The sequence below is a fragment of the Peromyscus eremicus genome, chromosome 5 (assembly GCF_949786415.1).
Source record: "Peromyscus eremicus chromosome 5, PerEre_H2_v1, whole genome shotgun sequence".
Classification (NCBI taxonomy): Eukaryota; Metazoa; Chordata; class Mammalia; order Rodentia; family Cricetidae; genus Peromyscus; species Peromyscus eremicus.
In genome coordinates this window covers 53,022,311-53,166,489 of record NC_081420.1, presented here as the reverse complement: position 1 = coordinate 53,166,489, position 144,179 = coordinate 53,022,311, and the positions used below count along the sequence as shown (strand labels likewise).

The window sequence follows — 144,179 nt, the reverse complement described above, 5'->3', positions numbered from 1 at the left end:
AAAAGAGGAAACTCACTTAAATGGCCCAAAACACTTAGAAATGCTCACCAACCTGAGTCATCAGGGAAACTCTTTGAAATTTCATCTTACACCTATCAGAATGGCTAAGATCATCAAAACAAATGACAGCTCATGCTGGTGAGGATGTAGAGTTAAGGGAACACTCATTCATTGATTGTGAAAGTGTAAACTTGTACAGCCACTGTGTAAATCAGTGTGATGGTTCCTCAGCAAGAAGAGAATCAATCTACCTCAAGATCCAGCTATACCACTCTTGTACATATACCTAAAGGACCCTACTGTAGAGACAGTTGCTCAACCATGTTCATTGTTGCTCTTTTTTTTTTTTTTTTTTTTTTTTTTTTTTGGTTTTTTGACACAGGGTTTCTCTGTGTAGTTTTGGTGCTTATCCTGGATCTCACTCTATAGACCAGGCTGGCCTCGAACTCACAGAGATCCGCCTGGCTCTGCCTCCCAAGTGCTGGGATTAAAGGCATGCACCACCGCAGCCTGGTGCTGCTCTATTTATAATATCCAGAATTTGGAAACAACCTAGATGTCTTCCAACAGATGACTAGATAAATAAAATGTGGTATATATACACATAGAATATTACTCAGCTGTAATGAATGAATGAAAGAATGAATGAAATCATAAAATTTTCAGACAATTGAATGAAAGTAGAAAAAATTATCCTGAAAGAGGTAACTCAGACTGAGACAGATATGGTTTGTATTCATTTATATGTGTATTAGCTGTTAGGTCATTGATAAGCAAGCTACAGTTCATAGAACCACAGAGGTTATGTATAGAATAAGGGACTAAGGGGAGACAGATAGATCTCCCTAGGAAAGGGAAAGAAAAGAAAGTTATGGATGGGTAGGGGGCTGAAACAGGAGGATCAAGTGGGGAAGGGGAAGGAAGAGGGAAAAAAAGGAAGAAACAGCTAAAGTGAAGGGCCATTTAAGGGATGATATAGAAACATAATACAGGAGAAGCTTCCTAAAATATATAAATATATGAAGGTAATCTAAATGAAATCACCAAATAATGGGTGAGACAAAGCCCAAATGGCCATCTCTTGTCACCAAATAAAGCTTCCAGCACCAGGATTGGGTTATACTGAGTTGTTAGCTAAAAGGTTGCCAGGGTAATCCCCAAACAAGCTATTGCCAAGGCCATAGGTTGCTCTCCACAAGCTGATAGCATGGTGCTTTTGCTGAAGACAATAACTACACAACTCATTGAACACGGAGAAGTTGAGCCGGTGCCTACACAGAGCCTTAAACCACTACAGCAATAAAATGACTCTTAATGAAATTGTGCTATACTCACAGATACTGATACTTTCCTCAGCCATCATCATGAAAGCTTCCTTCTGCAGCATATGGAAACAGATACAGTGTCCCACAGCCAGACAATACATAGAAACTCAGAGATCTTGGAATATTCAGCCCTAAACAGGATGTTTCCATCAAATCCCTCCCCTTGGGTCTCAGGGAACTCTGCAGAAGTTAGGTGGAAAGAGTGTTAAGAGCCAGAAAGGATGTAGGACATTAGTGTGCAGCCATTACCATATCCATCAGCAGATCTTTCACACTCCAAGATTGAAAATATGGACACACTAAGCAATAGCCCCACCACATTCCTCCCCACAGTCCCTGGCAACTACTATTCTACTCTGCGTTATCCCAAGAGAATAAGAGCAAAGGCCAGAAATCACATCTGATCAGTGCAAATGCGAAGAATACCCCTGGATGATGCTGTTTAAAATGACATGTGTATGTCATGTGCATATTTTAAAAGAAATAAAATTAAATTAATGAGTGACACATAGATACGTGGATGTAGACACAGAAACAGTGCCAGCCCTTGAGGACTCCTACAGCTGTCAGGATGATGTCCCCAGGGAGTGCTGGGGTGTGATGCGTGGTTCTGAGATGACACTGTCCCTTGGGAGTCTCAAGTTCTCCAGCACTGAAACATAGGATGGGAACGACACTTGTCAGTGTATCATATATTCAGGGCTTTATGATTTGCTTGCTTCATATTGCATCCTAAAGGACAGGATTTAGACCTCTTCCTCCTGTCTCTTAACCAAACCCTTTCTCCTTCCATGTACACATATGCATACATGTGAATATGCATGTGCATGTATATTTAAATCTACAGTCCTCATATGAGATAAAATATTTGATATTTATTTTTCTGAGTCTGGTTTATTTCACTTCGCACAATTTCTCCTGTTCCTCCCATTTTCCTATAAGTGTCATGATTGATTTTAGGCATAAAATGTAGTTGTGTTTTTTTTTTGTTGTTGTTGTTTTAATACTCTTTGCTTTGGGGGTGCCACCACTCAGCTTCCAAATAAATACATGGATTCTTATTCTTACTTATGAATGCCCAGCCTTACCTTGGCTTATTTCTAACCAGATTTTCTTGACTTAAATTATCTGGTCTACCTTTTGCTTCTGGGCTTTTTACCTTTCTCAATTCTATGTACCCCTCTTTAGTTCTTATCTGTAGCTGGCTGTGTGGCTGGATGACTGGCCCCTGCTGTCCTCCTCTCCTTCTCCTCTTCTCATTACTTCTATTTATTCTCTCTGCCTGGCAGCCCTGCCTATCCCTCTCCTGCCTAGCTATTGGCTTTTCAACTCTTTATTAGACCAATCAGGTGTTTTAGACAAGCAAAGTAACACAGCTTTACAGACTTAAACAAATGCAACATAAAAGAATGTGACACATCTTTGCATCATTAAACAAATATTCCACAGCATAAACAAATGTAACACATCTTAAAATAGTATTCCAAAACATTTCCCCCTTTTGTCTACATAAAAATGAAAGGTTTTAACTTTAACATAGTAAAACTATACACAACAAAAAGAGTTACCAAGTAAGAATTTCATTTATAATATTCAATTTGTATTTAGCAAATTCAGAGAAAATACTCCATTATCTATCTTATCTTAGTAATTCTAAAGTTTTATACCTAATTTACTTTCTATCATATCTAAGGAAAACTATAACTCTCACTATTTAGTCTTTAACTCCATCAAAGTCCCCAAAAGGGTGTAATATTACCTAATAACAGAGACATCTGGTTGCCTAGACAGTCACCCAAAGTTCCTCTGCAATGTTGGAGTATTCATCTTCAGCCCTGCAGGACCAGCATATCAAGCAGACTTTTCAGTGAAGCAGGAAATTTGAAGGACTGCCCCACCATGTATTGGTAACATATGGGCCGAGCTGCAGCCAAGGGCCATGTCTGGGGCTGTGACCCTACCACAGCCAGGGTCAATGTTGATGTCTGTGTCCCATGTTACCACCAGGGGCAATGGGAGAGCAGGCCTAGTGGCCTGGGCACTGAAGAGCTGGTCCTGCTCCTCACCCACCACCTCAGCATAACGGCCCCGCCATCTGGGAGAACTAGCCCTAGTGGTATGGGTGCCAGAGAACTTCCCCCCCTCCCCCCACATTCTCTGTAGCAGCAACAGGAGAGCTGGCGCTGACCCTTACCTGGGTGGTCCTGGAGGAGGCCCAGACTGACAAACTCAGGTACCACCCCGGCCTACCTCCAGGTCTTTGAGTTGGCCCACCCCAACACTGACCCTATTGATGATCTGCTGGAGAACAGGAAGAGACTAGGACAGGTCTCTGGTCTCCATGATCCAATCTCTACAACTCGAGGCAACACCAGGATATATGGGAGGAGTTTCCATGAAAGTCCAGTATTGAAAGTATACTAGAAGCCAAAGGTCTTAATTCAGACCAACGACTCATTGCAGTGAACATTTGCAAGTAAAGCTGTTTGGGTTAAAGGGTACACTGGGTGACACACCATAGCTCCCAAGGTCACTATGGCAAATGAATATGTGATGGAGAGGTGAGAAAGATGGAGGAGTTAAGTGGGGTGGTTGTTGTTGTTGTTGTTTAATTATTTTTTAATTTTCTTTTGTGGGGAAAGGCTACAGGAGTGGAGGGTGGACATGGAAGGAGTGGGAAATAAAAAAATAAAAAGTGGGATTGGGGTGCATGATGTGAAATTCCCAAAGAATCAATTGAAAAAAATTGTCAACAAAAAAGGGGGAAGAAAGAGAGTTCGGTTTGCTTCCAGGTCACAGTGCATCACTGAGAGAAGCCAAGGCAGGAACCGAAGGCAGGAAACTGAAGGCAGACCTGCTTACTATTTCACACAGCATTACTTCCTATTGGAAACAAGCCCACAGCCAACCATGGAGGAATGCTGCTTGTTGGCTCCCTTGCAAGCTCCTGGTTGACTAGCTTTCTTCTAAAGCCCAGAACCACTTGTCTGGGGAATGACACCACCCACAGTGGATAGATGAACCCTCCTACAATCAAGAAAATCCCTAAGAGACATGCTCGCAAACAATCCCTCAATTGAGAGTCCCTTATCAGGTGACTCTCAGCTGACAAATAGACAATAAAAGCTAAAGAATAGTAGAGGGTAGATAGATGATGGAGGCAAACAAGAACAAAGTGTAATTGCATATGTATGAATACATATTTACATGGAAATGTCACAGTGAAAATCACTTCTTTATATACTATCCAAAAAAAAGTCTTTAGACTTTTCACACAGTATCCCTACAAATGTGGGAAGCTAAGTGTTTAGAACACAACACAGGGATCAGGAGAGTCCTAGAAAGCCAGGCAGGTGTATGCTATCACTGATCATTGTCTGTTATAGCCAAGGATGCACAGGGTCCAAAATCTTGCAGCCATTTCCTGGTAGGCCTTAACCTCAAGAGGCCAACACTATCCTAGGAGAAGTTAAAGTAGCTTAATTTTCAAAGGAATGCTGCCTTTGGCTTTGCTATGAAGACAGCCAGTCCAGGACTTTGAAATACAGAGAATGACAATGTACCAGGAGCCCATAAACATGTCAGAGAAAGACAGCTTAAATCCTTGCTTTATTACACTGGAGCTCACTGTGTGGAGCTGGGATGAAGGATGAGTCTGGGAGCTGGATTTTAAATGACCAAACTCGTGCTAATTTACATCACTTTTTGGCCTTAGCACTTGGCTCTGACATCGGGTTTTATTTCTATTCCACTAACCCCTCCCCAAAAGCCTTTTCTTTCGGAACACAAATAGACTTTTATGAGCTTTTGGGAAAGGAACAAGGGAAGAAAGGAGAGAGGTTAGGTGTCCCACTTCAGTTTGGCTTGGCTTTAGAAGGTCATTACTCATTGAAATTCAAAATAAGTCGTTAATCATCTGGAGAGTGGAGAAAAGAAGAATGACAACATTGGTTCTCTGACTCTGGGATGTTGACTTTGGCCCCTGGAATACTCCGTGGAGCCTTGCCACAAGAATTTGCTAAGTTCTCCATATGGAACCCACCTTCCCCTTCCAGCTACTGTTCCCACCTTCTGAATGTGAGGCCTACCTTCATCATTCCATCTCTACTCATTACATGGAGGGTCAGACGTTGGGCTGGGGTCCTTTGAATGAATCTGAAGTGTTTCAAGATCACCCAGCTTCACTTTTCTCAGTAGGAATCACTCATAGCTACTCTGTGTAACGTGTTGTGCTGGGAGTTAAAGTAATTGTACATGAAACAAGATCTATCATTCATCCATCCTCCACAAGTCACATGGTGAGTTACTGAGGCTTTGTAACTAGCCTGCAGCACTTTTTGTCTCTGGAGAGACACATCTTATTGGAATCCCTGCACCAAACTCTCCACATGCTTTCAAAATTAGATACAGTCCCAACTCACCTTTCCATCATCTTCTCCCATTAACCAGCATGTTCCTGGCAGGAGGGCAGATATCCTAGAGAGAGCCATTTGTGTCCATCCCTTTAGCTACCAAACTACTGAAATAATGAACTCTGAAGAATTGAGATTTTGCCAAGAATCTCATGCTGGGGGAAGGAAAAGTCTGAAGCCTGGAGCTTGCTTCCCAGAAAGAGAATTCCTACAGTTCTGACAACTTGTCAAACTAACTTGCAGCAGAGCCTGAAGCTAACAGTACTGGGTCAGTGATGGGCAAAACCACACCTTGACCAGGACTGCATAGTTGTGCATGTCTCTTGTTCTCCATTAACTTAAACCTCGTGTGAGAATCCCAAAGATGGACTTAGAGGTCACTAGATCTCTTGGTTTCTTTTCCCAGCTTGGCCACACTAAATAAATGTTCTTTTCTACTGTCCACATGCTCATCCATTAAATGGGTCTGTTGAGAACAGGTAGCCACAACTGCTTGCTAAGACTTCCAGAGTTCAGTCTCTGACCCTTACCACTCAGTAACTACTTCCCCCACCTTTGAGAGCTGATATCCACCTCCATCACTCAGTCTCTGTTATTTGCTTGAAGAGTCAGACAATTGACTGGGGTCCTTTGGATGAATTTGAAGTGTTTCAGGATCAGCCATCTTTGGTTTCCTCAGTCATCAGTGGAAATTATTCACAGCTACTCCATGTAATGTGTTGTACTGGGAGGTAAATGTAATTGTACGTAGAAACAACCTAGATATGACATTCATCCATCCTCCACAGTCATATGAAGAGTTACAAGGGCACTGTAACTATACTGAAGCAATTTTTGTCTTCAGAAAGATTCTTATTGTAATGCCACAGTCCAGTCATCCCGGAGTACTCTTCACAGCCTTGGAGATGTGCTTTTCTCTGTGTCTGGAAATACCCTTTCCTCTGACTTCATGGGATTTATTTTACACTTCAGCACATGATGTTTGTTTTCTGCTGCTGCATTGCAGGTCACTGCAAAGTTGGAAGTTGGTGGCCAGGCACAATGCAAGTGAGTCAGCTCACTTTTCCACATGCCCAGGCTCAGGGCTTACATAGTTTCACTGCTTAGGGAATCACAACCCAAAATCCAGTCCTGAGCCTACTTAAACTTGGGTGGAAATCAACTTTCAGGCCCATTGAAGAAGTGGCTGGGATGGTGAATTTTATCTGTCCAGTTTCCTAGGCTATCAGATGTCCAAGTATGTGATCTGAATCGTTCTGAATACTTCTATGACAGCATTATGTATCAAATTGCTTTTCAAATGTGGGAACTTTGGATAAAGCTGATTATCCTCCATGGTGTTGATGGACCTTAGCCATGCTGTGGAAGACTTTAAGAGAACAACCAAAGTAACATATATTTTAAAAAGAATGAATTCTTCATATAATGGCCTTTGAATTTCTTCTGAAATATTGGATTGTCTTGGTTCTAGAGAAGTTATTGTTTGGACTGCCATGCATGATTAGCTTTCCTCCATCTGTGGACTGCCTTTCGTCCCCTTTCCAAGATGGATGGATAGATAGATAGATAGATAGATAGATAGATAGATAGATAGATAGACAGATAGATGGATGATGGATAAATAGGTAGATGACTGAATGGACAAATGATAGACATAATAGATGTATAGATAAATACACAACTGATTTTGTTTCTCTGGAAAATCCATATCAATGCTTGGGCAGAACCCAGTTATATGAATTGTGGGACTGAGGTCTTTATTTTCTTACTTAGCTAAGGGACTAATCTCTCTTTACATGTGGCTTCCCACATCTTCCAATCTAGAAGTGACACCTTGAGGTCTTGTCCCTCTTAGGCTGTTCTAATTTCTCATGCCACCCACAAGAGAAAATTCTTTCATATATAGATTCACAACACAAACTCTTCAGCCTACAACATAACACAGTTGCAAGTGTGCTGTCCATCATATTCTCTTCCAGGAACCAGTACGGAAAACTATGGGGACAACTTTTGGAGTCCTCCTGCCTGCAGCCCCACCCCCACACTTTTCACCCTCTGAGAAGCATCTCTGTCTCTTCCTACACCCTGGGGTGACACTAGTTTTGTGAAGTACCCCCATGTCATTTCTCCTATGTGTTCTGCCCTCCCTCCTTCCTCAAGAAAGTCCCCAAGATGGTCCACAGCCCTGACACACAGCTGAACATACACAGGAAAATACCATTCTCAATCCTCCCGGGTCTTTACCTGGGCTCTTCACTATGCCGTGTCCTCTCCCTGGCCTGTGCTCTCTAGACCTCAGAGACTGCAGGCAGTTGCTCTTTTTACTTTTACAGGTGATGATGCCACATCTATCTCCCACAACACAGGATTCGATGTCTCCTGTGCCCTGGAGCACAGGAAGTATGGATGTCAATGAGAGATGGAAGCTGTTGCTGTGCAGACAGGAAGTGCTGTGTACCCAAGGCAGAGCACTCGTTTCGGCAGGAAGCATGAAGACAGCTGGGCCCTGGAGCTCTTGGGAGCATGATTTGTTTTCAAGGAAATAACTAGGAGAACAGAGCATGTAAGGGGAGGGGACAGGAACAGAGTAATTGATGGTACATGCATGGTGCTGGGTGTCTGTGCATGTATGAAAATGTTCTTTGGTGTTTCTCTGGCCTATGTATGTGTGTGTTTAGTTATGTGATTATATGTGTCTGTGTATGTGTACACATATCTGTTTCTCTGAGTCTGTGTTTGTGTGTGTGTGTGTGGTTCTGTGCATGTCTGTGTATGTGTTTCCATGTGCTTCTGTGTTTCTCTTGGTCTTTGTGGTTTTGTGCACGTGTCTGTGAACATGTTAGTGTGTGTGCTTGTGAGTTCGTTCATGTCCACAACTGGACAAGGGAATTTCAGTAATTCCTATACTTCGAGGAGTTCTTCATTCTGAAACATCTCCAGCTTCTCAGTGGGGATGTAGGACATCATAGTCCAGCTTGCTTGTACAATGCTTTCTTCCAGATAAAAGGCCTCATTAGTAAGAAACTTCTCAGACATCCTTAACACAGATTCTGCCGCTCTGCCTCACTCAGATGAATGAGGTCAGAAACTGGCAAAGTGACATCCTGGAGCTCCTGGGCTCCACATGAAAATATTTTCCAGTCTTCTGACCAGCTGTCACCTTCAAGCTGCCAAATCTCCATCACCTTAAGTTCCTCTCCCAGAAGGAGGGGCTTTCAGGACCAGAGGATCATTGACCAGGACACAGGCCCTGAGTCATCAGTGCTAACATGCTAAGTACAGCCCTCCTTTGTATACACAGGGAGATTTGAGCCCAGCTTCCAGCATGCTGTATTCTGGACACCCTGTAGCTGTCACAGGCATCACAGGAAAAGGCAACATGGACTTGTGACTCAACCCTGACAAGTTTGTTTGCTTTCAGGCCAGACCCATTTGTATTGGATAAATTCACACAGGAGCTCAGCTCCAGCTGAAGCAGCACTACTTGGGCTGATGAGGAGATCAGAGTCAGTCCTGAAAGGCAATAGTAAGGGAGAGATTCAGATATTCTCCTCTGTGAAATTTCCAACCTTCTGGAAGTCTCCCCTGCAACATGGGTGACTTGTTTATATCACTAACTGTGCTTTCAATTGCATCTGAATCTGTGGAATAAATCAGTACCCGTTCAATAATACTGTGAGTGTTTAATGCTTCATTTTCTGGTGGATCTGAGCAAGACCGAGGTCATCACAGGAAAGACCCCTTTGATGGTTTGTATCTTGTAAATTTCCCAAGGTGTCTGGGAGGTGGCTAGATCAGTAAATTGCTTGCTGGGTAAGCATTAGGATATGATTTTGAGCCTCAAGAACCTGTGTAAAAAAGCTGGGTGTGGTACATGAACTTGCAATGCCAGCCCTGAAGCAGTGGAGACAGGCAGATCACGGGACTTAGTGGCCAGCTCATCTAGCCAATTAGTGATCTCTAGGTTCAGTGAGAGACCCTGCTTCAAAAGCTGAGATGGAAAATGACAGAGGAGACACTCAAAGATGGCACGCACAGACATACACACATGAACACATACACACATGAACACATACACACATGAACACATACACACATGAACACATACACACATGAACACATACACAGAGAATAAATGAAGAAAGAAAGAAACAGAGAGACAGAGAGAGAGAGAGAGAGAAGGAGAGAAGGAGGGAAGGAGGGAAGGAAGGAAGGAAGGAAGGAAGGAAGGAAGGAAGGAAGGAAGGAAGGAGAAAGAGAAAGAAAGAAAGGAAGTCCCTCCAAGGCTCATGTGTTACAGGCTTAGTCCTTAGCAATTGGTGCTATTGGACTGGTGAGACTATTAGGAGGTGGTGCCTTTGGGCAGGAAGTTAGGTCACTGGGGGTGTGTCCTTCTTGCCTGTCTCTATATTCCCTGGCCATCATGAAGGGAACATCTTCCTCTGTCTCATGTTCCTACCATGATCTTCTGCCTCCGATACCAAAGCAGTGGGACCAAGAGACCACAGGATGAAATGTCCTAGGAGGCAAGATAAAGTTTTTATCTTTTAAGTTTATTTTCCTCAAGTATTTTGTCACAGCAATGGAAAGGTGATCTCTACAATATTGTGGAGTAAGATAATTCATGACAACAGATAGGGTGGCATGCAGTGTCCCAGAGTGGAGTGTGACCAGCTTCCACCCATCAGAGGTCAACAGGCTAATCTAAAAACATGCATGCGAGAAAAACAAAGGCCCATTGTTCACGTGTGAACCCCTCTGAACCACCCTTAGACAGTTTTCAAAGGCACACTGTTCTCAGACACCATTGGAAGGAAAGAATGTGGTCTGCCACCCAGGGCTAAGACATACAGAGACATTATGATGAGCCAACAATGAAAAAGAGAAAATGACAAATTTGTATTTCTCAGTGAAAGGTTGAATTGCTTCAACCTAAGTGGGATCAGTGTCTCATGCGTGCATCCCAGAGCTTGGAACTGTTCCTGGCACCTGACATGAAAAAATAGGCTACTCAGATCCTGCAAGCCACAGTCCAGACCCACAAGATGTGCAATGCTTGGGAGACACAGGGAGCAGTGGCTTCTGTGTCTTTGGAAGCTGTCCCATTTGCCGTCTACCGTTATGATAAAAAGCCATGACCAAACTCAGCCTGGGGAAGGAAAGGGTTTATTTGGATTACACTTCCACACTACAGTTCATCATTGAGGGAAATCAGGGCATGAACTCAGGCAGAGATCATGAAGGAATGCTGCTTACTGGCTTGTTCCCATGGTTTCTCAGCCCACTTTCTTATACATCCCAGGCCTACCTGCCCAGGGGTGACACCAGTTATAATAGGCTGAGCCCTTCCACATCAATCAGGAATCAAGAAAAGGCCCACACAGACAAGCCCACCGGCTATTTTGATGAAGGCAGTTTCCTCTTCCCTAGGTGACTCTTATTTGTGTCAAGATGACAAAGACGAACCAACACAGAAGCTAGACCTTAGGCCACTGGCCAGTGTACATCGTACGAGAAGATAGAGCTTCAGCTTGCATTATCAAGGCTCATACACTCACTATCGCTCAGCAAACTAAGTGTGCACCATGTAGCAGGCTCGGAGCCCTGGTTGTGTTCAGATCAGGGTTTTCATCTCCTGTCTTTGATGACAGCTCTGAAGTTATCTTTTATCTTTCCTCTATTACTGTAAAGATGGTCTTCATCCTTTGATCCCTGGGTTGTTTGATGATCCTACAGATCCTTTCTGAGCACTAAAACATCTAAATTAAAATACCAAAGAAAATAAGAAAGAAGGAAAAGAAATTATTGCATCAATAACCAAAAAACCAGTTGTCAGTTTAGCACAGTGGCACAGGCCTGTTATCTCAAACAGAATTCCAAGTTCAAGGCCAGCCTGGGCTACAGAGTGAATTGAACATGTACTGCACCAATGTCACCTTAGCTCTTTATATCTGTGGTACAGATAGCCCAAAGAAAAACTTAAAATGTTTTCTCTGACTGAAGCAACTTTAAAATATGCATGAAATTTGAAAGCCACAATCCAAGTCCAGAACCTGGAGCAAAGAGGCATGCCCTCCACATCCTGAATCTATCATTCTTTAGCCCTCTTCTGTTTCCCTGGTCTTGTGATCAATGTGTGACATCCCATCACCTTGCATTTCTTGGTCAAACTCTCCACACATTATTTTTTATACTCAATGAGAACTCATTTTAGGGAAGAAATCAATTTCTTCTATCTGTGGGAAATGGCTCAGACATAGAGAATCAGGGAACATACCACAATCTCAGCATCTTGTGCCTGTATTCATAACTGTCATGCAGCCAACTGCATCGTTGGAAGAAATAGCTTCAGAAAGATGACATATAATCTCCCATTTCTGTGACTTGCATCTGAATTGTGGGGGCTCAATACACTCTTATTTCAGAAGAAGCAAGTCAGAGACATTCCTTACATACTGATTGCAGACACAGAGAACACAAACAAGTACATACTAATAAAATTAAACCTGCTAGCTCAGAGAGGCAGAGAAAGCACCTGGCTGACCTTTCTCCTCTGCTGAATTCCCAGGAAGAGAGTCTCACCTACACCACCTCAAACGAAACTCCTCACACTGAATGTCCCTTCCTTCTACTTCCTGTGCATCTCTCTATCCATTCTTCTGACTCCCTCTTACTCTCTATGTTTTTTTCCTGTCACCCGGTTGCTTGCTCCACCTCCTAACCTATGGTTGACTTTATTTGATTCTGTTTACAATATTCAATCAGAAAGCTCTTGGATTAAAGGTGTGTGCTAGGGCTGAGCCACACCACAACTAGAAACAGGATTTTCCAGTAAATAACGGAATCTCAAGGTTCACAGTGTGATCAAATATCCTGCAACATCCACAGAAGATTACAATGGTGATATTTAGGATTGGGGAATGGTTTATAATGACACATGCCAGGCTGGGTTCATAGCAGAACACAGGAAGCTTTAACTGAAGCACTGTATTTAAAACCACAAGAAGGTGTGATTAAACAGACCCCTTCCTTAACATTCTCAGAGTGCATCTGTTGTATGGTTCCTCCAAATTATTCCATTCAGTCCTTCTCATAAAACTTGAGATGTAGCTGAAGCCAGTCTGGTCTGTAGAGTGAGTTCCAGGACAGGATCCAAAACTATGCAGAGAAACCCTGTCTTGAAACAAAACAAAACAAAAACAAAAACTTGAGATGTAAACTAAACTCACAAGACTCAGAAATCTACTGAAACTTAAGAGTCACAATGCTTTTTCCCAAAGTTCAGAAAGCAGTCACGGTTGCTGAGGAGAGAAGTCCGCTCCACTGGCCAAGCTGCTTGACAGTCATGCAATTAGCTCAAGGAACACAACTTTCCTGAGTCATCAGTCATCAGTCATGCTGTGTGGACTTTTCAGTGATGCACCTGCCTTTGAGTTATGCATGATTATGTAAGAAAACCTTCACCCATACTCCTGCAACTAACCCCAATAAATTTATTGGTTCACCACGATGGCCTTGGGTGGAATTGGTCTGTGGTCAGTGCCTTATCTGGGGTAATCAGACAGTTGTTCATGTCTCCTCAAGAAGTCACTGTGGGGGACCAGCCCCCACATTTATTTACCCCAGGGACTCTTGAGGAATGAGGAATAAGAGACTTAGTTTGAAATGAAGAGGAGAGAGAAAAAGATAGAAAATACAGGATAGACTCAGGAAGACCTGGATCCTAATTCATCAGGCCCCGACTGTCTCTGACCTAGGGTATTTAAAGGAATGCCAAGAGATGGAGCAAAGGACCTACCCCCAGCACAGCCAAGTGCAGACCATCTCAGACACCTGCACTTAGGCTCTTGGTCCAATTATTCTCTCTATTCAGACCTTCTGGGTAAAGCCACTAGGAACCTGAAAATGATCTCCCACAAGTCACATACCACATTGCATCTAATATCACAAGAACTGTGGTCAAAGAATCACACACAGAAGACATCCCATGCTCACATTAGCATATAAAGAGCCAGCTTCAAAACCCTAGCTGATGCATGTGGCAATCACAAATGCAGATTTACGATTGAGAAGAGATTTATTAAATATTTCTTCCAAAATATTTTTCCTTCTTTGTAAGCCTTCCTCAATAACCTCAGTCATCTTGGTTTGTACATTCCCAGTTTTTTCCCAAAGGTATTCTAGTATTTCCTTTTCCATTTTCATAATATTTTCAATAGATCACAAGCCCAGATTTGACAATGGTAAAGAACCAAGTTAATATCTGTCCTAAAGAGAGATGACTGAACTTTTCCTTGGCAAGGTTTTCAGAGCAAGGACCCACTGGAAGAATGCATGCCCACAGTTCTATTCAAGAGTGCTCTGTCCCTTGGTGAATTCACTGCTGCTTCCTTTTTTTAAGATTTATTTATTTATTATGTATACAATGTTCTGTCTCCATGTATCCCTGCAGGCCAAAAGAGGGCACCAGATCTCATTACAGATGGCTGTGAGCCACCATGTGGTTGCTGGGAATTGAACTCAGGACTTCTGGAACAACAGCGAGTGCTCTTAACCTCTAAGACATCTTTCCAGCCCCTCAGGTTCCCAACAGAGTGAAATGTTTGAACAAACATCTTTCGCGCCTTCTTGTTCTCTGGCCACCAGCAGGTAATGCTTCCCATTCTCCTGCTGCTGTTCTCTTCTCCTTACTCCCTGTGGGCTGGGATGACTGGTGAGAGCCGGTTGGTCAGAAAGCCAGGTCTCCTTCATTGTCTAGAGCTCCCACCAGAATCCCTGGGTTGTTTGTTTGGTTGGTTGGTTCGTTGGTTCGTTGGTAGGTTGGTTGGCTGGTTTTTTATAACAGAGAATGTGATTAAATCTATTTGACCCTCTTCTCAGAAAAATATGAATGTGCATAGCTAATTTTAAGAGGTTCCAAGTTCATTTACATTTGAACATTTCTTGAGATTTCCATCCTGAAACAATTTTCGTAAGCAAAGCTCAGCTCTACAACAAATTTATAAAAAGTTTTGTGTGATTTGAGTGAACTAGCGGTACAGGGCTGGCTACTACCTAGTAAATCTCCCTCACTCCTAACACTGGGATGTGGAGAGTGGTTTCGTTCTTTAGAGGAACGTCTGCGAGCAATGAACAATTATTAAAGTGTTGACTGCACTTGCTGGGGTATACTGCATCTAATCACAGAATTTTGTTATGACTTTGAATGGGTTTTTTGATGGGGCATGTTTGTTTTGTTTCTAGTTGAAACTGGATCTTTCTCTGTAGCCCAGGCTGACCTGGAATTCACAGTCCTCCTGCCTTAGCCTCCTATGCTTACAGTAACATATTATGGATTAAACATGTTGCTGTCCTGAGGAAGAGAGCATCCTGTTTCCTTTTTGCTAAATCTTATCTTCGTGCTCATGGCATTTAAGGCCTTCTATTCATACCCTTATGCTATACTAAGGTTGGGAAAGAAAAAGATTTGGGAGACAGGTACAGAATTTGAGTCATTAACTCAAGCTAGTGTTTCAGAAATTTAATCTGACCTAACAACCAGTGCTTTAATATGATGATACAATGTACTTTCCTGAATCATAGTGGAATTTATGAGTTGGTATGCTTTGAAAGATTGTAGCTTCTATTAATAACATTTATTTTTAATAAAAACTCAACAAAAATAGATCTATCTCAGAAATCTTCCTAGGCTATCATTTGCTACATTTGGTGTATTCATGTTCTTTTTATGGGGCAGGATAGACAGGAAAAATCCTGTTAGCAGAGATAAAATTAGAGGGCTAATCATTGGCCCTCCGGGGGGCCCTGTCCGTTAGCCCCCTGGGGAAGGTGTTTCTGATAGCTTGAAGGTGAAATGTCCCCCACAGGCTCATATATTTTAACCTCCCAATCCACATCTGGTGGGTCCATTTGGGAACCCTGGGGAGGTAGATCCTAGCCAGCAGGTGGAAGTCACTAGTAGCCATCCTTTGAAGGTGTGGTCCAGCCTTGCTCCAGGCTACTGCCTGCTTCCTATCTGCCTCTAAGATCACTATGACATGAGAAGCTCTGCCAGCCACTCCCACTGCCAAGGATGGAGCCACTCCTGCCTCCATGTTATCATCACTGAAATCCCACTGGAACCATGAGCCACGATAGACCCTTCTTCCCTTGCGTCACACCTAACTTGGTGTTCGCTCTGTGCTTGCTCTTGTTCATCACTCGGTGATGACAGTGATGACTTTGGCCGTTGCTGCTTCATCTTCTCCTGATCAAAGGTTTCCTGCTGCTGTGCTATTATGACTCAGAAGAAACATTCTCATGATTGTCCATAACTCGGAGTGAAAAACAAAGATTTCTAAGAAAAGAACAAATCTAAGTGTTGTATTTCTTTTATCTTTATGCTTTGCAAACTTTTGATTGGCTATTGTGGAAAGTAGGGTCTATCCTTATGATAGAAATTCAAGGTAGAAAAAAAATGCCTGAGAGAAACAGGCACAGTTTCTCATGGAAGCAGTGGGTTTGGCTGGCCTTGGGGTTCACTGCAGCTTTGAGACGCTCCTCATGGGGGTTGAGCATGTTTGCAGGCTTCTGTCTCTACTTGGTGATCATGCAATTGTCTCATGTCTGCAGGGAATCACTCCAGCTGTTTAACCGGATCCTCTAATGAGCAAAGCATTATGGCCTTCCCGATCTCATGGCAAATATGTTCAAAATTAACTCATAGGCTCCTTCCATTTCAGCTATTTCTTCCATAGATTGGACTCAAAGCTTGTCATGTCAAAGCTGAAGAGGAATTACAAAAAGGAGAGTATTCTACTTACAAAAGGGACATGGTGCATGCCTGTGTTGCTCTGACACGAGGCAGTGAGGGGAATAGTGTCTAACCCTTTTCCTGAGAGAAGGAGCCAGTTCCCAGTGACCTGTTACACCTGGGTTAGAAGAGCAGCCACCTGAGAAGTTCCAGGGTCTCCCTGAAGTCTCCCTGGGCAGCATGAGCTGGGTCTCTGCTGCCACCCAGTGTCCCACTGGTAGCCAGGTTCCAGAGAGGCCAGAGGCCGGAGGCCACAGGTAGTGAGAATTGTTTGACACTTAGCTGCTGGGGAGCTGCCAGTAGACAGCCATGGGATTAGACCACTGTGCTCTTGATCTGGCCTTCCTCCCTCAACATGCGTTCTCCTGGGTAAAACCCAGACAAAATGAGCAGGAAGCATGAGCATTGGCCCTGGTTTTCAGTGTTGTAACTCTTTCCCTCCCATGGGCACCTATGTATCCACTTCTAACAAGATAATACAACCGGTATATCGAACTCCCCAGGCACTTCAAGCCTCACTGTGTTCCAGTGTCCCTGTGCAGGTTTCAATGAGAATGTACACCCATAGTCAGAGTCTCCGGCATTTGAATGCTTACTCCCTAGTTGGTGACCCTGTCTGGGGAGGCTTAGGAGGTGTGGCCTTGAAGGAGGAAGTGCCTCACTGGAGGTGCTTCTCTCTCTGATTTGTGCTTGCAGTTCCAAAAGTGAGTCCCAGCTTGCTACTGTAACCACCATGCTGACCACTTCCATACCTTGATGGACTCTCCTACCCCTGTAACCATCAGCCAGAATAAATATTTTCTTCTATAAATTGCCCTGGTCATGGTGTTTTGTCGCAGTGATAGAGAAACAATAGAATTCCTAGTATTCTCTGTTGGTATAACTGAACAAAAGAACCCTGATGTTTACTGGGATGGTTTGGAATGACCACCTGAAAGAGGAGACTAGCTAGGAAGCCTTGCTGAGATGGGAATCACCTGCTCCTATTTCACTGAACCGAGAAAGCAAGAGGAAGTGACCTTGAAATAAGGGGGGTGTCATCAACACTTTCTTTGTGAAAGATCCACCTGGAAATTGATTCTCAGTTTGGCCTGATTTTTTGGGGGGGAGGGTGGGGGGGGCAACCTGTGAAGAAATTCAAGACACTTCTCTAAAGAGAGAGGAAGTTAATGGCAGGCAGGCCAGGACTGGGCTCTCCTCTGCCTTTCCTTCAAGACCAAGCTGTGGTAGCTACTCCAGCAGGCTATATACCCAGTGTGATGGATAAGGAGAGATGACTCTTCTGCATTCCCTCTGGTTGCAACTGTAGCAGCAGTCTTGGTTCTTGTGTTCCCAAGGGAAAAGAGTTCATATGTGGGCACATATAGAATGAGTGAGTAAAGTATTTCAAAGGTGAGAAAACCTAGCTAGGCAGTGGTGGCACACACCTTTAATCCCAGCACTCGGGAGGCAGAGGCAAGCGGATCTCTGAGTTTGAGGCTAGCCTGGTCTACAGAGTGAGTTCCAGGACAACCAGAGCTACACAGAGAAGCCCTGTCTGGAAAAAAAGCAAAAGAGGTGAGAAAGCCAAGGCGGGAGCAAGCAGGCACCCCCAGAGTGCCCAGCAGACCAAGCTGAATGTGGCACAGCTGCCTCTAGTATGTGGGCTTATAAACTTGTATGACCCTGGATGAGAAAGCAGTTGTGTGCATCTGTAATCCCATCAATCCTATAGCAAGATATCAGAGACAGGAAAATCACTCAGAAACTCAGACCAGCTAGCCTGAGTACACAGCACAGTGAGGACAAGAGAGACAGACCCTGCCTCAGCAAGATACAGGGCAATGCTTTGGGGTAATTTGGTGTCAAAGACACAATAAATGTGTAAATTTAATGAACAGATTCTTGGCAGACTGGACATTTTACAAAGTGGACATTCATTGAGCTAATTTTTAGTAGTTGGCTTCCAGTTTGATAGCTGATGTGGTGCCCAGGTAAGCAGTGTTCATTTCTCAGTGGCAACTCAAATGATTAGTTCAATGTGACAACTATGAGAAGCAGTGGAAATGAATATTGCAGATATTGTGCAACAGTTCACAGTGAATAAAGAGCTGGCAGGAAAGAGAATGGGTCACTGTCCAGAGGAGCCAAAGCAATCCTGGCCAGCTGTTAGTGACTTTACCCAGACAGAGGGGAAGAGAAGACTGTCGGGGAATCATCCAAAATTGGATGACATTCATAGTAGCCATCATTTATGAATATGTCATCCATATTCTGTGCTGAGCATTTTATGGGCATCTATTTATTAGTCTTCAGAAAGACCCTTGAGTTAGGAACTCGTATCACCATTCTGGTTTGGTAGGGTGGAATCGAAGTCACTAGAGTAAAGAGACTTAAGACAAATCTTACAATCCCAGTGATGCAACTGGATTCAAACCACACACTGAAGTTCCTGCAAAGAGGCTGAATTTGAGCTCACTGGCTATTTAATTCTCAGTGATTAAGAGTAGGGTGAGCTTAAGCAGAGATGAAGTGTTGTAAACCTAGAGGCCCAAGCTCTATTGGGATGCCTGGACTACTGTGGAAGCCTATTGTCATGGCCTCTGTCTTAATTTGCATTTCTGTGGTTGTAAGATGATATTTTATAGATGTATGTCTGCCTCTATTTAAATCTTGAGGCTGGCACAGGTAAAATAGAGGCTTGAAGGTTATAAGGATAACCAACTTCTTTGGGGTTGGATTTGAGGCCTGGTTCACATGAAGGAACTCAAGGCCTGGGACTGCAAAACTGGTCAAAAGTCCCTGAGTTGGGAGGTCAGGTTCTCAGGGGGAAACTACTATAGGTATTTTGCTAACTGACATGATGTCAAGCTCCTTTCTAAATATGTATGATTATACCAATGGATTAATGCAGCTCTCGACCTTAACCAAAGAAGCTTCTCTCTACAGTGGTCAGCAGTTAATGCGGAGACTCATAACTGGCCAAAGAGAGTAACAGTCTATTGAGTGTTCAGCCCTAAATGAGACATCTATATCACACACACACACACACACACACACACACACACACACACACAAACACACACACGCACACACACGCGCACACACACACACACACACACACACACACACACACACACGTACTTGAATGCACGCACACCCTAAAGCTCAGAGAACATCTCAGAAGAGGGGTGGAAAGAATATTAGTTTAGAAATGGGAATGTTATCCTAGTGAGGGTGTCTGTGTGGATTTTAGTAGAATGAGTGGTGTTTTAGTTACTCTTCTATTACAGTGACGAAATACCATGGCTTAGACAAATTATGGAACAAAGAGTTTATTCTGACGCACAGTTCCGGAGGGAGACGTGTCTCCCCATGGTGAGAAGGCATGGCAGCAAACTACAGCCGCAGGAAGCTGAGAGATCGCATCTTCAGCTGCAAACAAGGAGGAAGAACAGACCAGAAATGGAGCGAGGCTCGGTACAATCCAAGCCTGTCTCCAGTGTGTACTTCCTCCAACAAGGCTCTCCTATAACCTCCCCCAAACAGTGCCGTCAACTGGGGACCAAGAGTTCAAAAAAGTGAGCCTGTGGGAAATGGTTCTCATTCAAACCAGCACAGGCAGTCTTGTGCTAAAAGGATTGATTTCTACATTTAAAAATAAATATAGTTAAGTGAAGATGAGAAAATAGTAATAATGGGATGATGAAAATTCGAGTGTGTTGTTACAGATTCCACTTTCCATTTCAATAGGAATAAAAACCAGGAAATAAAAATTATAGAACTTCTTTTTTTTTTTTTTTTAAGATTTCTTTGTTATGTATACAGTGTTCTGCCTGCATGCCTGCCTGCAGACCAGAAGAGGGCACCAGATCTCATTCTAGATGACTGTGAGACACCATGTAGTTGCTGGGAATTGAACTCAGGACCTCTGAAGAGCAGCCAGTCTGCTCTTGACCTCCGAGTTTTTTGTGCTAATCCATAACGATGAACGAATTCATCATTAAAGGTTTTCTCATTTTTATTTTGTTGGAGAGTTCACAACTCTCCCAAATACCCAGCATAACATTTAAACTCATATACATTTAGGTGTTTGAGCTGGATTACAAAGTACAAATGGAACAATGGTCAGAGAAGAATGTTGCCTTCCTGACCCACCTGTAGCTTGGCCTATTAGGTCATTGGCACGCCCAGCCGGACTCCATGAGCCTCCTGCAGTGACAGGAGATAGCCAGCAGGGGGAGGTGTGGCTACCTCATCTGCCTACAGAGCATTTTGTTCACCAAAAGAGCTCAAACTCTGAGTTGACTGGTTGCAGATCTTCAAACTCTCTGAGTTGACCGGTTGAAGATCTTCTTCCAAAATGAACTGCAATTTGAGATGTTTCTTCTCAAAGGGTAATGATTAGAAAAAAAAAAAAAAACAGAGAAAATTAAGAAATTACAAGTTTAAACTTTGAGTTAGTAGATTTACTAGAAAAAAATAGAGCAATTTTGAATATTAAAGTTAACATCGAGACTCTCTGGGTGAAGGATTCTAAGAGATCAGTTACTATGAGGGAATTGTGATGTAGTCAAGACAGAAGTGAAACCAGGATGAAATTTGTTTATAAGTTGATTGAGTGTTCAGTCCTAAACAAGACCATACCAACCCCTCAAAAGCTTGGCGAGATAAAGAAAGAAAGAGGGTGGAAAGGATATAAGGCCTGGAGTACAGACAGGCTTTGAAATGCCTCTTTCTGGGCAGGACAGGGCCCTGTCAATCATGATCTCACAGCAGGTGTGGTTGCCTGTACTGGATCTGCACAAGAATGGGCCCATCAGCAGTCAGTCACCTATGGGGGTGGAGCCTAGGGAGCCACCCCCCCCCCCCTTCCAGCTGAACTATTGGCTAATGATAAATTCTGGGAGAAGCAGAGTCACTGGTGAGACCCAGACTCCAAAGACTACTTCCAAACTAATGGTCAAACAGATGGCCCAGGTTAAACCTAGTGGGTCACAGGCTTGCAGGAGAAAGGGAAGTTGATAAGGATGGAAGAAGGGAAGAGAGGGGTGGGATGAAAGCAATCAGAATGCACTGTCCATAAATTCAAAGAACAAATTCAATTTTAAAAGTACACACACATATGTTCAGGCTAGAGTTGTAGCTCAGTTGGTAGAATACCTGCCTGGGATGCAAGAGGGCCTGGGTTCAGTCCCCAGTAACACACAAACCAGGGAGGGGCTTGTCTGTCATCCCAGAGGCAGGAGGACCATGTGCTCAAGGTTATCCTCGGCTACATAGTGAGTTTAAGGCCAGCCAGGGGTACATGAGACCCTGTCTCACAATAAAACAAAACAGTGATATGGAAAATATATACAATAGAAATCCTAGCAGAGTATAATGGGAAGAAAATGCATGTTTGATCAAAATGTTTTGCTGTATCTTTATATACATTCACATAGAAAAAAAGTGGAAAGGGGTCAGCCAGATGGCTCACCAGGTAAAAGCATTCCCCTCTAGGCCTGATGGCCTGAGTTTTGAACCCTGGAGAGTGCATACGATGGAAGGAGAAGATCAATTTCTGCATATTATCTGGTGACCTCCACACATGTGCAATATAAAGTACACCCTGCCCCATAAAAAAATAAATATTGGAAAACCTAAAGAAAAATGTGGAAGTATAAACATATTGGCCAGGGATTGTCTCTGAGTAGTGAAAAAAAAAAATGAGGAATTGTGACTACTATAGGCTCCTCTCCAAAAGCATTCTAGAAATGAGTCTCTACTGGTGTGGCTTGAGAGATTTGTTTGTTTATTTAACCAATGATTGTAGCTAAGGGAATAAAATGTGACTCCAGATAAATGACATGACTAGAGAGTGTGGATGGCAGAGGAAAATAAGGAGATGGCCCAGTGTGAACAGTGAGAGGCCCTAATGAATGTCGTCAGGCCAAACCAACTCATGTCCACTCCAGACTCCTCATCCAGGACTTTCCTGCCAGAGACATGAGCGTTGTGCATTTATTTACATAATGCACAAAATCAAGTAATGCCACATGGCAGGAACTCATTGTTTAAAAACTCCCCTTCACTTCCCATTTATTTACAGTGACATTTCCTTTGCTTCGCTTATGCCTCTTAAAATGCCAACCCAGCTGTATAAAGTGGTTGTAAGTTTGAATCCCTGTCATGAAAGCAATTTTAGTAAAAATAAATAAGCCCTGTAAAGGATGTATTTACTCAAAAGCAGAATCAGTGCCAAGGAAACAGTAAGAAGGAAAAGATGGCCATCTAGTGGCTACATTGTTTCATGTCAATGTGAAAACATGAAGGATTTGGAAACACTGATTTAGCAGAGATTATTTTATCAGCCAAGAAGAAATACAATGACTACAAATTAAGCTTGGCATGATAGCACATGCATGTAATCCCAGCATTCAGGAGGCTGGAGGCAGGAGGATGAGTCTGTAGCTACCCCTGGCTACATAGTGAGTTTGTAGCTAGCTTTGGCTACATGCAACTGTGTCTCCCTACCTGCTTCCCTCCCAAGAATATATATGGTTTTCTTTTTTAATAAAAGTCACAGTCTATCTACAAATTCATCAGGGAAATAATCACACAAAGACTCTTCTCGTTTCCCTGTTATTAAGGAGTGACATTAAACCTGGCTCCTGTTTTAGTAACATGGAAGATTGTTAGTGGGATTAGTGAAATTTCTGTCACTGCTTTTCACAATTTGTAAAATATAAGTGTTTAATTCATATTCATATAACTCATTGATAATACTATTAAGAACTTAACATCCAGCCATGTGAACACAGATAAACTACGTAATATTAATTAGAGAAGCAGGTTTCCCAAATTTATCTCACACATAATATCATTTTGTAAGGTTAAAATCCAAGTAAAATAAGAAATTAAGTATGTTTTTTCTTTATTAAGAAACTTTTTATTCATTTTACATGCCAATCACGGATACCCCTCTCTTCCCTCCTTCCACTCCCACATAGCCCTTCCCCCCTACCCCCCATTCCTTTCTCCAAAAAGGTAAGGCCTCCCATGGGGAGTCAGCAAAGCCTGGTACATTCAACTGAGGCAGGACCAAGCCCCTCCCCCTGCATCAAGGCTATGCAAAGTGTCCCACCATAGGTAATGGGCTCCAAAAAGCCAGCTGACGCACCAGGCAGGGATAGATCCTGAGCCTACTGCCAGGGAGCCCCTTAAGTGGAAGAGCAATGAAAGAGATATCTTGAAAGAGGGAGACAATATGGAGAAAGAGAGAAACCTAGTGCTCGGGAAGTTCCCAGGAATCCACAGGATGATCCCAGCTTAGACTAGTAGCAATAGTGGAGAGGGTACCTAAGCTGGTTTACCCCTGTAATCAGATTGGTAAATACCCTAACTGTCATCATAGAGCTTTCATCCACTAACTGGTGGAAGCAGATGCAGAGATCCACAGCCAAGCACCAGGCTGAGCTCTAGGAGTCCAGTTGAAAACAGGAAAGAGGGATTCCATGAGCAAGGGGCATCAAGATCATAATGGGGAAACCTACAGAGACAATCGAACCAAGCTAGTGGGAACTCATGAACTTTAGACCAACAGCTGTGAAGCTTCTATGGGACTGGTCTAGGCCCTCTGCATAAGTGAAATATGTATGCTTTAACATTATATATACATGTAAAAATCACATATAAAATGGTAAAGAAGAGAATAATTATTACCAGATGTTGGGGCACAGACCAATAATCCCAGGTACTTGGAAGATTAAGACAGGAGATTCACCAAGTTAGGGATAACCTGGGCTACAGAATGGGTTGAAGCCTAGCCTGGGCAATATAGTAAGACCCTGTCTCAGTTTTTGAAATTTTAGATTTTTATTGAGAAAGAGAGAAGTGGGAATATAGCCTAGTGGTAGAATTCTTGCTTAGTGTACATGAAGCCACAGGAGCAGTAGAGAGAGGGGAAAAGATCTCAGATCAAAGAGGGGAAGGCTGTGGTTCACAGAATAAAGTTGTCGTTCTCAGATTTACAAACATAAATACATAAAACACATCCCCATGTCCTGTGAAGTGCATTTCTCTGTATGTTAACTAGATTTACAGCATAACATGAGAAACTCGCAGCCGGGACACGGGATAGGACACAGGATTTATTCTGTGCTGATATGCACAGGTTTTAAAGAAGAAATGCTTGTTGGTGAGCTTGTGTTTGTATTAATTACTCTTCTTGCTTTGACAGAAAGCCTGAAAAGAGCAACTTACAGAAGGAAGGGCTTGTTTTGAGTCAGTTTGAGGACACTGTCAATCATGGAGCCAAAACATGGTGATGGAAGTGAGGCAGCTGGTCACATTGCATCTGCATCTAAGGAGCAGTGAGAAAGGTACATTGGCACTCAGCTCATTTTCTTCCTTTTATTCAGTCTAGAACTCCAGCCCATGGGATGATGCCATCCATACTTAAAGTGTGCCCTCCCATCTCAAATAATCCAGGCTACAACCTCCCCTCACTGATGTGCCCAGAGGTTTGCCTACTAGCTGATTCTAGGTCCTGCCAAGTTGACAATTATTAGCCATCTATTACAGTAGAATTAACTCATGGAATAACAACTTAGGAAGGAAGAAGACTTTAGAGAGCTCTTTGGGCCTCTTTTACTTTATACAAAAGTGAACTGAAGCATAGGGAAATTCTATAACTTTGCCACAATTCTACCTTGCTCAGCAGTAGAAGAGCATGGAGTTGACCTCCTCACCTGTGCTTGCTGGAGTACACTCTGCTGCTACCTTCTAACTATAATTTAGAGTTGCAATTTTGTTCATGGCCTTGTATGACAATACTTTATAGATGTTCAAGTGACAGCAGCAAAAATACCTGCCAAAAATCTGAGGAAGAACAGTTTATTTGTGAAACAAGAAAGGAGATGGATATTATTTATGAGCCAGCCTTTCTTTACTGTTCTTTATTAATATTTTATTAGTATCCAGTTTTATTAGTGCTAGTCTCCTGTACTTGATTTGTATGTAATCTGCTAACTGTCAACATCTTAATAAGCACAAATATTAATTATTGAGCTATGAGAAAAGTCTCTTCAAAAAGAGGTAAAATAGCCTACCATATTTAGGATCACTGGGAAATAAAATAATAATCATCTCAAGCATAAGAATCATATACCACGTGATTAACATTAAGGTAGACCTACCATTTATATCTTTAAAAAGCATTAAGCTAACTATTTTGTTATTTTTAAATTGCCAAGGTTTCAGAGAGGGAATGATGAATTAACTATTTTTATTTGGAAAATCTTTCAACGCTTTTCATTCAGAATGAGGATGATGTAAGTCCTGTGTGTCAGCCATGATTCAGGACTGACCCTGAGGGTTAGTTCAATCTCCAGAGTGGACTGCAGTGAGTGGAGGGTCACTCATCACTCGGCAAGGTCAAGCGGGAAGGGGTCATTGTAAGCATGTACGTGAGGCAATGAACCTCAGAACATTAAAAATCATAGGAGGCTGAGCTTTTATGGACGTCAGCTGTATTCAGTATCAAAGACAGCTGTAAGGGGCCATAAAGAGAGACCCTGTAGCCTTGCTATGAAGGGAACTCACCCATTCTGTAGTCTGACACACACTTGTTCATTTCATTTAGTTGTTCTTTCTTTGATTTCCACTGTAAATGATTGGAGTGGGCTTACGATTAGCTCAGCCAATAACTGTTTTATTTGAAGTATGCTATGGGATGTCCTGTATGCTGTGAATATATGCTGCTATGATTGATTGATAAATAAAATGCTGATTGGCCAGTAGCCAGGCAGTAAGGATAGTGTAGGTGGGACAAGGAGAGAGGAGAATGCTGGGTGAAAGAAGGCTGAGTCAGGAGATGCTGCCAGCCACCACAATGAGTAGCAAGATAAAGTTACTGGTAAGCCACGAGCCACATGGCAAGGTATAGATTAATAGAAATAGGCTGAGTTTAAGTGTAAGAGCTAGACAGTGGTAGACCTGAGCTAATGGCTGAGCAGTTTAATTAATATGAGCTTCTGAGTGATTATTTTATAAGAGGTTGTGGGGTCCATGGGGCTGGGCAGGACTGGAGAAAACTCCAGCTGCAGAAGTACTTCTGCAGAGCCTATGGCATCAGATCAACTCACAGATTCAAGCCTAGGAACAGACTCTAAAGTGGCCCAGGGTTTCACACATTGTTGTTGACTGAGTATGGCGTCCCCAGCAGAGACTGAATGAATGGTGGCAATATTCTGGGGAGGGGCTGTGGATACAGCAGAGTCGGTGACTGATTGTCTGACATGTGCAATAATTTAAAGAAATATATTTTGAAACACGTTATAAAATACAAATGCAAAATTAAACTTTGTCAAATAGAAAAATACACTGACAAAAGCCACTTAATGAAAGAAGTATTTATTTTAGCTCATAGTTTGAGGCACAATCTATCATGGCAGGGAAACCTGGGCAACAGCAGTGAGAAGCAGCTGGCCATATTATGTCCACAGTCAGAAGAAGAAAGCAATGAATGCATGCATTTCTAGTGCTCAGCTTATACAACACTGTCAGGGAATAGTGTCACCCATAGTGGGTGGGTTTTCTTACCTTAATTAACATAATCTCACATGTGACCAGAAGTCTGCTGGGGATGTCTTTCTCTGTACTGTGAATGTGTTGCCCTGATTGATTGATAAATAAAATGCTAACTGGCCAGTAGCCAGGCAGGAAGTATAGTACAGGTAGGATAAGCAGAGAAGAGAATTCTGGGAAGTGGAAGGCTGAGTCAGGGAATGCTGCCAGCCACTGCCTCCATGAGAAGTAAGATGTAAAGTACCAGTAAGTCACAAGCCACACGGCAACTTATAGATTACTAGAAATGGGTTAATTTAAGATATAAGAACTAGATAGCAAGAAGCCTGCCATGGCCATATAGTTTATAAGTAATATAAGTTTCTGTGTGTTTACTTGGGTCTGAGTGGCTGCAGTCCCCGGAATGACTGGAGAAATCTCCAGCTACAGAAGTCTATTTCCATAATAGTTCCAGATTCCATCAGGTTGACAATTAACATTAATTAACCACAAGAGTGTTGCTTATTTGGTCTTTCACTCTGAACAACTGTAGAGCAATTGTATTATTCAATCAAAATGTCTTTGACATTTAAAAATAGTTATATAAGGGGAAGAAGGGGTGGCTCAGTGGTTAAGAGCACTGTCTGCTCTTTCAGAGGACCTGCATATAATTCCCAGAACCTACATAGTGTGTCTCACAACTCTACAACTCTAGTTCCATGGCATCCAATGCCTTCTTCAGACCTCTGCAGTCACCCATTGTATACATGGAGTACATACATACAATCAGGCAAAATCCCCATACACACAAAGTAATAAAATAAAAAAAAATTCAAAATTAAAAAAAACTATAATAAAACTTTAAAGTATGTTAAGTAAATAATTCACCTTGCCCAAAGAGAAGTCTTGCTTCTGCTCTTGGATGCTGGAAGATCTCCTTTCAGATCTTTGAAAGTCCTATGTGGCATGAGTGTCTTGGATAGCATAGTCTAGTTTTATAATATGTCATAGGGCTTTGTGTCAAGCAGGTAATGGTCTTCTACTAAATTCATGTTGAATCACAGTCCTTCAGGCAATAGGATAAAAAGATGTGGTTTGGGGGAGAAGATTATAACCCTCACAAATGGATCTGAAGTTGAAGGAAGCTGGTTCTTACTCTTCCATCCCTCTGCCTTAAAAGGAAAGAACATTCTTCCCTCCAATGAATGGAGCCACAAAGTGCCATCATGGAAGCAGAAACCAGCTCTCTCTGATGCTGAACCTGATGATGCCTTGATCGTGGATATCACAATCTTAATAAGAGATCAATTTATAGCCTTCTTCAACACAAAGGGACTTAGACATCTGGGGATGAAGGACAGCCAAGTAGGGAGTCAACCATATATAAGTGACCAGATTCCAATAAAAATCGCTGGACACAATGATCTAGAAGCATTTCTCTCTGGCAAGACTCCATGCATATTATCATACATCATCTCTGGGAAAAGTTAGGATTGTCCTTGACTGTAATGAGAGAGGCTAATCAGAAGCTCTGTCCATGGGATTCTCCACTCTCTACTTTCTCTGTCTCTTCCTATGGTTGGTTTAATATCTACCCTTCATCTGCAATAATCTGTAACTATGCAACAGTCATTTTCAGTGACTTCTGTGAGGCCTTCCAGTGAATAATCAAACATGAGGTGCCCTTAGGGATTTGCAAACTCAACAAAGTGTTGTCACCTTGTTGAACATTTTATCCTTTGAAAATTATCCTGTGCTGCACGAATTCCTAAATGGTCTTGTAATAATAATAATAAAAAACCCAGAAGCCTGATATTAGGGTAAATGCTGAAAGATTAGAGAGACAAAGGAACAAGCCACAGCCACCTTATACTTCTAGGACTCCTCAGCCTGAAAAGCTTCAGCTCCTGTCTCCTCATGCCTTATATACCTTTCTCCACCCAGCCATATCATTTCCTTCTTAGTGTTGGGATTAAAGGTGTGTGTGCCTCCCAAGTACTGGGATTAAATTGTGTGCTGCCTTTGCCTGGCTCTATTTCTTACCTAGACTGAGTCAGTCTCTTGTAATCCAGGGTGGCTTTGAACTCACAGAGATCCAGACAGATCTCTGCCTCCTGAGAGTTAGGATTAAAGGTGTGTGCCACCACTCCCTGGCATCTATGTTTAATCTAATGGCTTGTTCTGTTCTCTGATCTTCAAGTAAATTTTATTTGATACACAGTATATCACCACAATCCTAGGAATAATTTCAAACATTAGCTAAACAACTTGGTTTTGTGTATTCAAAAAGCTATCAAAGCACATTTCTGGAATTAACTTCCAGTTTATATCATTGAGGAACTAGTCAACATTTCAGCAGCCTTTGGGGAAAGGCTGAGAGTGCATTCTGCCTACTCCCATCAACTTCCTTGTAAGTCCTTTTCTCTGCATCACATGATTCCGTATGGAAGTCATCGCTGTGTTGTGATGCTGCCGTGTGTGTGTGTGTGTGTGTGTGTGTGTGTGTGTGTGTGTGTGTTATGACTATTGGAGGTGTGCTGATGCTGGCTTGAAAGCAACTTAATGTTAACTGCCTTCTCTAACTTTGAATTGGCCGTGGATGTCATTCACAGTGGGACCTCTTACATCAAACTGTAAATGTTGCATTTCATGGCTTCCAATTTCTTATCCCAGAGCCAACCACCAAACATTCAGCCACTCTGTACTCATACTTAATAATAATTCTATTTCCATATCTGTTTGCTGAGTTTGGTCTCAAGTGTGAGCATTCAGCTCAAATGTCCACCTAGTCTAGGATCCATTTTGGCACCTCCTCGGATCTCTGTATTTTTATCATCCCCGTTACATGCCTCATCTCACACTTTGTGAAAGAATGTATAGTCCTTGTCTTTCAGTAGAATCAAGAGAACTCACTGGGTGAGAGTCTCTTTCTAATGGCTGAGAAACCACTTGAAAAAGTTTCTCTTGTTGCACAGGAAGTCTGTTTATAAATGCACACTTCCAATACATCTGTGAGTACTTCCTAACTACTCAAGTATTTAAAACACCTCCTCAAAACCAGGATAAGTATTTGGTTGCATGAATCCTAAATGGTCTTATAATAAAAACCCAGAGCCAGATATCAGAGTAAAAGCTGAAAGATCAGAGAAGCAGAGCAAGCCACAGCCACCACCTCTTACCTCACTAACTCCTCAGCCTGACAGACCTGACAGAGCCTCTGCAAGAGAAAGAATTCCTGTCTCTTTCCCCCTTATATTCCTTTCTCTGCCCAGTCATATCACTTCCTGTTTCAGCCTTCCTCGTGCTGTGATTAAAGGTGTGTGATCCCAAGTGCTGGAATTAAAGGTGTGTGTTACCACTGCCTGGCTCTGTTTATCTTTTAGACTGTATAAATCTCATGTAGCCCAGTGTGGCCTTGAATTCAGAGAAATCCAGATAAATCTCTCCCTCTGCCTCCCAAGTGCTAGGATTAAAGTTGTGTGCCACCACTGCCTGACCTCTGTGGCTAACTCTGTGAGTGCTCTGTCCTCTGATCTTCAGGCAAGCTTTATTTATTAGATTATAAAAATATCAACACATTTTCCCCCTTTTGCCTAAAATAATAAAAGGAAATTGTAACTAATATAAGAAAAACTATATACAATAAGTACAATAACTATATACAATATACAGTCAAGAATTACATTAATAATGTACAGCCCATTAACAATTGACAAATTCAGAGAAAATACTCCATTATTTATCATATTTTAGTGAATCCAAACTGTTGTACCTAATTCACTTTCTATCCTAACTTGTATTACCAACACAAAACTATCTTTTGATGTCTTTCAAACTTAAACACTTTATACCTCTTTAGTGAGTTTCTTTTCTGAATTTGTTAACAAGGAAAACTAAATATAACTATCTAGTCTTCAATTCACTCAGACACCTGAGAAGGAAATAATATTACCTAAGTAAACAGGAAGTGCAGGCAAGCAACTTCCAAAAATGTGAGAAATGACAAAAACATCTGGCTGCCTGGACAGTCACCCAAGGTTCTTTTGCAATCTTGGGGCATCAATATTTGGCCTACAGGCCTTGCATATCTAACAGACTTTTCTGTGAAGCAGAATTTTCTAAAGGGCCTCCCTACCTTGTCTTGGCAAGGTTCAGCAGTCCTTTCCTTTGTGTCCTGCTTGCCCATTTCGACAGCATACTGTCAGCAGTTGAGGCAAGGGCACTTTCTTACTCAGTGGCTAACTTTTGCCACAAAGAAAGTAAGCTCAATATGGAGTTTTCTTCAATGCCTATCATCTTCTCTGGAGTAGATTGGTGCTGCCAGGAGCAGACATATCTCATTGTTATATATATAAAAGAATCTACGTTATTAAAACATCTTAAATGTCATATTCTGTAGATTTCTGTAAATGGTTGAAGATGACCTGTCTATCTAAAATATATTTATTTGACCTTGAAAACATACCTAACAGTATTTCATTTCTCTAGAAATACATTTGAAAAGACACAATGTACAGCTTATGAGTCAAAATGCCCTGAACTTGGGCATCTGTTTCAGACTTGGGTATGAAATCCAGTCCTCTGCCTGAGACCCATATGCCTGCTTTGGGAGGTGGATGGAGAGCTGGTGAATGAATATGCCGAAGTGGTTTTGTTCTTTGCTTGTCTTAATTTCTAATCCTAGTGGGATGGTGCTTTTTCAAAATATAGTAATTACTAGAAAAAATAAAATAAATTCAAATTTATAAAAATAAAGGAAAAATAATTTCCAGTATAAAAACCTTAACTTTTAGACCCAGAAAGACAAACAAGGTATGTACTCACTCATAAGTGGATATTAGATGAAAAGCAAAGGATAACCAGGCTACAAGCCAAAACCAACCCCAAAGAGGCTAGGTAACAAGGAGGACCCTAAGAGAGACATGCGTGGATCCCCCAAGAAGGGGAAATAGATAAGATCTCCTGAGTAAATTGGGAACATGGAGGTGGGAGGAGGTAAAGAAAGATGGCAAGAGAACATGAGGGACCGGGATGGTCGAGTTGGGGGAGGGACAGAGAGGGAGAGCAATGGAAAAGATATCTTGATTAGAGGGGGCCATTATAGAGTTAGGGAGAAACCTGGTGCCAGGAAAACTCCCAGGAATCCACAAGGATGACCCTAGCTAAGACTCCAAGCAATAGTGGAAAGGGGCCCTGAACTGACCTTCCTCTGTGATCAGATCAATGACTACCCTAATTGTCATCATAGAACCTTGATCCAGTAACTGATGGAAGCAGGTGCAGAGATCTACAGCTAAGCATGTGCTGAGCTCCCAGAGTTCAGTTGAAGAGAGAGAGGAGGGATTACATGAGCAAAAGGGTCAAGATCATGATGGGGAAACCCACAGAGACAGCTGACCTGAGCTAGTTGGAGCTCACTGACTCTGGAATGACAGCTGGGTATCCTGCATGGGACCGAACTAGGCCCTCTGAAAGTGGGTGACAGTTGTGTGGCTTGGGCAGTTTATGAGTCCACTGGTGGTGGAACCAAGATTTATCCCAATGCATGAACTGGCATTTTGGAGCCCATTCCCTATGGATGGATACATGGAAGAGGGGCTTGGTTCTGCCTCAATTTGATATGCCAGACTTTGTTGACTTCACATGGGAGGCCTTACCTTCTCTGAGAAATGGATGGGGGGTGTGGTGGGGGGAAAGTGGGGAGTGAGCAGAAGGAGGGGAGGGATAGGAAACTGTGGTTGGTATGTAAAATGGAAAAAACAAAGCAAAACAAAAAACTTTCATTTTTATCTTAGATTTAAAGAAAATGAATGGAGCCGGAGAGACGGCTCAATGATTAAGAGCACTTGCCGTTCTTGCAGATGACCCAGGTTCAGTTCCCAGCACCTACATGGCAGCCCACAATTATCTGTAACTCTAGTTCCAGGTGTTATAACACCCTCTTCTGGTCTCTGTGGAAACTACATGCACATGACACACATGCATACGTGCAGGCACTCATATACGTCAAAAAGAAGGAAAGGAAAAGAAAATGGAGTTTTGTTAAAATGCAATATGTTTTTATATTTTGCAGATTTTACTTCTGTGCACAGTTTACTCAGTTTCCCAGTTTATACAGTCTTACCTTCAGCACTCTAATTTCTTCTTCAGATTTCTTTATTGTAGATCTTACATAGCACAGATCCAGGCCACCTCTGCACAGTGACACAAATATAGTCTCATCCATGTGAGGCTTCCTGGATAGTTTGGAGTGCTCCTTTCATGAAGTTTGCATATTTATATTGCATATCATTAGAGGCCAGGTCTATTGAAAGAAAAGCAATCAAAAATTTTGAAATCCAGTTTCAACTCACAGAATGATGGATTAGTAACAAGCAATTGAATTTGGTGTTCAAATTAAGTGCATTTATCTCTAAGCCCAGTGCATAACTATTGAGCAGCTCAATGTCTACCATACAGTAAATGAACTCTTTTGGAATGAATTTAGAAGAACATTGCCCTTATGAAGCAATTAATTAGTTTACCAATTAGTTGATCCAAATCAATTACAATTATAACCAAGAAAATACATCCAGATTCATTCATGACATATTTATTTCCTTGAAATATTGGGCTTACATGTACCTCCTTACAACTTCCTAAGAACTCAGTACTAAAAGTGTCCCTCAAAACAAGGATAAGTATTCATTTCTCTAAAAAATACATTTGAAAAAAATATAACTTTAGAATTTCATTCATGAGTAAAAATATCTTGAACTTTAGGCATCTGTTTAAAAATCTAGTCCTCTACCTGGGTACCACATGCTTGCTTTTGGGATGGAAGGGGGCCTTGATGAATGAATATTCAAAAGTGGTTTGTAGAAATCACCCAGGAGCTACTTCTAAGTTAGTGCTTGACTAGTTTCTCTATCCTCTTTGAACTTGGGATTTCATATTTGACTTTAGGCCTTCTCACTTCCAAATCAGCCATCACCACACTCACATCTCCTTGAAGACCCTGCTTCTAACATAGGATTATTCTTCCTCTTATTACTTCACACTAGATGTAGAGGGATAAGAAGTTTGTGTCCTTGGCCTTATTCTTTGACAAAATTATGGGGCTCAAACTCAAAACATTCTTAGTGTTTCCTCAACAAGTTATTTCAACATTGTCAAGAAAGCAATGATTTAAACAAAAACAGTCTTGGTGTTGGTATGAATCTATTTCAATGATGTGTTTTCTAAGTCAACAAAAGACTCTTCTGAGAAGTAACAAAAACAGCTTTTCTCCCATCAGGCTTCATGTTCTGTAAGGATGATGTTGCCTGGGACGTGTTTTCACTAAAAGGACTCTGCACTAATTACTCTCTGTCTCACCCCACAAACAATAATGCATAAAACGATGCATAAGTGCCATCAGAGGTACTCCTTTCTTCCTCCACCCTCTTGCATGCACACAATTTTTCTCTTCATTACAGACAGATTTTGGGTTTCAAAGCTCCAAAGTTCAGTGTCTAATAATTAAGTTATCATATCATATTCACTTTTCTCTTTGTGTCTAGCGCATCAAAATTTCTCCTTTATATGAATAAGCTAGAATACTACAGATTTTTTTTCTGAAAATACCAACAACTTGCACATTTGCCCTGTACATTAAATAAAACTGGACAAAGAAGTTTGGAAGGAAACCTGCAAAAAAAAAAAAAGTATCAATTGGTAACGAAGAACTACCTCTTAAAAAATGTGTGTGTGTGTGTGTGTGTGTGTGTGTATGTGTGTGAGATGGGGACATGTATGTTCAATGGTGTGATAGTGGAGGTCACAGGACAACTCTTTCGGGGTTTTCTCCTTCCACCTTGTTGAGGCAGGGTCTCTCTTGTTTCTGCCATGCTGCATGCTCCAGAATAGCTGGCTAACCCGATTCCTGGGTATTCTCTTGTTTTCATGTACCACCTCAGCATAAGAGTTAATGGGATTACAGATACTCACCATCTTATGGGCATTTTATGTCATGGGGATCAAACTCAGCTGAGACATCTCCCTAACTCCCAAAGTCTCCCTAACTACCTTTTTTGGACTATTCTATTAACCTGACTATTTTTTTCTTTCTTTCTTTCTTTCTTTCTTTCTTTCTTTCTTTCTTTCTTTCTTCCTTCCTTCCTTCCTTCCTTTCTTTCTTTCTTCCTTTCTTTCTTTTTTTTTTTTTTTGTTCTTTTGAGACAGGGTTTCTCTGTGTAGCTTTGCGCCTTTCCTGGATCTTGCTCTGTAGACCAGGCTGGCCTCGAACTCACAGAGATCCGCCTGGCTCTGCCTCCCGAGTGCTGGGATTAAAGGTGTGCGCCACCACCGCCCGGCGACTATTTCATTTTTAAAAGCAACAATCCAACAAGACATTACTTTTGCTGCACTAACAAACCTCTAGCCTTCACCTCCTGAGAGCTACAGTTACAAGCATGCTACCCCAAGCCTAGATTCTAATATTTTATTATTAAAGCATCTTCTTGTATTTCATAAGAACGGGATTTTATTTTAGTCTTGAAGCACTGTAGTGGACAGAATAGTACCCAAATATGTCTGCATCCTAATCTCAAGAACCTATGATTATATAGTAAGGGCAAGCTAGATTGTAATGGTGGGGCTAGAAACACAGTTCAGTGGCACAGTACTTGTTTAGCATGTCCTAGGTCCTGGGTTTCATTTCCAGTACTGGAGAGAGGAGGAGGAGGAGGAGGAGGAGGAGGAGGAGGAGGAGGAGGAGGAGGAGGAGGAGGAGGAGGAAGAGGAGGAAGAGTAGGTGGAGAAGGGGAAGGAGGAGGAAGAAAAGGAGGATAGGAAGTGAGAAGGGAGAGGATGGGGATGTTTTAGATAGAATTAAGGTTGATGGTCTGAGATTTTTAAAATAAGCCTTGATGTGTTGGGTACTTAACTAGAATAAGGCACAGTGATCTGTGGAGGCAGAGCCAGGAGGATGTCTAGGGATTGCTGGTCTTCTAGTCTAGCCAAATCAGTGAGCTCCAGATTCAGTGAGAGACTCTGTCTCAACACATAAAGTAGGTAACAAGTGAGGAAGGCAGCATCAACCTCTAGACTCCACAAAGCACACAAATTCTCTCTCTCTCTTTCTCTCTCTCTCTCTCTCTCTCTCTCTCTCTCTCTCTCTCTCACACACACACACACACACACACACACACACACACACACACACACACACCCCAATATGGATATACATACACTATACATAAAGAGTAGATATCATGAACATATTTAGAAGCAGGAAGAAAATCTAATCAAGCAAACTAATTTGAATTTATTTTCATTTTCTCCCCTTTATTTAGACGGTCTCATTCAGTGTCTCAGGATGACTTCAAACTCACAATATTCTGCCTCTTGAGTGCTGGGCTAATATGGGTGTGTATGTATTACTGGCTCTAGCTCATATTAACTTTATTTGGAGCAGGTTTAGCAACTGGGTCTCATGTAGCCTAGGATGGCCTCAAACTCACCATGTAGTTGAGGCTGTCCTTAAATCCTGATCTTCCTGCCTCCACCTCTCAAGTTCAGAGACAATAGGTGTGTGCTGCCATGCTGTGTTGCTCCTAATTTAGATTTCTTTGTGGACAATATTTAATGGACAGAAAACAAAACTGGAAGGTGAACTTAATGTTGTCACCAACACTGCACATTTCTTTGTTATGTCATTCAGTCTCATGAAATTACAAAACCAAAGGAAACTAGTGAGCACAGGGTGCGTGTCAAAAACATATAAATATGAGGACACAGTTTTGGTAAGGAAGGTTTAAAAGGAAAGAAAGCACATTTCAGGTAAGAAACAATTTTATATAATAAAATAAGTTTTGGACTGAGATGAAATTGCTGGATTTTTCAAGATGAAAAAGAGGAGTGCAAAACCAGAAAGCTTAAGCATATTACAAAAGGTCACAAAAGGTTTGCAAAAGATAAAACTCAAAGATGTTCCATGTGTTGGGAGGGAGTAAACATTATTAAAATTCTTCAGGTCAAAATCCAGGTCACTGACATAAAACTAAAATCTGCCTTCTGTGAAAAACAATAAAGTTTGCTGAAGGTATTTATCTGCTCATGGTAATATTTGCAAGAACAGACCCAAAGAACAAAGATTTCAGATATTTTTTTCAAGGTAAGTATGTATGTTTTCTTCTAGATTTGTTAAAATTTTATCTACTTAAAAGTCTTAGCCAGGCGGCAGTGGCACATGCCTTTAATCCCAGGCCTCAGGAGGCAGAGGCAGGTCTCCAACTTTGAAGCCAGCCTGGTCTAGAAGGAGTTCCAGGGCAGTTAAGACTACACAGAGAAATTCCATCTCAAAAAAACGAAAACAAAACAAGAAACTGAGTCTTACTAAAACTGGGATTTATTCAAAATTCTGTTGGCTTTTATTTAAACTCTACTTAAATGTTACCCCCAAAAGTTAAACTAAAAATCCATTACTCCTTTTGTAAACTGATAAAACCTCTGTGTGTTTACCAACAAAAGCTTACAAGACAAATCCAAAAGAGATGAGCAAGCAAAAGGATAGTCAATATTTTGGCTTTCCTCTCCAAGTTCAGGCCAGACCCAAGGTGTAATGAGAACCCTCTACAATGGCCCTTCATCTCTAGTAAGACACCCATCCTCTTGCAGAGAGACTATGGATACTCCAGATGATGATCTCTAACCACCAAATGCCCCACAAAGGGTGCATCTCAAGCCAAAGTGTCTGCAGTGGGTTACTTCTGGGGCTATGCCAGAATCCTTGTGTCTCCTAGCTTCTGGTGGCTTGCTGGAAATTCTTGACATTCCCTGGCTTACAGAAACATCACTCTAATTGTTGTCTTTATTTTCACATTGTTTTCTTGTGAGTGTCTGTGTGTGTGTGTGTGTGTGTGTGTGTGTGTGTGTGTGTGTGTGTGTGTCTGCCTCTGTGTGTGTGTGTATGTGTGTGTATAACACACAGACACACCATAGAGGAGTAGAGCCTACGCCTAATGCCTTCTTTTGGGGACTGACTACCTGTCAAAAGCCTTTTCTCCCAGTGATATATTTGTGATCAGGATTCCCATACCTTCTGGTGGCATCATAAACACACCTCTAGAACCTCCAAAACTCACTTGATGATTCCCCTAGGTTACAACCTATATTGCTAAAAATAACTTGCTAACCTTGCTAAAATGATTTTCACTGTGATGTGGAACCTGCATTTTATAATATAGAAAATTGTAGTTCATGGTTTTCATTTCTACACTGCAATTGTTTTATTAATAATAGTCTAGCTTACACTCAAGTCTTAATATTAGGTCAAATGCTGCTCAGGGTAAGTATTTATTTACTGTATGTGTATCTAGGTTATCCTCAATGAGGTTGTGTCCTGTGGGAACATACTAGTAAGTGGTAATTACTGGATTTATATAGTATCTATTCCTTAGAGAGGGGGAAACACTATAATACCCCAGAGCCTCTGATTCCTGAGCATTCACAACAGGGTTAATAACACCCAGCTGTCTCCCTCAAGATCATAGAGTCAATGTGAAGCCTCATTAAGATGCATCACTTCAATCCTCCTTAGAAGAAAGGAATACAGTGTGTTTGTAGGCACCTGCAGCTTCCTATTCTCACCTGTGTCGAGGTTCATTTGGGTTCATCAACAAGAAGGGACTTTAGCTGCAGTCTGGGCTGCACTATGGGAAGTTTGGGCAGGTGGCCTGTGGCTTTTGAACACAGTGTATCACCTTCCATGTTTAAGCTGGAGCCTCTACATGTTTAAACAGGTTCTACCTATCTATTGGCATTCAGTCTTTACAAGAGTAGCTTAAGGAAAGCTTTGCATGTATGGGCCAATGGGCAAGAAGGAGTGAAAGCAAGAAGCAAGGCTTAAGAACCTGAGGTCTGAAGTGTCCTAACATTTTCCTAGTCCCATCCAAACACTTCCTAGGTGTAAGGAATCCCAAATGTCCCTTCCAATTCACAAGAGTGGACCTAGCCCACTGATTTCTTTAGGTCTCCTGGTTCTGAGAAGAGCCTGTGGGGACTTTGCAAACCCTAAGACACACCACTGTCTTTTTTCTAAACTCAAAATGAGCCGACGAACGAGAAGAGCAGACACAGTGGACCACGTACCCCTCCTGGAGCTCTGAGCTGTCCAGGGTGTGCCACGGGATATCTGTGAGGAGACCACTTCTAATGGTAACATCATAGTGTTAGGGACCTGGCTACCATCCAGTGTAGTATCTTTGAAGCCACCACCCCAAGAGGTTCAGACACCGGATGGGTACCCATCTGGACTTTTTTCACCTGTCACCCTAGTACTAACGGTGGGCGAAGCAGGATCACAGTTTCATTTCAGGGTTCACACCACCTCGCTCCAGACAGTCAGGCACCATGTTCCGCCCCCTCATGTGCTAATGGGCAGCGTTTTGTCCGTACTGCTCACCAGCATATGCCCCATCCCTTATCTGCACCTACTGCACATAAACTGCAAAAGCTAGGTCCTTCATTTGCATCTGACCTGCCCTTTATCTGCCTAGGACCATTTCCTCATTAGCAAAGCTCCATCCCCTCATCTGCACAAGTACCGCCACTACCACTCCTCTCCCCCACCCCCCAACACCTCCTTAGCCAGGTGCTCACTTGCCCAAATACCCCCTCGCCAGCACATGATCCTCCCCTCTTGCCTACGATACGCTCCATACCCACATCACGCCCTTCATTAGCAAATTTCCCGCTTCTTATTGCTCCAGGCTGGTCCCTTGCAGCAAAGCCCCTATCACTTGCCCCTCTACGTCCGTCCCCAGCTCTGCTTCCTTCTCGCCCTCCTCCCACTGGTCCTTTTCTGAGGCCTGCCCATCACTATCACCCACCCATCACCCGCCCCGTACATGACTCCGCCCCATGGAACCGCCTTCCTCCCCTCCAGCCTATTGCAGACGACGTCTCCACTCCGCCTGTCCAATGAGAGTCTCGAGGTCGCTCCCCGCCCCGCGCCGTGCGTCAGGTTAAAGGCAGTCTCCACACTGGCCCCATGTTGGTCACTTGCCATGTGGCGCTTCAGCGGTCGTCCGGGACTGTGCACTGTACAGCGACTGAGCTGCGGGTGAGACAGCGTGGGTGGCAACAGTGGACGGGCAGGGGAGGGACCGGTATGAGAGACTTCGAGGTCTCTGCCATCCCTGGGCACGGGTGACAGCCCTCTCTGGGGCTCTTGCTTCCCCTAATTTCTTGCGGGTGCCTCACGTACCCCCCAAACCCTCTCCTGGGCTCCCCAAACCAAGTATCCTTACTTCCTACTTCCATCAGAGATTGTAAAGTAGTCCCTTTTATCTTCGGCGCGTGGCACAGCACGCTCTCCCCAAGAAGCTGATGCCCCAGCTACCAGAGTTGGGGTGACACCGGTGCTCCAAAGGGGAGCCAGGTCCAGGGCACTGTCCTGACCCACTTTCCGTTCTTGGACTTTTTGTGGTCCCAGAGCGAGTGGGTGGTCCTGAGTGTGGGTTACCAACGCTGTTTGAAGTAAAGATGGACTTTGATGTGGATTTTAACTGTGTAATAAAAGAGGCAGTTTATGGCTCTCATTAATAGATTTGTGCCCATCTCATTTTTTGTTACGAGGCAGAGTCCTTTAGGACTTCATGACAAGCTACTGTTTTTGTAAAGTTGTGCCTCCTGGAGTCGAACATTTTGTAGCTACTCGATTTATGGAAAAGTAAAGATGCTTTTAAAAAGTGTTTGACTTTCATGCTAATCCAAACCCTTATTTTATAGTGCTGCCAAACTCCTCTTAGTCTAGGTGAGGAAACATGGGGGTGTGGGTTTCTGTGGGGGTGTGGGCTTTAAGAGTGTTTGAACTTGATAGCAGCAATTTTATTAGTGTATGCAGCTACCAGAATAGAAATGAGTAAACCTAGCCTTTTGTCTGTCAGTGTTGTCATGCAGATCCTGTTCTGATGATCAACAGTTGCTTCAAATTTCTACCCATAATCTAGAACTTTCTGTCAGAGAGGAAAACCAATTGAATTTAACATCTCTCTCTGGTACTGCCAATGACTGAATTGGTGGGGCTTGGGGTTTATTTGTGTTGTTGTTTTCTTTTCCTTCTGTCCATATAACCTTTATAAGGGATACTTCTGAGATCTTAATACAGAAAACTTCATAAACATACAGTTTGAGAAAATAACTGTTCTAAATGATGTCATCATTACTTGGCAAGACTGCCCTGACAAGATTGTAACTCTCTATTTGTTTTGGGTAGTTATGCCCCCCAGACTTAGAGTTTATTTGCTTTTTTTCTTTTTATTATCTATGTACATTCCTCTAATAAGTTTACCTGCTCACATGATACCCGTGTACTGTCTTTTTCAAAGTCTTTGTGCTTTTGTTTCTATTCAAGGTCAAAACAGAAAGAGCATAACTAGAAACTAGTCTTTTGAAATGTCCAAGATCTTGGAAGATGCAGGATACAAGTTCTCTTTAATTAGTTTACTTTATCCTATGGGGTTATTTACATATGTCACTAAGGTATTTAACCAAACAACTTTCCAGGAAATTCACTAACTTTGAGAACTTTCTTTAAACTCAGCAGGGTACATCACAAAGTATGGAGGGAGAAGAGTGATCAAGCCTGCCAGCGAGCTCTTCAGTATAAAGTGGGCGAAAAGATCCATGGATTCACCGTAAACCAGGTACTCACCCATCTGTCTTGCCATGTTCTTTATGGATCAAGGTTGGTACACATTCAGCTTCTGCTGGCAGATGAGATCTCTTGAGAGTAGAGACTGCAGTTTTTAATTCTTACCTTTCCAGGACCTGGCAAGTTTCCTGACTCATAGCAGGTGCTCCAGATGGCTTACGCATGAAATGATGGCCAGGCCTTAATTGTACCCTTCAAAGCCTCAATCATTAGAAAATGACCCCCCACACACACCAAAGTAGGGCTTTTGTAGTCAAACCCACTGAAATTTCTGTACCCAAGCCTGATCGTTCACTGTGATCAGTACAGATGATGTTTGCTGTTCCCTATGTCCCCTCATTCACATTCTGTCATCAAGTATAGTTGCCTCTAAACTTACAGACAACCCTTTTTAGCTAGTTTGTCTTGGAATTACAAAGAAGAGATAGTACACCAGTATTTACTTGATTTACATTAAAAATGGGTTTTGTTGGTTCTTTTTCTTGTCTTTATTTTGTACGTTTAGGTTAAAACCTTCATATTACTTTTTTATTTAAATGTAATTACTGAGACATTTGAGCTGGGGATGTAGCTCAGTTGGTAGAATGCCTGTCTAGGATCCAGGAAGCCCTAGGTTACATCCCTAGCACCATATGAAACCTTGTTTGGTGGTATATGCCTATAAATGAAAGGTGGAGACAGGAGGATCAGGAGTTCAGGGTCATTTTTGGATATTTAGCAAGTTCATGGACAGCCTGGAATACTCTGTCTCAGATACACACACACACACACACACACACACACACACACACACACACACACATTAAATACACAGATACATATATGAAAGAAAATCTCACAGGTCAAGTTTTTGGTCACAGACTTTGTACTGTGCTTGTATTTAACAAATACAAGAAGGCAGAACCTGTAAGCTAGAAAGCCTCATGCGGCTGCAACAAAGGGCAGAATTTGATAAGTGGTAGAAATAAGCAAGGCCAGTGAAACTGGAGCACTAGTTCCAGGATAGGTCTTGGAGTGATGAGTCACAAAAATGGGGGGAGAGCATTGTGAGCTCCCTGAAAGGCCATGCAGAGGAATTTACAAGTTGCTGGCAATGAAGACCTTGTTCAGAATGGTGCGTTCAAAGAGAAGTGTGGAGGAAATGGTAATTCTTGCTTGAAAACAACTTCCCTGAAAGCTGTTGTTAAGCAGGCACAACATTGTCTCCTGGTTTTAAGTGCATTGATCATCTATCTGAGTGAATTCAGGAACACAAAACCAGCTACAATTACACAAGTATCAAGAGCCTGCTCTATCCATGTCATTTGTATATCTGGGCCCCTAAGTTAGACTCAGGAGACTTGGTTCTAACTGTGGTTTTGATGGGAACTTCCTGTAGAGAAGTGGACAGGTTATCGTCTGAGAAAAGAGAATGATAATGGTATAGTTATCATAGTATGTATGGCTTGTGATTGAAAGAAAGAGAACCAGCTGATATGAATGTGTGACAGGACACACTGTGTGTGTGTGGGGGGGGGGGGGCATGTGCATGTGTGTATGCATGCATGTGACACACACACACACACACACACACACACACACACACACACGTGTGTCCCTATGGGTGCCAGAGGTCTTCCTCAGGGGTATCTTCCTCAATCATACTTTTACTTTTTTTAGGCAGGTTTTCACGTCATCCTGGCTGGCCTCAAATGTGCAGTGTAGCCAAGGACAGCCTTCAGCTTCTCTTACCCTCTTGCCTCTCTCTCCCAGGAGCTGGGATTGCATGTGTATGCTCCCATGCTCTGTTTCCTAGGGTGCTGGGAATGGAACTCAGGACTTCATCCATGGCAGATCCCCTGCCAGCTGCATTACATCACAGCCTTGAGACAGGCTGTCTCACTGAACGTGGAGTTTGCTGATTGTGTTAGACTGACTGGCGGGCCAGTGAACTTTGGGAATCTTCCTGTCTCTGCCTCCTTGGTATTGGGGTTACAGACATATTGTTTTGTGCATCTGGCTTTTTGTGGATGCTGGGGATCAAACTTAGGTCCACATGTTCTCTCAGCAAGCACTTTATTGACTTACCTGTCTCTCCAGCCCCCAGAATCCTGCAGTTTATATCAAGGACTCTAGAGACTCACTTGAGGAAGAGGTCATTCCTCCATCTGTCTGCTGCTGCTCCCTTCCTGAGGAGTGGGGAGTCATTCATTTGTATGGCAGGCATTCATGACATAGTTCAGTAGAAAGGACATGGACAGCAGGTGGATCTTGGCTCAGTGCTCATTAACTGAGCCTCAGCTGTGTTTCTCTGTAAATGAGTAAATGAGGGGATAGATGGCAATGTGCACTTCCTATGTAACATGCTTGGAAAATGATTGATAAAGAATAAGTAATTAGGACCAGAAGCAACATGCCTTCTCATTGGCCTTTAATCGAGTCTAAATGTCCTTGGTCGTGAGATCAGGGATTTGAATAAGTTGGTCTGTCTACACCAGGTCTGAAATGCTAGCTTCCTAGCCTAAGTCTTGGCCGGGGGAAATAACTTAGTTGGTGAAATACTTACAAGAGGACCTAAATTGAATCCCTAGAATCCATGTTAAAACAGAAAGCCAGGGATGGTGCCATGCTCCTGTAGTCCCCTAACAGAAGAGGTAGAGACAGGTGGATGCCTGATGTTCACTGGCCACCAAGTCTAGCTTACTCAGCAAGTTCCAGGCCAGTGAGAATTTGTATCAAAAACTAAGATGGACTGCTAAGGAATGCCACCAGAGGTTGTCCTCTGACCTCCACACACTCGTGCGTGCGTGCACGCGCACAGACACACACACACACACACACACACACACACACACACACACACACACACACGAGAAAAGACGCTGGCTCTCCTGGTGTGTGGAAGGCAGCCATGCCTCGTGAGTGTGCTCACACTGTCCTTCTCTCCCCAGGTCACCCCTGTCCCGGAACTGTTCCTGACAGCAGTAAAGCTCAGCCATGACAGCACGGGAGCCAGATACCTGCACCTGGCGAGGGAAGACAAAAATAACTTATTCAGGTGTGGGGTCCTTTTGAGACCATGTCCGTGAATGTCTCTGTCCAACACATCTACCATACATGCTGAAATGAGAGGAGAAAGTGTGCCTTCCTGGGCATGGTGGCTCACCAGTAAACCTAGCACTAGGGAGGCAGAAGCAGGAGGATTGCTGTTAACTCGCTAGGCTACGTAGTGAGTTCCAGGCCAGACTGGGCTATAGAGGAGAATCTGTTTCCACCTCTCCCCCTCTTCCCATAAAGGAAGATTATATGAATTCATCTAAAGATGCTATCATCTAGATACATTGAAATTTTACAGCATGACTCAGTGATTCAGACGTTATAGTCAGAAAGCATTTTATTGAAAGACTGAGGTATAAGAGTGATTGTTTTTAATGATGCAGGGTGGCCACAGGCTCAGGAATTCTGCTACAGAATGTTAGGCTAACCCTTGTCACCTGTTTGTCATCTGTCCTTTCCCTCAGTGTACAGTTCCGCACGACCCCAATGGACAGCACTGGAGTCCCCCATGTTCTTGAGCATACCGTCCTCTGCGGGTCTCAGAAGTACCCATGCAGAGATCCTTTCTTCAAAATGCTCAACAGGTCACTGTCCACGTTTATGAATGCCTTCACAGGTAAGACTGACATCCTGAATCAAAACCATGTTTGGTCTCTCAGATATAAGGGAGTGAATTTAAGTTATTTTCCAAGAGCAAAAGAGGACTTAATGTAGTAGAATAATTTTTATCAGTCCCTGGACTAGGTGAAAGATGTTAGAAACTCAATTATTTTAGGAAAGCTACATCTTGGTTCGATAATAAAAATGGGAGTACTAGGGGCTGGGGAGATGGCTCGGTTGATAAAGTGCTTGCCGCAAAGCATGAGGACGAGGACCCAAGTTCAGGACTCTAGCATCTATTGCCAGGCATAGTGGTGTGTACCCACGATCCTAATGCAGGAGAGTGGAGGCAGGAGGATCTTTTGTCTTTTTATCCAGTCAATCTAGCTGAATTGGTGAGCTCTGGGTTCAGTGTAAGACCCTGTGTCAAAATCTAAGGCCGAGGGTGATTGATAGAAGTGTCAACATCCACCTCTGACCTCCACGGTCACACAAGCACATGTGTACATGCACCCAAGCACACAAACATATACACACACATGTATGAACACACACAATTAGCAAGTAAGTAAGGGAAAACTGGAGTTTTAGGACAATGGTATGGGAGTTTTTCTGATAAAGTTCAGAACAAATTTGGGGATATCCCTATAGCATGTACAATGTTTGATTAATGTCTGTATTGCTTGAATTAAAACAGTCAATCATTCTTATCAATTAAGCCAGTGGAGCAATGAAGTCAAGTAAGTCAATCAAATCAGAGCACAGGGAAGGTCACTGGAGAGCTGGTGTGAGGGTCTGTTCAGAGAAGACATTGGGGTTTGGAAAGGTTAAGGCTCAGCGTGGTGAGCTGAGCGGAAATGCCAAGTGCAGGGCTACCCCTTCTGTTTCCACGGGAGTTAAATACTGAAGGATGTCAAGAAGTGAGACTTCAAAGTCATGAGTTTCTCAAAGCATTTCGTATATTTTTTAAATCTCATTCTTCTTTTCTCCCCAGCCAGCGATTATACGATGTATCCGTTCTCCACACAAAATCCCAAAGATTTTCAGAATCTCCTCTCAGTGTATTTGGATGCAACTTTCTTCCCATGCTTGAGGGAACTGGACTTCTGGTGGGTAATGATCAGTTATTTGATGCGGGCGTTAGTAGCCTGCTCACTACCATCTTTTATTTATCCATTTACTGTTTATTTAGGCAGGAAGGATGGCGACTAGAACATGAGAATCCAAGTGACCCTCAGACCCCCTTGATCTTTAAAGGAGTCGTCTTTAATGAGATGAAAGGGGCGTTTGTAAGTGCTCTTCCTCACTTCTACTGTATTAAAATTATTATTGTAAAAAACGTATGTGTCTAAATGGAGCATGTTCATCTGTGAGTGCAGGCTCTGGCATGCCACGGTGCCTGTGGAGGGCAGAGGACAGCATAAGGTGTTGGTGCTTGCCTTCCACTGTGTTTGAGGAGGGTTCTCTCGTTTTTCACACCAGGCATTCTGGCCCATGAACTTCTGCACATTGTCCTTTGTCCATCTCCCATCTTGCTGTGGGAGTGCTGTGTTTACATAGGGTCGCTAACGTGTCCAGCTTTATGTGTGTTCTGGGGATTTGAACTTGTGTCATCAGACGTTTGCACCAGGCAGGGTTTCTCTGTGTAGCTTTGCACCTTTCCTGGATCTCACTCTGTAGCCCAGGCTGAGACCCGCCTGCCTCTGCCTCCCCAGCGCTGGGATTAAAGGCGTGTGCCACCGCCAAGTTTGTTAACCACTGAGCCACCACCTGTGCCCCTCCACCCACCCACCTTTGTAAAATTTCGAAATGTGTATGCACATGGAATGTAGGAGACCTGTGGTTATTTAATATTCTCACCTAACTCCTTAAATTTTCAGGACTGAGAGCAGAACCCTTCGATGGTGAGAGGGCAGGTTTCATTATACAGGACCTGGAATGTGAAGGCCTGCCCTGGCCTGGCCCACTCATTCAGAAACACACAGGATAGTTTTATACAACAGGACAATCTCTGATTCTGTGGCCTCTTTTAATAGCAAATCCGTTATCTTTTATACTCCAGTTGGTATCGTTTTGTTCATGACACTCCATGGTAGTAACATCCTTGTGTCTATATAGTTTGTGGACCAAGCAGTTCTTTCCTTCTTCCTTACCTCACCATGCCCTTCTCTCTGACTTCAAACTGTGCTTCTAAGAGAGCCAGTCCTAGGGTTCACAGATTATGAATAACTTGCACGCCGAGTTAAACTGAACCCCTGTGGCTCTTGGGTGGCATTTGATTTACAAGTATTTTTGTTAACTTACTTCTTTTCAATTTCAAGACAGACAATGAGAGGATATTCTCCCAGCACCTTCAGAACAAGCTTCTTCCTGACCACACGTACTCTGTGGTCTCCGGTGGGGACCCACTCTGCATTCCAGAGCTCACGTGGGAGCAGCTGAAACAGTTCCATGCTACTCACTATCACCCAAGCAATGCCAGGTAGTGTTGGTGTAGAGATTTGATGGTGGACCAATAGTTGACGTGCTTACATTCTTACAGTTCTTACATGAACTGATGTGGCTTCTCATTGAAGGAAGAAGTGTTTACTGAACAGATTCGTAACTGTGGGTAAAATCATGTTACTTTAGTTCACCTCTGGATCCTACTGGGGCATCACTGTAAATAGCTATAGCCATAACACTCAGTTGGCAGTGTTTAGTGGTGACAAACTATCATTAGAGTCACCTCTGCTGGAGTCCCAATTCCCCATCCTGGTCTGTGTTACACCTTATTGCATATAGTTTGTGAATGGTGATGTCCACTCTAGGACTAAGGTTCACCATGACAGACTGAAGTGTTCTGTAAATGGTGAATAAATGGTGAATGGTAATAATTGAACTTTATTTTTTATTGCTGTTAGTTTTTTTGCTTGGTTAGTTGTATGTACTTTTGTGTATAATGTTTATTTGGTTTGTTTGTTTTGTTTTTTGAGACAGGGTCTCACTGTGTAGCTTTGGCTGGCCTGAAATTCACTATGTAGATCAGGTGGCCTCAAACTCACAGAGATCCACATGCTTCTGCCTACTAAGTGCTAGGATTAAAGGCATGTACCAGGCTAATAATTGAACTTTAAATTATAGCTTTTAATGGAAAAGAAAGATTGCCTCTGGCATTTGTAGCCTTTTCCCCTGATGATTATATAACATTATATTAAAAACATGCAGTCTGGTAATTATAGCCTAAAGTTGAATTTTATGAAGTTCCTTATTTGGGGCTGCCAATCTTAGATACATTCTGGTACACATTGTATGTCATTGGAACTCATTTGGTTTTTACAATGCCTTTATAGCAGGTTCAAAATAAAATTAAAGAATTTTTGTTGCATTTAACCAAGTCCTCCTGTTTGCTATGTGTAATTAGACTGCCTCAAAACAAAAAACATCCTTAAATGCAGTTAAGGATCATGGGGAGATTAGCTGGTCTATACCTTGTACCCTCTGTCTCATACAAATTCCTTCCATGTTGATTCCGTCCCATTTCAAGCAAATAAGCTGCTGTGTTTCCTGGAATTCTTAGGTTCTTCACTTATGGCAATTTTCAGCTAGAACAGCACCTGAAACAAATTCAAGAGGAAGCCCTGAGTAAATTTCAGAAAATGGAGCAGAGTACAGCGGTGCCAGCCCAGCAGCACTGGGACAAGCCTGTGAGTGCCCAATCCAGCTATTGTCAGCGTTTTTATCCTGCCTGTTAAATGGATTGAAACACAGACCTGGACAGTGTAGTACTAATATTTTGAGAAGTTGTCCTGGGGTGTGCAGTGTTTCCGAGCTTTTCAAGACTGAGACAATGGTTACTGCAAAGGATTTGACATGTCCAGATCATCTCTGGTTGGTTCATGCTCAGTGCCTGCCTAAAGTATCACATCATTTTGCAGAGAGAATTCCATATAACGTGTGGCCCAGACTCATTAGCTACGGATGCCTCTAAACAAACTACTGTCAGCGTTAGCTTCCTCTTACCAGAGTAAGTATGTGTTGTAAAATTGATGCTGGCAGACAGTAAGAAAATAGGCAGATTAGAAGGGTAGATAATTCACCACTCGGGAGTAATTTAATGGACATGTAGGAGGGTTCAGGAAGCCAGCAAGTTTTAAGACTAGAGAACAAATGTCAAGTTTTTAATAATATCAGATGTGGGGTTGGGAAAATCAATCTGCCATCCAATCAGGGAAAAATGATGTTCTTATTGTATATGCACACATATTCACACAGGGTCTCTGCACTTCACTCTGGCTTGGTACTGTCTATATAGCCAAGAATGACCTTGAACTTCAGCTTTTCCTGCTTCCGCCTCAAATGCTGTGATAATAAGTATGTGCCGCCACGCCTGGTTTTTAATGCAATGCTGGGACATGAACCCAGGGTTTCATGCATGCTAGGAAAGTACTCTACCATTTGACCCACATTCCCTTCCCTACTTATTAATATTAAACACTTCCCAAAAAAGGGACTGCTTTTAATGGTTTAGCTTTTGGGGGGTTCCTGGTCCACTACAGGTATAAGTATCCTGTGAACGTTGTCCTCAGGAGAATATGCCATAAACAAAACTTTGTAACTCTAGAGATTTGCTGAAGAGCAGCATCAAATTCATGCCCTGAAGAGCATTTCAGAAAGGAAGGACAGGGCTCTTCTACCCTACCCAAGCTCTGGCTACTGCTCATAACTTCACAGTCTCTTATGGTGCTGACATGGTCCTGTTGCTGAAGCTACAGTATGTCAAAAGACAGAGTAGACCATCTGTTGGTAGCATTTGATGTGTAACTAAATTAATTTTCTGGTTCTGAGCCCCCCCCATCCCATATAATTATTAAAATAAAGTAAAAATTCAAGAATTTCTAGTTGAAATTATGCTTGATTGGAGATGCAGGTGCTAATTTAAGAGTGGTTTTGAATGACTTTAAAAGCTCTTAGGGCTATAGAGAGGGCTCTGCCGGGAAAGTGCTGATTACTAGCCATGAGGACCTGAGTTCAGTCCCAGAACTTTAAAGCTGGGCGTGGTGACACAAACTTGTAATCTCAGTGCTTTTGGCAGGGAGTGAAGATAGACAGATCCTCAGGGCTCACTGTCCAGCCAGCCTAGCAGAATCAGGAACTTCTAGTAAAAATAAGAGAGGCTGTCTCCAAAAGCAAGCTGGATGGCACCTGATGATTGACGAATGAAGTTGACTGTCGTGTGTATGTGGGCAGCTACAAACACGCATAAACATGTTTATACACACATTTTAAAACAATATATGTATAACCACCAGGAATGTTCCTTTGCGTTCTCTCCTTACTGACCCTCACTTATCCTCCGTCCCCCCATGAAGTATCACTGACACTTTGGAAGCCTTCACGCTGAACCTTCTGTCTTCTCTCCTGATTGCGGGGCCCAATTCCCCCTTTTACAAGGCTCTGATTGAATCTGGACTCGGCACAGACTTTTCTCCCGATGTTGGGTAAGCTGTGTTTCTTTGGTTGGATTTGATCGACTTGATTGGTTCATGGGTTTGACTTATTGATATGGATAGGGTTTGATATAGTTGGCAGGTGGCTGAATTGATTGGTTTGATGGAAATTGATGTGACTAATTTAGTTGATTTGATTGATTGGCCTGTTTGATTGATTGACTGATTTGCCCAGGAAGCCTTGCATTTTCAGTCTTCCTGCCTCAGCCTCTAGGGCTGGCACTCCAGACCTGTCTGTGTTCCAAGGCCTGGATTTATTGGTGTTCTACATCAATACCACTTACATTGTGCTTTAAAAATTCCTATCATTAAGTATTCCTTAAAACACTAAGGTGTTGTAAAGCTCAGCAGTTGACTGTTTCTAGGATTGTTTTACCATAACGCAGAAGCTTAAGTAGTACTGACTTTTAGAAATATTTAAAAGGTTATGATTGTACATTTGACTAGCCACTAGAAGCAAGTGTCTGAGACCATTACTTCAGTACATTGCTTTAATGCATTCTTCGGTGGGATTGTGACTTAGAGTCTTTAGTCCTGATATGTCAGTAAAGTGCATCACAAAGGAAAGTGCTTGGCTGCTGAGGCATTGTTTGCTTTTGTATTCTAGATATAATGGCTACACGAGGGAGGCTTACTTCAGTGTTGGCCTCCAAGGGATTGGAGAGAACGATGTCAAGACAGTCCGAGAGCTCGTAGACAGGACAATTGAAGAAGTTATTGAGTATGTGCGAAGGTCATGATGACCTGCTTCTGTCCTTCCTTCATGAGTGTTCTGTGGGAAGGAGACTGAGCCATCTCCACTACCGCCATTGACAACCTCCTCTCCATGTAATGTGTGACATGTGTTGGTTCAATTTAGTTGTTTATATATTTGATTTTTATTCTGGATTTTTTTTTTAGCATACAAAGTAATGGGTAGTGTAACATTTTCATATGTGCATGTGTGTGTGTGGTGTATGATTTGTTCTTATGTGTCTTTCCCATCTTTGTGTCCCACCCCTTGCTCCTTCCTTCTCCATATAGTCCCTCCTTATATGTCACTTATTTAATTGTTTCCATATTCCCTCTGCCACCATGTGACCTCTCTTTTCACAGCATCTCACTTGTTTTTTAGGAAAGGATTTGAAGATGATCGGATTGAAGCTTTGCTTCACAAAATCGAAATCCAGATGAAGCATCAGTCTACCAGCTTTGGCCTGGCCCTGACGTCGGTATGTGATCATTGCTACAGCTGCTTTCCCTTTTGTTCTGATTTTGGTTTTATAACTAGTAATTCTCTCTGAGTTTGTTTTTTTATTGGTATGTTGTTTTATTTTTTTAAACTTGTTTTTATAATTTTTATTTGTATTTGAAACAAGGTCCTGCCGTGCAGCCCCAAACCCAGTTCTCTCAGCATCCTGAATGCCAGGGTTATAGGCATGTACCTACCATGGTGCTCACCAGAACTGTGGTTCTTGACAGCAATGAGTAGATTGATTAACATTGACAATTGATTATACTTATGATTTAGTTTCAAGTCACTTATAAATATACTTATGATTTAGTTTTTCTTTCTTTTTAAAGGTTTTTTTTTTTTTTTTAATGTATGTGTATGAGTGAGTGCCTATGAGAATTTATGTGCACTGTGTGCATGCAGGAGCCATTGGAGACCAGAAGACAGTATTGGATCCCCTGGGAACTGAACATGGGTCCTCTTCAAGAGCAGTAGCTCTCTTTACCACTTGCCAGATCTTTTTATTAGTTTTTGATTAGCTTGTTTAATTGGCTGTTAATTTTGTTCTCTTTTATTTGCCTGTATTATTAAGTATGCAAGTCTATGTGTGTATGAAGGTATGTGTGTGTGTGTGTGTGTGTGTGTGTGTGTGTGTGTGTATCTGGATGTCTATGTGCAAACCAGGGGGGCAATATCAGATGTTGCTCCTCAACTACTGTCCACCATATCTTTAAGACTGAGACTCTCACTGGCCTTTCACCAAGTAGGTGATGCTGGCTAGACAGTGAGCAACAGGGACCCACCTGTCTCTGCCTACCCAGCATGTATCACCATGCTTGGCTTCTTTCTTGTTAATGGGGGTTCTGGAGATCAATCACATGTGCTTGCAAAGCAAGTTACTTTACCAGCTAAGCTGTCTCTCCAGCCTCTTAATTGACTGCTTGAGAATATTACATTTTTATATGAAATGGATTTGTTTATATAGCTAATACATTACATATCATAAGCAAAATAGAATTAATAGACTTTAAACTGTGTTAAAAGCAGTTATGTCTTGGGGATGGAGGATATTAGTGATTGAACACAGGGCCTTGGACATACTAGACAAGTGCTGTACAAACTGAACTATATCCCCACCCCTCATCCATGGTGTTTTTAAGTAGACCCTGGTATCATAATAGACTGTCATGCCTTTGATGTTTACCTGGGGTAGCCTAGTTTTTCTGAGGTTATAACACTGCACTTTATGTTTACATCTCTTTGTTGTAGTATATAGCCTCTTGCTGGAATCATGATGGGGACCCTGTGGAACTCCTGCAGATGGGAAATCAGTTGACTAAATTTAGGCAGTGCCTTAAGGAAAATCCAAAATTTTTACAAGAAAAAGTAGAGCAGTATTTTAAGGTAAGAAAATCAGAGAATCTTTAGTCTATAACTTGGTAGTTAGATTTCAAAATATTGAAAAATGTCAAGTTTTTGAAAATTGTAAAGTTAAGATCACAATCTATATAAGTCAGTTTCTGTTAATAGATTATGTATATATATATATGTGTGTATATGTAATAAGAAATACACGTGCTTACATGCCTTAAATTCTGTTTTTGAGATTATAATGCAAGTTCGGTACTTAGTTTATTATAGTAATATATGTATATAGAATGAATTATTGATTTGTATTTCCCCCCACTTTCTAGCAAGCTATACTTGGCTGTGTATTTTCTGTTGTACTCTACTTAATTACTGAGGGTCACACTGTTACCTGTTTTGAAGGATAGATTTCTCATAAGGCATTGTTTGGGACAAGGAATGTGATCATTTGACCTATGATTTCTCTGTGTCCTATATGTACCCACCTCCCCATGCACGCTTTTATTGATTTGTCCTAGAATACACACTCAAGCTTGCTTCTCAGCCTTCCTGCCTCTGCCTCCTAAGTGTTGGGATAACAGGCAATTCCCACCACATCCAGCTGTTGGGAAGTTCTTATTGTAATCAAATCCACATGCCTCTCTTTGTTGAACATCATGTGCACATGCTTAATTATTGAAATAAATAACAGAAGCAGGCTAAGAACACCTGCCATTTTTCTTGTATATTTGGTCAACATCTGTCTTGTACACTTAAATTATAAACTGATGAATTGTAAGTATTGTTCCAGAGGCATACATGGTGGCACATGCCTATCATCCCAGCACTGGTGAAGCAGAGACAGGAGGATCAGGAGTCCAGGGTCATCCCTGGCTACATCATAAGTTTGAGGCCAGCATGGGCTACCTGAGACCTTGTCTCAAAACAAACAAACAAAAAATTATAGTTCTAGCCTGGACGGTTGTAGCACACGCCTTTAATCCCAGCACTCAGAAGGCACAGCCAGGTGGATCTCTGTGAGTTTGAGGCCAGCCTGGTCTACAGAGCGAGATCCAGGACAGGCACCAAAACTACACAGAGAAACCCTGTTTTGAAAAACCAAAAAAAATTATAGTTCTAGCCTTTCAGAAATTTATAGTACTAGATAAGAATTAATTTTGAGTTCTCTTATCTTTATTATTTTATTTAATTTATTTATTTATTTATTTATTTATTTATTTATTTTTTGGTTTTTCGAGACAGGGTTTCTCTGTGTAGCTTTGTGCCTGTCCTGGAACTCACTTTGTAGACCAGGCTGGCCTCGAACTCACAGAGATCCGCCTGCCTCTGCATCCCAAGTGCTGGGATTAAAGGCATGCGCCACCACCGCCCGGCTCTCTTATCTTTAAAATAATTCATAATATCAGAAAGTGCAGGTTTTCTTTACAGCCAAAATGTACATTTTGGGAAAGACAGTGGTTACAGTTGGCCTGATTGAAGTAACAACACCTACGGCTCATGTACTGACCATATAGCAGGTATGGTCGCGAGTGTTTCAGATGGCCTGTGTGCTCAGAGCTGCCTAACAGCCCTAACCAAGTTCTCATTATCTGAGAGTCGGGAAAACAGAACTGTAAGCCCAGGAGCACACTGCTCTCATGTTTTAATTCGTTGGATTTAATTTCACCTAATCGTGTTTTAATCTGGGTTCTTGTTGCCATGGTTTCCACAGAACAACCAGCACAAGCTGACTTTATCCATGAAGCCAGATGACAAATATTATGAGAAACAAACACAAATGGAGACTGAAAAGCTAGAGCAAAAGGTGAATTCTCTCTCCCAGGCGGACAAGCAGCAGATCTATCAGAAAGGTCAGAGGGATTGGGGTGAGGTGGCTTACTTGATTTGATGTGATGCATCTGATTCCTATGATTGGCCTGATGTTCCTCGGGCCTGAACTCAGGGCGCTGTCAGAGCTAGGCAAGTGCACTCCCAGGAAGCTCTGTCTCTAGCCTCTTCACTGTTTATTTTGAGATAAGAGCTCAACACTGACCTTGAACTTTCCCACTGCCTTTAGCTGGGATTACAGGCTTGTGCCTCCAGGCCTGGAAACACAGTTACTTACATCAGTAGTTCTCAACTGAAGGCCATTGTTCCTGTCTTCCCCTCCATGCTCTGTCCCCCTGCCCCCCAAAGAATTCAACACTTGGCAGTAGAAAAGTTTTGCTTGTTTTAAAGGCCATGCATCTGTAATAATGCTTGCACGCTCTCTACCCTCCGTACAACCTAGTGAACTTTTTACCCCTCATAGAGGCAAGTTTGGACACCTACAGACTTCATATATGTCATGATGGGTTCTACCCATGACATTTAACCATTTCAGAAAATTCACACTGTAGTTTGTTTATTTATATCGGCTCACAGGTCCAGATTATGGGCCACCCATCATAGGGAAGTTAAGGTGGCAGGAATGTGAAACAGCTATCACAGCACATCCAGAGTTGAGATCAGAGTGAGGAGAATACGTTCATGCCCGCTTGCCTACCTGTGTGCAACTAGCTTTCTTCATTCTTAGGTAATTCAGAGCCCAGTTCATAAAGTGGTGCCACCTACATTCAGGGTGGGTCTTCCTACCTCAGTTAACTCTTTTAAGACAGTCCCCACAGACATACCCAAATCCACCTGTCTAGATAATTCCTCATGGAGACTCTTTCCAGGTGATTCTAGATTATGTCAAGTTGAAAGTTGAAGTAGAGCAGTAGCAAAAGACGTTAATGATGATGCTCAGGCTACAGAAGGGGTTTCTTTCTGTGCAAATTCTCTGCAGAGCTCACTTAAACTAGGCATAGTGCTTGGAACCTCTGGATTAAAGGCCGGTCAGAAGATGCCTGGCAATGGGAAAAGGTTTATTAAGTTTACATCAGTGTTTTTGGTGTCTGACTGCCACGGAAGACTGAAGTCCTTAGCATGAGGGACTTTGTGATTAGAGGAAAGAAAAAAAAATAGCTGAGTGATTCAAATGTTGACTATGAATGTATGCACACAAGGGGCAATTGGGATGCTGGGGTAGTTGCAGAATGATGCAGTGACATCAGGTTTGCCTAGACAAGGTGTGGCAAGCACTTACATGCTTTGATGATCGTGTCCCCTCTACCTGTGGCCTCAGTGGCTCACCTTAGATCTTCTATAATGAAGACTAGCAGACCAAGAAGAGCATAAAACCCTAAAACTTTCAGTCAGGGTTGTTTGGTTTTCATTTTCACCTTTTTTTTTTTTCCACTTTAGGTTTAGAGTTACGAACTCAGCAAAGCAAACCTCAAGATGCCTCCTGTCTCCCAGCACTAAAAGTTTCTGACATTGAGCCCACCATGCCTGTCACCAAGTTTGACATCGGGCTCGCAGGTCACCATCAAGTCCTTCTCATGGGTACCTGGGTGCTTTGACTGCATGAAGAAGCAGTTTGCAAACAGGCAGAGTCATGTTTTAGATGTTTTCCAGAAAACATCTGAGTGAGCAACCTGTTCATATAGCTCTGCTGTTTATATGCCTTGCAAATTATTGTTGGTTTATATGTGCACACACATATATATGTACGTGTGCGTGTGTGTGTGCGTGTGTGTGTGTGTGTGTGTGTGTGTGTGTGTGTGTGTGTGTGTGTGTGTGTAGGCCAAAGGCCAATCTTATGTCTATCTGCTCAGGTATGATCCACCTGTTTTTCAAGACAATGTCACCACAGTGTCACTCACTGGGACTTGGGGCTTTGTAGTTCAGCTAGGCTGGTGAGCTAGTGACATGTCTCCATCTCCCAGTTTGGGGATTACCAGTGTGCACCTCCACTCCTGACTTTCTTTCTTTCTTTTCTTTTCTTTTTTTCTGTGGATTGTGAGGATCAAACTCAGGCCCCTGATTTCACCAACTGAGCTTTTTCCCAGTCCTTGCAAATTATTTTGACTTCAATGATGATAGACTTCTTTATTCGGGAAGAAGCTTTGTTTCTTTCTGTAAGTATAGATTTGATGGTGTCAGGGGGATTCACTGCTGCTGGGATCAGGTGAGGATAGGCATTTCCCTGTGGTTGAATTCAGGATGGCTTTGGAAGACTGTAGGAATCCTCTGAGCGCCTGTCTCACTCTAGCTCTTTCGCTTTCCTAGCAGAGGAAGTGAGGGGATAAACACTGGCAAAGTTAGGTCCTGAGGAGTTACAGAGAAAGGACAGGGCCTGGGGATGCTGTGGGTCTCCTGTATCACTGCTGTGAGATCTTGGAGTTGCTTGTTTTCCCTTTGCTTGTGGTTGGTGACATGAGAGACAGTTGTCTCTGGAAGAGCATTTTCCTGGAAGATGTTGCCACATGAACTTGTGAGTGGCCATGGGTAGTTTTTGTATTGATCCAGCCAGAGGTTGAGCTTTAATGTGCACTGTGGATGATGGATGGATTTGATTGGATTTGATTTTGGAACTGAGAGCCTCCTGTTTGCTAGACAAGCACTGGATGACAACCCCAGGGTAGAAACAGTTTCCTGTGAGGCATCTCTACCCTGCCTTGCATATTTTAACAGTGATTATCTCACTTGCCATGTCCGATTTATTTGTATAGGTTTGTGTGTTTAGCTGAGAGGGGCCGCAGGGAGGGAATGAAAACTCCCAGAAATCATTTTCATGTGTGACATGGGTGTGTGTGTCTCCAGATGCACCTGTATGTGGTTGAGTGAACATGTGGGGAGCATGTGCATGTGGAGGTTGATATTGAGAATCATTCTCTACTGATCTTGTAACTTATTTAGTGAGGCGGGGTCTCTCAATCAAACCCAGAGTTGACCGATATGGCTAGTCTTGCTAGACAGCTTCTTCCAGGGAATCCCATCTCCAACCTTCAAGGCTAAAATTAAAAGTGGGCTGCAATGCCTATGTGACATTTTACATGGATGTCCCAACTCTGGACAGTTATCAAAATCCCAACTCTGGTCCTCTTGCTTGTGAGGCAAGCACTTTGACTACTGAGTAATCACCACGACCCCTCTTACATTTTTATTTATAAGGGAATTTCAAGAAATAGAGACAATAAATCATGCATCACCAAACATTTTCATTCCTCTTTCAGTATAGGGCACTGTGCAAGGTGGGGATATATAAAACAGAATCCAGAAAACCTACCCCCAGAGATGAGGAGATGCCCTAAGGTCATGGTGTCCTAAGATATCATGAAGGTTGTGGAGGACAGGTCATTCATTATACAGTGCTCCTGAAGGGTGGGAGGACTCACTGGGGGAGACCAGCAGCATATAGAGATGGGACGATGAAGTCAGATGTTGTGGGAATGACCATCAACGTGGACTTAACCATATTGATGAAGGAAAGCTCTCAGGGTACGGCTCAGATACAGGTGAAACTGACACGGAGATGCTGCTGAAATTAGCTGTGCAATCAGAAAAACATGATGAGTGTTCCACCCCAGTGCTTTGGCAAGCAGGGGCTGCCTTACATCGTAGTGTTTCCACTTCATACCGTAAGGAAAGTGCAGTAAGGAAACATGTGTCAGCCATGGGAAATGATGAGTATGTTTCTATGCTCTTACAAGTTCTAAACCTCCATCCTTGAAAAGCAGTAGCATGATTTCTTAAAGAATGATTAGGGGCTGGGGATGTAGCTCAGTTGGTAGAGAGCTTGCCCAGCATGCAGAGTATCTCTTGAACCCTACTGTAATCCCAGCAGGAGAAATCAAGAGCTCAGGGCCATCCTTCGATAAACATCTAGTTTGAGGATAGCCCTACCTACATGAGACCCTGCTTCAAAAACAAACACAAACCCATTCAAATTTTATTAATTAAACCAAAAGGATTGCTTTTGTTTTCCAGCTGGAGACATCCCTGTGCAGTACTGTCCCCAGCCCACCAATGGTGTGGTGTATTTCCGAGCCTTTTCCAGCTTAAACACCCTTCCAGAGGAGTTGAGACCCTATGTGCCTCTCTTCTGCAATGTGCTGACCAAGTGAGTTGTAGAGCGTAATAGATGCACATCCATGCTGTTCAGCATATTTTTATGATGTTTATTAGTGTGTGTGTGTGTGTGTGTGTGTGTGTATGTGTGTGTGTGTCCTTTGAGTATTATGTTCATGCCCTGATGGGTGTCACCTCCCAGGGAATTATTTTGATTTTAAAACCTCCCAGGGGGTTATTTGGTTTTTAAAACTTAATGTTGTCACTGCCTGTACAATGGTATTTGCTTTCTTATGGACATGTTTTCTCATTTTAAATATGTTACATTAAAATATGAATCTAGCCGGGCAGTGGTAGCGCACGCCTTTAATCCCAGCACTTGGGAGGCAGAGCCAGGTGGATCTCTGTGACTTCGAGGCCAGCCTGGGCTACCAAGTGAGTTCCAGGAAAGGCGCAAAGCTACACAGAGAAACCCAGTCTCGAAAATATATATATATATATATATATATATATGAATCTAGAGAAGTGGGTAATACTTATGAAGGCATCTGTCCAGATGGATCACCAAAGATCTTGAAGAAAGGGGAATACACTTAATCAGGAAATAAGAACAATTCAGTGTAAGGAACAGCTGTAGCTTGAGGGCTGTCTGTCCAGGTGGACAGCCTCCTCCTGTCTCTTCTTTTCTCCTGAACTAACTTGGCAGTGGCTGTCCCCGTCCCCCCGTGTCCCGTCCCGTCCCCCCCCCCGTTCCCCCCCCCCCCCCCCCCCCCCCCGCACGCCAGCCTGTGGAGAGATTAGAAATTGTACGTGAGTTTGTCTTGACAGCTACAGACTTCCTCTCCTGCTATAGGACAGTAAAAGGAAACTGAGGCTGGAGAGATGGCCCAGCAGCACTTGCTGCTCTTCCAGAGGTCCTCGGTTCTATTCCCAACACCGACATGGTAGCTCACAACTGACTATAAATCCAGTTCCAGAGATTCTGATGTCTTCCTCTGGTCTCTACAGGCACCGGGACACACATGTATACAGACATCCATGCAGGCAAATACTTAAACATATGAAATAATAGAATAAAAGAACAAGTCAGGGAAACCTAAACTGCCATGCACAGTGGCTGGGTGCTGCCGCTCAGTCTGATGTGCACTTCATGGAGTTCAAGTTGCCTGCGTGTTCCAGTGCTGCCTGGCTCTGGAGCCTATATGCTGGCTGAGGATTGGATTGCATCTTTGACTTTTAGGAAGTTTTGTCCCAATTCTCAGCCATTTTAATAGCTCCTAGTGTCTGTCCTTTTAACCCAGTTTTCAGGAGCACCTCACAGTAGTGCTTTGGGCTCAGATGGATAATATTTCTTCTAGAAACATCAGTACACAGAGAATTCTTGCACATATTTCTCAGATCCCTCCACTCCATCACCAGATATTTGAGCAAATAAAGTATGTGTGAAAATATTTAGGGGGAAGAAAGCACTCATGACAACTGTACAAGCTGAAGACTGTAAAAGCGCATGCATCCTGTTATCTTTAGCGGTGGACACTAACTGCTAAAGTCTAGCGTCCTGGATGCTGGACATGAGTTCCAGATGGAGAAGTGGGTTTGTACCTCAGTGAGTAAGCACATCGAGCTGTGTAGAGGTTTATGCTAGCATGCATTCAGGAACCGTGACATGTACAGGAGATAGGAGAGTTGCGGTTATGAATTAGCATACATACCCTGTGCAGTTGAAAATGATAGGCACAGGCAACTCTCCTAACTCAGGTACTTCTTTGCTCATCAGGCTGGGTTGTGGCATCCTTGACTACAGAGAGCAAGCCCAACAGATTGAGTTAAAGACAGGAGGCATGACCGTTTCACCTCATGTGCTCCCTGACGACTCACAGCTGGATACCTATGAGCAGGTAGCCTTTCACTCTCCATCACGGCTAAAGTCAAAGACTTGTCTCTACAGTGTCCTTAGTTTTAATGGTACCATAATTAATTTCAACTTTTGTATTTTTCCTTGGTGATGTAGGGTGTGCTGTTTTCATCCCTCTGCCTGGAACGGAACCTGCCAGACATGATGCATCTGTGGAGTGAAATATTTAACAAGTAACTTTATATTAATAAGTGGGAGTTTAACATATCTAATTCTGAAATGCTTCCCCAAGGATTTTCTTCATTTGTCACATTCTAGTCTGATTTTACTTGTAATTCCTAAGGACATAGGAAATTTTGAAAGATACCGGATTACTCTGTAATAACTTTGCTGCTGTATCAAAATGGAGCTGGGTCGGTCTCCAAGACTTCACTGTGTTTTTGTAGCCCATGCTTTGAGGAAGAAGAGCACTTCAAAGTGTTGGTGAAGATGACTGCTCAGGAGCTCTCCAACGGCATTCCAGACTCGGGGCATCTCTATGCATCCCTCAGAGCGAGCAAGACGCTCACACCTTCAGGAGACTTGCAGGAGACTTTCGGTGGGATGGATCAGGTGGGCACTGGCAAGGACAGGTGCTTGTTCAGGATGAGCAAGGCTTCCTGGAATTGGTAATGTTGTCTGGTAATAAATTATTTTATCTCAGAAAGCTAACTTTCTAAAAGCTGGATTTGGTGGCTTATGCTTATAATACCAGTGCTAAGAAGTCAAGGCAGATAGATTCCTGAGGATTGCTGGCCAGCCAGTCTAGCCTACGTAAGGAGTCCCAGGCCAGTGAGAGACAGTGTCTCTTTGAAAAGGTGGATGGATCCTGAGGAATGAGTTGAAGTTGTCCTCTGGCCTCCACATATACATGTTTGCACACATGGCTGTGAAAATACATACGCATGCACACACACAGACTGAAACCAGAAGGCTAACTTTCTAACTTAATTCTGATTTTTTTGTTTTGTTTTGTTTTTAGTTTCTGGTTTTGGATACACAAACAGGGTTTCTCTATGTATCCCTGGCTGTCCTGGAACTCACTTCTGTAGACCAGGCTGGCCTCGAACTTATTTACCTGCCTCTGCCTCCTGAGTGCTGGGATTAAACCACCACTGCCTGGCTTAATTCTGATTTCTAATTCCCAGACTTGATGGAGCAAAGTGTTGGTTTGAACTCACTTTCCTCTTGGTGCCATACGCTCCCTCAGCAGCACCCAAGTGACGCTGGCAGTAGACACGCATGCACACCCCAAACCAGGGCACATCCAGTGGTCAATCAGGACCTGGATCCAGGACGTTTGCATTTCAGACCTGTCCAGAGAAGAAATAAACAACTTGAAACTGAAAAATTACTACTAACGTAGAAATTGCAAGGTGCCAAAAAAAAAAAAAAAAAAAAATTGCTGTGCTCTGCAAACATATTTTCTATAACAGCCAAATTCTAGAGCATCACAAATACTCTTGTGTTATTTTCCTGCCACTGTGATAAAATACCATAACCAAAGGCAATTTAAGGTAGAAGAGATCTGTGTTAGCTTGTGGTTCCAGAGGGATAGAGTCCATGATGATGGGAAAGGCATGGCGATAGGAGGCAGAAGCAGAGGCCACATTTTCCTCCATACTGGGGAAGCAGAGAAAACAGGAAGTGGGTGGGGCTCTAAACCCTCACAGCCCACCCCCACCAACTTACTCCCTCCAGCAAAGCAGCACTTCCAAGGGGTCCTGTAATCTCCCCAAACAGCACCACCATCAGTGGACCAAGTATTCAGATACATGAGTCTACAGAGGACTTTTCTTATCCCAACCACCACGGCTGTCACCTAAAATTTGGTTCAGTTGTGCAGTGTATTGACTGTGGGTGTGGTCTGACTCAGTGTCTGCCTCCTATGGTCCAGGTGAGGTTGATGAAAAGAATCGCAGAAATGACAGACATCAAGCCCATCCTGAGAAAACTCCCCCGGATCAAGAAGTACCTACTAAACTGTGATAACATGAGGTGGGTGCCCCGATTGCTTCCAAACAGATCTTATGATTCACACCATTTCATGAAATGTCATTCTTCAATATTCTTTTTTGAAGATGTAATTACCTGAATTTATCTTCAAAGCAGAAAGTGTGTTGGTGTAGGTGTTAAGTTACAGGATTGCTTCTAGACTTCAAAATAATGTTTTGTGGAAATGAAAAGAATAGCATTTTAATTTAATAACAGTTGGGTGTAGTGGAGATGAAAGCGACTAATTTAAGTCTCGAACTACAAAGTAGGCTTATGGTGCCAACTAAAAAGTTATTTGCTTCTAAAAGTAAATATTTCATAAACAAGGAATCGGTGAGACCTAGTGAAGGTTATCTTGCTCAAGCCTGGTATCCTATTAGGGTTTCTCTTGCTGTGATGAAACACCACAACCAAAAGCAATTGGGGAGGAATGGCTTTATTTGGTTTACATATCCAGCGTCACAGTCCACTGCAGGAAGTCAAGACAGGAACTCCAGCAGGGGAGGAACCTGGAGGGAAGGACTGATAAGTCCATGGAGGGGTGCTGCTTACTGGCTTGTTCCTCATGACTTGTTCAGCCTTCTTGAATAAAACTCAGGACCACCAGCCCAGGGCTGGCCCCATCCACAATGGACTGAGCCTTCCCCCCATCAAGCACTAATTAAGAAAATGCCTTACAGCTGGATCTCATGGAGGCATTTTCTCAATTGAGGTTTTCTCGTTTCAGTTGATGCTAGCTTGTGTCAAGTTGACATAAAACTAGCCAGGACAACCAGTGTCTTGTAGCGGTTTGCGCACACTAAATTAGCTTTATGCATTCAGGCTTGAGCATGAATAAAAATGAAGTATCAGTAGTTTACATTCAGTGTCTTGCTACCACTAATACTGATGTAGTATTCACTGATGATTAATGAGAAAATGCATAACTAAAGCTACTGTTTTGCATAGACTCCTGGTCTCTTCCTCCAGACAGTTCTCAAGAACCATTAACAGATGCCACAGGGCAGACTAGCTGCAAGAGTGGGGCCTAGTCATCCTCAGTGCTCCAGCCTTCGGTATCCTGTGGGCCTGGTTTGCACTTCCTTCCCTTTCACCCTAGACCAGCTGAATTCAGCGCTTACCCTTACACCCCAGGCTTTATTTAGTCCAGCATTCACCATGGTGCCCCAGGCCAGCCTGGCCCAGCAATTACTCTTACATCCCAGGCTGACTTTCCCTGGGGTTCATTTTACACCCTAGTACTCACTTATACCCTAGGATGGCTTCCTCCTGTGTTCACCATAACACCCAAGACCAGCCTGGAGAACTTAGATTGTCTACTTCCTTCTCCATGAAACTGTCTTTGCGAGGTTCTTACATGCAATAAAATCAGTAATCTATACACTCAGTGAGTATAGAGCCCATCCTCAGTATTAATTAAGTAGTGTCTGCTGTGAGTTAACCCCAAAAGGGGGAAACGTGCATAATCTTCGTGATTCTCTCAAGTGGGGAGGAGTTTGGTTTTTTTGTTTTTGTTTTTGTTTTTTTGTTTTTTGTTTTTTTTGGTTTTTTGAGACAGGGTTTCTCTGTGTAGCTTTGCGCCTTTCCTGGAACTCACTTGGTAGTCCAGGCTGGCCTCGAACTCACAGAGATCCGCCTGGCTCTGCCTCCCGAGTGCTGGGATTAAAGGCGTGTGCCACCACCGCCCGGCGTGGGGAGGAGTTTTGTAAAAGGATGTTTTAAACTGTTTTTGGCACCTTTACTTTCTGGTTTATGGAGCTGGAGAGAGGGCTCAGCAGTTCAGAGCATTTGCTGCTCTTACAGAGGACTGGAATTCAGTTCCCAGCACCCACATTGAGCAGCTCACAACTGCCTATAACTCCAGCTCCAGAAAATACAATGTCTTCTCCTGGCCTCCATGGGCACCTGCACACATGTGCCTATACATAGTACATGTAAGATGTGGACATGATTTCTATTTTTAATTCTCTATTTTAGAACAAGTTTGCAGTTTCAGAATTCTTTTGTGGATAGTCATGATTTTAAGTTTTCTGCTTTTTGTTATAAATCTGAGGCATTGATGGAAGCTGCTAGTGTTCATGTTCTTGATTTTGCTCCTCAGAGAACCTTTGTGTTCACAGCTGTGAGGGAGTGACATGGACGTCACACGGACCACACTGGTGTTAAAGCTACTCTAGAGAATGAGACAGCTGCATGATTTCTACATCTGGATACTGTTTCTTTTAAAGATTTTTTTTTTTAGTGTTTTATAACAAAAACAATGTTAATCACTTCACATTTCTGTGTCATTTGTACAAAAATATGATGTTAGTAAAATAATGGGGTTTTTTTGGTTAGGTGATTTTACATGTACACAATTCTTTTCTGCAGATGCTCAGTCAATGCCACATCTCAGCAGATGCCTCAGGCCGAGAAAGAGGTGGAAAACTTTCTTAGAAATATTGGCCGCAGCAAAAAGGAACGGAAACCCGTCCGTCCACATATTGTCGAGGTAACAGAAACCATGTCACCTAGTCTCAGTGCATGAGCTATATAGGAATTAATATCCTTAGGGTTATATTTGGAGATATAGGTGTATGGGAGAATTAAGTGACTTAGTCAACCTAGTTAAGTGAATTCAGACCCTTGATTTGGTCTTCAACCCTACATCATGTAGTTTTGTTCATGCTTTGAGGTGAGCTTTCTCCTGATAGAAAAGAGCAGACTTTGTCCTGGGGTGTAGTAATAAAAAAAGAGACAAAAACCTTGATCCAATTAAATTGCTCCCTGCATTTTGTTAGGCTTGGAATCAGACATAAGTTGGTAAAAAGCTTTCAGTGATTTTATCCTTGGGTACCATACTTGTCAGTAGTAATCTTATCAGTGCAATTGATTTGCAAAGGTTTGTTTTGTTTTTGAGTCTGAATTCCTAGAAGCCTCTCTTGTCACTGCAGAAGGTTGACACTTTGCAGATCTTGCAGGAATTATTGTAGTGTCTTCTCTGCTGTGGTTACATGTCCCTTCTTCCATTTGTCATTTGGTGTCCCTGTCTCTTTGTCCTCTTCACCCCCCTGGGAAGGGAAACCACACGGAGGTAACCCACTGCTCCTTTGGGCCTCTGTCTGTAGTCTGCTCGCCCTAACCTCGTGCTTTGGAAGATACAGGGATACTTTGGTCATTGTTTTTGTTGTTGCTGCTGTTACTTTTATTTCCGCGCGCGTGTGTGTGTGTGTGTGTGTGTGTGTGTGTGTGTGTGTATGTGTGTGAGCATGAGTGTGCCACAGTGTGCATGTGAAGGTCATTAGATAACTTGTAGGAGTTGGTTTACTCTTTCCACCTTGCAGGTCCAGACCTGTTGAGTCATCTCACTGGCTCTGAAAGACACAGTTTTATGACTAGAAATAGCCTTCTTCATTAACTATTTGAAAAGTGTGCTTAAAATTTCACTGCTTTACAACATGAAGCCTGTCTGCCTTAGCTAAACCATGTAAGGAACTCTGTGAACTTTATAGCGCCCATACCTCCTTAACTATTTCAAAAAAGTTTGTCTTCACTCTTGGACACTCTTCATTTTCAGAAACCTACACACAGCGGCCCCCGTGGCTGTGCACACGTTAACGGCTCCCAGATCGTCAGAAAGCTGATAACAGTGAGTGACCACAGACTGTCGGGCTTCTTGCTGTGTGCTCCAGCAACCTCAGACTATCAGCATTCTTCTAGTGGGTCCTTTCCAGGACCACACCGTGCAACCTCAGACTTGGGGATTCACTGTCTCTTGCCTTTTCTTTTGAGACAGCCCAGAATGGGTATCATAGTTCTTAATAAGCCTCTACTTTTTCTGCCAAATGGTCTCATCACTTCTCAGTTTACCCTCATTTTAATGTAGTTTATGGTGCTTAAATCACAGCAGCCGCCTCTAGTCAGGCAGTGGCATCAAACCCCTTGTACTCATTGGTTTCCACAATGATGCTTCCAGGTCTGCTTCTTTGTAGAAATATGGCAGTTTAATGTGTTCCTGGAAAATCAGCCTCACTCGGGAATGCTTTTAATTTAATAGTAATTGCATTTTAATGCATCTTACCAAACGTGGAGTGTTTCTTGTTAGTTCATAAGTGTACTATTATGTGAATTTCTATTGTGCCGGCCTTAGCAGAGCCTTGCTAGTGACTCCCATGGAGAAGGAGATGCTGGGGAGGTGCTGACTGGGTTTACTGTGGACCACATTTTGTTGTGCAGCCTAGTCTGACCCATAGGCCTCTCTGCCCATCAGGACCCCACCTTCAAACCCTGCCAGATGAAGACACATTTTGTGCTGCCCTTCCCTGTGAATTATGTTGGCGAGTGTGTCAGAACTGTCCCCTATGCTGATCCGGATCATGCCAGGTAGGAGGAGGGGTAGAGGTGCATCCTCTCTCTCACATCTGGACTTCAGTAAAATTGTTTATCCAGCATGATAGAAGGTAGAAAGGGGACCAGCTGGAGAGATGGCTTTGTTGGTAGAGTGCAAAAATGTCAACCTGAGTTGAGATTCCCAGTACCCACAGAAAAGCCAGATGTGGTGGCATCTGTAACCCCAGTGCCACAGAGGCAGAGACAGGCAGACTTCTGGAGCTCATTGACCAATCAGTCTAGCCAAATCAGTGTACTCCAGGCTCAGTGAGAAAGCCTGCCTCCAATAATAAAGAGCATTCTATCAGAAGAATGGCCATGATAACTGAACTTTCAGTTACAAATGAATTTGTTTACTAAATAGCATGTAACAATTAGAAGTAAAAGAACAAATATCAAGCAGTTGACAGCAGAATATTAAATCCTGCACTTACAATATCTGGAAGGGACTGGATAAGCATTGCCGAAGCTGTCAGCTAGCATCCAGATTAAAGTCTTGCCAGTGATTTCCCCTTGTGAGACTTCCAGCTTCTGGACATGCTTTGCCTTCCAGCTGTTCTCAGAGCACAATGTTTTTAATGCCCTTTGGACTGTTCTCTTTTCTCCTTGTCACAGGGCCAGGGTGGCCAGCCTGCCCCAGGACACTTGGTCTTAGAGGACACTTGAGATAAACACTCTTGAGTCTGAGACAAGGGAACCTATCCTGTACCCAGAGTCAGCTCTCAGCAATCACAAGCAGCACATGACAGTTAACTGATGTGATTTATAATACAGACTGATCGAGGAAGATACTCACCACTGACTTCTGACCTACACACACACACACACACACACACACACACACACACACACACACATCCACTAATCACCCTGAAGACTATCAGCAAGGATGTTAACAAGGGCATAAAGCCACCAGGAAGAAAAACAAGACAGTGTATTAGTTACTACAGAAGGGAATTTATTATGGTTCATGGCTAGAAGCTACATTCTATCAGGATGAGGAAGCCATGGCAGCAGGACCCTGAAACATCTCATCTTGTGTCCACAGCCAGGAAGCAGAGAGCAGTGGATGCTGGTGCTCAGTTCCCACTCTCCTTTTTATACAGTCTGGGACCCCAGCCCATAGGACGGTGCTACTTACTTTTGGGTTCAGTCTTCCCACTTCAGGGAACTCAGTCTAGAAACTCCTACACATATGTGTCCCCTCAAGCTGACAGTTGATATTAGCCATCTAGATGGCAGGGCATGCAGCGTATGAGAGTTGCAGGGAAATTTTGAAAGTGGCAGATAGAGGTACATGGATAGGGTACCTACCTGTCCTGCAGAGGGACAGATCCACACAAGGAGAAAGACAGTCTGCCCTGAAGCCCTGAAGTGACAACAACCCAGACTGATGCATCTCATAAAGCAAGGGGATCTGGAATGAGGACAGTTCCAGATTCCTCTGAGGAATGGTTAGACTCTGGGCTCTGCCCTACCTCAGAAGCTTAGAAAGGCCCTCGCTAATAGATAAGTCAGAGTGCCTTGGAAGCGGGCCCACTGTCTATGACCTTACAATCTAACCAGACTGTATTTTTCCTTTTCTCATCCACCCCATTTCTTGATATTGGTTTTTATGTTATACTTTCTATGAGTCATGCTCTAACTTGTTTTTTGCTCCCTCTATTTCAGTCTTAAGATCCTTGCCCGTCTAATGACGGCTAAATTCTTGCATACAGAAATTCGAGAAAAGGGAGGTGCTTATGGTGGAGGTGCTAAACTCAGCCACAGTGGGATTTTCACGCTTTACTCTTACAGGTGAGTTTCTGAGTTGTCATGTTTCCCATGTGAGAGCACATACATTCCAGCCACTGGCTCCATTCACTCAGAATGTCACCATTCTATGTGAACGTTAGTGCACTGAAGGTTACATCTGTTTATTTGGTTCTCATCTTGAGCAACTAACCACCAGACTGTATCTTTCTTATGCCAAGGAACAGACACAGTAGTGTAAAGGTTGTGTTGTTGAATTTTTTACCTTAGACAAAATTCTAGCTTCATCATCAGCATGTTCCGGTAGAATGCAATCAGAGTGGTTTCTGAACTTACTTCTGTTGTAGGAACCTAAGCAAGATATGGTTCTGTTGGGTTTTCACAGGTGTGGGACTATTGCCATTTTCTGTGAATGTTTAGTCTCTCAGGCACTATTTCCTGAAGTCTTGTATGCCAACCTGCTAAGAACAAGGCCTTGTCACTGATGTCATTCTCTGTGTCCTGATTGTACCATAGAACTGCACTTTAGAAGGGAGAGTCCCATTCACAAATCTGCAGGTCCTTGATGGTGAGCCTAAAGAGCTAAGAGGAGCGTAAGACACAAGAAAGTATTCCAGAAATCCCCCCAGCTCTAGCTCATTTCTGGATTATTCTAGGTCTGTCTTGGGGAGGTAAGGGCTAGTTTAATGTGTATCTTCTCTGGCTCTTCTATAATGTCTTGCTATTCCTGACACCCCACCATCCATGTGACTTCCTCTCTAGATGAAGTCACAGTCAAGCAGTGAGGTAAGCAGGTGAACTGTGGTATTAAATATAGAGGGAGTGTGTTGTGAGGCTTCCTGGGTCAGATGTAAATTTCTCCAGGGACATTGCTCTGTCAGTGGGCTGTGTAGAATATAGACTATCAGAAAGAAAAAAAATTAAAACTGTTAAATCCACATGATTATCATCCATTTTCCCCTCTCTGATATAATGCTTCAGTTTTGGCTCTTTTGGGTTCCCAGGGATCCAAACTCCATAGAAACACTCCAGTCTTTTGGGAAGGCTGTAGACTGGGCTAAATCGGGAAAGTTCACACAGCAGGACATCGATGAAGCCAAGCTTTCTGTTTTCTCTGCTGTGGATTCTCCTGTTGCTCCTTCAGATAAAGGTATTTTAAGTCTTGGTAACCTGGGTACATGGTTTCCAGGGGCAGAATTCCAGACACTTTTCATAGTCATGTGTCTCCTGACTCACCTGAATGAAACACAGTAGCAACTATGTATTTGCAGTTTCTCCATCTCTCTGTCCTGTGTGTTAAGATTTTCACACTTGCCCACCTGAACATTGACCTTAAAAACAGCTTCATCAGTAAAGCACTTGTTAATAAGCAAGAATTCAGACCTGAGTTGACTCCATGTAAAAAGCCAGGCACGGTGGTAGGTACTTCTTAATCCCAACACTGGGAAGTTGAGGACAGGTAGATCGTTGAGGATCACCAGTCAGTCAGCCAACATACCCTACTTGGTGAGCTCCAAGGCCGCGAGGGAAGCCCTGTCACAAAAAGCAAGGAGGGTGGAGCTGGACTGACGGTTCAGCAATTAAGAATGAGGATCTGGGTTTGGGCCTTAGCATCTGACTCTGGCAGTTCACACCCACTTGTAACTTAGCTCCCACGGGATCTGATAGCTAGTTTGGGTGAAGGAAGACATTTTGACCTAGCACAAGACTGGCCACATCATTACTGAATGATGCTTTTATTTGCAGTAAGTATTGCTACCCATGTGGCCTATACTCACTCTGCATCCTTACTCTGGAAAGGGAGTCTATAATGGGATTGGTACCATTTTGTAGAGGTGGATGTCAAGTTTGATCTCTCTTGCCCACGTAACCTTTTTGATTGAAGAGCAAGCATACCATAAAGTGACATGAGTGTTCCCCCTATACTTTGAGCACAGAGGCCCCTGTGCAAACCATCTATCTCCCCAGCCAGACCTGTGGTTTCACTTTTAGGAATGGACCACTTCTTGTATGGCCTCTCTGATGAAATGAAGCAGGCGTACCGGGAACAGCTCTTTGCTGTCAGCCATGACAAACTGACCTCTGTGAGCCATAAGTGAGTATGTGTCCCCTGGCTGCCTGTGTTAGCTGTGGGAAGAGAAACTCAGAAAGGTGAAGGCTTTGACCACTGTTGACCACTAAAAATGCTTCAAATAGAAAATGGTCCAATGTGCCATCTCCCTTGCAGGTACCTTGGCATCGGGAAGAGCACACACGGCCTGGCTATCCTCGGACCAGAGAACTCAAAAATTGCCAAAGACCCATCATGGATCATAAGATGATAATGAATCTCTCATATTTCTGAGTATATGTAAGAAATCAGAGGCTCTTAATAACTAAGCCCCTGAACTAAATTTAATTTGAATGATCACAAGTGTTGCTGTTTTGTTGTTGTTCCAAAAAATCATAGTTATATTAAAAATCTGACCAAAGATGTTTATTGACTCACAAGTTGGGCAAAACTCTAAGGAAATACTGTGACCATGAAGACATAAAGTTATCATGCATTAAATGATAGAGGTGGACAAATTAAAATTCTGAAACATTACTAAGCCTAGAACATTTATTTTAAAAATAAAAGTCATCTCTGACCTACCTGGGTTTAGTCATTATTTTAAACATTTTACTACTTTAAAATTAGTGTTTGGACCTTCAGTTTTTTGGGGTTTTTGTTTGTTTGTTTTTGTTTGTTTAAGGAATGAATATTCATTTGGAGAAATAGCTCAGCAGCTAAGAGCACTTGCTGCTCTTGCAGACCAGAGATAGGTTTCCCGAACCCATATAGCATCTCCCAACCATCTGTAACTTGTTTCTGGGGATCTGATTTCCTCTTCTGGATTCTAAGGGCACTGCATGCATTTGGTGCAGTCATACATGCAGGCAAATATTCATACATAGAATAAATCATTGTTTTTAAAAGACTACCAGAGCAAATGTAGAGATCTGCATGGAGTGTGTGTGATCACACCATAAGCCTGAAGGGAAGTGCAGATTTGAGTCCCACAGGGCTGTCCAGTGAGCATCCCCTCAAGAACTAACCGTGTTCATGTTAACTCAAGCTTTTGCCCTCTGTCATTACTGAGACAGGAAGAAGACTGAGTGTGTGTACCTTTTATATTTTATCCTCAAACACAATTGACTTTTAATCACCCCTTTCCTCTGTAGTTAACTTCATTACTGCTGTGTAGATAGATATCTAGAGGATGCCTTTAGAAGTGAGAACATCTAGATAGTGACAAGAAGCAAGGGTGCTTTGCCCTGCAGAGGACTCATCAATTACGATGGGGTGGGATGAAGTGGAGGGTCTATTGCCTAGGACCCCATCATTAACCCTTAACAGTGAGTTAGGATCCTTCCGAGGGTGAAAGCCTGAGTTCCACTCAGCACCACTGCTTTTGAAGAAGCTGGTAGATTGTTCTTCAAACCCCCTTGGTGGCTTTAGTGTACAACTAGGGCTGAAATTGAGAATAAGAGAGATCTTACTCTTCACCACAGCTTCAATACTTGTCATTTAAAAATTCTACACTTGATCTCATTTTCAAAGAAGATCTAGCTAAGCATAGTGATGTACCTCTAAATAGCTGAATCATAAACCTGGAGTTAATAATGTTCTCCACCTATATGATCATCAGTGTCAAAGCCAGATAAGCTCAGGTCCCAGACCAGCACTGTGTGTGGGGGTGGGGTGGTGTGGGGGTTGGGGTGAGAGAGAGAGCATGTGACAGATTATCTGCATCATATGCAGCTGGAGGTCAGAAGACTTCCCGTGGTGTCCTTCATCAAGCATCATCCACCAGGTTTTGATTTGTTCTGGTCTGTATTTTGACACAAAGGTCTCTCCCTGGCCTGGAGCTCATTAAGCAGGCTGGAACTGGCCAGCACACCAGAGAGTTCTGCCTGTCTCTGCTAGTGCATGCCACTCCACCTAGCGTTTTTATGGGTTGTGGGGATCAAACTCAGGTCCTCTGACCCAACCCTTTCAGTATGGCCACAGAAGAGTGCCCTGTTCCCTTAGTGGCACACAGCTGGCGTTTATCATGGCACCTTCTTTCCCCTCTGCATTTGCAGGGTCCCCATCTGTACCTGCCCCTGGAGTATCTGAGGAGACTTTGCTAACCTCCAGCCATAAAACTGCCGAGGAAACCCTTGGTGGCAAGTAAAGCGCATCCTACTTACAACAATGAACTGAGGGCCATGGGAGTTGTAACCAAATGTTTACTTCCACAAGATATACACGTGGTCAAGCACAAGACAGGACCCCATGGAGTAGAAAACTGACATCGGATCAAGCACACGAGGCTGGGTTTCATTTCTTGGGGTCTGATGGGTCAGTGGTCATGGCAAGTGGCGTTCTCTGATTATTACTGCTGACAATGCTTGGTCAACAATACTTGCATAAAGTGCTGATAAATAACTATGTTACAAAAAGCATGGTCCCCGGGGAACGTTACAGGCTTCCCTAGACAAGTGTGTCAGTCAGGCGATAGCATGCTCGATCAGATGGCTGCCGGTTCTCCATGGGAGGTGCCCTGCTGATGCCGCAAGGATTCCAGCTTGCCTGCATCGGACACGTCATAGCTCGCCTCGTACTTGGCCAAGATCTTCATGAGAGGCCGCAGTTTCAGCCACCACTGCTCCTTGGGGATCCGGTGCCTGGCAGGAAGACAAGTCAGCCATCAAGTATTACATTTGTACTGGAAAGCAACTTTTGACTGCCTACAGGCTGCCGAGGGCTGTTTGAATAGCCTTCCCAGAAAAGATGGGCTTTGTGGTGCAGTCACCTGATATGGCTCTGGGGAGACACCACAACTGTTTTTTAATTTCAAGATAAGGTTTTACTATGTAGCCCAGAGTGGCCTTGAACTTGTAATCCTTCAGCTTATCAAATGAATGCTAGGATGACAAGTATTACCACAATGCCCTCTGTGTGTGTGCATGTGTGTGCATATGTGTCTGTATGTGTATGTACATATGTATATATGTGTATATGCATATATGTCACTGGAGATTACCCCATACAGCTAGGTAAGTGCTCTACTACAAAGCTATGTCCTCAGCCCTTTATATATTTAGTGTTTCGGAGCAAGGTCTCATCATGTTGTCCAATCTGACCTTGAATCAGGACTCCCCTAAATCAGCTGGGATTTCAGGCCTATTCCACCACACCCCACTGCATAGGTGAGTTGAAACCATTCCTTCTGTTTCTTTCTAAAACATCTGCCCTAGTTTCAAACACACACACACACACACACACACACACACACACACACACACACACAACTAGCTTCAGAAAAGCTCATGTATTACCTAAAAGAGTTCAATAAGTGGGTCCCATACAGTAGCCAGGGTAGCACTGGTGATCTGTCCTCACAGTTCCTACTCTCATACCATCTCATGACGAGATTCAGATAAGAAACATTTCATTTCATTGACTTACTCAAAATCAGTTTTTTCCCTCAGTTCTGTCACTGGTTGAAACAGGAGATCTCTTTTGCTTATTCCCAGGACACAAATGGAATCATCGCTAACAAATTTTTTCCCTGTAAAAGTTAGAATAAGAAATCTAAGAATAACTCAGCAAATTGAGTGAGCACATTTACCAGCGCAGTAAAAAACAAGACAGTGAAGGGAGAGAAACCATCAGAGAGTATATCTGTGTATTGAGGAAAGAACCGCCCCTTTTTGGAGGCCTTCTGAAGAGTGTCAGCTCGGTGCAAAGCCCAATGGGGGTGTGGAGTACTCCTGAGCAACAGCTGTGCTGTCTCTTGAGGGGACCTCTGAGTCCAGGGTCCTTCCCAGACGGCCAACATGGCTCTGTCTCCTTAGGTACCTTCAAGGTTCCTCCAGGATGGATACAAAGAGGCCTAGATTCTGCTGGGGCCTTCTTTATGTCACACACCCAAAGAGGAGCCCTTTACCTGCCTCCCACCTAAAGTACACCTACTATATAGTGGCCACCCATGGGAAAGGTTCCTGGAAGGGAGCACTTTATAGGGTGCTGGCCAAGTGTTTCACTAAATAGTGTAATAAGAATGTCTGCTCAAATTGCAAGAAGATTTCACTTTAATAATTAGTGCTCAAAGACAAACTGGGAAAGGAAATCTAGTCAGAAAGAATACAAGAGTATGAAGTGATGTTGAAAAATTATCAAGAGAAGAAAAAAAAACAGTCAGGACTTTGAAAATACTAAAAGTTAGCTGGAACTTTTTATATCCATTTTTGTAGAGCGCCACATTTGTAAGCCACACGTTGGTCATTGTATAGATCTCTTCTGATGAAAACATACCTAGTATGACTGATAAAGAAGCCTGAGGTGGGGAGAGGGTGCCAAAAAACCCTGGCATAAATACTCACTATGAAAAGGGAATGGGATCTGGAACTGCAGGCCTCAAAAGGGAATAGTATGGAAAGTCTCATGCAAATGTTTGATAATGTAAATGACTGTAAAGTGTCCTAGAAAACATGTTAGAAAAGTTATCCAAGAAAAAAAAAACAGTGTGCAGTTTCATTAAGCATGAATGAAATCCATTTAGCACGCAAATCTTTCCACAAAGGAAACCGGAGGTTTTGACAGATGGTTTCACAGGAAGGGTCTACCAAACATCCTGAAAGCTAAACTCCCATGTTACACAGACTATGGAGGAAAGCCCCTCCACCCTTGGTTTTCAAACTTGACCCTATGGAAACAACAGTGGGGAAACAGCTGGCAGATATTTTCCATCACCCAAACAAGCGTCCTACCCCAAAGAATTGCAACATCTAAGAAGTCTGGGTGTCAGTCACGGGCCAGGTGGACATAAAGCAAACCAGTGTGCCTGTGAGTGAGCAAAGGACTGCTGAGTCTGGCTTAGAGCCTGTGCTGAGCATACATCTGGGTCGGTGTGGTGGAGGGAAAGAGCCCAGACACTACAGCACATTGAGTCAAGAAACTTAGAGACACCTGAAGGGTTAGTTGGCCTTAGCAGTTAGCAGTTCCATTATGTATCTTCATCAATGTGTGAACAAGACCATCAGAAAAGTACAGAAGCATACCCTTCCTTCATATGCTGTGGGATAATGCTTTTGTACACTGGTTTAATAAAATGCTGATTGGCCAAGAGTCAGGCAGGAAGTATAGGCAGGCGAGCAGATGAGGAGAATTCTGGGAAGAGGAAGGGCTGAGTCAGGGGTCACCAGCCAGACAGAGGAAGCAAGATGACAAGGCAGAACTGAGAAAAGGTACAAAGCCACTTGGCTAAACATAGTTAAGAATTATGGGTTAATTGAAGTGTAAGAGCTAGTCAGTTATAAGCCTGAGCTAATGGCCGAGCCGTTATAATTAATATAAGCTTCGGAGTGATTATTTTATAAGCAGGCCATGGGACTGTGGGGGGCCTAGCAGGACTGGAGAAACCATCCAACTAATTCATACAAGCTAGAATGCTGAGCTAAATTACACCTTGAAGATGTATACACTTCATAGTGACATTGGTTATCATAGAATCCCAAGGCTACCTGTGGAGGAGACAATAAAATATCGCAGAAAGACAGTATTTAAGACTCACAGCCAAACACTAGGTGGAGAGAGCCCAAATGGAAATCCCCATTGGGTCCCTCCCCTTAGAGCCTGGGGAATCCTGCAGAAGAGGGGGAGGAAGAATTGCAGGAGCCAGAGGGATTGAGGATACCAGGAGAACCTGGTCCACAGAATCAACTAAGCAGGGCTCCTATGGGCTCACAGAGACTGAAGCAGCAATCACTGAGTCTGCATTAAGTCCTCTGCATATATGTTACGGTTGTTAGGTTGGTGTTTTTGTGGGACTCCTAACAGTGGCAGTGGGGGTGTCTCGGACTCCTTTCCTGCTGTTTGGACTCTTCCTCTCACTGGGTTGCCTCACCCAGCCTCGATACGAGGGTTTATGCCTAGTTTACTGTACCTTGTTGTGCCACGTTCAGTTGATATCCCTGAGAGGCCTGCCCTTTTCTGAAGGGAAGTGGAAGAGAAGTGGGTCCGGGGGAGAAAGAAGAGGGGGAAAGGAGGAGCGGAGGGAGGGGAAACTGTCATCAGGAAGTACTGTATGAGAGAATTTAAAAAAAAAAAAGAAACAAACAAACAAAAACACTATTAAGGGTTTGATGAAGGAAAATAGAAAATAAGACAGAGAACTCCCAGTCAGTTGTGCATATTTCCCACCCTATGTTAAAGTTGCCTGTGAATCAAATCAATGGACAATGGTTAGATAGCCTAAATAAAAGAACCTTAAGTAAAAGGACCTTGAATGTGTTTCATGACACCACAGAAATAAATAAAAGCTACATTTTACAGTCTTGATAATGGCAAGCAATGTGTGCCTGGCAATCTTCTGGCTACCAAACTACTTGCCACCCATTGCTAACAGCAGAAATAAAACATCTATTTTTATTAATATGTTTAATTATATATAACCTTGGGAGGTCATAAATGGTATTCAATACTCACAAGCAAGAAAGGATAAGATAGTATGCCAGGCATCTCAATGGCAGATTTAAAGGACAAGGAAAAACATCATAGCTTTATAACCCACGATTCCCAGTGAGGGAGCTGAGGCATTTCACACTGTGTATCCATTCTCCCCACTGACTCCTACCTGTGCCCTGGGACCCCTTCAGTTTGTCGTTGATCCACGCCATAGCTCTGGCAGAGATTTTTGTTCCAAAATTCCGATCAAATGGAGAAGGTGCTCCCCCCTGTGGTGGACAAGGCATATGACATGTAAGTCACCAAGCAATTTCTCCAGATTAAAAAAAAAAAAAGAAACCAATAAAAAAATACCATCACTTAACAAGATCTGTGTGGTGTTTAGAACTGCAAATCGGCAAACACGGTTTGATTTTGCATATACAGGACAATAAGGAAGCAGGCCTGCATGTCTTGGAGCCTCACCTCAGCCTGCTACACAACCTTGCAGTGTTCTCAATGAAACAAGTAAGCTATCATTCTTCCTGTCTGTCTGTGTGGTGCAGGCATGTGAGAATGCAGATGTGCTCATCTATGTGTGCACATGCAGAGGGCAGAGCAAGAGATCAGGTGTCTACCTCTGTAGCTTTCCAACAATTGCCCTGAGACAGGGTCTCTCATACAACTGGAAGCTCCCCATTTAGGCAAGGCTGCCTGGCCAGCTAGTTTTCTCTATCCCACATCCCAATGTTGGGGCCACAGGCACGTGGAGCTGTGCCTGGCTTATTATGCAGGTGCTGGAGATTCAACTCCTGGTGCTCATTCGTGCAGAGCAAGGGCTATTATTCGTTGAGCCATCTTCCCAGGCCATTTCTAATATCCGCGATTAATCACAGCTTCTTTTATTGATAAAAATCTGTGGACTCACAAAAATGAGAGCATACATATTCCTACACATCCTAACTTCAGGAATTCATGAACTCGTTTGAAATAAGTTCGTGGCTCCTAGTTTAAAAGTTCCCTCAAGTGGGCATCTTCATGGACCAGCTATCAGTGATCTCTGAATTTGATTGAGACTCTTCCTCTGTGAATAATGTGGGAGAGCAATCATGTCTGATTCCTGCTGTCAACCTCAGGCCTCCACATACAATGGACACACATGTACATACACACCAAAGGAAGGAAAAGGGTGCATGTCTTACTCAGTGTTCTACTGCTGTGAAGAGAAACCATGACCACAGCAACTCTTATAAATGAAAACATTTAATTGGGGGCTAGCTCGCAGTTCAGAGGTTTAGTCCATTACCATCATGGAGAGGAGCATGCAGGCAGACATAGTGCTGGAAAAGGAGCTGAGAGTTCTATATCTTAAATCCATAGGCAACAGGAAGTGAAGTGTCTCACTGGGTGTAGCTTGAGCATTTATGAGACCTCAAAGCCCACCTCCACAGTGACACATGTCCTCCAACAGGGCCACACCTCCTAATAGTGCCACTCTCTCTATAGGCCAAGCATTCAAACACATGAGTCTATGGGGGACATATCTATTCAAACCACTGCAGTGCATATACATACATGAGCAACATGCATGCACGCACACACGCACACACACGTGCACACACACACAAATGGATGAAGATAAAAAGTTCCCAGCAATGCACATAGGTCAGCAAATAAGGAATAATGGGGCCACTGACTCCCACGCTGACCTCTAGCTTTGTCACCTAGGTGCACTCATTTGTCATAAATGGAGAGTATTAAAAAAAAAAAAATGAAAAGAAACTGCCATTATTCTGGAGGTGGAGAAGTACTTCTATATTTCCAAATGATCTTGATTTGGTGAAAGTGTCAAGTAAATACTACTGGTCTCATATTCCACCTTAAATCTTATTAAATGCTAGTATTTAATTCAACAAAGAAGTGATCAGAGTATTTCCAGTGACCAGTGTTCTTGTCTACATGGAAGCTGGTAGTTTTTCCTGTAAAAATCCTGCTGTGGTTTGAGTGCGGAATCTCCCCATAGATTCATGCCTTAGAACATTTGGTCCCCTACTGGGGGTGGAGCTTGAGATAGCCTAAGTGGAGGAAGTAGATCCCTGAGGCAGAGTTGATGTCCCTTAGCCCAGCCCCACTTCCTGACTGCCCTCTGCCTCCAGACTGTGGATTCAAAGTGACCAGCTGCCTCGCACTCCTGTCCCCATGCTATTCCTGCTATGGTTGGCTCTATTCCCACCACGATGGCTCTATCCCCTTAAATTATCGGCCAGCATAAATCCTTCCTCCTGATGGTGCTTTTTGCCAGCTATTCGATCACGGCCATGAGCAAAGCAACTAAGCATTTCCCATAAACCCCAGATAGTACAGAAGACAGGGAACCCTAAAGATGATGGTGTTTGGTATGACTTATAATTCTGGATACTTACAATAATCTCAGAATTTACTTATGCTCACTTCCCACAGAATGGCACCATTATAAAGGGGAGCCCTGGAAGCTCAGGGGTCACAGAAGACCTCAGCCTACCTGCTGCATGTGGCCCAGTACGTTTTTCCTGCAGTCAAACACTCCTTTGCCTTCCTCTGAGTAGAGCTGGTAAATGAAGTCAGTGGTATAATTTACACTGCAGCTTTCATTTCTGAAATGAATGTGAAGGGGTCAAGTTTACTCAGGGCTATAGAGAGGGGCTGAAGGCTTCCTGGCTGAGGACTTTCCAGCCAGACTGCTCAAGGCTCGGAGTGCCCAGTCACTTGCCACATCAGCCTCCTTCACCTCTGCTCCTACCCTGATGTAGCTGGAGTTTTTTGGGTCCTGTCTGGCCCACAGTCAGAACAAATTTCTCTCACCCGCCAGTCCCACAGCCTCTCAGACCCAACCGAGTAAACACACAGAGACTTATATTGCTTATAAACTGTATGGCCATGGCAGGCTTGTTAACTGTTTTCATATCTCAAATTAACCCATTTTTATTAATCTATACTTTGCCACATGGCTCGTGTCTTACCGATACTTTACATCCTGCTCCTCATCATGGCAGCTGGCAGCATCTCCTCCACTCTGCCTTTCTGTTTTCCCAATTTTCTTTTCTGTTACTCCCATTTATACTTTTTGTCTGGCTACTGGCCAATCAGCATTTTATTTATCAATCAATCATAGCAATACATTTACAGCATAGAGAACATTCCATAACACCCTGACTCTGTGTATATTTCCCTTTCTTCCTAAAAGCCAGGAGGGCTTAAGTAAATGAGTGGCAATAATCTATAGAGTATAGAGCAAAAATAAACTATAAAAGTTTGCCCTTTATTTAAAGGAAAACCTGTTTTTTTTAACAACTCAGTTCTGTACCTGTATTTCTTCAGCATTCATAGAATCAGTGGGAAAGGAAAGATACTTCTGGGGTTTAAATCACATGGCAGCTTCTGCCCAAGAACCCACATCTAAAATGGAAGAATGCAAACACTTTCCATTACCTGAGTATAAGGCCTCTCTGGATAGTGGTCTTCATTTTCTTTGTCAAATGCTCTACATTGGACTAGAAAAGAACGTTTTATTAATCAATTAGCCAGTACACTTATTGGGCACCTACTGTAACACCATTTATGCTACAATGTAACACCATGTACAAACATAGTCAGCAGCTTTTATAGCTTAAATGTTTTTTGGGGAGGGGGGTATTACAGTACACAGGAATATAGTGGGTAATGGGAAACATGATGGTATTGATAGTAAATCAGATAAACATAGAAAGTTTAAGAGATGGCGCTATGCTACTGAATATATTTATTAGTAAATGAATACTGCCCCATCCCCAAATAGATTTCCCTCTTAAAAAACTTACTCTATACATTTGCCTAACACATACATTTTTTTGAAATGTTCATGAATGTGACGGTTAGTTTTCACTGTCAACCCTTCACAACCCACAACCACCTAAAAGTCTCTGTACTTTCTATCAGACTGGGTCTATAGGCAGGTCTATGAAGGATTTATCTTGATTATGTTAATTGAGGAGGGAAGACTCACACTCATTGTGGGTGGCACCATTCCCTAGGAAGGGGATTCTGAACTATGTACAAGAGAAAGTAAGCTGATAGCTAGCACGCATGCATTTGTTCTCTGTGCTTTTGACTATGCACATGACTAGCAGCTTCAAGTTCCAGCTGCTTTGACTTCCCTGTAACAACAGACCATACCCTGGAACTATGAACAAAATAAACCCTTTCTCCCCTAAGTTGCTTTTGCCTGAGTATTTTATCGTATCAATGGGAAACAAAACTGGGACCATGACAGTGTTTCAAAGGGTCTGAGGAATGTTATTTAAGACACCAGGTCCCATTAAACAAGTATTTTTAAGTGACTTATACCAAACATTGGGAAAGCATTTCATATTTTCCAAAAGAATGATCATTTAAAAATACATATACATTCATAAACAGAGAGAGAAAGGGGGTCTTAACCCCCTTAAGAGCACTTTTGGTTTTTGCAGAAGACCCAGCTTCTGTTCTCAGTACCCATATGGTGGTTCACAACCACCTTTAACTCCAGTTCCAGGGGAGTCTAGCACCCTCTTCTGGCCCATGAGGTGTGCACATACACACATACTGGCAAAATACTCTTATGTATAAAATATCTTCACACACAAGAAGAAGCCTCAACCCTCCCTAGTCATGGTCACCCATCCAAAGAGCTCCTAAGACTCAAGTGCAAGCATCTGGACTTGGAGATGAAAGCTGAAAAGCAAACAGCTTGCAGTGTCTTACAACACCATCTCCAGCCTTCACAAAACCAATGGGCAGTTAGTAAATAAGGTTTCTTTACTCATCACGGTTAAATGAAGTGCTCTTGGAGTCATGCATGCATTGACATACCTGTAAATCTCTGATGTCAAATGGCTCTTCAAAGATGTAGGCAGCATCGGCTCCTGCTGCAAGTCCCCCCATGTTGGCCAGATAGCCACAGTATCCGCCCATGGTTTCAATGATGAACACCCGGCGCTTGGTCCCACTGGCCGACTGTTTGATTCGGTCACAGGTCTGGTCAGAGACAAGGAGATCCGTCATTTGAATCCAGGACCTTGGCTAGTGCCACATGTGCACTAACCCAGGGCCTGCTCTCCCCACAAGCTGCATGTCCCTCCACCAAACCTGAGCGTGCAGCAGCAAGCATTGGGTACAGAGAGGGGCGATAGATACAAGTGCTTAGAGGCAGCCTGTGAATCAGAATCTGTGATCACCTGCGGTGGGGGCCTGGCTGGGCCATTACCCTGGAGAGTAGTCCTCCAAGTCAGCTCACTGGCTTTGCTGTCTGAATATGTCCTCGCTGAAAGGATTTTTGCAAGCCAATATTTAGCTGGTATCAATTTATTTTCCCACGGGAATATTGATTACCTGGCTTCCTAGATGCTGTCTTCACTTTTCTGATGTTTTGTTGTGAAAAGCTCTTTGTGATATGACAGGTTTTGTTTATCTTAGGTATGTCCTTGAGTGTTTCATAAGGGTACCTCTGTCCACAGAGAATAGCTTCTTGGACAACAGCGTTCAGAGACATCTTCTGGGCACTGGCACCAGGTCCCACACTGAAAAACTACCCACTGCCTCACACCCACGGCAGCCGTGTAGATGCCATTCATTTTCTCAAAAACCAGTGACAGTCTCTCACTTCATTCTCAACATCTGTTCTGTCCCCAAGAAACTGAGCTCCATATATGCGGTCCAACCGGACTATCTTCTTGTCCTCTTCAAAACCCTTCGGCACTTAACTTGTAAGTATGCATCAAAGACGTCCTGTGGAACGCACAGCCCGGCCAATCCCCAGCACCCTGTCCAGCTCCCACCTCCAGCTGCTGTCCTAGCTCAGAGTTATGCTGCTCTTTGAGCCTCCATGGGACCTTCCCACACACGTGGACTCTAGGCACAGTGGAGAACTGTACATAGAAGCCCCCAAAGGTATTCCATTCATACTCCCTGGAATGGCGTGAGCATTTTCTTATACAAATAAGTAAAAGATCCTGAGACGGGATTATTCTGGATTATCTAAGAGAACCTTGAATGCCATCGTGTGTCATTGTAAAGGGGGCAAAGGGAGCCAGGACACAGAAACAGGCTACTATACAAAGGAGAGAAACTTCATGCTGGCTGAAAGGATGCAAGAGAGGTCAGGGGTCATGGCCTGTCAGGGATACAGGTCAGAAAAGTAGAAGACACAGGGATTGCCTCTCTCTCCTGGAGCTTGACCCTTGACTTTGGTTCTCTGACTTCTGCCCCTGACAGCTGTGAGCAAATGGGTATGATATTAACACAAGTGTGGAGCCATTTGCTACAACAACTATAGGAAACTCACTCAGGCTCTTTTCTGCTGTCTTATCTGCGACCTGTGACCCAGTTAAAAAGTCATTTCCTCAGGAAGACACTGTGTGAACTCTAGGACTGCATAGTCCCTCTGGTAGGGAGTCTCATGACTCTGTGTCCTCTCTTCACCAGTATGTCTTCCTGCAATGCATGCTTATTAGATTTGGGTATTTCCTCCTCTCTGGACAGGAACCCTGGGCTGGGCTAATGCCACTCTACTACCCTCCACAGACAGCTGTGCCTGCAACACAGTAGATGCTTAATACTAAATAAAAGTGCAGGAGCTACTTGCCCTATCCATCAACAGTCTAAACCTAAGAGGATAGTGCCATCATGTTGGGAGAAGGGACTCAGGGAATGTAACAGTTACAGATCTTTATGGGGAGCAGAAAGTGAGTCTTTGCACCAAAGTCCAATAACTATTTGGATATTTTTACGTGATCACTTTGAGTTATATTTAACAGATGATGCTTAAGAACAAACACAGGTTTGATGAGAAGCATTCTGATCTGCAATTTCTCTAGCAGATTCCCCTGCTCAAAAGTATTTAATATATGCTTTGGTGGGTGGGAAGACCTGAATTATCAGGCAACAGAGATGTAACAAAGGAAGAGAGGAACCTCTTTCTAGGACATTCAAATACTGAAAGGGTCATTGTGTGGTCTTTGTTACAGAGCAACCCTTTAAGGTGAAGGGAAGCTGCAGATCTGCATGGCTGTGCTGAGGCTGGTGACCAGTCCCCTGAGGGGAGCAAAACCACATCGGTTATTTTTCTAATTGAATCTTTCCCCATATGCCCATTCTATTGCCCACTAATCCAAAGAACTATGCTGTAGTCACCTGATGACACAAGAATATTACTAAGAAAGAAGCCTTTGGACACAAGGCCCATTCATATAGCTGTCTAAGCTCTGATCCAAATGGACTATTGATTAAACAAAAAGAAACTGATTAAACTATCCCTGACATGGAGAAAAAGCCCAGGCTTTCTGTGTGCCACTGGTTGGAAAAGCAAAGGCAGGGGTTTGGAATGGTCAGCCTCTGCCTGGAGTTTACATACACTCATCCTAAATACTCTCTCATTACCTAGATTGCATCTGAAGACTTCAGTTGGCTTCTTCTAAAAACAGTAACCCACCCTAGCCATGTCTCACTCAATTACTCAAAGTAGTACTGACAAGGAAAGGACCAGCCTACCAATGCCATCTGGCATGTGCTGAGGGGCCTCCCTGACTTCTGGCTGAGAGCGGGAACCACTTATACTAGAACAAATGCCTCCTAGCTAAGTTCATGGAGCACCAAGGGCACAGAGTGGTGATTCCTCTGGGGGAGGCCTCTGGAAGGGATCCTGCTGGGGGAAGAATGTCAAGCTACAGTTCAAACATTATGGCCACTCTGTTACACATACTGTCTTTTCAGAATGGAAATGAAAGGTAAGACAATAAGGCCTATTCATCACAGAGCTAATTTTTTTTTAATCAATAGACTTTATTGGATTTAATGTGGGAGCAATCATGTCTTACATATTAAGAGGTTTCCTCCCCACCTTGCCCTGACTGCAATAACTAGTATTTCTTCAGAATACTCACTGAAGAACTTGGGTAGCCAGAGAGGGAAGGAGCTAGACAATGGGCAGGGGGATTCCTGTCCTACTATGTGCTGGCAGAGCAATGACTGATCCTCATTTCCCTGTCTGTGAATCTAGTGTCCAAGGCAGAAGGCTAATGCATGCTGGATCGTCTAGGGCTTCTGCCTGTGATATCGCCTGTCCAGGGAGGTGTTCAGAAGGGAAAGCTCAGGACTGTGCTTGGGCCCTTAGGCATTCAGTGACTAGGATTCAATTTACAGGCTTGTTTGTGATTCTATTTCACACACACACACACACACACACACACACACACACACACACACACAAAAAAAAAAAATTAAACTCCAGGGAGGCTGAGTATGGGCCAGGCAAGCTTCCACATTGCTCATGAGCTACACCAACAGACAGGTTAAGAGGGAGACCCCTAGGGTATGGCCATCTGTTTGAGTCCCATGCTAAGATCTTAGTGGAGAATTCAGATGCTTAACCCAACTGGGCACCTTCCCCTTTTCCTGCAATGTAATTTAACTTAGAAGAACACTTGGGATCTAAGATCCAATCCTTTGTGCTCACTCCTGAGACTTGTTCTCTAACCCTCCTTGACATCACAACTCTAACAATGGGACTTTGGACAGAAGCAACTGCTGTGGGATGTCCTGTATGCTGTAAAAATACGTTGCTATGATTGATTGATAAATAAAACGCTGATAGCCAGACAGGAAGGATAGGGTAGGCAGGACAAGGAGGAGAAAAATTCTGGGAGGTGGAAGGCTGAGGCAGGGAGACACTGTCAGCCGCCGCCATGAGAAGTAGGATGTAAAGTACTGGTAAGCCACATGGCAAGGTATAGATTTATAGAAATGGGTTAATTTAAGATATGAGAACTAGATAGCAAGAAGCCTGAGCCATTAGGCCAAACAGTTTAAGTAATATAAGCGTCTGTGTGTTTATTTTATAAGTGGGCTGCGGGATTGCCGGGAGCTGGAGAGAAACTCTCCAGCTACAAGCAACTGACCTTACCGGAAGTGATGTCCACAGCTCTCCTGTTCAGATGGTACAGAAACCCTGTGGAGAGGCCTGCATAGAGCATTTTATCTTGAGTTCATAAAGAAAAGGCGCTCACCGTGAGAAATGAGGAAACACTATCTTATTATCGAAAGTGTGGCCAAAAAGTAAACATACATTTTGACTTATTCCTTCCGAAAAAAATCTCAAAAGGGTTTCTTTTCCAATTTCTAATTAAGGTCAGACAGGCGTAGGTTAAAGACCACAAGTTGCGAGTTGGAGCTGACAGGCAGGTTTAGGACTGAAGAAAAACATCATTAAGGCAAAGCAAGCAAAAGGGGAGTAGAAGCAGAAGGTCTCTTACCTGGACAATCACATTCAAGCTAGTATCAGAACCGATAGATAGATCTGTGCCGGGGACACCGTTACTAATAGTGGCAGGCAAAACGCATACTGGGATGCAAAACTCCTCATGACTGTTTCGAGCCTCACCCATCATGGCTGCAGCATGGAAAGCCTGAAGCAGCAGGGCCATGGCAGTTAGAGAGGTGCCAGTACATCACTTGCCAAGTCACTGAGCACAGGCAGTAAACTCCAGGGATGTGACAGGGAGGGAACCAAGTAACCAGCAGGAAGTTGGTCCACATGGGTCAGCAGAGCCCATGAAAGGCCTGGATGGACATCTGAGCAGGCGCAGGGCATGCTGCAACTATTCACAGGCTGCTAGGTGCATCCCTCAGCCTTGTCCTTCTTGTCCCGCGGGAAGAAGACACAAGCAGCAGAGTCAAAGCGGAGCAAAGCAGGCAGCAAAGCAGGCACCAGGCCGAGGGGACCGAGGTGCATCGTGGGTTAGTCATTAGATGGAACAGCTGCTCCTTCCTCGGCATTACGGCGGAGGTGGGGAGGAAAACGAAGTTGGGGTGTTTAAGCACAAAGCCAATCCCAACCCTTCTCTAGGTAGGGGTGGAGTGTGGGGAGGAGCATATGGCTGCAAGGATAACATCAAATGACTGGCATCACCAATGCAGACTGGGGTCCCTGCACCACCGCCAAATGCTGACAGGAAAAGAGGCATGCACTTTACATTACCTGCAGGTCCATCCCAGGACCCACAGCGGCTTCTGTGTGTCCCTCTGCTCCCCATTAACAGTATCTGTCTCCCTCCTGGAGGGAACAGCCTTCCTGGGCCTTTGGCAGTGCTGACACGGAGCATGATAAATCATTTGGAACCTCAGTCACTGCTTCAGAAGGATAACTCGCTGGTACAGAGGTTTCAAACGCCTGTCTCAGGTATTAAAGCCAAGTTAGTAGAAGCATACAGGTCTATACTCACCCACAGTTCCTAAATCCAGGCAGCTCCCAGAGTAAGGCAGGGTATTTTTAGACCATTGTGGATGGCAAGTCTGACCCATAAATCTTATTTATCCTTCTTAGTATAATTAAAGATACAAGTTGCTGCAGAATTATTGCTAGAATGCAGCATAGGACTCTGCCTCCACACAAGGCAGCTGTAATAAATGTTGCATGTTCTATACCATCTTTCTGCAACCAAATCATCCTGAGATTTAAAACCTGTACGCTCCAAGGATTTTTGGACAGTGGGTCATGGACCTGTGGTAAGTTAGTCCTTAGAGTGATCAGTCTAAAGGTCAGACAGGGTCACCAGCACTGGCCAGTGACAGGGTTTCCCTCGTTTGCAATACAAGCAACCCTCCACCTCCATCCCCAGGTGGCTCTGAGTCTTTTCACTGCTCTCCAGGTGCTCAGCTGTTTCTTGCTAAGGTTGTGAGTGTTACAATTGATTGCACTCAAAATGGCACCTTATGTCAAAGCCATCTGGGTACACCCACTGGTCAATACCCCACACATTTGCTAGGCTCCTCGGAACTTTCTAAGAAAGAGCTTTCATTTGCTGAGGACCATTTTAGCTAGGTATGTATTAGGAACAAATTATACAGAAAGAAGCTGAGTCACTGAGAAGCCTCCCGTTAGAAGTCAGAGGGGTGTAGGCAACATGCCTGGCAGACCAGAGTCTTCCCTGTGGGTGGGGTAGGGTCAGGGGTGTGTGAGGAGGGCAGGTGCCAATGGAGAGGGTTAGTGCCTTAACTCCATTCTGACATTCATAGTGATGGTTATACGGCTGCAAGAGCTTTCTTCCCAACATTCCTCTTTTAGTTCTGCTCCTCTCTCATGAGCTGAAAGGGAAACGCCAGGTCAGCCCTACCCAGGAAAAGCAAACTGAAGAAACCATCCCAAAAGTCTTGCTTCTAGATCCTGGGGGGTGGGGGGTGGGGCAACAGCAATTTTTAAAACACCAATAAAGCTGCATTAGACATTTTGACCGTACACATTGCAGAAAGAGATGGGACACAGTTATAAGGCCTTAAGGTCCATTTTCTATAGCTTAGTGTTCACAATTGGGGGGGGGGGGAGGTGGACTATCCTCAGGGCTGTGTCATGCCACCTTCATGGTATTTGGTGGCAGCTCACACTTAGCTTGCCTTGGTTGTGTCTTTTGACGAGAACAAAGCTTGGTACCAATGGTAAGGAATGAAAACAAGTCCTAGAAAAAAAGCCTCAGCACTCCAACACCAGACTTCTGAAGCACCTGCTTTGAGATGCTGCCCAGAGAACTTCTCCATTACCTTGCAAACACTGAAGCCCATTCAAGGGATGCACCTATACCTGAGTATCAATGCTGGCAAGGAGGGAACAATTAGTGAAGACAATGATCCATACAAGGGCAATGATGTTCTCTAATCAAATTGGAGAAGCTCGGTTTCCACACCTCAAGACAGTAGACCTTCTGACACTGATATTTCCCCATGGTGGGGACTGTCCCTTACACTGTAAAGCAGTGAACAGCACTCCTGACCTCCACCGACTGCATGTTAGGGATTCTTCTCTCCTATCTCTGATGACGCAAAATGTCCTTCCTGCATCATTGCAGCTGTCCACTAGATGCATAATCACCCAAAGCTGAGAACTGCCTGACATGTCAAACCTAAAAAAAGACTTGGTTCTGGGAGACGGTAAGCTTAGACATTATTCAGGGCCAGTAGGAGGCTACTATCCTCTAGAAACAGATGAGTGTTTAAGGTTAGGCAACTCTCTCAACTCCCTGCCATCTACACAGCGGCTTCCTAGATGCAGCAACAGGAGGCAATGGGAGCGCTGGGTAGCGTCTCACATCCTCCTTTCCGAGACACAGGGTCAACCTCCTTTCATGTTTGCAGCCAGCCTCACCTAATTCAGTTCCACCTTTCAACTGCTAGAATTAACTTTCAGTTTGCCTTCACGACTTCTCACATTCTAGGCCTTCTACCTTCAGGATACACAAAGGGCCTCTGGACTGTTTTCTCCTCCTCACTCAGCTATCAGCTCCAGAGCAATGGCAGCATTCACTAAGGTTACCTTTACTGGCCCAGCTTCAGCCAGCCACCTTGAGATCACAGAGCCCAGATGACCCAGCTCCCTGGAACCTCAGAAGCAATGAGCAACACAGACCACACATACACATCGACTTACCACACGTTACCAAACCTGAAGCCCTCAGGATTGGCTACCTACCTACCTACCATTCCGTTTTTGTTCTCACATACTACCACTGGCTTTGAGAAACTCTAATGAATAAGAAAAGAAATTAAAGAACAACCATCACAAAATCCCTTTAAGGGAAGTAAAAGGAAGAGGGAGTAGATAACTTTTTTTCCCTCCACGAATCTATTTTGAGTTTCAAATTTTCAACAATATGTAAATATTATATATTCAAGTCTGGGACAAAACAATTACTAGTATGGGAGCTAAGAATCATAAATTATAATTGTGGGGACATTAGAATAAAAAGAGAGACTCTTTCCTTCATGCCTGACGCTGCACACTGAATATCCACAAGGAGATAAATACCCACCTTGGCTGGCATCTGCAGAGGCTCCCACTAACTGCAAATGACAGTATGCAGGAGTGTCCAACCTACAACGTTTTGACAGGATACTGCCATCGACAAAGTTCACACTCAAGATACAGTTTCCAAAAAATGATTGGCAGAAATAATTCTCATTGACTTCATGATCCTTTTTGGCTAGGTCACACTCACAGCTGCTCTAGGGTGCACGCTAGCCACAGGCTACTGGTCAGATGCACCTGCTAGCGGGCTTTTAGTTAGATGACGAGGAGCTTGTGGAAAAAGAAACTTTAAATGCTTCCCCTGCAAATTCCTCCTGTGTAAAGCGTAGACCATAATTCGGTGTCTGGGATGCACAAATCCCTGGATCCCAATCCATTTTGTGACAGACACCCTTCTTTCCACTCACAAAGGAAGATCCATCAAGAGCCCGAATCTATCAACAGCAACAGCAAAAGCCATAGCAACAGTCCCCAGACAGCACACACAACAGAGAAGGGAGAAGTTAGTGATCGAAACTAAATAAAACAGACATTGCTTCTAGGAGAAACCAGGCACATGGCTTCAGTAAGCAGACTGAAAGAAACGTTTCTGCCACAGAGAAAAGCAAGAAATCAGCGCTAAGCGTTACCACCCTGCGATTTATTGTAAAAGCTTTGGAGCTTTTATTTACCAGTACTAGAAATGAATTTGGTGTCGGGAGCTTAAGAAAAACAAAAACCCTACAAAAATATGTATAAGAATTAAGTCTCCCAGGAAAAAATAGCTTGAGTTAATGAAAAATTTTGAAATTCTGACTTAGCGATCTTAAACTCCCACAGGAATTAACAAGCATAATTTACAAATGTGACACTAAAATATATGTGTACATTTTGTTACTTATTTTTTGCAAAAAGAAAAATAATAAGGCATCAATATTTTTGACTTAAGATTGCCAATTTATAAAAGGGGGGGAAAATAATAATAACAACCATAGCCAAAAAATCCAGTGAAGTGCCAACAGTTGGTTCAGAAAATAACATTATGAAATATTTAGCTCAATTTCTACCCTTGAACAACAAGCAGAGAATGTTGGACACAGGATTTAAGCGCAATAAGAGGCTACAGGCTGAAAGGAAATTATATCCAGCCAAAACTTAAAAACGCTAGAAACACAGTGATCTAGCTAGCACGGCTTGAACTAGGATGGGATGTTACTCCACAGATCTTAGTAATGGAGGGACATCAGGCTGGCAGCTGCTTGGGAGGACTCTTGGGAAAAATTGGGGTGGGATTAGATCAAGGAATTTCCAAGGAACTTCTAAAATGTGCTTTCCTGAAACAAACCAAAATACTTAGATATCCGGTTGGTGGCTGGTAAAAGGCTACTTCTAGTGCATGGTAGATAAAAGGGTCCGGGCCTCGGGTTAGCATCAGCTGCACCTGCTTTGCTGGCACACTCGCACTTACGTCTGTGATAGTGTTCAGAGCTGTGTCTGCCCCGATGCTGAAATCGGAACCCGGCACGTTGTTGGAGACAGTAGCAGGAACCATAACCATAGGGACACAGAACGCCTCGTGTTTCTCCCGGGCAGCTGCCAACTCTAGGAGTCCCAGGTAGGCCTGTCAGATAAGTGTGTGTGATTGTGGGGCCAGGGAGGGAGAGGGGGACATGGGCAGTGTGTGACCAGGAGTGAGCAAGCATGGGAGAGTCTCAGGGAGCCACTGTCACCACAGTGCACAGGGTACAGTGAGACCAGGCACCACTAGAAAATCAACACAGGCGAGTTAAGAGCACAGACAAGGACAGCTTCCCAGGCACAAATGGGAGATGAGGTCTTAGCATGTAGTAAGACTAACTCTTACAAATTTGAGTTTGATTATGTGAAGTTCTTACATTTCTTTAAGTAAATCAACTTTCTGTGAGACTCATCCCCACTGAACGGGATGTAATTAAGGACTACAGCCCAATATAATTCTTAGAAATCTAAAGAGAAAAACTAGCCATATAACCACCTTCCTTTCTAAATCATCAGTGTATTTCAAACACCAAGTATGGAATTTTAACTACAGATTGATAACAAATCAGAAAACTTCAAAATGAGTCCCAGCAGAATGGGCAAACTTGTGCTGGCCTGGTTAATTTACTTTAACAGAATTGGGCCAGTCTTGTGCTACATCACACTATCCTGCTATTCTGCATTCCAGGGCAACTGGGTGGGGTATTAAAATCCTAGTTCCTGAGGAACAGCCAATAAGACCAGGTACATGTGAAGCAAACATGGGGCTGCCATTCGCACCTCCAAAACCCACAGGCGAGGAGACAGAGACAGTAACATACCTCAAATCCTCCAATGATCAGAAGCGCGTTGATACTGTGGGAACGTATCTGTTCCGCAATCTTCTCCAAGTTCTTTCCAGGTAGGGTGCTGAAGACAGACAGACCAAGAGGTGAGAATACACCCACAAGCTGGGAAACTTCTTGGAAATCATCTACCCACTCATTGGGGTCTCTTCTCCCACCTTCTACCTACGTCTGAACTCTGTGGCATGAAAGATACAGTGGGCAGTGGGGCTACTTTCTGATGCCCCCGCCCCAGGTGACAGGCACGTGGGACTGGAGTACTGGAGAATGATCACTCAAGGCAGGAGCAGCACGGTAGCAGGTCCCAGAAGAGCATTTGAGCATTTTTCAAAAGGAGGAGGGGACTTAGCTCGGTGGTGTTTTCCTAATATGTGTAACATGTGTAAACAGCTAAGTTCAAGCTGTATCACCAAAAACAAATAGGCAGACAGACAGGTAGAAACAATACTACCCCAGAAGACCTGTGCCGCCTCAGCCAAGTTGTGGCAATACGCACTTGTAATCTCAACACTCAGGGTGGAGGCAGGAGGATTGTCGAGTTCAAGGCCAGCCTGGGCTGCATGTGACATAGTGAATTCCAGAACAGACTGAGCTACATAAGACCCTGGCTCAAAAAAGCCAAAAGGAATTACACCGACTCATGAGGAAAAAGAAAATATACATTAGCTTACAATTATTAATAGTAAGTAATTGTTTATGTAGAAATTTCCATTTTCTAAATTGTGTACATGTGCATAAATGTGTACAGATGTGTGTATGTCTGTAGTTTAATATATTTTAGTATATTTATGTGTATGTAAATAATACAATAATAAAATAATATATGTTTATATGTGTGTATATTTATACATAATGTTAACTGACATATATATACATTTCTTTTATATATATGAAATATATCCATATATATCAACTTAATTTCCTCCAAAACTACATCCACCCACATTCCTCTTCTATACTGTCACTTACTTCAAATGACACAGTCAGCAAGAACACCACTAAGCAAAGGAAACTGATTTATGCCCCATTCTAATATTTTATCTAACAACCACCCCTAATCTTTCTTTCACGCTTAGAGGATAAAATGAAGTATTCCTACTGTTGGTAGACACATGTAAGCTTAAGGTGAAACTATTGGAATACGGACACAGATATTGGAAATGGAATATGGAAAACTGTACCAAACAAGTGAGTGTGCCCAATGGGCAAACACGGCATCTACAGCAAGTGTCTCAGGCTGTCACCTCGTTCCCACACTGCTCAAGAGTGAGGCCTAGGTTGCTTTACATGAAGCACACCTGGGTTTGCAGAGGCCTAGGGAGTCTATTTGTGTAACCACCAGTCTATTGGGGCTTTGCCATCCAAAGCACCAATGCCATGGCACCAAGGAAAGGACCCAGATGACTGGGGAAGCCATCCTGTGGAATCCCCACTTGTCTAGCTGGCACGAAAAGCCCTGATTTTGAAGAGAGCAAAAAAAAAGTTGGCTTGATTCTTCTCAGATTATAGTAAGCCACAATGACATAGAGCCCAATACCTAAAAACTACTCTCCTTCCATACAAAAAAAGTAAGTTACAATAACGGCTGATATTAATACTTGCATCCTGGAAATAACCAAAGATAAAACAGGGTTGGAACCAACGTAATTCACTTTGCCGAAATGCCTTAATCCCAGCTATCTATATAACTGAAGGACTTTGCAAGTCAGAAAAACATGACTTTACTTTAGCAATACTCTGATAATTTCTTCAGCTGTGCATCTTAGCCCGCAGTCACTGTGTGGCTCAGCTCTGTTATACACAGACACACTTCTCCCACAATGCTGAAATAAATGCTTGGCACAGCTAACGCCAGCCTCGAAATCATCACTTATTCTCTTGACCAGAGAGGGACAGAAGCTTTTCACATATTGTTTTGCTCTTCAAATAAATGGAAGTATGGAATTAATGGGAAGGTCTGCCAGGTACTTGACTTCTCATTTTAGAGTACTGGGGATTGAACCTAAGGCCTCATGGATGGTAAGTACCACCACTCTAACCGGTGTGGTCCATATCCATCCTAATCTGTCCTCCCTCTCCTAGCACCGAGCTCCCTAAAACATGATTGAGTTCCTGGGGCAATGGCAGACAGATGTCCCTGCTTCATTACAGGGAAACTGATTACAGGGTATTCATTACTGGGAAAATACAAAAGGCATCTACACTCTCGACGCTACCTCTAGCCATTCTCTCTAGGAGGTGCTTCTTCCTTCTTGGTTAAGAATTACTGGATGGCTCAACAGTTAAGAACACTTGCTGCTCTTGCAGAGGACTGGGTTTTGGTTCCTAGAATCCCCATGGCAGCTCACAACCATCTCTAATTCCAGTTCCAAGTGAGCCAACGTCCTCTCACATGGTGCACAGACATCCACACAGGCAAAACACTCATACACCTAAGATGAAAATAAAATAAACAGAACTTGTGCAAGAGTTAAAATTTAGAAATTACCGTTTCGTCCCAAGAATGGACCCTCCTTGTCCAGTCCAACCTCCGACATCTCCCCAGCCGATCTCTTTTACCTAAATTTCCAACACAGAGTGAAAGAGCTCAAGTGAGGAAGAAAGGGCAGGAATAGAAGGCGGTGAAGACAGCTCAGGGCTCTGTACTCTCTCATAGGCTGAGTTCCCACAGAGACAGGGAAGGCCTGTTTCCTCACTGCACTGCTGACACGTGTCCTTCTAAGGTTAAACAAAATGCCGAGCCTCTGTCAAACTCTTCATTCCATGCCAGTGGGGGACATCCACACCGTAACCCTAAGCATGTGTCCTAGGTGGACACCTTATGTGACCAGACTCTGTTACTGAAAGCAAATGAATACCATGGTTTTTCAATTGGTAAAGGCTAAAATAATTTAGCACCGAAGGCAAGGAAGAAAATAAAGAGAGAAACACAAACGCAGTTGGGCTAAGCAGATAAAGTTTAACCAACTGGGGGCAAGTCCCATGTTAGGTGAGGCATGAGTTAGTCACAGAGCAGAACACAGTCAGCCAGAACTCCAGGTCTGCCAGCTTCCAGTCATGTGATTTTGGGTGAACCTATTACTATTCATGTATTCTGGTGGTCTTTAGGTTTAAGTTAAAGACATCTCCCAACTTGGCATCTCCAACCTACTGATACAGTACCAATTACAGCTGCTCTTTAACCTACTGATAAAGTAATACCAATTACAGCGGCTCTGGGTTCAGAGTAGAGCCATGCCTCACCATCCTGTTTCAAATCCTACATCATGAGAAACAGACAAAAGTTTGTCAATATTTCTCTTCCTTGCTTCTCTCATAAGAAAAATGGTATGAAGACCTTAGACATATTGTAAGGTCAGAAGGATTAATATATGCAAATCACATGCAACAAGAGGAAAACAGTGACCGCTCCAGACCTTTGTTTGCTGATGGTTGTTGTTCTCCCCATGCTGGGGAGTGAACCCAGAGCCTTACAGGTGCTAGGCGAGTGTTCCACTGCTCAGCTACATCCCAGCCTAGAAGTGTTTTTATGAAGGTTTTGTACCACAAGTTCTAGTATGTGCTATAAACCATGCACTTTGCCCATGCCATCCAAACGTAACAGCCTGTGAGGTGAGCATCATGGTATCGCCATGCCTTGGTGTGTTTTGAGAAATTCTAAAAACACATGACACCCTGAGCTTTATGTAAAGGCTTACGACCTAACTTAGGGCAGGATTCCTAAGCAGACCTTTACCCTCAGCTCAGTTACTGGTACGGTCACACCACCACAGAGTCCTGAAGTAGTAGATGCTGTCGCAAGTCTGGGCTCCCCATGTGTGATAATATTCTTACTTCCACAGGGACTCCTGGGAGACTCACATTGCCTTTGGCGAAGCCATCAAAGCCGTCATAGACTGCAAGCATCCTGTGGCCATCTGCAATCCCGACTCGGACAGCAGAGCGCACGGCTGCGTTCATCCCAGCTGCGGGAGCCCCGACATTGATGACAGCCACATTGCAATTGCTCTAAAACACAGAACAGGAAACTGTTGAGTTACCAGATGAGTGCAAGCTCCCATTTGCTGCACACTTACAAGGGGCCATACTGTGCCACATTTGGCAGGAGGTGGCCATGTTATGATTAAGGTCACAATGGAGAGGTGAAGACAGGTTTCCAGGGATCCACATTAAGAGGGATATGGGGTAAAAAAGGTTCCTAGGCCACTCAAAAGACTGGGGTCATTGCTGGAAACTAACTACCTACCTTGGTGATCTTGTCATCAGGCAACCTAATGGCAAGACGCTTATAGATCTTCAGGTTTCCTTCAAAACTCCTAAAGAAAAATGATAATTTAGTTTTAATTTAATATGGATTTGTGCACATGAATGCCCATGGAGATCAGAAGAGTGCATCTGATTCTCCTGGAGCTGGAAACCTGATCTTAGGTCGTTCCCTAAACTGCTGACCCATCTCTTCAGCCCAAATTCTTTCAAAATTTTTGTACTGAAACTAAGAACAGTCTCAATGACCAAACAAGGACCTAAATTTCTAGTAGAGTTTTATTCACAATAACTCACCTCCCTCGGAGCTGTACAGCTTCTTTAAATCTCCTCTCATCCATTGCCTTTTGTACATCTTGGGTCTTTAAAAAAGGTAATAAAGAATTAATCAGGCCTTTGATGCTCTATGGCTGAACCTTCAGTCTAACCCCATTGGCTTGTTAATGGCCCCCAAACTGACAGCTGACACGGCAGTGCCCATCCGTGAGGTTAGAGCCCCCAAGAAAAGGAGGTGACTCCTGCTGCTCATGGCCACAGAGTCAGAAAGACTGAGTTCCACACAGGCAAAGTTCACAGAAATAGGTCTTTTAGGAGAGGACCTGATTAATCCTCAGTTCAGCTCAGCTAAGGAAAAAGAGAACACTGCTAGCTCATGGCCCCACTGAGGACCGCAGGTCTCCAGGATGGCTCCCAGGTGGCTGAGGAGGACAGAGGGTCGAAGGCAGCCTCAGGACAGAGCTCAGGGCTGAGCACCCGGACTGCCTCACTTAACTGCCGGCTCTCAACAACTGCCTCTCTCTGGCTGTTTCTTAATGAAGCTTCCATGTGATTATTTGACTATCAGGAGAGTTACAAGCAATTCACTGTCCGAAGTGAATACAGACACTGGGTGAGCAATTAACTCCCAAGAAATGTAACAACGTAACACACATGGTTCATACAGTTTTCAAACTTCTTTTGTCCTTCCATCCACAAGGATACATAGGAACACACACACACACCTATCTTTGTATATGCAAACATGTACACACAGACACACATCACCACTCATTTGTATATATACTGTCTTTCTTCATCCCTATTGGCTTCTGGGAATTAAGTTAAGGTTAGTTTCAACAAGTTCCTTCTCTCTCTCTCTCTCTCTCTCTCTCTCTCTCTCTCTCTCTCTCTCTCTCTCTCTGTGTGTGTGTGTGTGTGTGTGTGTGTGTGTGTGTGTGTCTGTGTTTCTGTATTATAAAAGGCATATATGTCAGGGTCATTCAAAAGCCTGAATATTGTAACATTTCATGAAAAAAAATTTGGAAAAAATGAAAAGTAATAGCATCTACCCAACAACTGATCTGAAAAGCACAATCCATTTTTCCTTCTTGTATCAGTAGACACACCTGAAAGAGTGGCCCTATCTATCTCACCTTTCCTGGAATCTGTCCCAAGGTCATATCACAGATCAGAATGGCCTCAGGAACAGAAGGACAGAACACAAAACTGGAGGAACTTAGGCACGTCACACCTCCAGCACCGACTCCTGGCAGGACCACTTTCCCACACTCATCCTGCTGCTCACACACAGGAGCTATGTGGACCATTTATGACTGTAGGTGGCAACAGTCACCGACTCTTTACCAGTTCTCGGTGGAGAGGACTCATCCTTACGAGAGCTGACCACTAGAAGTGCCTCATGGGTGGCGACCGAAAAGGAGCAAGAGATGGAGAAGCTTTTACACACTACACAGTGACGGAGGAAGCCTGCTGCCCTCATCCACTGGGAAGATCATTCTGCCCTCCAAAGGCCACTTGACCCAGCGCTCAACTGAATCTGAAGCAGACCAGTTTGAAGCACCCACTGTTCCTGTAGGTGGCCCATCCAATGTCCATGCCCCCCGCCCAGTAGCTGAGCTCACCATTTGCACACACTCCATCAGAGGCAGGCGCACAGCATGGTTTCCCCTCAGTGACACCACACAGGCCGGGGTCTCAGGAGTAGCCTCCAGCAAGGCTAAGACAGCCTCTACCCCCATGCGGCTGGCCTGCAAATGATAATCACAATCGCTAAAGTTAGTGAGTCCTTCATCCTATGCTCAGGAGGCACTGTGTGCGTGCACAGTCAGAGACCACCCCAAGATTCACTTTCTGCCTGCTTTCTATGCTGTGAAACAATGACTCAGTCAGGGCTTTACCCTGCTTCTGTCTTGCTTGTCTCTCTTCATCTCTGTAACAATAAGATGACAATTCCAGTAAGAACTACCAGGTAATACTAAGAACTTAGGGTTTGGACTCAGGATGCCTGCTGTCCTCTTGCGTTAGTTTCTAGAAGCTTACACTTGGGATACCGAATTCCTACATTCTGGGTTTTATTCTCCTGGCACCCATGCCTTCCCTCAGTAGGCATACTGACTTCCCACGTCAGCTGTGACCTCAGCCCAGGAAATTATCCTACGTCAATAAAGTCTCAAAGGACCTTGAAATAAGGACATGGGCCACTATCGTCTCAAGGGATGAGGCTGCTGGTCAGCCTCCACAATAATAAACTAGTACTTCTAAATTTCTTTCAAGGAGGCCTCATGAAAATGTCCAGTACTTTCCATCCCCACTTACCAAAATCCTGTCAAATGCAGAAGGGGTCCCTCCTCGTTGCACGTGTCCAAGAATGGTGACCCGGGTGTCAAAGCCCAGCTGCTTCACCACAAGCTGTGGAGAAGGATGGCCATCAGAAAACAGGGAGCAAAACAGACCTCACTTTGACTGTATCAAGCTAAGTGAGGGCACAGGGTGCTGGCACCGAGACAAGGGTGCTCGACTTGGTCTTCAGACATGAATGTTAAAACTGATTATTACTTCACTTCTCCTTGCAGGAACAGCTATACACAATTCTAAAATTTGTTTTTCCAAATAATGCTCTCACTGTAAAGAAAATCTTTTTGATGTTGCTGACGTTTGTTTGTTTGTTTTGATTTGGTTTGGGTTACTGGAAACTGTCCACAGGCCAGGTTGGCCTTGAACTTAACAATCCTCCTGCCTCAGCATCCTGAGTTTGAGGGTTACCGACAAGACTCGCCACAGTCAGACTACTAAAATTAAAATCTTTATCTCCTAGCAAGCAGATAACATAAGTACCAGTAACACCGACTTCTCTACAAAAAACGCTGTTTCAAGTAGCTGTATTTAAAGCGTTATTTATATTACAAGCACTTCCCTGGACAGTGTACAGCTCTTCTGTGAAGAGAGTAACCCAGGCAGTTCAGCCCCATGCTAACGGCAGCACTGGCTGGCGACCTATTTATCCCCTGTGTATAAAAAGGAGCCACCTTGATCCATCTAGTCACACTTCTTGGTCCAGTACTGCTGGAGTCCATCTTAATTTCATTTCAGTGGGAACAAACCCCCTGCCCTGCTTTGATAGAGAGCCATCAGTAAACACTACTGAAGATCCTTCCCTGGCACCTGTTGATGATTTAGTGCTGAGGTGCAGATCTACTACCAGAGTCAATGAGAAACGAGCTCGGCTCACTGAATAACCGTAACTTAACAATGATAAAAACGGCTTGCAGGGCTGGGGGTGTGGTTCGATGGTAAAGCACTTGCCAGGTACAGGAGCTCCTGGGTTCCAGTCCTCACAAAAGACAATAAGTGAGGCATAATATGGTGGTCACACCTGTAATTCTGACATTTGGGAAGAGGATGCAAGAGGATGGTCAGTTTGAGTCTAGCATCGCTACTTAGCAAGAATTTTTAAAAAAGAAAAGAAAAAGGAAGAAAAAAAAACTTGTAAAACCAGATTAGTAATGCCTGTGGGCCCCGACTCAGGGCTGGAACAACACAGCCTAGCTTGTGGTTCCTCTCTGAGATGCTAGTGAAGGAGTCAAAGTCCTGTAGAGATGAGTGAGCACCAGACTGAAGAAGTAGCAGAGCAGCAGCCAGCCGGACCCTGCCCTTCCTCAGGGACATGAGGAATCAGTGACTCATAGCCAACTAGGCAGTTTGATTGGTGAGGAAATCAGACACCTTGTCTATTGTTCCAAACAGAGAAGCCCCCGGACCCTACTGGCTGCCAAGTAGTCAAGGCTCCTTACCTTCAGTGCAACATCTGCTTAACAGCTGGTCCTTTCTAACGCAAGAACATGCTTATCCACTCAACTGTCTATCCTCTATTGTTAGAGAAGTTATTTATGGAGCCATGAGGACTACTCAGTCATGAGACAAGAAATGCTGACTGTCTAGAGCTCTTAAGCTTCATGCTCCCCATGCTACGAAAGTTGAGTTAATATTCTAAATCTAAGTCCTGTCAATCATGCTGACACGCTTATGTCCAGCCTGGCAGCAGCGCAAAGGTGAGGCATCACACAAGCTTACCTCCTTGATTTTCTCAGAGGTGATTGGTTTATTTTGGGTATCGATTGCTCCTTCAGCCACAATGATAATATTCAGCCTCTTTTTCCGAGCACGGTTCTAAGGAAACAGAAAATTGGAACTCCTAAAATTTATAATCTGTTTTTCATGTTAGTAAACCCAGAGAAATGTGTCCCAAATGGAAATGGCTTTTTTCCAGGTAGAAACCATTGCCTAACTTGAGGATTTCTCAGTTAACCCCCAGAGTAGGTAAAAGGTGCCTTTGCAGGGGCTGAGGGAGTTAGTAGTCTAGGTGACATTACAAATACACATGAGAACTTGACCCCAATTAGCCCTGGGTTAAGGTGGGATGTATGGACATGTTGACTGATAGTGATCCCCACAAAAGTAAGCAAACACAGGCTGGACTCTCCAGTTTTCCCTGTCCCAAATCATGTTTTCCGTCCCCTCTATGCTTGAGCCTTTCCCCGTCTCCCCATGGACCGTCCTAAACTTACTCTTGTGAAGCCAACAATTCTCCTCCATCACATTAGATAATACTGCACTCAAGCATGGGGAGCTGACAGGTGGGTCACAGATAAGAAAACAGGAGAGGATACTGGAATATCACAAGGCCCATGCATTGAGTGCTTGTCCCCAGTCCATGGAACTATTAGATGAGAATATAAGAGATGGAGCCTAGGGGAAGAAGGCTAGGTAATTGGTAGAGAGTGTTTGTGTGTGTGTGTGTGTGTGTGTGTGTGTGTGTGTGTGTGTGTGTGTGTGTGTGTGTATGGGGGAGGGTGGATTATGACCCCATTCCCACTTGTGGTAGTTTGAATGTAATTAGGCCCCATAAGCTCATAAGGAGGAGTACTATTGGGAGGTGTGGCCTTGTTGAAGTCAGTGTAGCCTTGTTGGAAGAAGTATGTCACTGTTGGGGCAGGGTTTGAGCTCTATGTTCAAGATACATTTAGTTCAGTTCACTTCCTTTGCCTGCAGATCAAGACGTTAGGACTCTCAGCTCCTTCTCCAGCACCATGTCTGCCTCCATGATGCATGTCCTACCATGATGATAATGGATTGAACCTCTGAACTGTAAGCTACCCCAATTAAGTGTTTTCCTTTATAAGAGTTGCCTTGGTCATGGTATCTCTTCACAGCAATAGAACCCTAACTAAGACAATACTACTCCTTTTCCTCTTTCTTTTCTTTTGGCCACTATGATGTAAACAGACCTCTTCTGTCCTGTAACCCTGTCATGATTCATGATCTGATCACATGGTTAATGTGGCATCAACCAATCATGGGCCAATGCCTCCAAGACCATGAGCCAAAATAAATGTTTCCCTTTATTTAGCTCAGATGTTTACCACAGTAACAGAAATCTAACAGATACTGAGACAAACAGTTACCCTTATTTGCTATTTCATATACTCTGGGACCCTGCCTTATATATTCACACTGGGACCCTGTCTTATATATGCACACTCTGGTATCCTGTCTTATGTATTCATACTCTGGGACCCTGTCTTATGTATTTATACTCCGGTACACTCTCTTATATCTTCACACTCTAGGACTCTGTCTTATGTACTTACACTCTGGTACACTCTCTTATATATTCACATTCTGGGATCCTGTCTTATATATTCACATTCTGGGATCCTGTCTTATATATTCACATTCTGGGACCCTGTCTTATGTACTTACACTCTGATATACTGTTTTATGTACTCATACTCTGGGACCTTGTCTTACATTAGCTCACAAGGTCACTTAAGGCTAAAATAAACCTAAGTGTGCACAGAAACTATATCATGGTGTGGGTTAGCTCATTCTCAATGTATTTGCTTTCTATAAAGTGCTAAACAAAATATGCTTCCTTATAAAAGGTCAGTGATAATGTGTGGGGCCCTGGCCGTGCCTGAAGGTAGGGAATCAATTAATACACCTATGTGGATCAGAGGGATGTGGCATCAAAGATTTTGTTCTTGGTTATGGTTGCTATGAAATGTGCCAGGCTTTGAACAATGTGCTGATAAGAAATACCTTCTTTAAAGTATAAAGGTAGGAGTACAGGGTAATTACCTTAGCATTGCCTGAAAGAGTATTGGAAGGACAATTCCCATAAATATGGGATGGCTAAATAGGTGTGCTTCAGCCACAAAACACAATATTCTGAAGTGGCTAAAAGACAATGGAATCTGTGGCCTGCAGAAACAGCTCTTTTGGTAAAATACTTCCCTTAAAAGCATAAGGACATAAATTTGATTCCCAGAGCATGTTTTTTCTGTTTTGTTTTCTTTAAAAAAAAAAGCTGGAGAAGTAATGAGACAAACTTGTAACTCTAGAGCTGGGAAAGTGGAGACAGAAGGTAGATCCCTGGGATTCGCCAATTAGAGATTGTCTCCAAAAGAGAAAACAGGAAGACAGTGTCTGACGAACAGGACCCAAAAGGCATTTTCTTGATTGCTATTTGAGGTAGGATGTCTATGCCTACTGTGGGCCGTGACATCCTTTACATCCCTGAGCAGATGGGGCTGGCCTACATAAGAAACATAGCTGAATATGATCCAGAGGAAGTAAGCCCATAAGCCAGAGACCTCTGCAGTCTCTGCTTCTGTTCCTGCCTCCAGGTTCCTGCCTTGAGCTTCTGCCCTAACTTGTCTAGATGAATGACTGTAAACTAAAGTAAACCCTTCTCTCTCCAAGTTCATTTTGGTCCAGTGTTTTATCACAAGAGAGAAACAAACTACAATATCTTCATACGCATGTGTACCTGCACACACATGAACATACATGTGTGGGGAATGCACATACAAACAATGGAATCCTCAGTATATTCAAGTAGGAAAATAGGCATCATGCCACTACAACTTAATGAGTGCCTCCATGTTTGGTATCTAGACTGAATTTACTGATCCACTGACTTTCACAAAATCACTAGGAATTAATTAAGGAATGTAATTTTCCACATAAGGGAGGAGCACCTTTGGACATAGAAAGGTGAGTTTATTTGATCAAAGCCATCCTAATAGTGGTACAGCCAATAGCCAGGCCAAGGGATTCTGAAACCTAAAAACCTCTTTTACATTTTACACTTAAATACATGTTGTGGAAATTGTTTCTCAGGCTAAGTAATCTTCTAAAATGTTGGGTAAACTTCTTGAAGTATTATATTGGTGACCCATAAAAACAAATGACAGATACAAAGATATCAAATATTTCTGCCCTAACTCAACCAAAACTTGGGGGATGGAAGGCGATGTATCCTGGTCTTATCATATTTGAAAGCACAGTGTATGAGGTCTAGAATCCAAGCAGGATTTTAGACGAGATTCCATGAAGAAATTTTCTTTAAATCTAAAGTGAATATCTAGAAAGTGAATGACCACTCCAACCACATAGACTGACTGCATACTTCCTGTCAGCCAGGCCCCAACAGTCTTCCCTATAGCTGAATCATTGCCCATGGATCTATGGCCTGTGACAATTCACTGTGCAATCAGGCTTCAGGCAAGTCAGGAAGAAGACATGAGGAGACCAGATATGCCTTCTAAGGAGGTAGAGACCACTGAGGTGATGTCCTGTGTGGTGGCAATCCTGTCTTTGGCTCACACAAAAGTGCCAATAAGTGGGCATACCTCTCATCTCATGGGGACAGGTATGGATAACCTGTCTTAATTAGGCATCTAAGGATACTGCTAATGTCCCCCAGATCAGGCAAGACCAAAGCAAAGGAACACCCCCTCCTAGTGGCAATGGCTGCACTTTGGCCATCCACTATAGGTGGCTTATTTCAAGTTATGGATGCTTGATTTTTCTTACCACGATATAACTTTAATCAGTAGCTTTCCACATAAGTTTTTATTTTAGCAAAACCTATTTGGTTCATGTCTTGAATTATTATCCTCCTTTGAGATCGTTACTCGAAAGCAACATTTTATTGCCCATACATGCATGGCGTTTTCCAAGCAGTACTTATGTGCTTGCTGACTATAAATAAAACTGGTCTGTGGTATAATGCTTACATAATTTTCTTGTACAACAGTGATAACATTGCTTCAAAAATAAGGGACAGAAGAGTTACGTACTTGTTAATATCTCTGCCCTGAAAGCTATGCATGACAATAAAGAGGCCTCCCACACTGTTTATATTGGGCCCTCATACAGGGATATCTGCCCTCCCCTAATAAGCAACTGTACTTTGAAAGACAACGTACAACAAACTCTTGACAGGGGGAGAGAGGAACATGGATCAAAATAGTTAGGAACTAGAACAACCTAAAAATCCCCACACACGGAGGAAAGAAAAGTCAGGACACTTCACCCCGTATTGGGGGGGGGGGCATGAGGAGGGCAGGATTTAAAACTAGAGAGTCTAACACATGTCTGAGGTCAACGATGAGGAAATCTTGAACAGCAAACAGGAGTTTTCTCTGTAACTCTGACTTCATTTTACCACCACGATTTCATCTCATGGTGCGAGAGCCACCTAGAAATACAGCTACTGCTTTGGATGAGAGACAATCAACGGTTCCAGCTGTTTCTCCATGGCAACGTCGGAAAGAGAACTGCACAGGACACAGCCTACGCAGGCAGAGCCTTGGCAACGGGCTTGACCTCGTTTTACGAGCAGCAAGTTGTCAAGTGTTTAAAGAAGTCATCCAAATTGGCCACCCCACAAGGCCTTGTGGATCCTTACTCGAAGCAACCCATCCAGACTCCCAATTACCTCTGAAAGTTTGAAGCACATGTTTTCCTCCCAACCTTCCTCGGGTGGAGACTCCGGAAGGAACACCCAGTCCGCACCACAAGCCAAGGCGCTCACCAAGGCCAAGTAACTATGTGGGGAAAAGAATAATTAATACACTGGGAGGAAAAAGCCTGCTTGCAAAGCTAGTGTGCCACCCACACTTGGAGACAGCCTTGGGCCACTCTAGCCCTTGATATCCTGCAGGAGTTTTTCCCTCTGTGACTGCCCTCTGTTTCAAATCATGGTGAGGAGCACTCACATAGATGCCGCTAGGGTTTGTACCTACCAGGATGGTGTTTGCAGATACCTACCCACAATGTCTCCCCATCACCTCCAGGACGAAGGTCCTCTGGTGGCTGGAAAAGAGGTCAAGGGTATGTGTTACCATTCACAGCAAGAAAAGTATACTTACAGCCGAGAGAGAGAGAGAGAGAGAGAGAGAGAGAGAGAGAGAGAGAGAGAGAGAGAGAGAGAGAGAATGAGAATGAATCTGCTTCTCAACTATGGCTGGCACCAAGCTTCCAAAAGCTGACTCATTTTCTACAAAAAGGGGTTGGAGATTTAGCTCAGTGGTAAAGCGCTTGCCTAGCAAGCACAAGGCCCTGGGTTCAGTCCTCAGCTCTGGAAAAAAAAAAAGCAAGCTCTACTGCAAGGAGTAATGAGGCTGCTATAACTGCATTTTGGGGAGGAGTTTGTTTTTTGAAACATGCTCTTCACAGTGACCTTGAACTCTCTGTAAAGCCAAGGGTGGGTAACCTTGAGCTTCTGATCCTTCTGTCTCCACATCCAAGATGCTAGGACTATAGGCATATAGCATGACCTATAGCTTGTGTGGTACTGGAAATCAAACCTAGGGCTTCCTGCATGCTAGGTAAGTGCTCCATGAACCACATCACATCCTCAGGACTGCTTCGAGTCACATACTTTATATCCATCACTTGTTCCCTAAGACTTCTCTACACTTTTAAGGTGCTCTCCTATGCCCTTTTCTAAAAAGCATCACCATGAACTAAGTTGGATACTGCTTAAAACCATGGGTTGGCCAGGTTCATATCTGTAATCTCGGAACTAGAGAGGCTATGAAGTTTAAATCCAATCTGGCAAAGCCATAGGCTGGCTATATTCATGTAATCACATGAGCATGAATGTTACAAACCAGCTCCATCAATACATAATGACGATCTTTCCTTCAATGGAAAAACCCAATTGCTCTGAGCCATCCTTCCTGTCCTGAAGAGATGATGTGGTTTTCTAGTGTCACAGAGGACAGAGGGCATCTGAGAACCAGACAGATACATAAAGGAATCCATGAGGTCCCAGCCTCCCTCAATAATGCTTGTTCCAATCTCCCAAGCCTCAAGCAACCTGCTCACAAATTAGAAGGTGCTTGTCTGACTTACAACTTTGCATGATTTTTATGAAAATGCTTCCAGGAACTCCAAGATGCTCTAGAACGTTGTTGGTGATGCCTCCTTGTGGGTCTACATCACTGCAGATGAATGGCTAATGATCTACTCACAGTCCATCTGGACCTTAGAATCCTAAAATCGACACTATAATGGTTCACTACACTAACAAGTGTGCCAAACTCACTAAGTCGCTCTCTCTTTTTTTTTTATTATTCCATGAGAGTGGAATTTTTATTATTCCTTGGGAGTGGAGGGCTTTAGATAATTATTGTTTCTTTCTGCTTTCTAGTTTCTCTTCCATAAGCACATTTAGAATAATCCTAACAGGGTAACCGACTAGTTTCTATAAGTCCTTTTACCTCTGGGCAGTGGTCATGATGGCGTCAACAACTTCAATAATTCGGTGCAGAGCTGAATCTGTACCGATGGTCATGTCTGTGCCACAGAAGTCATTGTCAATGGAGCCCACCATGCCCACAACGTTGAGGTAGGAGTGCTTCTGCACTGCATCTTTATCGATCTCACCTGCATTGGAGACAAGAAACACACTTCATAGCCAGGAAGAGCTGCCACGTCTCCTTGTGCCCCACCAGATGTGAAAGACAATGGCCATGGCATCCCCTGAGCTCCAGTTTTTATGAATTTCCTCCGAACTATACACAGCCTGAATCAACATACCAGGTGAAGACAGAAGGAACTGCACAAAATATAAATTGGCACTGGACATTAAACAAGAACTCTGAATTATAAAAAAATAAAAATAAAAATAAATCCAAAGCTTTCAATTTAAGATAAAAACTTAAATTTTTCTTAGCAATTGCTTTGGACAATAATGACTTTCAATAAGGACACATCATAACTTCATAGTTAAGTACTTTAGAATCTTATGGTCACCTTGATATAGGTTTCTTAAAGATGTCCATGGAACTAGTTAGTAGGTATACAGCTAGCTCACCAAGATAAACACATCTGTCAGGTAGTTCTACACAGATGAAATTAGAAATAGTGTAGGGGTGAGGTGAGGCTTTTACCCGTGGTCACCAATGGGCTGGTGAATGTAAAGATAGAGTAAGGCCTCTCTGCTCTATTTCCTGATTAGAGTTTGTTTGTTTGTTGAGACAGGGTTTCTCTGTATAGCTTTGGCTGTTCTGGAACTAGCTCTGTAGACCAGGCTGGCCTCAGACTCACAGCGATGTATTTTTGAAGTTTTTTTGGGTTTTGAGGACATATGCTTTATCACAAGCTTCCAATTTTCATCAAGTTGCATCACATGTGTTTGAGCAACATACTCTTGTTAGTTATACTTGATATAGAATTGGAATTATATAATACCAGCTTTAAAGAGACAGAGACAGCGATTCATATAGAGTCTCAGACATCCATTCCTAAGTAACAGCCAAAGCAATTCAAAATTCAAAACAAAAAATGAGTAAAAGCAGATCAACATCTTCTAATAAAACTCTTGTAACAACGTAAGTTTGGAAACATCCCAGCATAGCAGGAGGAATACAGTATGATGGCTGGAAGTGTGGACATTGGCATCCAAGGGCCCAGTATGTACCCAGACCATGGTCACAGTAGCTTGGCATAGAAAATGGGGGTGTATATGATTACTGTCATAAAGAGTCCATAGGCCTAGCACACAGTGGGGCTTATTGTTATTACTGCTTCTATTTGAGGTACAGATTTAAATCCTGTGTACCAAATCCTGAAATAAAACCACAGACAGTTTTGCTCCAGTTGAAAATGAAATGGGACTGAGTGTGGTGATGCACACCTTTATTCCCAGCACTTAGAAGGCAGGTACCATGTGCGTCTGTCCCTGAGATTTCAAGATTTCAAAAGCTAAAATTAAGTGAAAATTTAAAATTCGTTCAAAAGTATGTATGCTCATGCCAATTATAAATAAAACAGCTCCTTTTTCATCCCCTCAAAGAAGGCATAATGTATGACTTCACAGGCTCCTGAAAAGCAGACAGGGAAACGTGAAGCAGGCAACTCAGAAAGGCAGTAATAGGAGTGGAAACGGAAATGGGAACGCACCATTCTTGGCCAGCTCTTCCAAAAGTCCGTTCCACTCCTTCCGGAAGATGTTGGCTCCCGTGAGACTTCCGTCCCCACCGATCACGCACAGGTTGGTGATGCCCAAACGCACCAAGTTACAGGCAGCTTTCAGACGCCCTTCCCGGTTGCGAAAGGCTTGGCAACGGGCACTGCCGATGATTGTCCCACCCTGGAGAGGACATAAAGCATGCTCACTGCTGGGAAGTCAGATGGATCAGCACAGGCCCGCATTGACTGACTCTATGTGTAGAACGCTCCACACGTTTTCCTCATTTTCATCTCTTCGATCAGTCTACTGTCAAAGTCTGAGTTCCTCACTTCAGTTCCTCTCTGGAAATCCGTGAAGAAACACACTAGCCTGATGTCCTTGATAGACGAATGGACATCAGCCTTCAGCTGAATGGACAGACAGAGCAAGTGTCTACAGGGTCACCACAGCCTCCCAGCTGGTTTGGGTCAAAGCTGTCCCTATATGGTATGAACTGGACCAGGTACACACAGAGGGAAAAAGATGTGTCAGCCACCCACGGGACATCAGTCATTACCTGAAGAACAAAACTGTCTTGTTTCCTGATGAGGACCTGGCTCTCTTACGAGTCAGATCAATAAACCAAAGGAATATGAAAGGTGTGCGGTTTCCACCATTTCATTTAAAGTTCTAGTCCCGGAGTGGCTGTCCTCCTGGAGGGTCAGGGCTATATTCAAGAGTGAGAGTTAGAGCCGGGAGGTGGAGGCACATGCCTTTTACCCCAGCACTTAGGAGGCAGAGCCAAGGCGGATCTCTGTGAGTTCGAGGCCAGCCCGGTCTACAGAGCGAGATCCAGGACAGTCACTAAAACTACACAGAGAAACTCTGTCTCAAAAAAAAAAAAAAAAAAAAAAAAGAGTGAGAGTTAATTTGTGCCTCTCAGCAAACCTGCCATTCACAACGACAAGTGCATTTCCTATTTTGCTGTCTCTATCACAACAGCAGAATGAGAATGTTCTGTGTTGGTAATGAGCTACTCTTGAAAGCATTACTCTGCCTAATTATGGATGGGCCAAAATATCCTTCACTCTCCAGGTATGTAGCAAAGCCAAGGAAATTCCAAGTGCAATCTCAGCGTCTTGGACATTTGTTGAAGTGCACACCCCCTTAGCACCTTCAGAGTGAATTGTCCAATTTTAATTATATTAAAAAAAGTACTCAAAGCCGGGCAGTGGTGGAGCATGCCTTTAATCCCAGCACTGGGCAGACAAAGACAGGCGGATCTCTGTGAGTTCAAGGCCATTCTGGTCTACAAAGTGAGATCCAGGTCAGGCTCCAAAGCTACACAGAGAAACCCTGTCTCGAAAAAAACAAACAAACAAAAAGTACTCAAGCCAGACATGGTGGTGCACGCCGTTAGTCCACTCAGGAGGCAGAGGAAGGAGGATTTTTCAGTTCCAGTACAGCCTGGAGTCTACAAAGCAAGTTCTAGGACAGCCAAGACTACACAGAGAAACCCTGTCTCAAAAAAAAAAAAAAAAGGACTCAAGATAAGTCAGAGATTAATTCTTACGTTTTAGAAGCTCAAGCCACAAATAAAGAGCTTTCTAATAGTCTTTTCTTTGTACATCATCTCTTTATTTCTCAACTAATTTGGACCCTTTCTTAAGCCAAAATGTTTCAGGAATGTATGAGGCGTAAGTTCTCTGGACAGATTTCTTTTAAACTCAAAGCAGGCAACTGTTTTGCCTGAAGTAGCAATTACTTCTTCCTTGTGCACAACACAGAAATTAGCTGTGTCTGCTTCAAGCTAGAGCAGGGATGAAGTGTCCCTGTTAAATCCACAGCCCTAGGGGCTGCCAGGCAGAATCTTTCCCCTGCTTTGTTTTACTCGGTGCCAAGGGATAAGTAAAAACCCAGTGGGCACAGAGATTTGCCAGTGAGCACATGGCAAACCGAAGTAACCTCTACATTCCTCTGCTCTTAAAAAAAAAAAAAAAATTGCCAGAAGTAACACAATGAACAGTAGCAGAGGCTGAGACATACAAGTTTGCATTGGAAAGATACTTCCTGAGTTAAGGTCATGTTGGTATTTTTAAGACTTAATAAAAGAGCCTGGAAGATGACTCAGTGCTTAAGACTACTTGATGTGTAATCCTGAGGACCAGAGTTCAGATTCCAGCCCCCATGTAACAAGCCAGGTATTCCACAAATGGCTGAAACTCCAACTCCATGAGGCCCAACATCATTTTCTGGCTTTTCTGTGCACAGGTGCACACACATGCACATACACTCACATAGGCACACACTTAACACACATAAAGTAAAAAAATAATTAAATGACCCATATTGTAGACTGAATGTGACGGATACCCCACAGGCAGCTGCGGATGAACCCTTGGTCCTCAAGTAATGATGTTGGGGAAGAATTGTGGCTGCTTTGAGACTGGGCTGAAGTCCAAGTGGGTTGCTGTGGTGATCGATCTTTGAAGGTGATAAGCACCTCAGCTTCTGGCCCCAGCTCTCTGTTTTTGATCTGCTAAGATGTGAGAAGCCATGAAGAATCTCCCTCTGTTACAAGCTCAGACACAAGCTTCCTGCCAGCACAGACTAAACTGCTGGGCTTCTCACCCACCTTGCTCTCCTGACATTAAGGATCAAATCAATCCTCCCTCCGTTTCAGTCAGTCAGATATTTGTCAGAGACAAGAAAACAGTAAGCAATGGGTGTTTTCTGTCCTCATAATTAGTTTAAAACAATAAACTAGTTATAGTTTATAATTAGCTAGCTGGGATGGGAACTCACTTTAGAATTTTCTGAATCTTGAGCATAAAATGTTTCAAACTAAAATAATGACTTGAATATAGAGGAACGAAGAGCAACGTGGCACCTACCACTTGTAGAATGCTGGAGACACTCTCCCACGTGGCTTCCACAATATTGGAGCCTCCATCCACCATGCCTTGGTAACCCTGGATGAGAAAAAATAAACATCTATTTTAAAAGATGCTGGACTTTACATTAATAGACCCGCAACTTATACAAACTAGAAAGACAAGCGGCAATGAATCTAGTTTTCAAAGTGACTCTTAGAAGACAGTGCAATGCAAGTGTTGGCTAAGAGTAGTGAACCATGATTAAAAAACAAAGAAAAATTCTTCCTAAATCCATTTCTACAAAGCCTGGAAGGGAAAGAAATGAACAAGTAGAATAGTGGCCCAAGGGCATGAGGGGTCCGTGTGTCAGATCCTAGTCCTCACTATGATGAAATGCATTCAACCTAGAACGCCAGTGTCTTCATCTAAATTCACAAGCTCAGAAGAGCCAGAAAGCAAACAGTGAAAGGTGCAGCCAGAGTGATAGCCATAACTCAGGAGTACTCTCAAAAGACCAGGACACAGAGTCACACTCACTGGACTTTGACACAATGTAGCATGAGGACGGGCCAAGCTCCCACACAAAGGCCCACTGCAATAAGGTCTGACATTCAATGGTAGGATAAAATAAGAGGCACAAGGAGAGAAGATGGTCACAGCTTGCACACTGAGGAAAAGGACAAGCTGGAGGTCAAAAAAGCATCCTGAGTGGACAGCCTTGTCTTGTTCCCAATTTTAGTGGAATTGTTTTGAGTCTCTCCATTTATTTTTTTTTCTTTGTGGTTTTTCGAGACAGGGTTTCTGTATAGCTTTGTACCTTTCCTAGAACTCATTCTGTAGCCCAGGCTGGCCTTGAACTCACAGAGATCCGCCTGGCTCTGCCTCCCGAGTGCTGGGATTAAAGGCATGTACCACCACTGCCCAGTTTCTCCATTTAATTTGATGTTGGCTGTAGGCTTGCTGTATATTGCCTTTATTATGTTTAGGTATGTCCCTTGTATCCCTGATCTCTCCAAGAGTTTTATCATGAAGGGATGTTGAATTTATCAAAGGCTTTTTCAGCGTCTAATGAGATGATCATGTGTGGTTTTTTTTTATTTCAGTTTATTTATATGGTGGATTACATTGACTGATTTTCATATGTTGGTCCATCTCTGCATCTATGGGATGAGGCCTACTTGATCATGGTGGATGATCTTTTTAATGCACTCTTGGATTTGGTTTGCAAGAAATTTTGCATCTATGTTCATAGGGAAATTAGTCTGTAATTCTCTTTCTTTGTTGAGTCTTTGTGTGGTTTGAGTATCAGGGTAATTGTGACCTCATAAGATGAATTTGGCAATGCTTCTTCTGAAATAGCTGGAGGTCAAAAAGTGCCCTGAGACTGTCTCAGAGCTGGATTCAGGTAAACCTTTCGTGGTATCACTGTCCACAGTATTCCTGCAGCATCCACAATTACAGAACTGTTCCTCACTCAGCCACTACAGGATGTTTTACTATTTAATTATGCCACACAGTGAACAGAAATGTTCCCTTTCCTCTTGTTCTTTTAATTTAAATGTTTGATTTTGGCCTTGAATTTATTGTGCAGCTGAGGCTGGCCTCGAACTTCTGATGATTCTGCCTCCAGCTCCCAAGTACTGGAGTTACGAGTGTGCACTGCACTGGCACACCCAGTTTTATTTGGTGCTCCGGACTGAATTCAGGGCTTCCTATGTGCTAGTCCAGCCCTAAATACTGAGTTGCTACTTTAAAATTTGTTTGTTTTTTACAAAGAATTTTGCTACTTAGAAAACAAGGACAATGCTCTACAAGTCTTAACACATTTAAAGGTGCTTGGCAATAATAATTTAGATATTTTGCGTAGTCTAGATCTGTATGATAAAGGAAGCAGTTTAAAAAAATAAGAAGAGAATGACTCAATTACTATCACATTGAAAGCTTCCACTCCACTGTACACGTAGTAACTTATGAGGAAATGACTCATTCTTCCGTTTGCAAAGTCACTGTGCTCACATCCTATCAGAAAAATAACTGCCACCTGCAGCTTTAAGCTGCTTTTACTAAGAGGAAGAGATTACCAAATTAGGAGAACTAAGTTTACTCTAATTTATTATTGTGTAGAAAGTGAGATCTTTTTTTCCCCCTATTGAAACAGAAACTTATTTTAATGTAGCCAAACAATTTTCTAAAATTCCATTTTGTCCTCTGCCTTCAAAGCCAGTTTTATGACTCACCTAAGAAAAGCAAATCATTGAACCTTTTAAAATCGTACTGAGTTCTTAACCAAAGAAATGCTACCAGCTGTGTTTACTCTCCTTCAGAGGACAATCCTAAGAGACCCCCGGCTGGCTCTATCGGACCCATCCTCCACCAGAATTTCTCTTATCAGGTCATTCACTCCCATGAAAACACAGGTCACAGGCTCTGATTTATACTGAACAGTGCCACACTGGTCATCAACTGATTCCGAAGGAATGCATTGCTATATTTAGGGAACCTTGTGGCCACTATGTTTAGTCACGTGTTGACTCCACCATAAACAAAGTAAGACCCAGCCCACTCATAGGTAGTTTTCAAAGTGATCTCCTTTTTTTTTTTTTTCAAAATTATGAAAAAATTACCATCTCATATTAAACCAAGCCCTTTCCTTTCTTAGTCTTGTTAGATGGCTCTATGGGCAGTTTCTACTCATCTGCAGGGTGCTGTCTCAATGTGAATCCCCAAATTTCTCTGCTAAAAAAATGCCTGAGGGCAGGCATGTTGAGAGGCTCTGAATGACTATCTAGTTTTATATTCATATATTTATATTAGTAAAAAACCATTGATCAAAACTAGCTGCTCACAAAAAAAAAGAGGCAACAAAAGTCCTCTATGTCCATGGTTTTCTCTTCCTTCCTTCCTTCTTTCCTTTTCAGTTTTCAAGACAGGGTTTCTTTGTGTAGTCTTGGCTGTCACAGAACTAGCTCTGTAAACCAGAGTGGCCTCCACAGAGATCCGTCTGCCTCTGCCTCCCAAGTGCTGGGATTAAAGGTGTGTGCCACCACCACCCAGAATTTTTCTAAGATTTTGTTCTAATTTTTTTTGGGTGTGTGTGTGTGTGTGTGTGTGTGTGTGTGTGTGTGTGTGTGTGTGATGTGTGTGTAGGTACTCTTAGAAGCAGAAGAGGGCATCAGATTCCCTGCAGCTGGAGTTAAAAACAGTTGCGAGCCTACTGAAGTAAGTGCTAGGAACTGAACTGAAGCCCTCTGTAATAGTAGCAAGCACCATGTGGGTTATTTTTATTTAAATATGTATTAAATTTTAATTTAATAATTTTCCTCCTTCTCATTCCTCCAACCCTTTCATGCATCCCTCTATTTGTATGTACATGTGTGTGCATGTCTATGAATATATATATTCCTAAATACATAAATATAACCTGCTCAGCCTCTACATTACTCGTGTGTAAATGATTTCAATAGACATGCTAACACAAAAGAGAGAAATCTAATAGGGCCTCAACCCTACACAAAGAACTATAGGCAACCAAGGAATTCTGAGAGTAGAAGTCTTCCCCAGGGAAGGGCCTCCAAACTGGTTATCTAATACCATGTGATCAGCCCTGAAATCAGATACATACAAGCAAGTACTGGGCCTTCTCTCTAGCCCCACCCCACTTTTTTCCCAAGACAAGATCTCACTCTGCAGTGCAGACTTGTCTGGAGGCCAAGTTCGCCTTGGATTCAAGGGAATCCTGTTCAGCTTCCTGACCTCAGATTCATGGAATCCTGTTTCAGCTTCGTCACCTCAGATTCATGGGAATCCTCCTGTTCAGCTTCCTGACCTCAGATTCATGGGAATCCTCCTGTTTCAGCTTCCTGATCGATGGAATTACAGGCATGAATCACCATGCCAGGGTCCCCAGTGATTTTTCAAAGTCGGCAGGCCCTTGGCTTGACTTTGCCCACACAAAGGGCCCATGCAGAACCTGAGAGTGTAGAGTGTTTCCTTCTCCGACCTGGAGGGCTCTGATCTGTCTCTCTCCCAAGGCTCTGAACTAAAGTGAAGAACTTCACAGTCATCACATAAAAAATGTTCTCAGTGGCTTAATTACTTAATGGAAAATTCCTACGGAGGAAGAAGCCATAGAACTTGTCCTTGGTAAGGCTGGGTCAGCTTGAAAATAGGTTGGAACATGGCAAGCCATTGTGTAGTCCTGTACCTGGAACGTGAGCAAACCGCTAATACACTGACTTGATTTATTTAGTTCTCTGGCAGCATTATTAGATTTCTTTAAGCCAAAGCTAACAGTGCACAATTTCAGGAACACTGTAAACCTAACAGCCACAGCAGGAAGGAGGCAGGTCAGCCTTCCTCCAGCATAACAGTCAAATCTATGTGGGTGAGTATGACACCAGTGTCCTCAGTGGGCACTCACTCAGCCTCACTGTGGCTGCCATGGTGACAGTGAAGATGGCAGCGGTGGGCAGAGAGAGTCCACTCTGTTGTAATTTGACAATGTTGTGTGTTTAGACTGTCTGAAACCATGTCATGACAATGACAGCTGTAGGGATTACCAGGTCAGAAATGGCATATAAATTTAGTGTAAGACCTAGCATAGTTTTAGCACTGAACAGAAAACAGTACTCACACCTGCAGTTATTTTCATTACCCAAGACATATCCTAGCCAGTTCCAGTGAAAAAGGCAGGCACTGACCATATGAATTGGCCTTTCATAAATCAGCGTAAGTTAACCTGTGCAGTTAAGAGTCACGCTTGTTAGTACAAGGGCTGGGCCTGACAGAGTGTGCTGGTGAACAGCCTGCAGGAGACAGCATGTGGTGATGCCACACAGCTCCACCCTCAAACGCCACTGCTCTTAGGTTTAGGCAGATTTAGTGCTTAACTAGTTTGGGTATTAAGGAAGTTCAAATGCCCACAAACAGTTATGTTAAAAATCCTAGTGACATGCTTGAATGAAATATGGATAGCATTGCTTGAATTTTGAAACACTGACAGGGGAAGGGAAGCCAGCATCGGAACAGGAGGAGTGGCATTTGATGACAATGAGCAACCAAGAGATGTTGAAAAACATCAGCACTGATACGTGACCAGTTGTCAAGTTCAGGAATCTCACCAGCTGGCGTTGTCCATGCATTGCAAGAGCTTAAGTATTACCCGGATTAAAGCACCAGACAAGTGCTCACAATCAGAATAAGAAGAGCAGAAGCTAGACAAGTGTTTCATGGGGTCACCGCTTAGCATCTCTCACTTTAAACATCAGAAGTTGGGAGTGCATGCTTTTGGGGAATAAGAGTCATTATTCTTCTAGCAAAGGGAAGAGTGGGGAGGAATATGTATCAGGAAGGAAAAAATGGTGACAGTCCACTAGTTAGCATAAAATCTTTCCTTTCATTTCTTTGGCTTTTATCTATTTTACTTTTTCCTTCGGGGACAGTCTCCTGCAGCCCAGAGTGGTCTGGAACTTAGAGGATGCCCTTAGGCTCCTGTTATTCCTGCCTCCAGCTCCTGAGTGTCCGGATCACAGGGACTCTTCTTCCAAGTTTGCTGTGCTGGGGACCAAAGGCAAGGCTTCACGTACTCTACCACCTGTGCCGCATTCCTCAACCCCAAACTGCCTTGCCTTTACTGGGATAGTAAGTCAGGCTCTAGAGCTCAGGGCCGGAAACAAGAGAAGCCAAAATGACAGGCTAATCACTCAAGTTCAAGATGAGAAGCCAGTCTGGTGTAAACCAGAAATAGACACGTCAACTGGAGGTGATGAGGACAGCAAAGACCCTCATACCTCTGGAGCCACCGGGACGGTGACAAAGGTCACCATTTGGGTAGATCTGTGAGGACATGACAGATTCAGCTCTCCTCTATCTTATTCTTTACATCCAACACATTTAGAATTTGGAACAAAAATTTTAGAATAGCAAGAAGATTAGCTGCCCAAAAAGTAAGAATTCTCTTGGCCTTTGTTCACAGTATGGACTGAGAAAAGAGCTTGGACAGCATTTATAAATGGCTGCTCATGTACAATATCAAACTGTTAAATCCTTCATCTAAAGACAAAAGACATTTAGGTTACCTTTTTTTTGTAAAGATCTCTAAGAATGATTCTTTAAAAGTCTGCAGGAAACTTTCAACAATAGGATATTAAACCCACATAATAAACTAAAAGCAGTGAGCAGCCTGTCTTGATGCTCCCAGGTTAATTTCACTTTTTCCTATCCTGGGTTGGAGCCACCTAATCCAGGGCAGCCTGCTCTGTACGGAATCTTTCCTATACAGTATTTTTAGCCTTGTCTTATCACTACTGAGGAGCTCTGGCCTTCTGTGGGCTGTTCAGGAAAGAACCCAGCTTAAGAGCAATTAAAACAAATGGGGGAAAGAAAGTAATGAACAATCAGCTCATTACTCAAGGAAAAACTGGGTTAACCCACCAACCTTTCCCATCTCCCCTGGAATGGAGCCCAAGGGCTCCACATGCATCACACGTAGGCCTGACCCAGATCTGCAGGCTTGCAAGTAGCAGCTAGACAAAACAGCTTAGCCCAAGCAGGCACCAGGCTTTTGCCAGAAATACGAGAGTTTTCAGGTTCATACATTCTCAAATATTTTCAGAAGAGATAGGGGAGGGGAAAAGAGAAGCAAGAAGATGAGGATGAAGATGGAGGAGTAGAACGGAGGGGGAACAGAAGAGGAGATGGTAAAGGAGGAGGAGAAGAACCCATTATTTAATTCATACCATCCCTGTTTAACTGTTCTAATCTGCTGGTGCTGGTAACATTGAAAGTTCTAGGCAAACTGAGAAAGTGGAGTATACATGAACAAACACGTTGGGATGAGTCACTAAATGATGCTTAAAAACGTAATGCCTGGCACCTTTTAAATTTAAATCAAATAGGTTGAGAATAATGAGAGGGACTGTGCCACCAGGGAACAGTGCCACTTGGAGACAGTCTTGACTGCCATGATTATGGGGAAGAGGTGCCTCTGGCATCCAGTGGGTAGAGGCAGAATGCTTCTGAAAATTCTGTAATGGACAGGATGCCCATTCCCCACCCCTGATATCCCATTCCAAACACCACAGTGCTGAGTGAGGTTAATAAAGAAGACTCAATATTAGACAACTCATGATTCCCAGAAGGTCTGGGAGTACATCAGTTCAATCACATGCCTCAGTTCTGTGCCTGGCCACAAACCAATGGAGTCAAAGGCGAGCGTGTCTTCTTGTCCTGCAACCAGGCAGCAAACAGCGCCTTTGCGGTTAGTGCTCACAACTCTTCCTCACATTTTCTCCCAGTGAGAGAGAGAGAGAGACCGAAGATTTCTGGTTTTTTCCTTCCCTTTCTTATTTTTTTCCTCTTGACCCCTCATGCCCCATTCTTTATCTTTTAGGGGTTTTGAAGCATGATCTTATGTAGCCCAGGCCAGCCTGGAACTACCTTGGTAATCAAGGATGACTCTGAACTCCTGATGCTTTCCTGACTCCATCATACCCAGCATAAATATGACTCCCATGGGTCAAATGAGGACACAAGGTCAAAGGGTTATTCATCCAGCCCCAGGCACCGGGCCACTTGCTAAAGATCCACAGTCCCATACCTAACCACAGGAAGAGATATGCTACGATTCTAAAGCTTTGCATTTATTTTCAAAGGCCGTGTGGATATAACTGTAAATGTGAACTGAGATAATTTGGAGCTCAGTGGAGGCCATTGCTGTAGGTGTCAGTTTCTGTACAGAAAGGTACAGCACCTCACACCAAGTAGACTGAGTCAGGATTATACTCGGGCTCATTCCAGGCCATCAGGGCTTTGCTGTCAAGCAAGTGAGGTAAAAGCTTAAAGATTTCCTGGTCCTTTTTGGATTTTAAAATTACAGAAGCAGAAGTTTTACATCTAGAGTAGATGATGACATTTTCAATTGATTCAACTCAGGCAATACTTATTGCTTCTGAAGAAAGAATCTTATACATGTGCCTAGTCCTACAGCAGCATTGGCCTCTCTCTCATACTGAGGCTTCCAGCTCCTTAGAATGAACATCAACTCATTTCCCCCAACTCACCAGCCAGACAGAGCCTATGACTGTATGAGCCAATCTAATAAACCCTGTCTTATAATTACATATTGTTGGTTCTGTTTCTCTAGAAAACTCTAAAAACAATAGTGTAGAGAATAAATCTGGTTAACCCCAAATGAAAGATCAAAAGTCTTTCAGTGTAGGCCCCTAAGATGTTCTCCCTATCAGCTCTTTAATTTTTAAATGTGCAGAGTCTGGTAGACACAGGTCTGGAGATAGCTAAATATCAGCAGAACCCAGACAGACAATTACAAGACAGGATGCAAAAGAACAAAGTACAGATACACAAGACTCAACAACTGTATACACGGAGCATCTGAGAAAGCACTAAGGGTTTACCAGTTTCTAGCAAAGGTTAAACCCTCACACAGCCAACACAACTTCCCCAACTAACTTCTAGTCTCTTCCCCAACTAACAGCATTCAAAACAGAGTTGGCTCTCCAAGGAACAGTGGGTTTCTCAATATTGTTTGACCTGACATTTGGGGCCCGCTGATTCTTCAAGATTGAGAGCTGCCTTGTCTGGTTTAAAAGGTGTTAGACAGAATCCTGTTTTACCATCTGGATGCCAGAACAATCCTCCCTCTAACAATGGGATCATCAAATATGTCTTCAAGCAATGGCAAATGTCCTTGGGTCTAAGTCATCCCCACTAGGCTTGGGGGTCACACAGGGCTGAGCTCTCTCTAGCTCTGCAAAGGGCATAGAGAACACCAACCATTTGGGGGAGGATTCAGTTTGACTAGGAAATAACAGACTTAACTTCCGTCCTAACCTCATACACCCTCCAGAGCCACCAGCAAGATCAAAGCAGTGACTCATGGGGAACTTTCTACTTTCTCAGGTGCTCAGCTGCATGCAGCAAGAGCAGAGGACACTAGCACTGTGCCCTGTGTGCAAATCACATGGGCTCCTGGGGGGATGTTCTGTAGACTCTAAGTCGCTAGCAAATTTGAAACTGCTGCTAATTTTAACAGGAAACCACATCTGGCACTGCTCCACCCCCAGAGAGCTCATGAACACCACATTTGCTAATTAGGAAGTGCTCTCAGGCCAGAATGCACAATTCTCTCTCAAGGCTTGAGGCAGGAGATAGCAGCAGAGAGAGCTCGGGGAAAGGGGAAGAGAACCCACCTCTGTGTTCACATGCAGGCTCTGAAACAGAGCAAAAAGAACAACACAAAAGTCCAGGTGAAATGTTACGGTGACACTGGAAGCCCAGTGGCCCAATGGGTAAGTCGATGGCCTCCCTCCAGAGACCCTAACACACAAATGCAAACGCTAAGGGAGGCAGGAAGAGGAACAAGAGGGCTCATGCTCTGGGTGGCATGGATCCTAGTCTGTGCTTACACCTCACAGAGCAGAGCCAGGGATGGCAGCAGTCGGGATCAGAGCCCAGGCATGGAAATTCACAAGGAGAATGTGACCTTCACATGCTCCAAACAGTAAATGTTAAAATGGTCTGAACGGACTAAGGCTTAGAACCATGGTTTTCAAACTGCCCAAATGTAATAAAGAAATATCACACAACCACAGATTTTGAAAAGCAAATTAAAACACAAGGATCAGGAAAACCTTTCCCAAGCAAATGATAAATACATGAGCAAAGGAATAACAGGTGCAACCATTTCACAAAAAGGAAGATGTTTTAGTAAATACCAGTATGGTAGTTTGACCGTAAATGGCCCTCATAATTTCATAGGGAGTGGCACTATTAGGAGGTGTGGCCTAGTAGAAGTAGGGGTGGCCTTGTTGAAGTGAGTGTGTCACTGTGGGGATGGGCTTTGAGTACTCAAGACACTGCCCAGTTTCACAGTCTACTTCCTGTTGCCTACATATCAAGACACAGCCAGCACCATTTCTGCCTGCACACCGCCATGCTCTCCACCATGATGAAAATGGACTGAAGAGTTGCCTTGATCATGGTATCTCTTCACAACAATAGAAACCCTATCTAAGACAACCAGCATTCAGACACCTGTCTGCAAGGATCTGATGTAGCCATCTCTGGGGTGGTTGGGGTTGAGAGATAGGGTCAGAGGGCTTTCAGAAAATGCTTCTTCAGCCAGAGGTATCCATCACAATGGTCATGACATTTAACTGATTGGTGCCGTTATCTACAGATCAAAGTATTAACTCAAAACACAGCATTTTAAATAGCAATATAGACCTGGAAGTAGGTTCTAGGACCATTCCCCTGTTTCTGCCTCCAACCATGTCATAGGACTAATGGAATTACAGATGCTTATGGCCACAGTGGCTTCTGTGGATTCACAGTTGGGTCCTGATGCTTCTATAGAAAGTTCTTACCCCAAGAGCCATCTTCTCAGCCCTAAAGTGATCATTTAGAAAACAATTCTTTTCTATTTTTAGCTACATTTTGTGAATTTAAAAACAAAATGATTTCCCTCGTACTTCTGAAAATAAAGTGGCGCAGTATATACTGCTTCCTTCTTCACGTACTACAGATTTCCTAGGCTGCCAGGACCTCAACACAGGAGATGAAGTTTCTTCACGTACTACAGATTTCCTAGGCTGCCAGGACCTCAACACAGCAGATAAAGAGCAGTTCCAGTTTACTTAGTTATTGTTACCTAGTTTTAGTATAAGTTAGTACGAGAGCTAGTGGATCTCATTATGGCATTTTCATCCACGTTTCTCCTCATTCATTCCCCTCCTCTCCCTCCTATTCTCTTGCCCCCTTTTGCTCTCCCCCTCCCAACATCTCCCCTCTGTCCTCAAGTCACAGGCATTTTATCGCCTTCTTTGCCCACCCTCCTCTACCCCTTTAAATGTTTTCTTCCTGTCAGTCTCCTTTCTAGTTCTCTCTCTCTCTCTCTCTCTCTCTCTCTCTCTCTCTCTCTCTCTCTCTCTCTCTCTCTCTCTCTCCTGAGTCTAGTTTATTTACTTAACGTGATGATTTCCAGTTGCATCCATTTCCAGGCAAACTCATGACATCATTTTTATTTGTGCACTCACTAATAAAATTCCGTTTAACCCACAGATTCTTCACCGTGAAGTTAAGACATGAGCAGACACCAGGAAGTGGCTTCAGCTTCCACTTAAGGACGAAAAGCTCAAAGTGGCTGTCTTTCCATTTCTCGTACTATTCTTTGACATCAGCTCACACAGTTAACACATGCAGGATCATTAACCCAGTAATCAAGACCAGGAAGTTGATACCAGCCTGACTTTTGTGCTGTCTTATCTCATTTTTTCCCTCACTTCCGGGGCTCAGCTGGGGCAGTCAGCAGGAGAGAGACCTGTGAGCTCAGGGCTCTGAGCCAGTGGGCAGTCCGAATTCCTGAGTCAGAGAAAGCACAAATGGGAAGCAAGCACTGACCTCATATATAAAGAACACTTTGGCCCCCACGTATATTCCCATGCGCACCACAGCACGAACCGCAGCGTTCATACCTGTGGAAGGAACAGGGGCAGTTGTCAGTAGAGGGCTTGACGCTTGTCCACCAAGACCTGGGTCAACAGCAGAACTGCCTGTGCTTCTGTTTCCTCATGAGACATGACTATGGCACACACCTCAAGGATGAGTACAGTGACTATAAAGAACAATTGGGAGTCAGGGTACCCACCACACTAGGGTCCATCTAAAGATGGGTTCACATTATGAAAGAGCCTAGGCTATTTTCAGTTCAGAATATCACTGCTCAACTTGCTACGGATTTTCCTTTTATAAGTCAAGGTTGAGACTGAGTAGAGCTTCCAGCTCCTTAGCCTCCTGAGTGCTGGGATGGCAGATGCGTGCTCTGCAATACAAAAGTTTAGGCAACTCCAGACAATCACTCAAGGAAACAGAGGGCAGGTGCTGATACCCAAATTCAAAGAAATTAATAGTGAAGGGGGCAATGGGTCTGTGGCTGGAGGAGAAGTTGAATAGTTATTTCATCCCTACCTATCAGTGTGACTAAAAAAAATAGGCAATGGTCTTAAACAAATCATGGCATTTTTATTGGAAGAGAGAAGGTAAAACAAGCCAGCCTGCTAGGAATCTCCATACGTCCTCAAAATAGACCGGGGACATTTTCCACACTTCTAGTAAGAGCAGCAGAGTGCAATGTTTTAGAATGCAAGACCAGAAGTTCAAGTTTACTTTCCACTGAGAGAACATTTGTGGAAGCCCGAAAGCATGCTTTCTTAGCCTGCCAGTGGCATAAGAGTTGAAGAATCTTGTACCATCTTAGCTCAGGATCTAAGGCCCAGCAGAAGGGAGAGGACAAGGAGGGGGGACAGAAAGGATGTGGTCCTCAGCCTCAGAATGAAGAGCGACTGGGCTTTCAGCCGAGTTCCTCCCAGGCTGCCATTCTCTCCAAATCTCCCATCTTGTACCTTGAAATTTGGGGAAACAAATATCAAAAGTAGGCATGCTGCAATACAGAGGGATGACAAGTGACATCCTGAAATAAGTAAGTACAAAAATAAAATGGGAGCCAGGGCAGTGGTCCATCCATAAAGTGCTTGCTGCACAAGCATGGGGACCTGAGTTCTGATCCCTGCCTCCCACCTAAAAAGCCAACCACCACTGTGTCCTTGTATTCCTGAAGAGGGGCAGACAGGAGGATTGCTGTAACTTGGGGGCTAGCCATCCTGTCCAAGTCAATGAGCTCCAGATTCAGTAACAGGCCCTGTCTCAAAAACAGGGTGGAGAACAGCTAAGGAAGGCACTGGACCTCTGGCCTCCACAGAAAGAGGTGCATGCCCACACAAATATGCACACGTTTTCCTCATGTTCACTTCTGCAAATCCCTTAGAAGTATACACATGCCTTTATCACATAAACCCATAGTCTCAATTGTACTTGCCACTGAAAACATATTTTTGGAAGCTAAAGACTTAATTTGAGTAGTCCCCTTTGGCATAATAGCTAAAGAATCCCCGTATCATTGACTTTAGCTCATAATTACATGTAAGGCAACAACCACGTAAGACCCCACCCCTTAGAATACTTGGTTAGGCACTCAACTGCTGTGTCCTACAGAGAGTCTCACCCTTGTTCTTGGACTCAACAATGTTTGAAGAGTTTTCTGCCAAGAGAAGGACTGTTTTTGCTAAGGCATGCATACATACGCCAAGCTCCTCCTCTGAAAGGATCTATGGGAAGGAAAACAAAACTGGCCTGGGGGAGGGGGGGCACACCTGGCCTGTACCCTGAGGACTCTCCTGCTAGTTGGTGACAGTGAGACATCCCTGTGACATCTGCTAGAACTTCGACACCATCCCCACCCATACACTTCCCTCAGCAGCCTTTCTTTAACTTCCTAGTTCTGCGTCTCCAGTCTCCCCCTTTCCCTGCCAGACAGAGCTGCCTGCCCCTCTGTATTCACAGCTAAGTGCTAATGATGCAGGCATCTCTCCAAGGGAAGGGTGAGCTGTGTGTTGGCCCTTACGTTTTAGCTGCATGGATGAAAGCAGCACTCCATGGTTCCGGCAGAATGGCTGTGTTTATGGGGCTTTGTGCTCCAGCTGTAGTCACTTAATCAAGCACTAGGTAGGTACCTGAACTGTACAAACCCTGGGAAATGAGTTGATGCAGTACCCCAAGGAATGATGCCCTGGACCCTTTTGCTCCTCTCCTGTCTTAAGATCTCATTTCCACAAGGTTTTTGGCAGAAACATTATCTCATGAACAACCTTGGGGGTTCGAAAATGTGTGTGTAAAAGAAGAGGCAGAAGGAATGGGGTGCTGAAAGCTAAGAGTGGTAAGAAAAGGAGAGAGCTGAGTGTGGTAGAGAGGGTGACAGGAACCAGGCTAGACTCCAGGGATAAACAGAAAGAAACGTGAAACCACTTCACACTGCGGAGATTATACTGATGACCTCTACCTTACCAGGAAAGAGGTGTGATTGCACTCCAGCAGTTGACCCCAGGCCCAAGGTGGGCTCCTAAGACTATGTAGGCTGTAGGCTGCCTCAGGAGCTTCCAGATATAGCCAGAGAGTTCGCATTTCTCCCATGCTCAGAATGCTTTAAGAGGCACTGCCCTAAGTCCTGAAGGCTTTCATCCACTTGCAAACTAGTCTTAAGAAGTTAAACCCTAGGGATCCAACCCTATAAAGGCATCACTTTACTCCCCAAACAGTACAAGTGCTCTGGCAGGGTCTGAAATCTCCTAGGAAAGCCTGCAGAAGTCCGGATACCTCTCAGGGGGCAGGAGAAAGCTGGGGCTCTGAAGGGTACTGACCAGCAGGGGTAACAGAATTAAAAGAGAAGCTTACTTAAGCTTCCCCTGTGCTTTAACAAGGCAAGTTTCTGAAGACTGCCAACAGGGACCAGATTCCTATCTAACTGCTACAGAGGTTTTAGGCTCTGCTTTTGAAATGAATGCAAAATGCTTTTGAAGGAATGCAGAGATGAACCCCAGGAAGGTTCTGGAAGAGGTGAACGGGGATCAAGGAGGAAACAAAGAAACCAATATGTAGACATGTATCCTTACAATTCAGGGTTTATAGTCTCGCGGGTGAACATCGGTTTCGTCATTTTGCTTAGAGCTGTCCTTGTCCTTGGCCACCTGGTCATTTGGGACAAAGAGTAGATTCAAGAGTGTCCACTCACACTCAACCTACTGTTTTTCCCAGAACAGTTACAGCATAGTGTTCATTCACTCGTTTGTTTAGGTTTTATAGTCTGACCTGGGACTCCAAACAATCTTCTTGAGTGTTTCCACGGAGCAAATGTCATCTTCCTATGAAGCAATAATCTTAGTGTTTGGAAAGAAATCTAAATCCCAGCCCAGTCCTCCCGGAAGGTTTGGAACAGGAATAAAGATAATCTAAGGAGACATTGGTGTCCCTCCCATTGTCTGTCAGACTATTGAAACAATGGACCCCAAGGAACTGGAATTTCCCCAGGAGTCTCATGCTGGGAGAAAAAAAAGGTTGGAGCTTGGCACCAGCCAGAGTAGAGCTTTCTCTCAAAAGAAGGTGCATATAGTTCTGCTAAATTGTCAGAACACCTTGCAAGGAGCTGGGCTTGGTGGTACACGCCTTTAATATTTTGGAAGCTAAAGACTTAATTTGAGAAGTCCCCTTTGGCATAATAGCTAAAGAATCTGTATCATTGATTTTTAGCTCATAATTACATGTAAGGCAACAACCATATAAGACCCCACCCCTTAGAATACTTGGTTAGGCACTCAACTGCTGTGTCCTACAGAGAGTCTCACCCTTGTTCTTGGACTCAACAATGGGGAGCAGAGGCAGGTGGATTTTTGTGAGTTCAGGCCTAGCCTGGTCTACAAAACCAGTTCCAGGACAGCAGAGAAACGCTGTCTCAAAAAATCTTTAAAAATAAAATAAAGTAAAATAAAATAAAAATAAACACCTTGCCGGACAGACTGTAGCCTAGACAGTGGTAAGTCACTGGTGGGCATGACCACGCTAGCTATGCATACCTCTTGTCTTCAAAATAACCTAAACCTGGGAGGTTTCAGAACCTGGAAGGTAGACTTGGGGTGAGGTGGCGCGGTCTATGAACTTCTTCGTTTCTCTTCTCGGGTGTGATCGCTCTGAATATGTCCCCTTCTTCTGCTTTGCACTATTACTTTGCATGTATCGTTGACCTAGTGAGGACTGGTGGCAGGGGCTGTTTTGTCAGGCCTGCCAGAGCTAGGCACTGACCCGAACAACTCCAGTAACAGGTACAATCTTCTCACAGAGCTGAAACTAATTTAACACGGAGACAACGATGGTGCCGGTAGGTGGGAAATGTGTGACGGAACGGAGATGCAAGGGGAAGGACGGCCATGGCGCGGACAGCTTCTCACTAATGGACAGTGGAGACGAACGGGCAGCAAGCTCTCTGCTTGGAGGCCAGAGTCTCTCATTCAAAGGCCATGCAAGGAAACATTAGGTAAATCTTTATTTTCCAGCTGCTGTGAGGCAAACCTCACCGTTGCAAAGGCTGGCTTTGAAATTCTACTCTGGCAACACTTAAACTGTGAGTCACTGGAAAGATACTTAGATGGAAGAGCTAATCACCCTCATTCGGCCGCTGCACGTGATCTACGGGTGCCTAGCAACAAATCCATGTACCATAAAGTAGTACAGATATTAGATACCAACTAATAAAATTAATTAAGAATGAGAAAAACATTCTGTCTAATAAAATCCTATTATTACTTGGGTTCATCCTTCCACCATTTTTGAGATCTGAAGAGTGCACCAACCTCCTAGCTGAATCTTTTGACAGCACATTTCGGTTCCACAGTATATACAGTCATTCTCTTACTAGTTTCCACAGCTAACTTCCTCTGGGAAAAAGAAAGTCAAGTGGCTCAAGGGGGCTACTAGTTTGTCAAAGAAATGGATGCTAGCGGCTGGAGAGACGGCACAGTGGTGAAGAACGGGTATCGCTTTTCCAGAAGGTCTGAGTTTAGTCCTCAGCACCCATGTAATGTGCCTCACAACCAACTCTAATTCTAGCTCCGGGAATGCTACACCCTCCTCTGGCCTCTGCAGGACACACACGTGGCATTCATTCACGTAGACAAACACATATCCAGAAAGAAAACAGAAAAGGTCTTTTAAAAGATGAAACATGCCCTATGTTATTCTTGCTACTGTAGTTATTCATTAAGCTTTGTCTCTAAATGATGTTAATAGGGAAGGGGTGTGGATAGACAGACAGAACCCAGGCAAAGCCTGGCTCCCTCACAGTTATCAAGCTGGGAGCCACCCTGGACCCAGGTCCAAAAGTCAACATCAGAAGAGTTCAGATAAATCTATAAGTATGTCTTCATCTGCCTATCCATCACATACACCCTTATATATGTGGATTGAGTGTCTACTCTCTGCCAGGGGCTGTTGGGAGACTTTACTGATGTAATAGCAGGGGACTGTGGCCCTCTGGAGCTTAGTGCAGCCAGGAGAGGGCAAAGAGCAGTATCGTAAGTACCAATGGTGCCCACTGACAGGATCTGGGAATTCAGCTAGTGGAGGACCATCGGGAGACCCTGAATTTGGCCTGCTACAGGAGTAAATGAATGAATGAGGGGCTGAGAAGATGGCTCTGTGTATAAAGGATGGATGCCTATGCAAAGCCAATGCTGGGAGGAGAGGCCCATGAAAACAGGCAGAGCCTAGGGGAGAAGGGTACTTGTGGGTTAGCCGGTCTAGCTGCAACAGTGAGCTCCAGGTTCATATGAAATAAGAGTGTCTTAGAAAATAAGAGTGGAGAACTGATTGGATAAGATCGCTGATGTCCATCCTTGTCCTCCACAGGTTTCCACGCAAGCAAGAGCACCCACACATGAATGCCTACACAAAGAAAGACAGACAAACACACACACACACACACACACACACACACACACACACACACACACAGGATAAATAAGTTAGTAATGATCACATCAGAACTACCACTAAGGAGAAAAATGTCAAGCAGAGACGTACAGGAGACTGAATGTGGAGGATTCAGGAAGCACTATAGTGGTTAACCAAGAGCTTTGCTGAAGAGCAGTGTGAGAAAGAAACTGAGGTGGAAAAAGTTAGCCAAACAGACAGCTGGAAAATACTACAGGCCCTGAAGCCAGAGGGTTCGGAGAGTATGAGGAGTCCCAGTGTCCATAGCAAACACTGAGACCACTGTCACCTGATCTCTGCTTATACTCATAGCTTCCATACAAGCATGTAGAGTTCTCCTTACAAATAAATTATTTTCCAGTTTCATGTGTGTGTGCATGTATGTATGTATGTATGTATGTATGTTTTCCTTAAATCAAAGTTCCTCACCCATTATACTTTTCCTACTTTTCATGTCTTTGTGTATTGTGTGATAAATTTAATTAGAGATCTCTGCATGAACATGGATGGATGGGTACTTGAGTAAGGTCAAGAGGAATACGATTCCCTCCTACCCCCGTGCACACTTTCATTGCCTATAACTCCTCTGTGATTGGGGGTCTCATGAGCCACACTCCCACTGAGGATGGAATATTGATGGGCCCACTCTTGTGCAGGTCTTGTGCAGGTCACCACTGGTGCCACAGGCATGGGCACAACAGCCACATCATGACGTCATGTCAGAGCAGTTTGCAGCAACCCTCCCATCTCCATTTTTCAGTCTCTCCTTTTCCTTGAGGAACAGATGCCCCAATTTTAGGCAGAATCTTTTAAATGAAGGTAATGACACACCATTGTTGCTCTCTGGCCATACTGTCCATCAGGGTAGCTTCTGGTCACATGTGTCTTACCCAAATTTAAGTGTGTTATAATGGCAGTACATACAAATTCCAGTTTTAATTCAAAAAAGAAAGTATTGTATAACCAATACAATAGTTATGTTGTAAAATACTGATTACACATATAATTATTTCACCTCTTTTGGTTACTTTCATTAATGTGGCTACTATATCAATAATTCCCTGTAAAATGCAAGCCACCAATGCAAACCTTATTCTTAATGGAGATCTTAAAGAGATGCTCTTAAAATCTACTTATTGATGTGTGAAATACTATACACAGCCTGCTACATAACTAGGTCCTTATTAAACACTGGTGAACGTTCTAGACCAGGAGCTGATAGGACCTGCTTCCTATGGATAATTTTTCACTGACTTATTTTTTCTCCCTATTTATTTGTTGCCGTTATAAGCACCATTGGAAAGAATATATTCTCACAAGCCTTCCTACACCTACCTGTTTCATATAGTCTTTATTGTTTCAGCAGATGAGTTCTTGTCTATCTTGTGCCTCCACCTGCTCCAAAGCCCTTCTGTTCCTTCTTAGGCTGTGTCCACGGTAGCATCCAGTCAGTCACATGACCTGCCCCACCTCCTCAAGCCTCCATCTGTGACTTGCTCCTGTTTCTTCTGAGTCACTAAACTCCAGTTCTCTGCCTCTCCATTCTACAAAATGACCTTTATCAGAGGCAGCCTGTAACCTCAGCATGGCTTCCCAGTTCACATAAGGTAAATCCAAAGTCTACATATAACCTGTGCTGACTAGTACCTACTCAAAACCAATTCCTCCCATCCCTCATGAGGGCTCTGGCTCCCTGGCCTTGGGCTACTTCCTGCTGACTCCTTCCAGGCATTTCAAGGTTCTATAGGCCTCTATAGAAGAGTAGCTCACACCCCATCCCTCTCCTGGTACAGGATCCTTCTTAGGTGCCCGCAGCCTGTGAGATACACAGTCCATTGGTTCATATTGTAACAGTGATATAAAGGATTCCATGGTTCTACCTAAGGCTTCACACATTCCACAACCTGTTCCTGGGTGAAATGGTCATATAAGAGCATAAACAATCTGAATAAAAGTTATCCAGATTTGAAAAATACCAGACGGAATGACTGCTTGGGGAGACTACATGTGCCCACCCCTTTCAATTGTTTCTAATCAGAAAACTTGTAATTGGGTCACATTTTTAGATAAATGGACCCTATGTTGTGGAAGCCTCTCAGTCAAAATGCTGATCAAGCAGAGAAAACAGTGACACAGGGTCACTGAGCTGATGTATTAGGCAAGCCTCTTGGGAACTTGAGTTTACAAACAATAGCCCCATTGATTCCTGAATCTTGTGTGGTCCTAACCCACCTGGGGATGGAGGGAATATTAGGGAACTCCAAGTACACATTTCCAGCCTTTGGCAGACCTACTCTATGTGCATAGGCATCTTCACAGTATCTTTCCGGTGGCTGTAAGCACCGTGAGGATGGACAAGATCGTGAATGGGTCCTGTGGGGGCAGGGCTGTTAGAAGCCCAGAGCAGTCCAACCCTTCCTCTTTGGCTCTGGGTCCCACTTTTGTCTGACTATGTTAGGAGATAAGGGGGGTGGGGCGGGAATACAGGGTAGGGTAGGGAAAGGAAAGAGAAAGGCAGAGATGGGACATTCTGACTCCTTCACTTTGCAAATGAGAAAGAAACCCCTGTTGCCGTTCTAGTAGATAGAAGACAGGGCCTATAGATAAGTCTGAGTCTAGAGAGACTGTTCTGCTAAGTTTTAAAGCTTCATCCATCTAGACAGGCACATTACTGTAATTCCAAACAAAATACAAGGTGGCAAAGCCCGGTTGTGAGGAAGAATCCAGCCTCCACAGAGGGAGTTGGCAACAAATAGAAATCCGAGACTAGCCAAAGCTTGTTGAAGAGTGTTCAACACTGAAGAAGTGACTCAGCTTTTTGCAGAGTACAGCCGCCTGCTCTTCATCCCTGAGCACTCAACGTCCGGTGGTGACTGCAACAGCAAATGAATGCAGTTTTGTATTCTGACATCTGTCTCCAACATGTGGTGACCTAATCTTTCTATTTCTAATTCTCATGGCTTTTGACAGCAAATCAATAGATCAGATCTTTAACAGCTTCAGATTTCCTGGATAAAAGCCGTCTTCACAACCAAAAGCTTTGAGTTCACTGTAACCAGAGGAAAACATGCCTCAGGTTTTCATCTTATTTACTTACTTATTCCGGAAAGGCAGCAAAATAGCTTCCAAAGGTCATAGGAATACATGTCACTTAAAATACCTGCCCTCAGAAAATGATGCCCTGGGGCTTGGGGAAGCAACTCAGTTGTAGACCACTTACCTGGCATATGCAAAGCTCTGGTTTGATCCCCAACACCAAGAAAATAAACAAAGAGACACTACACTGTCATACAAAGCCCCTACTCTGTGATGGACTTGCTCTATATTTTTGCTCAAATAATTATTTTAACCTAGAAAGATGCACTCAAAGCGCAGATAGGCCGAGTCTTAAGACAGTAAGCACATGTGCTTGTGTGCTTTGCTCGCACGCGCACGCACACGCACACGCACGTACACACACCCTGGAGCTGTGTGAAGTCACATGTCTATTGTTCACAAAGTCTTTTTTGCATATACTGGCATCCCATACAAGCACAGCTATGGGTAATAAAGGGGCCCAACCAGGGCTCTCATCTGGGTGTTCAATGAATGTAGACTTGCTTCCCCCACACCACCCCGGGAAGTGATTCTTGGATCCTTTCAGAAATCAATCCAGGGACTCGGAAGTACATCTATAAAAACCACAAAAGTTTTTATACAACTTTGTACATTCTCCTAAAGCATCTCTGCATTAATTTATCACAGCTAGTACAATGCAAATAGAATGCAAATGGTTATTATGCTGTATTGCTTGGGGTGGGGGGGTAATGATAATGAAACACAGTCATAGGTATTTTAGTACATGCTACGCTTAGAAATTTATGTTGAAGCCGCGTTTGATGGCATTTGCAAATGTGAAATCCATAAATACAGAGGGCAGAGTGAATGTATGAAATAGAGGAACCAAATCAGCACTTGGGTCAGGTCTGTGGGCACCTCCGGCTTCTAATTCTAATTTTAAAGTTCTTTACAATTACTAGTAGTTGGTACCTATTGCTCAAAGGCTGAAAGAGTAATTTTGATTAGTGAGGGTTTAATTCATCCAAGACAAGTCACATTTACTCCCTGTCAATTTCACTGGTGGAAGACAGTCAACAAATATCACAATGCTTGCTGCTAGCCATGCCGGATGGTGTAGTCATAGTTCCAATGGGAACTCTGTCAACAGCACATTGTATCTGCATCCAATCTACAGCCACAAGTCTTGGCCCTGACACTCAGTTCTGTGAACTTCAGAAAAACCAGTTCATCTTATCACTGGCTCATGCATCAGATGGGGGTAACTTGACATCCAGAGTAAATTCAGCCTACCACATAACAAGCAGTCTTTAACGGCTAGTATTTCCACAGAGCCTGGAAAGCATCCTATAGAATCTAAGTAGGTGTTTTGTAAATATTGTATTAATGTTGATGTCTCCATAGACAATAAAACAACTGAGCCTATCCTAAACACATACCACAGATTCTGACTAGTCTGAATGCCACCATACACCAGACCTACAGAGGCCATAATCTAATTTTTAAAATTATTATATTAATGTAGTTATTTGTGTATGTGGGGAGGGGTGTGAATGGGCCATGATGCACACAAGGAAGTCAAAGGACAATTTGCAGGAGTCAGTTTTCTCCTTCCACCATGGGGGACTCAGGTATCGAACTTACCAGACTTGGTAAAAGCATGTTAACCCACTGAGCCATCTCAGCAACCTGCCACAGTGTATCTAAAATCATTAATCATTTTTGTACGGGAAGCAATACTGCTTGAAGGTGGGTACTTAGTCATAGTAAACTTGCCTATCTAGCAATGTGGAGTTCATTTTAGGCTACAGTGAAATTAATGGTGACTTTTCAGTTTTATTTTATAATTATACAATATAAATTCCTTTAGAAAAAGAAAGCCTTCTGCTGCCTTTGTATTGAGTGTTATGCTACACGGTTTAAGCCACCTTGCTGTTACTATTACTGTAAAACAAAAAAAAAAAAAAAAAAAAAAAAAAGGCGTTTACCTCCTCTGCTAACAAAGTTGCCCAAAGAGACTCTTATATACCTTGAGAGAGCTGGGCTCCATTCACTTTTGAGCAATAACTCAACCAGTCTTACAGAGAAAGACGCCATGAAGACAAGGTTCAGTAAGGAGAATTTGGGGATGAGATTTCATAAACCATCCTTTAATCCTGTTACCACTGGGTATAAGCCTCATGGCCTTGCCTAAGTTACTTCTCTCTTGTGAGTCTTTTTCCCCACCTCCAAAATGAAGAACTCAGTATCTTGAAGTCATGTCATTAGGAATAGAGATGAGAATTGCAAGACTTTGGCATAAGATGTATAGAATATGTATTGTACTAAATATGACCATTTCAGCATAAAACTATACTATTATTCCATCAGTAAGATTTGGCTATGAACCTCTGGCTATGAATCAACCCATCTCTCAAGTAAAAATCAGGTACTGATGAAATCAAGACAAAATAGTAAAATAGGGTACAATAACCACTTTCTTCTGTCCCAGGAGTAACACTGCTAAGTCCAGGTTCTCTGAGCATCTCGAGAGAATTTTCCAGGAAAAAAAAAAAAAATACATGCACCCCCTCACACAGGTCCAATATAGTATGACAACAAAACATGACTGTTTACATAATTCTAAGAAAAACCAGGCAGAGTACCCATACAACTGGCCTTGACTTCCCAAGGAACAGCTCAGGTATGACAAGACATAGTGGATGCCCCCTATGAAGCTAAGAGCGGCCATCTCCCATGGACCTGATACTACTCTAACCCAGCGATGTTCAAATGTAATTTGGGTTCTGAAAGTATCTTTTTTCCACTGAAGAGACAGCAGATGAATTCAAAAATCAGATTCCCCACTTCTCACCTGTGGCAGACCCAAGATAAGCAGAAAAGGAAATGGAGTTTTGACCAAACACCCTAGAATCGCACATAGTTGCACCCAGGCTAAATATTTCAGGAAATATTTTTGGAAAGGGATTTCAAAGGGATAAGCCATCAATATTGGTTTTCTAACTGATCCAGGATGTTAATTCTAAAATAAAACCTTTTACCACCTCAGCTTGCAGTCCTGCTGGCCATAAGCCTCTTCCTGTAGTGGCAGTTTCTTCTCTGGCTGCCCAGGATAAGAGCCAAAATACTTCCTACTTTGCCTTAGCACGGTTCTGTGTAAGGATGCGAGACTTTAGAAGTCCCCTCATTTTGGTGTCCTAGTACAGGCTCCTGGCTGCCCCATAGATGGGTATTTTCAGGCATTTAAATTTGGATAACTCTGGTGATGTTATCTCACATTCCACTTGTTTTTCCAGCCTCCGGTGTATCACTGCATTCACTCTCTGGGAAACTAGCCCTCCATGAAGTAGTTTGTACTGAGGATCTCCTTACTAAAATACTAGTACTGCTTTCAGGGGAGGAAGGAGGGCCTATTGCAGTGCCTAGGGTGACTGATGTTGCCATTGGCGCCTTTAAGATAATGGGAGGGAGAGCACTGGGGACCCCTCACTGGGCAGACGCAGTTTCCGGTGTCTGTGAGCCCGACGCGCCTCCGATGCTGTACTAATTTGAGCCGGTACAGGAGACTTAAAGCACACCGGAGGCGACGGGCCCAGCATCACGTAGGCTCCCACGCCGGGCGGGGCGTTGCCCTAAGCCCCAACCTGCAGCACCGGCGACGGCCCCGCCCCGCTCAAGGGCGAAGTGAAGGTCATCCATAGGGTGGGCGGAAGGCAAGGACACCGGGCTCCAACCCTAAGCCTCCCTTCTTGTGCTGGCTTAGAACGAAGGAAAAATAAAACGTGACATCTGGACTCCTCTAGGGCAGAGGGAAGAACGGAAAAGCAAAAGCAAAACTCAGCTCCGGGAACTGTCTGCAGCCGGCAGACCTCAGGGCTTGGAGAGCATGTAAGCTATGGAAATGTACATCTAGCTTCTAATTCTAATGAAGGGATTAGCATTGGAAACACCCCTGTCTGGGAACCCTAGTACCCCCACGTGTACCCACGGCGAGGGGCCGGGGGCGTGATTGGTCACCCCCATCGCTTTTACAGTTTAAATATTCTCTTAGTTTATCAAGTCCAAACATCCTGGAATCGGGTCTCTTCAGCTCTAAAATCAACCTCGCCATTGGTAGAAAAGGGAAGACTGCAGCCGGTGCTTGACTGAGTGCCGTGACGTCCTGGAGTCCCCGCTTCCTGGTCTTTCCCGTCCTGGGGAGACTGGCGGGGAGGGCCTAGTGACCCATTTTAGTTTTCAGTTTTGTCACGAGCAAGAAGGCGACAGAAAAATCTTTTAAAGGATCCCCCTAGTGAAAACACGAGGCGCTGCCTGACCGTCAACGCCACGCCCGGAGAGACCCCTGCGCGCCCCCAGCCGCGCTTCCCGCAATGCAGCAGCAGGGATGCAGCCTGAGCTGCGTGGGAGGAGGGACTGGACAGGAGGCGCTGCGGGGGACCCCGATGTTTTTTCTACGATGCTCAGGGATTGGGGTGGGGCGAGTGCCTTGGCATCCGAGTAGTCGCCCTGTACCTAATTTCAGGAAAGAACGCCTGGCTCTATCTTAGAGACTCAGACACTAGACGACCCCATTGGCTAGCTCAATCAATAAACCTGGGGATGGAAAAATTATTCATTTTGCCAATGAAGGATCCTACAACCATACCCCTCATCCTCTACACCTCACCGGGCAATGGGGCTCCACCCTCTAAGGTCGCTTTTCAGACACCCTAGTCCTTTCTAGTTTAGGGCTGGCTCTTCCTGCTCTAGGCCACCGGTTCGCCTCAGCTCACCCGTCATTTTCACTCTTTCCTCATCCTTTCTCCCAGATCCATATCGCTCAACGTTTCTCCCAAGCTCTTCCTCCCTGTCATCCCACCCCGGTTATCCTCTTCTGCAGCCCTCTCCAGTCGCCCTCCCCTCCAGCCCGGGACCAGGAGGCAGGCTAGAGAGCCGGTAGGAGCGCACCTTGGGCATCCCCGCCGCTGGTCAGGACACCGATGGCTTTGCCATCCCCAGAGAGGTGCTCCAGATACTTCGGTAAGGAGGTGCTGGAGATCGAGGGGTCGTTTGCTTTTCTCATGGTCAGGAGGTCGAGAAATCCCGGACAGCTTGGGTTCCGGTGCTCAGGAAGCAGTGAAGACCTGGCCCACGCGCGCCAGCCTTGGAACCGCTGCCCCGCCTGCAACCCGCAGGAGCCGCCCACGCCCCGCCCGAGCGCCAATGGGCGGTGGCGGGGGGCGGGGCTCTCGGAAGGGCGGGGCCTGTCGGGTTTACGACTCCAACAAGCTACAGGGTGGGCGAGGAGGATAGGGTGGAACCGCGTAGTGTTAGGGATGCGGCGCCGCCAGCTCTGAGAGGTGGAGTCGGATGTGTGGTGCCATCTCTAAAGAGGGATGGAGGGATCATCGCCCGGTATGGAGCCATAAGTGGATGGCAGCGCAGCTGTGGGGATGATTCTGCAAGTGGGCGCCGAGCGGGCGGGCCCACCACGTGGGCGCCGAGGCTCGTGGTGGCCTCATCACCCAACGTGCTCTAGCTGTTAGGGTGGCGGTTGAGGAAGCCCGGAGATCTGTGCAGAAGCAGAGGCACGCGCCTTGCTTTCAGCTAGATTCTTTCCTGGCCTGACAATCGGAAGAGTAGGGCTCTCCAGCCTTTTTGTTCAGGGTCCAGAATCCACAGGATTCCCCAGGTTTCACCTCCATTCCGAAATTAGGAAGAAAAAAAAATGTGTGAATATCAGATTAAGTTGTGTCACTGACTGTAGAGAAGGAATTGAGTGTAGAAGAATGTCCGAAGGCCGTTCTTAAGACACATCCTCAGCAAGTAGGCCTGGGTTCTGGATAATCCAAAAGAAACCCGAGAAGGTGCAACAAGAAACGTTTGGCAGGTGTGACTAGACAGACAGTTCCCATCTTATGAAAGCCTTGCTCTTGCTTTGTTTGCCAGGACCCTGAAGGTTCTATTAGAAATTACAAATGCTAAAATATTCAGTCTGTGGTTGATTACTAGTTGTTTTGGAGATCCACTTCGTGCTAATTTCTGTGCTGTCATGGGACTTAATCTCCAAAGACATGCAGGTTCCTTCAGCAGTCACCCAAAGAATAAGACCATATATATAAGCAGCCAAACTGGATGACCCTCAGAAGGGGTGGCAGCACTGAGCCTCCTTCCTGTGCAAATGATACTTGTTGAATACATAGAAAAATGAGAAACAAAATAACAAAACTAAGCAAAGACAATACAAGTAATGTAACTTAGTCTTCTGACTTTTAGGACAACCCTAGAAAAAAGATGGAGGCAGACAAATTTGTATCTTCCAACTCACTCCCTAAGCATCAAACATTTAGAGGAAAAACAATCTGCTGTAAACAGGGATGGATAAGCTCTGATCTCTGCCTTCCAGAATCGATTGAGCATTCCTAAACTCCCATGATCAACAGAAGAACTTGGCCATCTTCAGGTCCCTCCCTCCACCTTCCAACTTCTGGGAAGGCAGCCAGGAAATATATTTTTTAACAGGTTCTCTAGATTATTTTGATGAGCACTAAATTCACCAGCAACAAATCTAATGGCTTGGTAATGGATTGTTCCTGAGCATCATTCTAAAAGAGAAGAGGAGAATACTACTGGGTCCCTTGAAAATGGAGTGGGATGCCTTTGACCTTCCAAAGGCAGTGGGTGTGTTTTGGAGGCAGAGGATGTCAGACTCTGAGCACCTCTGCCCACGGAGGTTTCTGTAACAGCTCAGGGCCCAAGGTAAAGCTCCAGGAATTTTAAAACATGCCTTTCTAGAGCAGTCAACACTAACACAGTGGTTCCCAACCTTCCTAATGCTGTGACCCTTTAATACAGTTCCTCAGGTTGTGGTGACCCCCATCCATAAAAATACTTTTGTTTCTACTTCATAAACATAATTTTGCTACTGCTATGAATCATAATGTAAATATCTGATATGCAGGATCTTTGATATGTGACCCCTGTGAAAGAGACGTTTGACCCCCAAAAGGTACCCATGACTGCTGGCTGCACCTCATGAGACAGAGCTTCTTTCTCTTGCTACAGTCCTCTCCACACATTTTGGGTATTGGCTCCTTGGGTATTGTGAGGACCATGCCTAAGCTTATGTTTCTTCATACCCAGTGCAGACACCCTTCTTCAGGCTTCCTCGTCTCCTGTGTACAGGCCAAAGCCCTTGGGGATAATTGTAAAGTCCTGACATCTAAGGTCCTCCTGACTTCTGAGGACATCCTCCTAGAGTGTTCTGTTGTGTTCAGCACCTTGCTCCACATGGGCTGTACAAGTGTTAGTGCCCCAATCTCAGCAACAGCTTCCTTTCGGGTCCCTGTACTCTGTCCTTCCTCTACCATCCTGCTGTGCATGTTCAAGACAGATTAACAACAAACATCGACTGAAATGTAATTTCGAGGTTAGTGACAGCTCAGTAAAGTGCTTGCTTTGCAGACACGAGGACCTGAGTCCTCGTGTTCCAGCCCCAGCACCATGTAAAGGGGTGGGCATAACGGCACAAGCTTGTAGTGCCAGCTCTGGGAGCCTGAAATAGCTAGATCCCTGGGCCTTTCTGGCCAGCCAGCCTAGTCAAATGGGTGAGCTTTAAGCCAGAGAGGCTGTCTCTCTCAAAACAAAGTGGAGAACATCCTAAGGAATGACACAATAGAGGTAGCCTCACACACAAACCTACACATATATGAAAATGCACACACATGCACGTGCAAAAGTTTGTTTTATTTTGTTTGTTAATACAAGTTCAGGGCCTTGTCCTTGCTCCAGTGACACCTGGTCACTCAGAGTGAACGCTTTCCCTCCCATTTGGAATGCATCCAGCTGCCCTATCCACTGCCCCCTTGGCTGGCTTGGTTACTCGTCTTCTAAGACCACCAGTCCCTGCTCTTCCCTGAGGTCCATCCAGACAACAGCTTCCCAGCCTCCGTACCTGATCTTTCCCACCTCAAAAGCTCTCCTCTCCCACACCCTGCCTCCTTAACTTGGGGCCTTAATCAAGGTCACCTTCATTGTGAGGTCTTCCGGGATAGACCTTTTGGAAACTGTGGCTTCAACACAGATGTCTCTCTGTTTCCTCCAAAGGACTAGTTAGCGAGTCACACACACCTCATGCTCACTGCACTTGCTGACCTTGGGTTTTGGCAGGTTCTCCCCACTCGACTCCAAGTGCTATGAACAAAAGGGACTTGGTTATCCATAACTGCTGCCCTGGACCCTCCAACAGGGCCCAGGTAATCCATGAGCACATGCTGAATGAGTGAATAAGTGAATAAACAAATGAGCACATTCATCTCTCACAGAAAGAAGGAGAAATGGTGCTCTACCTATACATGTCACAGTGGTCATGGCTGAGGAAAGAGATGGCCATACACCTGGCAGAAACCGATGTATTCTCTCAACGTGTGGCTCTGTTTGTGCCTCTGACAACCACATTTCACAGGCAGTGGCTCTTTATGAGTTATTAAAGATATTCCCCACATTTAGGGATACTTCTGGCTTTCTTTTTACATCGTTTTCCAGCCTTGGAATCTTCCACTTCTTTTTCCACACCACCGTATTCTCTTACTTAGGGATCATTTTAGGTTAGAATGGATGTAGGATGGAATGAAGTCAGGAACAGGAAAAGTAAGTGGAATTCCAAAACCTCCTCCTCTTCACCACCGTCCTTTCTCCTCCTCACTTGACTTGCCCTGTGTGCTCCAGTTCAGAGAAATCAAACATGGGTAAACAGCACGAGCCTTTTCAAAGGCTATGGTTGCTAAGGAGAGCCCCTTGGCTCCCAGCTTTGCCCCCACCACTAGTGGGCCAGACTTCCTAGGAACTCGACTGTGCCTCCACCCTGCTGGCCTGGTTCCTCCTCTTCCAACCATCTGGTGGACTTTTGACTCCTCTGTAGCCAAAGCCCTCCCTGGCACCCTCCCTGGCATCATGCCTTCCCTCCTCCTCATGTCCTTGTCCTATTCCTTCAGATGTGGGGAAGTTTAGGAAGAAAGGAAACCATGTGCTAGTTTAGAATTTTTTTCCTTCAACCCACACCTTCCCTACCCATTCCCTTTCAGACCCCTGTATCTTATTTAGTTGTTAAACTTTAAGTTACATGTTTGGATGTTTCTCAAGAGTTTGAAGCAGATCGATGATACACTGAAACAATATCTAGAAATTGGAACGAAAGGAAATCAAGATATCACATTACTTTTGTAAAGCATCCAATCATTATTCATTTTAATGTCCCTAGGCTCTTTTTAAGAACAGCTTTTTTTTTTCTTAGTACTTAGGTCAATTAACAGAGACCACCTTTGCTTCCAGCACCCAGTGAAACAAGAAAGCAACAATAAGCATGGTGTTCCATTGGAAAGAACGGAGTTGCTCTTTCAGGACTACCTCCTGGGTATTTTGGTAATTAATAATGTTACTTAGAAAATGGAGAATGGTAATTTATTGGAAAGTAAGTTACATTTATTTCCCTGGTAGCAAAAGAGATCATTTTGGACTTTAGTTAACTTAAGATTTGAAAACAGAGAGGAAACTATTTGGGAATACAAAGAGGACCAGTAGCAGGTGGGCAGATGGGACAGGAGAAGGTGAGTATTGTATGACGCTAGGGATGTAGTTCAGACATCAGAGTGCTTGTCTAGCATGCATCAAGCCCCAGGTTCCATCCCCTGCCTGAAAAGAAGGGAACGGTGTTGCACTCCTTTAACCCCAGAACTCAGGAGGTAAAGGTGGGTGCATCACAAGTTCAAGGTCATCATCAGCTGCATAGTGAGTTTAAGGCCAGTTTGACCTTCCTGAGACCGGTCTAGAGGTGAGTGAGACTGAGTGAGTTTGGAAAGTGGATTCGTGGGTAAAAGTGATAGCTACTCAAACTTGACATGCTAAGTTTGATCCCTGGGACCCACATAAAAAAACTGATGATGAGGCATGCATCTGTAATCCTGGTACTCATACAGGAAGAAGGGAGACAGAATCAGGAAAAGCCACCTAAAGCTTGAGGGTCAGCTAGCCTGGAGTACACATCACAGTAGCAGAAAAAAGAGAAACCCTGCTTTAACAAGGAGGAATGTGAGGATATCCTGAAAGTTGTGCTCTGACCTTGATATGTGTGAGAGTATACACACACACACACACACACACACACACACACACACACAGAGAGAGAGAGTTTAAGAAAGTACATTCATAAAACCAAAGTACATTATGTGTGTTCATGAGAATGTCCTAACAAAACCCATTATTTTATATAATAAACATTTAAAAAAGGGAAAAGATAGATGTGATTTTGACAGGGTTGCAGTAGGAATAAAATGTGTCCCCTCCTCAGCTGTGAAATGCTGCAAGTTCGTGTGTTTTTGTATGTGTAAACACAGACCTGTAGCATTTGTTGTTGCTTACAAGTGTGAGCTTGTAACTACCAGCTCTTTCAACTTCCTTGTACAGGGAACAGTTGTACAGTGTTGATGGAAATGGAAATTAGTACAGTCATTATGGAAAACAGTCTGGAAGTCCCTGAATAATAAAACAGAACTCCCATGTGACCCAGCAATCTCATTACTGGGTTCACTTCAGAAGGAAATGAGATTGATATGTTAAAGAGTCTTCTTCACCTTTTGTTCATTGCAGCAATAGTCATAATAGCCCAAACAAAGGGCAGCCTAGGTGTCCCTCAATACATGAATGGATAGAGAAAATGGCAGAAAAACAGAAACAGACACACACTTATACACAAATACAGTGGAATGCTAGTCAGTCCTAAAAATAGAAGAAAATTCTGTCAATTTTGGCAGCTTAGTGAAACCGCTAAGTGAAATAAGACAGTACAAGACCAAACATTGGGTGATCTCATTTGTATAAACAAACAAACAAATAAACAAACAGCAACAATAACAAAATCACCCACACTCCAAACTAATAGGAACAGAGAATAGAATGATGTTATTGGAAGCTGGAAGGGACTGGAGAGATGCAGGTCAAGGGTTTAAAAGATTCATTTAAATCACAGGAATAAGTTTCAGAGACTTCTCTAATGCTTGTAGAATGCAGTGGTTATTGTTATGGCTGAAT

General features: G+C 43.6%; 2 protein-coding genes across 6 annotated transcripts; one reads left to right on the top strand and one right to left on the bottom strand.

Annotated features, from left to right (window-relative positions):
- Window positions 1-40,034: 40,034 nt before the first annotated feature.
- Pitrm1 (pitrilysin metallopeptidase 1) lies at window positions 40,035-71,949 on the top strand. 2 transcript variants are annotated; one of them, XM_059263439.1, is made up of 27 exons: window positions 40,035-40,140; window positions 41,626-41,725; window positions 44,664-44,770; window positions 45,234-45,385; window positions 46,364-46,478; window positions 46,562-46,658; window positions 47,691-47,851; window positions 48,929-49,055; window positions 49,287-49,375; window positions 50,721-50,849; window positions 51,466-51,579; window positions 51,973-52,069; window positions 53,341-53,475; window positions 55,151-55,289; window positions 56,704-56,820; window positions 59,272-59,404; window positions 61,130-61,250; window positions 61,364-61,440; window positions 61,654-61,819; window positions 63,144-63,244; window positions 65,612-65,732; window positions 66,798-66,869; window positions 67,491-67,603; window positions 69,281-69,406; window positions 70,366-70,511; window positions 71,354-71,456; window positions 71,589-71,949. In XM_059263439.1, exons 1-27 carry the CDS (start codon window positions 40,085-40,087, stop codon window positions 71,680-71,682), a joined length of 3,108 nt encoding a protein of 1,035 aa, XP_059119422.1. In that variant the 5' UTR covers window positions 40,035-40,084; the 3' UTR covers window positions 71,683-71,949. The 2 variants fall into 2 exon arrangements, with proteins under 2 accessions (XP_059119422.1, XP_059119421.1); XM_059263438.1 differs by having other exon boundaries at window positions 40,038-40,140; window positions 41,623-41,725.
- Window positions 71,950-73,597: 1,648 nt separating this feature from the next.
- Window positions 73,598-138,614, bottom strand: Pfkp (phosphofructokinase, platelet). Of its 4 annotated transcripts, XM_059263440.1 has the most exons (23): window positions 138,063-138,614; window positions 124,086-124,159; window positions 112,686-112,763; window positions 109,803-109,992; window positions 108,119-108,284; window positions 106,662-106,706; window positions 106,330-106,438; window positions 101,616-101,711; window positions 99,861-99,953; window positions 99,167-99,292; window positions 97,563-97,627; window positions 97,249-97,318; window positions 96,864-97,010; window positions 95,491-95,561; window positions 92,979-93,066; window positions 92,108-92,260; window positions 87,119-87,271; window positions 82,683-82,847; window positions 81,285-81,346; window positions 80,338-80,449; window positions 78,007-78,106; window positions 74,838-74,940; window positions 73,598-74,053 (listed from the first exon to the last, which is right to left on the bottom strand). In XM_059263440.1, the coding sequence occupies exons 1-23, from the start codon at window positions 138,175-138,177 to the stop codon at window positions 73,897-73,899; spliced, it is 2,538 nt and encodes an 845-aa protein (XP_059119423.1). In that variant the 5' UTR covers window positions 138,178-138,614; the 3' UTR covers window positions 73,598-73,896. The 4 variants fall into 4 exon arrangements, with proteins under 4 accessions (XP_059119423.1, XP_059119424.1, XP_059119426.1 ...); XM_059263441.1 differs by lacking the exon at window positions 87,119-87,271 and having other exon boundaries at window positions 138,063-138,613; XM_059263443.1 differs by lacking the exon at window positions 92,108-92,260 and having other exon boundaries at window positions 138,063-138,613.
- Between the last annotated feature and the right edge of the window lie 5,565 nt (window positions 138,615-144,179).

Excerpts from the sequence above, each read along its gene's own strand:
- Pitrm1 (XM_059263438.1), top strand. The coding sequence starts at position 40,085 with ATGTGGCGCTTCAGCGGTCGTCCGGGACTGTGCACTGTACAGCGACTG. Across the intron at positions 46,659-47,690 it reads ATGAGATGAAAGGGGCGTTT|ACAGACAATGAGAGGATATT; the intron begins GTAAGTGCTCTT and ends TTCAATTTCAAG. Across the intron at positions 59,405-61,129 it reads TTCTGCAATGTGCTGACCAA|GCTGGGTTGTGGCATCCTTG; the intron begins GTGAGTTGTAGA and ends TTTGCTCATCAG.
- Pfkp (XM_059263440.1), bottom strand. The coding sequence starts at position 138,177 with ATGAGAAAAGCAAACGACCCCTCGATCTCCAGCACCTCCTTACCGAAG. Across the intron at positions 108,285-109,802 it reads GGAAGAGCTGGCCAAGAATG|GTGAGATCGATAAAGATGCA; the intron begins GTGCGTTCCCAT and ends TCTCCAATGCAG. Across the intron at positions 78,107-80,337 it reads TACTGGGCCACATGCAGCAG|GGGGGAGCACCTTCTCCATT; the intron begins GTAGGCTGAGGT and ends TGTCCACCACAG.